Genomic DNA, 144,179 nt, shown 5'->3' on the forward strand with positions numbered 1-144,179 from the left:
TAATATAAGTCAGTGGTTCTTAACGTTATTCCTGGAGGCCCACTGCCCTGCACATTTTGTATGTCTCCCTTATTTAACACACCTGATTCAAATCATCAGCTCATTAGAAGAGATCTCCGTGAACTGAACTGAGTCTGTCAGACAAAAGAGACATACAAAATGTGCAGAGCAGTGGGCCTCCAGGAATAACGTTAAGAACCATTGATATAAGTTATATCTGGATTTCTTTTCTGTTTGATTGACAGATGCTAAAGCACTTGGCCCAAACACAACAGAAAGTAACAATAAATTCTTTATTTTATTATTTGTTACAATTATTTCATTAGGATAATAAAATATACCATAAAATAAGTGCCAAGTTAACAATTTTGGTTCCCGAAACGTTTCCCTAATGTTAGTTTTTGTTCTAAAAACGTTCCCCGAAACATTAGTTTTTGGTTCCCATAGTGTTATTTTCCAAGGTTTGTTTTTAGGAAAGTTTTCTTTACAGAAAAAGAATGTTATTTTTAGGTTAGTTTAACGTTCCCCTAATGTTAGAATAACGTTATCATATGATCATAATAACGTTATTTTATTGTTGCAAAAATAAAACCTCAAAAGAACGTTACCAGAACGTTCTTATTTGGTTCCCAAAGAAAATAACCAAAAACTAACGTTGGGGTAACGTTTAAGTTTGCTGGGTGGACTCTTTGCAAAACCTTTTTTCACATTTAGAAAATGACTTTAAATTATACACAAACCATCTGAAATAAACAAATAAAATAACAACAAATTTTGAAAAAAAAAACTAAAAGTTTATAAGTAAAATGTGATTGTTTTTTATTTCTCATTTTGATTCACCTGGTAGCTTACGTTGCTAATGCGCCTTTGTACCGTAAAATCTCTTGTTGACATTGTTTGAGAATTAAATAATAATAATAATTGAAAGCAAAGAATATTTGTTTTTCAACATTTCTACGTTTGGGATAGAACGCGGAAGAAGAAATAGTTCCCATCTAACACAGCTATTTTCTTCTATAATGCGCATATTCCTCCCTGGAAGCTTGTAAGACAGAATCATTATATGCTAAATAACGAATATAATAAATAGCTTGTTTTAATACTCTCACTGTATCAACATTATTATTATGTAAGGATTAATCCTCAGGATGACTCCTAAGTAGTGCTATTTCTAGATCAATCCGCCCATTCCTGCTGCTGCTACACACAAACACACAAGCTAACTGCACATCCACGAGTCAAAGCGTGTCTTTTAAGTTAGTGAAAATCAATCTGTTTATTTATTTGTGAGGGGTAAACATTTTTTGCTCGTGCAAATCCTTGATACTTAACTTTGCGTTTGCGTGTTTCCACCCAAAATGAAGGATAAAGACGATATCGATTCCACTTCTCGTCCTCAAACTTTTTCAAATAACGTTAGAGATGATGACGATGAAGCAAACAGTCTCTTTGACTCTGATAGTCATTATATCGTTGTCCAGCTTGAAGATGAAGATAAAACGAGTGAATGCGAGATGGATCTGAGTATATTTGCTCCTGTCGAGTCCTCAGAGAGTGAGGAAGATGAAGATAAACTCTCAGACTCATGCGGCATATTTACCTGGAGAAGATCAGACGACACAGAGAAAGGTTTGACGTTAACTGTATGCCTATCCAAACGGCGTTTAATGTCTTTCTGTTTGTCTAACATGCAAAACACCGTGCATCTACAATAAATTAATAATATTGCATGGTTAGTTGAGTTCAACTGGCTTTAATGAGCGTCACGTGTTGGGTAACTTGGCTTTAGTGTAATGTCATTTACATAACAAAACAAACCCAGTGTCATTTGCAAACAAAAGCTAAACAGAGGAATCTAACTTCACATGAATAAGTATTTTTTTTTCCCGCTAACTTTTAACCAAGCATATAGTGTAGTCCCATCATAAGACTTCTAATAACACCAGAAAATGTCCAAATAATTTGTGTCCTCTTAAGTTTTAAATATTTAACTGCCCTTTACAATTAACAACAGAATGCTATGCAACAAGTTATTCATCCCAAATTTTCTGTCATAGATAAGCGGGAAGATGCTGCATCCCAGGAGATACAACCTTCCAGCAAGAGTTTTAAAAGAGAAGATATGACGACGAGACAAGATCACAATCCAGACTGCAATTCAGTAAACAGGGTACAGTATGTGTCTGTCTGTCTGAGTCTCTCAGAGAGCTCCTAATTTAACTTAAAAACCTCTATGTAGGAATCTTCGCTTATCGTTTCAAGGAAAGAAAAAAAATAGGGCAGGTTTTTGAGCCCGTGAATTATGACTTCAAAACCACGACTCACGACTCTATGCGTTCCAGGCAGCCTGTAACCCGTGTTTTTACAACCTTCTACCTGTGAAAGTGCACTGGAACGGCAGTCAAACCCGTCACTTCCCACCCGTGAACTCGTACTAGATCGATGTACTCCCAGTTCAGAGTCGTGAGTCGTGGTTTTGAAGTCGTGATTTACGGGTTACAGGGTGCCTGGAACTCAGCATTAGAGAGGAGATGGGGCTTACCCCGTTTCAATGTCTTTTAATTGGTTGGTTGTCCAAAAGAAAAAGTTTGTTGTGATTGGTCTGAATACCTCTGTTAGCTGGAAATGTGACGCTCCTTAAAGCGTAACTAAACCCCTGTTCAGAGCCTGACTCCACCCACTGGCAATATTTGAAAAATGCAAGAAAAGTGGGCAGATCCCAACGGAGATAGAGGGGACGAACTAAGCTCGTCCCAAGTGTGTGGTGAGATCGTAACAAGGGCGTGGTGAGCTTGAACCTGCTTACGTCACGAGTTCTTTTTTGGACCCAACATCCAATAGGAAAATTCAACTGCAGTAGCCACCGTTCAACCTGAAGAGGGCAGCACTCAGACGTTTTTACACCATATATTATAGTATTGGAACACTTTATATTAGGGATCGACCGATATGGATTTTTTTGTGCCGATGCCGATACCGATTTTTTTCCATCAGCCTTAGCCGATGACCGATACAAGCTGCCGATTTTCTTTAGCCGATATTTGGAGCCGATACTGCTTTTTCTCATTCAGTTTATATCATAAAAATGACACAATGATAAAACCAAATGTTACAACTCTTAATTTAAAGTGACACCATCTAATTTTTCAACCTTCATAATACATTTTCAAGACCCTTGTGGTAGTACATCGACTTTAAATAGGTTGAATGACATGTCTACCATAGCCTGACGGGGTCTGTATCACTTTTACTCGTATTTTAAAACTTAGGGTTTCTGGTAGTAACCAGAGCACAAAAAAAACTACAAAATTCAACTGCTTTACGGCATACGTCACTTCCTCCACACAATTTGTTTTTAACGTGAATTTTGCTGGAGGCTTACTTAAAGAATGTAGAGAGCAGCTTCTATTATGTGACTCTGTGGCACAGTCTTTAGAGCCACAGACCTATGACACGGGCGACCCGGGTTCGATTCCCCTTTAAGGCAATTTTTTTATATAAACTCTTGATTCATACATAAATTTGATGTTCTTTATAAATGACGGCGATTATCTTGCATATAGTGCCCTGTATTCACATGCGGTGTTCGCGTTTTTTCCTTTCTTTTACTGTGTCTATGATATTTACATTACAATCCAGGATGCAATAGCAGTCAAACTTGCTCAAACTCACACAGTGTAAAACCAAACCCTATTCATTCACCAATCAGATCCGAGCGTTTCTCTGTTCTCTCTTCCTCATTTGCTGCGTTCCGCTGATACTCGCGTGACGTATTACAAAGCGGCAGCCTTTAGGTCTGCTTGGACCACATCGGTTTACTTGGATTTGGAGCGACAATTTTCACACAAAAGAGAGGAAAAACGAGCGCCATTGCGGAAAATCCTGATGGCGAGGGGGAGAGAGAGACGATGCAACAATATTTGTTTGGGAAAAGGCAAGGAAATACTTCTGGTCGTTTCTGAATTGGAAGGCTGCAGCCTCCGGAGGTCAAATATGCAGGCTGCATACGTCATCAAGCCTGGTTTATTAAGGTAAACTGAGCAATACATTCGCAAGTCATAAGCATACTGCAACAATTTACGATTAACTAAGTATAATAGTCAACTTTATAATTGTTAATATTGTGAAATAAGACAGTCTTGATGACGTATACAGCTTAGAAATACGACATCCGGAGGCTGCAAACTTCAGATTGAGAAATGGCTTCTGCCACGACGAGTTCCTCATCAGAAAGTTGTAACATGACTGCGTTTCTCACTGTTGTCTCAAAATGTTGATCGTTTAGCGTTTTAAATGTTTAGTTTTTAGTTTAGTTTTAAGGTTGGCCAGTTCCTTTCCTTTGCGACAGTGCTGCGGCGCTTGTGGGCTCTAGGGGCGCTAGAAGTGAAAAATACATGTCTAGCACCCCCTAGTGGCCAAAAAGTTTCATGGTGTCCCTTTAAAAAAGGAACATTTACTGAACTATATTTAACAAATCGTAAGAAAAGGTGAGGTAGAACAAGTAAGAAAATTCAGTGCTGCTTAAAATACATAAATAAAATAATAATTACACCATTGCACACAATAGCAGCAACCAAGCAGCATAACAAGGGGAACACTTTACTTTATCCATGAAAGTAACCAACTATTTACAACCTATTTAATGCTTAGGTCTAAGTTTTAGTGCACTTAACTTAACTCTTTCACCGCCAGCGTTTTTTAAAAAAGTTGCCAGCCAGCGCCAGCGTTTTTCATGATTTTCACCAAAGTTTAATGCCTTCCAGAAAATGTTCTTCTTTAAATATATAAACATACAATATACCAAATGAAAGAACAGACCCTCTGCTTTCAAACAAAAAAAACCTTTCATCCTACCTTTAGTGGTTCTTTTGCAATCAGCTTTTGAATATGGGTAGGTTTTTGCAAAAACACCATATTTTGAGCAAAAAGCAAAAATAATTCCATTTTTGTGACGGACTTTTCATACAGATCACATTCAGAGCGATCTTTAAAACAGACACGGACATGCAGCAGCTTGCCATAGGGCAATACTTAAGGGTTTAAAAAGTTGCGGAAGGGCGCCACCTGGTGGATAATAGCGGTATTGCGGAAAGACGGAAAATCTCGTCATTGGCGGGGAAGCGTTTTCTCTTAATTGACGAGATATCTCGTCAATGGCGGGGAAAGAGTTAATCTCTTGTAGAGCAAATGTCTTTAATAAGAAGACAAGGAAAATGTAAACAGCAATACTGATCAAAAAACAACTTAAGAATTCTGAATAACATGCCAATTGCCCCACTTCTGTACCTCACACACCCTAGTGCCCTATAATAAATGCGAGGGATAGTTAGTTTGCCTCAGCTCGCTTAAAACGCATAAAACTGAACACATACATGAGGATTTGTGTACGGACTTCGGTCAGATAGTAGAGCGCGTGCACGTGGAAGAGGTGCAGTAAGACATGGATGAGAGAGTGCATGTATCTTTGCGCTCCCAGTGAACGGAAATGTTGACAAAACTTACAAAAAAACACTTCTCCGGTCACATAAAAGTCATGTGTGAACTGTTTGGAACTAAGTGCTTTGGGTCGAATTTCTTATTTTCGCTGACGAAAATTCCGCGAAACTCCGCGTTAACAACCATAAACGTATGCAACCATGAACTGCGCTCTCCACAATGACGAGAAACTATCAGCAATGGATATTGATTTTTAGCCTTTTACTACTACATATATTTATGGAGATGAGAATTAAAAACCCACCCTGTCCAGCTATGATCAGCTGTTCGGCTGATCACATGACCTGCGTTCGCTTGCGGCATTATGAGCACGCGTCGCGTCCAAACGTCAGACTGGTGGTCGCTGAATAAAACTCCTATAAATACCACGAAATCACGGAACAACGTCAGCATTATATAATCCTATGACCAGTGTTCGTAACAGCTGCCGTATGCATACGGTTAGCCTAAAAGCTATTTGAAGCTCCCTAAATACAATGGCAAGCAGTCTTATAGGCATTCGCGTTTTCCATTAGGACCACCAAACTTTCTTAGCTATGGTTGCACGCACATATAGAGCAACGTGTTTACACTTTCAAAGTATATGGCAATATTTCAGTCAAACAGTTAAAAGATGCTTTGAAGTTTAAAACTTACCAGCACAGTCTTTGAGCGCTCCGCTCTGCTAGTGGGGGGAGGGGCAATGCACGGGCTGCAGGCAGCCTCCAGCAACACAGAGCTGCCTGTGGGCGCCTGTCTGTAATTAATGCCGGGGAAAAACTATCGGCGAACGCAAGCCGCGAATCGGCCGATGCCGATACACCTAAAACCTGCTAAAATCGGCCCGATGTATCGGCCGGCCGATATATCGGTCGATCACTACTTTATATCCAAATGTCAAAAAACTTACTAAAATCAATGAACAGCACTAATAAAGCATCATTCTTACAGATCATTAACTAAAAAAAGTTGGTTAAGGGTTTAGTTACTCTTTAACATGTTTGAACGATTAATTTGCTAACAGAAGTTAACTTGCTGGCCAGAGCATGTGAGCGGTGCAGAGCGGGAGCGGAGTGGTAATTTTCCATCAGAGCGGAGAGCGCATTTCGGAAAATTCCGCTCCGCTCGCTCGATACGCTCAGCACCGCTCGCTCATCCCAGAATGCCCTTTGGTAATTTGCTAGTTCGAGAATCTGTTAAAACGGCTAGCAATAAGTTATGGAGCTCAAATATTGTTTTAATGAAGTCGCCTGTTTCATCACCAGTATCTGCGTCTTGTATTTCTTTAAGACACAGCTGTTTCTGTATTTACCGATGCACTGTAAATTTGCACAAAAAAAAACTTCTTGTTAAGAAATTGTTCTTCAATTTATTTTAGTTTTTCAAATAATATTTCACGAGTTCACACTTACATATAATTTATAGAGTAATTTAGAATGCGTGTTTGGCGTGCTGTCCGGGGGAGGGCTTCGAGCTCGGACTTGGCCCGAACCCAGAGTACCCCCCCCCTGTGTAAGTGGTTTTTAGAACTAGAAGTGTGGAGAAGGGGTGGTGGTGGGATGCTACAAACTGTCAATGGATCGAGGTAAGACTGCTGAGTCTATATGTACCCTCTCATGGTTAATTGCTGAGTGTTTCCACCTGTGTATAATTGCTGAGTGATTCCACCTGTGTATAATGGCTGAGTGCTTCCACCTGTGATTAATTATCTGAACGTGCTCCTCCCGAACTTTGTTAATAAAACATCATATAATATTATAGTTTGTTAATATATTTCTCATAAGGGGAACAAATTATTATAATATTTTGTAATTACTTATTACATTTATTATTACTTAAAATTGTGAATTAGTAAAACGTGGATTTCGTGGAAACAAATTGTTAATTTGGATTATATCCGTATCAGTTAAACTTTGTCTAATAGCCAACACACAACTGTACATAACTGCAATTTATCAGCTAATACTTTTAATTAAATGCAATTATCCAAGAACGTCAGTACAGAAAACAATTAGGCTTACTAAATTTTTTTATGTCGGAGCGGGATCTGAGCAGGAATTGGTTTATTTGCGAGCGTGAGCGGAAAGTTAACGGAGTGCTTGCTTGGGCGGTGAGCGTCTGAGTGGAGCGCTTGAATATTTAGCGGAGCGTCACACCGCTCTGCTTCGCTCACATGAGCCCTTTTCACACAGATATGCCGTAAGATACACGGGACAGGCATCCTGGAATTTTCTGGGACAGTTTGATATTTTATTCATTCACACTGACATGATTACCCGGTCCCGGAAAGACACATGACCAGGGCAGGACTTAACAGGGTGGAGGCCCCTGTGCTTGAATAAATTTTGGGCCCTACACTATCAGAACAAAAGCTGTCACTGGGACGATACTCTTTAAATGGTTTTTAATATTGACCATTTAGGTACAGATATAGGTAATTTGTACCCATTATATGCACTCTTTAGGTACAAAGGTGTACTATTTGAAAGGGTACCACCCCAGTGACAGCTTGTGTAAATTATCTTCTGAGAGTGCACATACAGTAAACAACCTAAAATAAAAAATAAATCATAGAACTATATTTTAGGGAAGTTTCCCCACAGGGTTTAGATTAATCCAGCACTAGGCCTATTGCTAGGTTATATTAGGGCATTCAAGTAGTTTTTACAAACAAACCTTACAAAAAACATTACTGGTGTGCGTCAAACATGCATTTTAGTCTGGGACTAGGATAAGACCTGTCTAGGAAACTGCCCCTATGTCTCTATAGCAGAACATAAGCCCAGTATAAAATTAAATCATGTATTTTTAGGGATGTCACAAATCCAAATTAATCATGCACATTAAAAAATACCCTATAACAACATTTAAAGTCATTGTGTTAGATTTAGCTTAAGAAAAGAATGATATGTCTTGATAAACATTCACCTTATTACACACCATATAATGTTATAAACATAATCAACAAGTGTATTTTGTGCATATAGCCTAAGTGGTGCAGTGTTTAACAATGAAAAACAAAAGATTTAAGGATGTAATTTAATAATTATGACAAGACCATCATGTAATATTAGACACCAAAAACTAAAGTGGAGATGATGATCATTAATTAATTTTTGCGTCTGATATGAACATAAAACATTAAAACCTTGAACGTAGATATAAAAATGAACACTTTTCAGAAGTTTAAACTGTGATTCTGTTATCAAACATGCTGAAAGAGAAACTACAGGAAAGTTAGGCTAGCTAGTGGATTATATCAAAAACCATCAGGACATCAACATGGCCATAATTTAGTGAATCCTCACCTCCAGATGAAGTAATAAACTGGACTGATGATTTAAATGTTGATATAATCATGTGCGTTGTTAACTCTCCGGATTTTGTTATGTTTCGTAGCTATGCTTCACTCGTTTATTTCTCCACAGGGACTGTTTGGTGTCGTGTGAGCTGCAGACTGCGAGCAGATTGGATTTCATTTGGCGCTACGCAGACCGCTTGGTGATGTCAAAGTACCGCGAGAACGATTAGAAAGCAGACTTCTCTGTGTGATTTCTCGAATCGGTCTCGCGGTACTCTGATATCATTCTTTTGGCTTTTGTTGAACAACATGAATACACCCGTCTGCTTTACAGTCAGATTGCGCCGTGATAATTTGATTTCATATTATGATCGGATCGCGCAGTGCCGCATGAAGTCAAATGCACCAAATACCAAATAGCCGACTGTATATGAGGTTAAACCCGCCAAAGTAGCAAGTGGAGCATGCGAATGGTGAGTGATTCAGATGTCAATTTCTGAATGAAAGCGTCAAAGGTTTGTCACACACTTTTAAGGATTTTCACGCTTTTTTAAATGGGTATACGGAAATCCTTGACCATTAGTGGGTAAATTGCGTATAACGGCATATCACGTTAGATTACAATCAAACAAGAAAAAACAGAGTTACAAGACCATTGCCTACTCTAGTAATCTTTTTCATACTGAGCGCTTCATTTTCGCGTTGCTCTTTCTCATTATCTGTAAAGCTCATTCATGACTCCCATTTCGCGTATTCGCTATTATACTAGCATCTATGGTTTTCAAAAGCGGTAAACTCAGCGCGTCATATTCAGCACCAAGATTACTGACATATATAACTAATTAAATGCAGCACCAAACAATTCCGCACCAACCAATAGCCTCTTAGGCTGTAAAATAAAAAATGAACACGACTGAACAAATCAAACGAACGCAAGCAAGCACGGAGGCCCTTATTGGCCGGGGCCCCTGGGCTCAAGCCCAATGGTAAGTCCGGCCATGCACATGACCTGTTGAAAGTCCCGCCCTCTCTTCTACGCAGCGTCTGATGTTTGCATATTTTTTATTATTTCTTTCTCCAGAAACAACTCGCATGCATTTTTGTTTATGATAAGACTTCAAAGGAGCGTGTGAACGCACAGTTCTATTTTGGTGAATGATCTCAGCTTCAGAGTGGATATTTGACAAGCTCCCTGATTTCTGCTTTGATACAGTTTTCAGACATTTCTCATCGTGATTGTTTATATGCATTTAAAACCCGCATTTTGAGGAGCTGAACAATATATCTCGTTGGGATGACATGCGGGTATTTTCGTTTATTATAGCTCAAATGAGCACGTGACGCGATATTCTTTTATGCTGCTGAATGATCTCCGTTTCAACGCAGTAAGTAATGAGCTAACTTACCTGATATCTGCTTCAGTCTAGTATGCTGACATTTCTCGTAGTGAATGTTGTAAATCCCTCATTTTAAAGAGTTGAACCAACTTCATGTTGCCATGACACGCGCGTCCTCACTACGGCACGTGCGTCATTGTTTATGCGTCTCATTTATCATTTTCTGATAACTGCTTCAATCTAGTTTGCACCATTTCTCGTGGTGAATGTTTATATGCATGTTATCTCTCGTTGTAAGGAGCTGAACCATAACTTGTGTTGTGATGATGACGTGCGCGTCCTCACTTCGACACGCCCATTACAGCATTCTTGCGGCGTTCTGTTCACACAGAGGGTTACCCGCGTATCTTACTAGGTCCTGTTTCCGGCAACGATCCCAGAAGATTAACGGAACAAGTTTTTGTTCACACAGACGCTTGTCTGGCAATTTTACGGGTATTTTCTGGGACCAGAGGTCTGTGTGAATGGGGTTATGCTCTGTTGCTGGCTGAGTCCGAAGTGGGAGGATCAACAATCCCAGGAAGTAAACTGTTGTCTACAATCCATGTGTTTGTTGTAGTCCAAGAACAGAGATTTATGTTGGAGACAATAACTCGCGTCATTGTTTACTTTGGGGTTTGGATTTTTTGCATATTGTTAACACGTACAAATACACACTTAAACACCAAAGGAAATCATGAATCGGACAATAGGTGCTTTTTAATATTCAGTACTATATTTTTGTAACATGTTTCTGCAATACATTTCTAACATTTATTATGTGTTTAGAAACAAAAATGACTTTGAACGGACTTTAAGTAATTATGTTAGAAGAAACCCTTTGATCTGGAGTATTGTATACAATATGAATGACGAGTTTATAAAAGTTCTCATTTTAGTAATGATCATTTTCTGTCTTTTTTAAGGTGCTGAATGAAGGTCTCTCTGGTGCGAAGCACACATCTCAACCAGCTCTACCACAGTCCAATTCGTACACGTGTCCTGCAGAGATGTCCGGGTTACACACGGCTATCAGTCCTTTAACTGCAATGGAGCCTCCTGTATTTCCCAATACACCAGTCCTGGTTAGTTAAGTCTTGGGTTGTCTTATCTTTAATTGTCTGACGTTCAGTGACACAGGAAATTTCTGGATCACTAGGGTCTATTCAATAATATATAGGGACCACTATGAGTAAATAAATTGTGTACTTAAATAAATTAATTGGGGTTCATGTAATTCAATAAAAAAAATATTTATTTAAAAGTGCTAGTTAATAGTAAAAGACATATTGCACAGATTAAAGGTGTACAGGTCAATCTGGTTTCTCATTATCATATTTTTTTCTTGATCAGAGCAAGTCTGTTGTTGGAGAGGATCAGCAAAATATATTGCTTGAAATCCTGAACCATTGTAGGGTAAGAAACAACTCGTTTTTCCAGCTCAATGAAAAGTATTAACTCATCATGTGTAAGTACTAATGCATATGCAGTGAGTTGAGTAGTGTATGTAAGATGTACAGATTAAGTGACAAAATATAATTGTTGTTTTTTTGCCTTTTAGTTCCTGCATGCTGCAGTTGAGAGGCTTGAACAGAAAATTGACAGACAGATGACATATGAGGTATTGATGCCTTTATGATGAAAATTAAAATATTTGTTTATTTAAAACACTCAAATAAAACTTAATTTTGAAGAAACAACGACAGAAAATGAACACATACTGGATTATTAAAGGGATAGTTCGGCCAAAAATGATATTAAACCCATGATTTACTCACCCCCAAGCTGTCCGAGTTGCATATGTCCATCGTTTTTCAGACAAACACATTTTCGAAGTGTAATGAAGTGAAATGTAATGTTACGGGGTCCACGACCTTCAAGTCCAAAAAAAGTGCGTCCATCCTTCACAAAATAAATCCAAACGGCTCCAGGATGATAAACAAAGGTCTTCTGAGGGTAATCCTGGAGCAGTTTGGATTTATTTTGTGAAGGATGGACGCACTTTTTTTGGACTTGAAGGTCGTGGACCCTGTAACATTATATTTAATCAACTGAAAGATCTAAAACATTTTCTAAAATATCCGAAAATGTGTCTGTCTGAAAAACGATGGACATATGCAACTCGGACAGCTTGGGGGTGAGTAAATCATGGGTTTAATATAATTTTTGGCCGAACTATCCCTTTAAGGAATTAAATGTTTTTAACAGATACCTCTAAAGGGAATAGCTGCGTGATGAAGTGAAACAAAAGGGTTAATAAACACAAACTGAAGCAGATGTTGTAGAACGTCTGGCGGAATGATGATAGATAGCGCAAAAACTGTTTTTTCCAACTATTAATTACACCATCTTAAAGGAGTGTAACTACTGTAGTAAATAATGCACATAAATAAAGTGAGCAAGAGAACTCAACAATTATATCTAAACAACAGGCACTTGAAACCTAGCTAGCAGGTTGCTCAAACAACACAATCACCAGCTAACTTAATTTAAATTTGCAAAAACTATAGACTAATACAATAACAGGATTAAATAAACCCAAAAACATAAGTCCACTTACAGTTCTCACGGACACGCGTTTTATCAACTGGCTATCCTCCAGACATGACGGACCAGGTCTTTATGTCATTTCGGCCGTGTGGCGCGCATGCACGCTCGCGGTGTGAAGCGCGTCCATCCGCGCTATTCTCCGAGATGTTTTATTAACTGGCTAGTTATCATCTAAACAGTGACGATCCGGACCACGTCTTTCTCATTTCGTCTGTGTGGCGCGTGCCTGCTCGCAGTGTAAAGAGCGTCCGCAATATTTTCTGAGATGCACCTGACGGCCTTTTTTGCAGCAATTTTTTTTTTAACGACCTAGTTAAGGCCGGTAGGGTTTCCCAGCTTAGGCGGGCCACCCAAACTGAAAAGTGCTGCGGGAAACCCTGCTGTTAACGTGCTGTCTTTTTACGTCCATCAAATACCTTGGCTTCAAATCCACTGATCCTGGTCTCAGATCATTCAAAAATAACGCTTTGTTGGCAGAATCCGTTAGACGGCACGCCAAAGTCTGCAAAGAGCATTGAAGACACGTGAAACAACCATGGATCACATTCAAACTTGTGTCCCTTTAAGCCTTTGGACCTCTCCAAATTTTATTACTGAACAATAACTATTTAAATGCCAAGTGAAATTTCTAAAGCCATACATAGGAGCCTGATAAAAAAAGTTTTGTATCACTCTGAAGTTTGAAGTCTGCCAATGGAAATGTAATTTTAAGGATATTCATTATTGCTGACACTTCTTAATAACATCATTTTAACAACAGTGTACCACTTTTGTCTGAGACAGGCAAAGCAGCCTATTGAAGAAGGGTCACTGTCCTGGTCTTTGGCCCAACGTCTTGGTCCACCATTGAAAAGAAATCAACAATGGATCCCTCCCTGGAAACGAAACACTGCTCAGGAAGGTCTAAACAGGGCTGATTTTCAGGTGGACGACAGCAGTCCTCAGTTGCCCAATCCTTCTGCTGGTGGGCGAGGGAGAGGCCGGGGGAGAGGACGAGGGAAAGGACGTGGTGGCCGTGGCGGCCGTGGCCATGATAATAGATCCAAACGCCAGTCTGGGACTCCTGATCTTACTCAGCACAAGTCGGAGGCTTTGCGACATGGGATCTCTAAAGTAGAAATGGATGATCCACAGCCATCAAAGATGATGAAGAAAGGCTCTCAGTTTAAGACGGGTTCAAAGGCTCAGAAGAAGAGGAGGAAAGGCTTGGCCCAGGTGGACGATGGTCAAGTTTATTCAGAGAAGACGTTCAAGAAAAAAGAGGTCACAGTACAGGTTGATGTGAATAAGAACGGTAAGATATTAGTTTAATGCATTGGAAACATTTAAGTAACTTAATTGTTTGGATGTCCCTTTTGAATAATAACACTTGCCAACTTCCAACTGTAATCTTTGTAATAATGTTGAGTACAATCATAATTCATGTTTTCAAAAAAATGTTATACAAATGAATTATATATATACACCCTAAACTAATATTGCTGTGTTAACTGATGTTTATTATAAATATATCATAAAGCTGGCAAAGAAATAATGCAAAGTTATGCCAAATGTGCGTTAAATGTATATTGAAATGCTGAAATTAATATCATTTTTTTATCCAATAAAACATATTTAAATACATTAAATATATATATAGATAAAGTGTATTCAAGTTATTTTCTATGAAAAATATTTTTTTTTGCAGATAGAAACAGGAGTTTTTTCAACACAATGTGAAACTGTGATTGGTTCTTTTGTTCTCAGTAATGATCGGAAGCCCTTTGCGTAAAGTGTGGATCCCGCTCTCTGTGTACAAGGAAGCGTTTAAAGAAGCTGAACCCCAGAAGGCTCTGGTACCTGTGCTTTATTCTCTCTTCACCAGCAGTACTCTGTCCTGGAGTGCTGTCACAGGAAACCCCGACAAAGGCATCAAACAACTCGACCCAAACAAAATTGAAGCCCTGCGAGGTAAACCTTCTCTCTTTACTGTAAATCTCAGAGTGTGTAATGCAAAACCAAGTACATGTACATATAAATGCTATCAACTAGAGCTAAATGATAAATCAGTAGGCATTTATAAATTAGTAGAAATTTGTCAACCGGTAGAGATTTTGGACTATCGTTTCTATTGAGGTTATGCGCCCATGTCATGTTGCTGTGCACATGGTTACGCAAACTTAACGTTTGTACATGTATTTAAGCACAGCAGTGATTTTAAATCAAGTGATTTTAATCCATTGAAGAGATTGGTTCCAAAACGCAATAAATCCATTTGGACTAATTTCTGTAAGAACGTGTTTTCTATACCAAGAAAGTGAGAAGATAAAAACCACTATTTTCTGTTACAAATGTTCACATAGCATCTTTAGGTTATAAAAACATAAAAAAAATAATATCCATAACTTGATTTTCAAAGATTTTTTATAAAAACAAATAATTTTTCTGGAAAATGCAATAAATCCATGACAAGTTTTTTTCAAAATTTTATAAAACTATTGAATCAATAAATAATTGTGCATTCATCTTTTTAACAATGCCGTTTATGAACCAAACTCTTCATACATATATGTACCATTGGCGCCCAACCCTGCTCCTGGAGAGGACTTCACTTCAAACACACCTGTCTGTAATTATCAAGAAACCCTGAACACCTTGATTAGCTGCTTCAGCTGTGTTTGATTGGTGTTGGAACTAAAATCTGCAGGATGGTAGCCCTCCAGGAACGGGGTTGGGCACCCCTGGCATAAGCCTATTGAATGCTTTATTCTGATTGGTTGAGAAATGTTCCACTAGTGTTGATCATTTGTTTGTAAACCACACATCTGACCTGTCAAATGTCTTAAAATTACAAACAGAGCAATAGAGACAGAGCGCAGCGCGTCATAACCTGAAAACCACGCCCACCGGGGGGGAAACAATCCAATCGTCTCCAGTGTTTCCCACAGGATTTTGAGAGACTGTGGTGGTGATGACGCCACCCACTAATTAGCATATATGTGACGTCATCATGTTGTGTTTCATTTGATCTCGTGTTGGCACCTGAAATATGTTTCACTTCTACTCTTTGATATGTATCTGTTTTTGATCTGTATTATATGTCAAATTATATTTTAAGCCGAATTAAGCTGTTTTAAATAGTGAAATAAAAATGTAAATGGGAATCATGAAAATTCTATTTGTGGGGGCCAGTGTTGATTCTGTGGTGGGCCACCACAAATAAATCAATGTATGGGAAACACTGCGTCTCCATTGACTTTGTATTGCGAGAGGCTGCCTCCTTGTCATTTCTGGCTTATAACAAAAAACAGAATAATGCCTAAAAGCTGCTGTGTGACAGGATGTACAGCCGACAAGCCAAAGAACCCAGAAATACGTTTTAATAAGCTGTCGAGCCGTAAAATCCAGCCTTTAAGGAGAAAAAATTGGATCGCCGACTACGTTTCCCCCTAGTGGACGCAGTTCTACTAATAGGAGTACTTTGAAAAGTTGCCTGTTTCCACTTTTGTGTCTTTAAACGCTCGTTTTTTTAAGGTCGACAGCTTATAAAAATTTATTTACAGATTAAACTTAAAAACAGAATAATACTTAAAAGCTGCTGTGTGACAAGGTGTACAGCTAACAAGCCAAAAAACCCAGAAATAAGTTTTTATAAGCTGTCGACCTGAAAAAACGAGCGTATATTGTCACACAGCAGCTTTTAGGCATTATTCTGTTTTTTGTTATAAGCCAGAAATGACAAGGAGGCGGGTTCTCTCAATACAAAGTCAATGGAGACGGTTGGATTGTTCCCCCCGGTGGGCGTGGTTTTCAAATTTGCATAACTGCGCTCTGTCTCTGTCTGTGGTAAACGTGGTATAAGAGGAATAATTGACTATGGGCCGTTGAATTCTTTAAAAATAATGCACATCCACAGTGCAACTGCACTCCGCTTGTGCCACATCACCACCTTGGGTGTTCTTTATTTTAATTCAACGGCCCAAAGTCAGTTATTCATTACTTATCCTTATGTAATCACTTTAGTGAGTGACTGGATGGCATTTAAAATTCAGATCAGTATTTTTAGACACATTATGTATGACACATGAGTTTAGATTATATCTCATGACAAATTTATTCAGAAAACCATGGAATTCCAAAAGGTTCACATACTTTTTCTTGCCACTGTATAAGAAGTGCCTGTCTTACATGTTTTCTTGTAAATGAGCATCAGGTTCAGTAATTTCACTTTCATGGCAATGAAAAGGGTTCTAAGTGACCATATATGCTATGTTTGTTTGTGTTCAGAGTTTCTTGCTGAGATGTTCCCACAGTATGATGTCAGCCTAAGAGGTGTGACGTGGCCACTGTGTGTTGGAGTTATCAACAACATTACCAAAGACCTGAGGAAAAAGGCAGAAAAACCATTGCATCTGACAGAGAAGGTGTGTTTGCTCAATAAATGTTAACCTGGGAGAACCCACTGGGTCAAATTTGGCTGATGTTAATTGCTGCTACCCAAAATCTTCTTGGGTTCTCCAGGGTAATCCTGTTTCGACTACTGAGTTTATGTATAAAGAGGCAGAAACCAGTTTGATAAAACATTGTAACTGTGATTTATTACAGGCTGCTGACAGTGGAAATTATGCAGTGTTCAATCAGACCTCAAAGGATTTGTGTTGTTAAATTAAACACACCGTCCATGTGCAATACTTACAGTTGACCCTCTCACTCAAGATCCGTTCATTCAGCTCATCACATCTACACGTCTCTGATATGATGCTCAGATAACTGCTGCTCTCTTTATCCACAGCTGTTGCTGTTTCAAATTTTATCTACTATATGTACAGATTTCTGCTATAAAATTGTAATATTTCTGTTACCAAATAAAAAGTGAATTTTTTTGCTTAGGCTTTCTTGGCAAAAATACTTCAATTTTATATATATATAGACTTCTAAAGACTTGGATAACAACCAAAATAAATAACAGTATAAATAATATAATATTCACACATCCTAGGAAAAACACGCTGTGATAGTGTTTCTTGACACAAAGAGATACTACACATTACAAATAACCATCCAAAAGTTCGAGTGTCTCAGCGTTTCTTTCTCCTTATGCCCATCTTGTGCTCATATCGAAACTTGCGGATGGTGCTGTTTATAGCTCCAACACAAACCTTCCAGTCACTTCCATCCTCCTCCAGCTTCATCCAGGGAAAACGCTCTGACAGGTACTCTATAGAAGATTGGGAAACGTTCTTATTGAAAACCTTATGCTTCTCAGGGATTTGTACAAGTTTTTAATATGAAAGATTTATGCATAACAATCTAGCTTTATTTGTTTTATGGGCAATTTCGGTGCAGGAAGTACAGTGAAAGTCCTTATATGGGCACTTTAACCAGAATAGCGTACGCTCATGTCACCAAAGATGATGTGGTGGTGTTTGTGAGGGAGAAAGTCTGGATGGATGAAAACACTGGACTGTAGCATATAAGGTGGAATAGCTTAGCAAACCTAATAATATATCTTTCTTTTTTTAGTCAAAGGTTTTGGAAGGTTCAACCTCATTTTAACCCCTGCATATGTGAAATTCATATGCATGCTTACACTAGGTGTCTCTTACCCCGAAGTGCAGATATTTTGTTGTGGTCGAGGGGTTGAATGCCACGCCGTGCACCATAGACGTTACTGCGTACCAGTACGTCCTCTGGAAAGATGAATTTAATGAGATATCGAGCGATGAGCTCAGGACGCGTACGCAGATGTGCAGCAGACAAGACGAACTCGGGGACCTTTACTTCTCGATGAGGAGGCCCGAGATGCACTGTTCAGAAAATGAAAACACAAAGACAAATCAATGGCACTGGCTCAAACATGTGACTTAGACTAGGACTAGGCTTAAGCCTCATCTGTGAAACCAGAGGTAAATGTCATCATATGGATTCTCACAGAGAAGAATTAACTCCGTTTAAGGCATAAGTCACATATGAAAAAAGTTAAGGGGTGGTTTCCCAGACAGGGCTCAAAGGAGGTTGCACACCGGACGCGCAGCTCAGCGTCGCGTCTAGGACAACTCGAGGTATCGTACACTGGAATTGCACATTAAATAGCGTGAGCTTAGTCAGATAGCGTCTACTTCAAAATGCAAAATATACGTTAGCAGCCAATGTTAGTTGTTAATGATTTGGGACAAATATGATGTTATTTAACTTTTAATTATGTGAGTGGCACTCTGTGTCGCGACAGGGATTTGAGTATCTTCCCGAGTCATAGCTGGGTGCTGTGGAAAGGCGCCACCTGTCAGCGCCGGTGTGCGTATACTCATCGAAAACAATGTGTTCCGATTTTTTTGTGTGTGTTCGACCCCCTTAAAACTAGTCCCAGACTAACTTGAAAGTTTATGTTGTCTTGATCGAAAACAACTTGCTCTGACATATCTTAAAAGATATTAGTGCGAGTGTTGTGTCTGAAGACGACGTACACCTCTAATGTTTATTTATAAACGCTGCTTTTAAAAATAGTTTTAAATCCTAAATTAACTAAGGGCTAGTCCTGTTTTAAGCTAATCCTTGTCTCTGAAACTGCCCCTAAAATACACTTTTAAAAGTTAAACTTTAACTGGTGGTTTTCTGGACAGAGATTATCTTAAGCCAGGACTAGGCCTTAGTTTAATTATGAAATATAACACAATTTAACAAACATTCCTTACTAAAAACATTTCTTGTGGGCACTGATGTATTTTAAGTTATGTCAGTGCAAGTTGTTTGCAGTTTTGACAGATCTTTTTCTCAAATATTTTAGTCTAGGACTAGTCTAATCCCCGTCCAGGAAACCGCCCCTATAACATTCATGTTGGCATGACTGAATTGCTTACTAACCTTGTTTGGGTGAACTTCCATCCAAGATGTAACAGGAAGCATCTGCTGTTGACATGACACAAATGCATAATGAAGTTTATGCATCTCCAGAATTAGTTAGGTTAGGCTTCACAGCTCTATAATACATGGATATTTACTAGATAATCCATGCGTCATTTAGGTGTTACATTATTGATTTAAAGCTGCTGGGACCATCAATTGCATGTTACTATAGCCATTATTTCTGTTTTTAAACAATGAGGATAGGTCAGTACCAGTGTTTGGTAAGTTACTCAAAAAAAGTTATTAATTACTAGTTACTAATTACATCTTCAAATATGTCATTAGATTACTGTACAAATTACTCTCCCCAAAAAGTATTTTACTATTTACTAAATAGGATTTAGAAAGTAAGGATTTGAGAAGGATTTATAAAAAAACATCCATTTTAATCTTAGACTTTAAATTTTGATATTAAATCCACTATATACATATAATTTTCAAGGAAAAGTAATAAATTACAGTAACTAATTATAAGTGACTAGTTACACCCAACACTGGTCAGTACTGTACTCTAAGATAAACAATATACACTATATGTATATTTAATAAAAAGTCAAGCTCCATCAACACTATAGTGATGATGTTGATGGAGCTTGACTTTTTATTAAACCCAAACATTACTTTAAAGAAAACTGTGTGTAATATCTGTGAAGAGAAGGTTGGTAGACTATATTCAGTTAATTAGAAAATGAAAACATATATAAAGTGTGGGTCACACTGACCGCTGTTATAATTTGGCAGCGAGTTAATCCTGTTCATCTGCTCAGTGTCACTGTCTGACAGCTCAACATCAATCTCTGCTGTGTGTCCAGATGAAGCTCTCGTCTCTTGTGGTAATGTTTCATCGGGTTTCATCTTTTGCTGAGGTGTACAAAGATGTTTCATTCATAATAAATGAAAACTTAAACCTTTTGGGGTGGTTTCCCGGACAGGGCTTAATATCCTTCTCTCTTAATTTAAAAACATCTTGCACTGACATATATCAGTGCTTTTGTTTTGTCTTAAGGTTTGTTAGTATAAACTACTTAAACGTCTAAACCCTGTCTGGGAAACGGCCCCTAAATCTTACAAAAAAAGAAAAAACAGTAGATGACATTAAAAATATTCATATATTAACATGCTATTGTTTCATAAATTTATCTGAGGGGTGTAACAGGGCATCAAAATGAAAATTTTACAAGTACAAATACTTCATGCTAAGGGGTCATATTATGAGATACATAAAAAGAAAAGTTTATTGTGTCCACAGAGTACATATGTTAAGTTTTAGCTCAAAATAGCCCACAGATAATTTATTATAACATGTTAAAATTGTTACTTGTGCCATTTTTGGGTGTGTCTTCTAAAATACAAATGAGCTAATGAAATGCAAACACTGATCACCATAATGGTGGTTTGTTATCATTCAAACTCAATTGTGCTGTCAAGAATTTTTTCTTTCTCCCTTCACTAAATGGCAGTGCCGTTGTTGGATAGTGCAGATTAATTATAATATATTATTATAATAAAATTTGCTACCTATGTCACAAAACAGGAAAAACTTGGTTGTTCTTTTTCTTGTTTACTAATTTGAAAGAATCATTGAGGACCCAATTATAGCACTTAAACATGGTAAAAGTCAGATTTTCAAGCTATGACTCCTTTAAAGAGCCCTTCTTATGACGTTGCTAAAAACAACATTATTTCGTGTATTTGGGGTAGTGCAATGTGTTTAAGTGGTTTAAGGTTCAAAAACACATTATTTTTCACATACAGTACATTATTGTTTCTACTCTATGCCGCGCCTTTCTGAAACACAAAGATTTTTACAAAGCTTATAGTTCTAAAAGGTGCAGGGTGGTCTGATTGGCCAGCTATTCAGTGCATTGTGATTGGCCGAATACGTTGTTTTTAATAAATGTTATGCCCCTTACCATATTTGGAATGTCAAAATGTCCCAAAGCACAATGCCAGCTCTCTGAGACATGGCAGCGGTGGCAACAATACTTCAGCGAAAATAAAAGTTACGTCTTCATTCTTTCTATATACATTTGGGTGGTGTTAGTGACGTAAACATGTAGGGGTGTGTTTAAATGAGACATTTTAGGAATGAGCCTTCACTTTTAAAAATAATATCTCTTTGTGTTTGAGAATTTAATCTGCGACTTCAGTATATGCACAAACAGCTTTTAACACTCCAGAGACAAAGGAAAACATGATATCGCATTATATGACCCCTTTAAATAATATAAGATGATTATAATAATTACACAAAAAAGTTAATTTTTAATATATTCCAGTCTCACCTTCCGTGTCTTGGCCATGAAGCGAAAGTAGCGTGTCGTCGAGTTTATTACAGACAGACAAATTTTCCAGTCTTTGCCTTTTTCACTAAGGTCAAATTTTGGGAACCTTTTTACCGCCCATTCTGTGAACAACAGGACACTGTCAAAAACTGCTGACTTGCATGTTGGATCAAAAACTATGACACAAGGAAAAACATTAAGGATAAAGCTGATCCCAGATCTATGGTCCAATGTCACACAGAGATGCTGTATGAACTGTCCGGCTCACCTCTGATGGCGCTGATCTTGTTAGGGTCGAGCCTCTTCAGATGTCTGGTTGGATTTCCGTTATTGCTGCTTTGAGAAAGTTCTTCAGCTGTAAAGAGGTGTCGTAACAGATGTCGTGCAGCTGCGCTGGGTCGTGTCATTTTTCCCGCTCGCTGTACGACACACTTTGGCAGAAAAACGTTCCTCTCATAGTTACCCACATAACCTATAGGTGTCACAAACAGCAGAGTTAATGTCAAATATAGTTTTTTACCTTAATACAGAAAAAAGTGTTTGATTTGACTTCTAAATACAGTTTCATTTAGAAGTGTGTCACATTATAAACGTAATGGAAACTGCATATCATGTTGACTTAAAATTTTTGGAAAAGTAACGGGCCGTCTTTGAACCATCAGTGAAAAGTGAACTTGAAATGAGTGATGCATTAGGTTTTAAGTGATTTTGATGAAAATGTTTGTATAAACTGAAATATTTTAAACTGAAGCCGATCCTTACATGTATTTGCAGGAGAGATGTGTTCAGCTGGGTCACTGCTCTCTGTGCTGGTTTGAAGTTGACCCTGCTGTTGCTTTGTTATGTTGGTGTTAACGGATGGATCTTTTGTTGAACTTTGGGTAATTGTGGCTCTCTCAGTATTTTGGCATTGAATCTGGCTAAGCCGTTCAGGGGTCTTGACCTCAGGACCGCGAGACAGCATCAGAGATTTCCTGCTCTTCACAGATGGAAGTGGAGAGGAAATGTGAAATTGTTGTGGTGTGGAGCCTTCAGTTCTGCTCTGGAAGCTGTCTGACACACGTGTCTTCTAAAACAAGAGGAAAAAGTAAGGAAGTACATTTACAAAAATAAAATACAAGGATGTCATTAAAAACGTTAAAGGGCACGGATTGTGTCTGGTGAGGTTCAGCTTAAAATACCCCACAGATCATTTGTTATAGCATGTCCGAAATGGCCCATTTGGGTGGAAGCAAATTTCATGTGTGTATCTTTAAATGCAAATGAGCTACATCTTCTCACTCACTTACCAACAGACAGTGTGCGCTTTTGATATAGATCTGATTCCTGTGAATACAGTCTGAGACAATAGTATCTTTTGCAACAATTTGCTAACAAACACATTTAGAAAAGCTTTTGGGTAAAATTAACCAGTCAGTCAGTGGCCATGGGTGGGGCTTTATGAGTGTGACATCACATTAACAAGAGAATCAAAACTTATGTCTAATGAGACTGCTTTGGTTTAATGGGGATTAAAAAGTGGGAGTATGTTTTATATTGTAGGGTTGTTGTGTTGACACACTGCCAACACACATTTATGTCCAAAGAAACTGGATTTAGCCTAATATGTTCACTTAAAGCAGGGTTGGGCATACCCTGTCCTGGAGGGCCACTGTCCTGCAAAGTTTAGCTCCATTCCTAATCAAACACACCTGAAAATCCCAATCAATTTGAAAATGACATTCAGGAGTGTTTGATTAGGGTTGGAGCTAAACTTTGCAGGACTGTGGCCCTCCAGGACCAGGAATGCCCGCCCCTGCTTAAAGGGTCATGAGCTGTCTTATTTAATTATTTTGTACTGTTCTCTGTGGTGCACTAATAGTGTTAGAAAGCTTTTTACCCAAACAAGTCATAATTATGAAGTAAAAGGCTTTTTCTACCCAGTTTTTGACCCTTTTTGTTAAAACACACTGGAAGACTTGGAAGTAACCGCTTACTTCTATTATTGGATAATAATGTTGCATATATAAAAAGTTTTAAAGCACATAATTATTTAAAAAGGTGAGTATATTATCCTGCAGAGGCAATCTTTTGCATTACAATGACATCATAGTCACACTTTTTATAACAGGTTGTATTCTGATCTTGGTTTAAATAAAAAACGCTTTTGAGATACAAGGAAGTGATGAGTTTTGAAACTTACAGGATATTTTAATGGTATAACAATCAAAAGATTAAAGAGAATATAAATTCTAAGTACACAACCTCTTTAATAATAAAAAGAGGTTAAAGCATGCTTTATTAGTGATAGAAGAATGTCACTCGGTCCCAGCGTGTATGTTTAAAGATTTTCACCTGTGAGAGAAGTGTTGGATTCTGCTGTAGGCTCTGAATGTTTGCTACTTTAGTCTCGAGCATGTCAAACTTTTCATCAAGTTTCAGAATGGCTCCATATGTAACCTGCACAAAGAGAAAGGTTGATATTGTCAGATGTAAGGGGCTTCTCAAATGTGAGGCTGCATACTCGAGTCCTCCTCAGCATTAGACATTATATTGACAAACATTGAAGGAAGACCTTAAACATAATCTAATTTACTACCACAAAAGAAAACTTATTGCAGGTATTATTGTGGGTTATGTGCGCAAATTGATCATTTAACACAACTGCGGAGTATTTTCTCCATAAAAGAGAGAGTCTTAATTAGAGACAGTCTCATTCCTGCGGTTTAAAATCGCCTTCCATTGCCAATTTCCATTGTAACATGTAACCAATTATATCAACACGGTTGAACGGGTGGATCAGTAATTCGAGTTATAAATATTATGTTTGGACGCCTCATAGACCTAGGGCTTCATTTATAAAGCATGCGTATGCACAGATTTGATCGTAAAGTTTGCGTACGCAAAAATCCACGTCTTTGACGTGGAGAAGTGCTTAGCGCCACGTGTTGTATGCCGGTGAATAAGGACGCTACACAAATGGCGTGTTAAGAATATTGCACAACTGACATGCTTCATAGCACAACACTGAAGACTTCCTGTTACAAGGTAACATACATAAAGTCCCCACAAGGTGGATACCCTTGTAACACCACGTCAGGGTCTGAGCAGACGTACGCACTTTTGCTTGTCTCAACGCTGCAGGTTTTTGGAAAATAAGCCATTCTTGCTGCTTGAAATTGTGTTTAAACATTGACAAGCGCTCTTTTATATGTCTTTGACATTAATTAGGCATCGTATAAAGGCGGAGATCTGAAACTGCTCAGCTGCGCACGAGTTCAAGATCAAAGGGGTACGCGTACGCGTTTATGAATCACACGTACGCATTTTTGATAAATTATCTTAAGATCAAATGTAGGATGTTTTCTATGAAGCATTTTATAAATGAGGCCCCTGGCGCTGAAACGATCACAGCTTTGCTGCCTTCGTGCTGCTCACATGTGCGCGGATCCCGTGGGTGCTACCGATATGGCCAAGCACAATCGCTTCACATTTCACATCTAAAACCACACAGGAAACGTGAAAACTGACAAAATTTCTAACCGGCATGCACTGCATGAAGTCAAACAAACCTAATGTTTGCGAGTTTTGTAGTACCTGACAGTATGCAAGAATCTCTCCCAGAGTCCTCTGTAGATCAGCTCCATACGTCGAAGGTGAAATGGCACTCTCCCCCTTCAAACAATATTAAAGACTTTCAACAAATTACCAAATAACAAGACAAACAACTTACGGATGCACAAATATGTTTGCTTTCATCACCTCCTGTGTATCCTGTGACACTTCATGTATGAAACCATCATCACCTGCCTCAGACATCTAAAAGAAATAAGAAATCACGTGACCATTTCAGTACATTTCTCTCACATATATTACATGTCTCTTTATTACAAATTCTTTGTTTTAAACTCATAAATAAGTGTGTATGTGTGTTAATGTTATGAACTATACACATCCTCAGTATTCACCTCAAAACGTATTGATTAAAGTCATTTAAAAAAGCTCAAAGGTTTGGGTTTTCTATCAAGGACGAGAGAGAGATTTGGGCAAATTTCCAAAGTCTGGACCAAATTTGTGCTGGTTGTTGTCAGCGATGCTCATTGCATCCACCTACAATTAATCAGACTGCAGATTATCTGGTGTCTGTGGATATAACGGCAATCTGTGCAATAGTTCTCCACACAGTAAAGGTGAGGAATGCCATTCAAGTTCTCATGAATTTACACTATAAAATGTTTCTCTGCTGTTAGTCATTGATGCTTTTTGAGTCTTTTAGTTTGTGCATCAATGACCACATTTACATGCACCCTTATAATAAGATTATAATGGGATTTTTGGCAATATTGGGATTATACTTTTCCTCATGTAAACACAATACTTTGATAAAAAGAATAATGTGATTAAGCTCATAATCGCTGTAAGTATAAACAGGTGGCGTAAGCACGAGTATGCAGCCATATAAACACTTTAATCGCATCTTCACACTGAAATGTGTGTGGTTTTGTCACGCACCTTAAGCGTGAATTCTTTAAAACTATACATTAGGAAGTTTCATCACAGCACCGAATAATAAAAAATACGTCTATAATAATTTAACTTCTCTCAGTCTTGTAGTGTGAACTTGCCTTAAAGTCCATTTCCTTTAAAAAAAATCCTGACATCATGTCATCCAAAATGTTGATGTCTTTTTTTGTTCACCCAAGAAGAATTTTTTTTTTTGAGGAAAACATTCCAGGATTTTTCTCATTTTAATGGACCCCAACACGTAACAGTTTTAATGCAGTTTAAAATTGCAGTTTCAAAGGACTCTAAACGATCTCAAACGAGGCATAAGGGTCTTATCTAGCGAAACGATTGTCATTTTTGGCAAGAAAAATAAAAAATATGCACTTTTAAACCACAACTTCTCGTCTAGATCCGGTCCTGTCACGCGCCAGCTCGACCTCATGTAATTGCTTAATGACGTCGAAAGGTCACGTGTTACATATATGAAACGCACATTTGCGGATCATTTTAAACAATAAACTGACACAAAGACATTAATTAGTATCATTTAACATACATTAACGTCAGTACGGTCCTCTTTCTCCACACTTGTAAACACTGGGGCGTAGTTTCGCATTCGTCATCCGTGACCTCTTGACGTGATGACGTATTGCGTGAGGTCGCGTCACAGTGACAGGACCGGAAATAGACGAGAAGTTGTTGTTTAAAAGTGCATATTTTACATTTTTCTTGTCAAAAAGGACAATTGTTTCGCTAGATAAGACCCTTATGCCTCATTTGGGATTGTTTAGAGTCTTTTAAAACTGCAAAATTTTAAACTGCATTAAAACTGTTAAGTGTTAGGGTCCATTAAAGTCCATTAAAATTAGAAAAATCCTGGAATGTTTTCCTTAAAAAAACATAATTTCTTCTCTACTGAACAAAGAAAGACATCAACATTTTGGATGACATGGTGGTGAGAAAATTATCTGGATTTTTTCTAAGAAAATTGACTAATCCTTTAAAGCTTTACAATTAAGTAAGGGATAATATACAGGCAACCGGTTGTTATCACGTGACAGGTTGGAGCCCGAGAGGAAAAACCATCACACTATTTATCCAACGAGTTAACCTGAACTAATTGTTGTATAAAAATGAGTTGTGTGATCCTCTACCATACTGTCACTGAGAGGACTGGGACCTCTGAATCTCATTGCTGGTGTGCTGGCATCTGTTTCAGTCTTCAAACCACACGATCCACCGCCGCTAATAAATCCATCTCTTATGACTGTAGACAGAAATAAATCAAATCAGATACTATTGGATTGTACTGGCAATCATTTCACACAAATTAACAGAATGTAGGCATGTCAGAATTACAGTTATGTCGCTTATATAATGTAGCGTTTTTTAATGCTTGATGACAAAATGGAGACTTAAGGAAAATTATGTAGACTAATAATTTAAGTTTAATGTCCTAATGATCAGTCCACTTATTTGTATGTCCCACAGCTGACATGGAACGTTATTAACCGGTTCAGGAACTACATTTTTTTGTTCTAACTGGTTCAGGAACGTAAATTTTAGGGTTGAACCGAAAACCCGGAAACGTTAAAATACTGTTTCTGTTCGGAACGACCAATTGGGAAAAAATTCTGGTTCAAAGCCCTGGTTATTATGACATTTAAGTTTTTATGATCTCACTTTATCAATTATGAATAAACTGTCTCTCCTGTTTTTTGCCAATTGGTTGATGTCCTCAGAGCAACATTTTGTGGATTTCAATCAATCAAACAGATATCAGAAATAAGTTTACAGTTTATTTCAAGTTTAAGCTTACAACCAGGATTAGCTGCTTCTAAAGCATTGTTTTTCATCATTTCCCTCTGATTTTATGGTTGGTTCATTTTTAGGGTGGGCTTTATTTACAAAAATTTTGTACTTGGGTCAACACATTATATTGCCCTGAGGACTTATCACTTGTCAAAATCAGATCAAGCAAATAAAATTAGAAACAAAATGGTGGATATTTACTCACTGTCTGACTTTTACACAGTTAAAAGCAATATTAACTGATTTTGTTTATATTAACTGATTAAATATTTTTTCTAAAGTACCATATTATTCAATCTATCTGATAGCATCCCAGTACTACAACAGCACCACCACCATACCCTTTACCTGAAGCATGGTCAACATACTGTAGGTACTACTATGTTTTTAATATTACCACTTTTTGAAATAATAATTGACCATATATTTTCAAGTATCTTAGTATTCGTATTCCTTTCTGTATCATTTTTAAAACCCCATAAATAGTAATCAGCCAATACATAAATCAAGGCACCATGGAATTTTCACCCAATGCATTATTATACATCATTATACTATAGTAAAACGTTTCCAACATCTGGAGTCAATAGATCAGAATAAAAAAAAATCTAGGATAAGTTTTTTTGTAAGCAGTCTGATTGTCACCAAAGGCTGTATATCAATACAAAGAGATCATCTATCAACTGAACATACAGTAAGCGTTACTGCGCAGGGTGCACTTCTGAAGGTTCACTTGTCTTTAACTTACAGTAAACGAGGAAATGCGCGATTAACCTAGCGACGAGCTCATCCGTGTTTTGACAGCCAGAGAGACATAATAAAATTACCCCAAAAAACCCACATAGTGTTTGTTATGTATCACAAAGAGAGAAGCATATGTACCGTGTATAGACATGCTTGATCCGCTGCTGTCACTCTCGTGCGCGTTCTCGTTTATTATAAAAATGTAGTTATGTTTTGGTACCAATACTATACTCAAAGTTAGGTTGTTGTTATTGTGCGTGTATTTAGGTTAGGTGTCGACTCAAACCACGCCCGTTCTGCTCTGTCATTGCTCTCCGCGCATGTCTGAAGCGTTGCGTTCAGTTAACAAAGCGTTCCTGACGCTTCTGACAGGAACAAGAGCAAAATGCGCAGAAACAGCGATGAGACAGAGGATGGTGGTGGCGTCCCTGTGTTTCACAGGTTTAAACAATGAACGTGATTTCACTCATGACTGTGTGTTTAAAGTATTAAGTGTGTTAATGTTTAGGCGTCCCACAGGATCGCTCAGCTTGGCATTGTCACGTGCATGCTGTTACTTTTCTCTGTGCACGGCAGAATGGGCCAATTACACTCGTTTGTGGTAACCGTTTACGACATTTTGTAATCGTTTTACCAAGATATTAATTTTGAGCCCAAAAAGTTTTGTTTTAGAGAGCAGCGGTTCCCAAACTTTTAATTTTGCAATCCACTAAAATAGGTAGGCTATCCCAAACCTACCATCATGTTTTTAAATGTAAAATATGAGGAAACATTTTTTATTTTGTTTTTATAATTAAGAAATTTTTATTTTCCCTGTGATTTTTTTTCTTTTGTATTTTCTTGTGTATTCTGGTGTGTATTCCAGAAAGCAGGTTATGTGACTTACCCGGGTAAGTTTAGGAGTAAGTAAGCGGATAACCTCTGCTTTCGGTTCCAAAAACGGAGGTAACTTTCGGGTTATGTATGTAACCATAGCAACTGACTCCCTGAAGATAACCTGCTCCGGAGCAGGTTATGTTGCAGGGTAAGTTCATTTTAGTTAATGAAACGAGGCTCCGGAGGATGACTGCGCATGCGTGTACTTATGATGATCGTGCAGCTGGGGTGGAAGCATGTATTTTGCATAATATTACAATGTTAAAGCATTTATTTTATTACATTTACAGTCGCAAATATTTATTGCTGTCTTAGAAAATATATGATATTTTAAATAACATGGATTGATATTTGTGATTGTACTAAGTACATTTAGTTATGCCCATTATTAATAAACTTTGATTCATATATGTGTTCGGAACTTCGGACTAAATACTAAACATTTAATTATGTCCATTATTAATGAAACACAATTCCGTTCGAGTAATTAATGTTAACAATAAAGTACTTTTCCATATCAATTATGTCAATTCATAAATAACCACATCAATCTTTCCCTTACTAACGTTTGAGATGAATCTAAAATTCTAATAAATGTGTGTGCAAATACATTGTCATTATTGAGCCAGAAATCTTAACATATGTTACTTAAGTGACAATGTGGCAATGTTACAGTAAATGGGTATAACAAATAGAAACACATTATGCCTATCATAATAATAAATTAATTACTAAGGGACAGAAGTTACCCCTGCTGCCTGCAGTGTCTGTGCATCTAACCTGACCCACAGAATGACACCCATGAAGCACAGGCACGATTTAACACTGACCCACAGAGTGACACAGGTGAAGACTTCATTAGATGAAACACCATTGAATCACAGACATGGCATAGTGGTCAGAGATTTTCTATCATCAGTTAGATCATGTACATAATGAAATAAAATTATAAATATATATATTTCATAGTATAAGATTTATTTCTTAAACATGCACTTCAGATCCTTAGCCCCCTCTCTACATTTGATCTTTAGTCTTTCTCTAAATCACCTTTTTTTCTTTAAAATGGGCCTTTTGTAGCTGCTTTCCTGAGCTATCATTTTTTGAGCCAAAGGGAAATTGAGATATTTGGTTATATTAGATGATACAGGACATATTAGAACATGTTACTATTGACACTAATGTAACATTTCTATTCTCCACTTCTGTCAAAGCAGATCATAATCGTCCAATGCAAATGAATGATAATTTTTAGTGTAGTGTACTGAAAAGCATTACACAAAATTATTGAAAATCTGTAAGAACTGTAAGGAAGCTTTACAATTAAAATAGGGTTCATTTATCAGCTACGTAAATGTTTAAAAAGATGGTGATACAGTGTCATACAATGGAAAGTCCAAAAACCAAACAGGGTCACCCAAAGGAGCAGAAGTGAAATAAGTACAATATAGTGAATATAATCATAGTGCATTTTATGCATACACAATACAATCATATAAAAAACTGTAAATAAGCCTTATGACAGATTAATGCACTTTATGTGCCACAACCCTTACAAAAATTAACCATGGTTTTATTGGTGTAAAGTTGTGGTTACTATATTTTTTTGTTGGTGCATTGATTACAATCAGCAAAACCATGGTTTTACTACACTAACCATGGTTTAACTATGGTTTTTGAAAACCATGGTTGTCAAAACCATGGTTATTTTGTGGTTACCATGGTTTTACTGTAACCATGTTTTTTGTTTTAACTGTAGTAAAACCATTGTTATTTTTTGTCAGAGAAAAGATCATCTTAAATATGTCTAATTATATCTAATTAGATATAATTAATATATTTAAAATCATACATAAAATATATGATTCTTTTTACAGGCTTTTAAATAAGATTTAAATAATATGTGTATTTTCGTTGAGACACATATAATATTGGACTTAAATGGGGTAAAATGGGTTCGTATTAATTAATTATTTAAGTAATACATTTTATTTGTTTTGTAATCACGCACTTATGTAACTGTTACGATCCCAGATGGTGTTTTTAGGAGTATGAATGGGAGGCAACAATATGAAATGATGGTGGATTTATTTTTGGTGTGTGTATAGGAGCCAACAAGGACAGACAACAAAAATAGTGGGCAAAACTGTGCAATTTATTAATGTACAACGGTGTTAAGTGGTGTGACAAGGTGAATAAAAGGTGATGGTATTTACAATATTTACAAGTAACAAATAACAAATACACAAAAGGGGAAAGGGGCACGAGCGGTGCCAAAACAAAGAAACAAACAAAACAAAACCGTTCTAGCTAACGTTTAACCCTCTTACCTACGCTATAAAACAAAAAGGTAATTAGATAAATCTTCAGCGTCACACGACGCCCTAACTAACCTACACTACCCACCCAAACACAAAACGTACAGAGGGTGGCACACGCTCCTAAACTAGTGTCTCTAATACAGTAATGGTAACCTACGTGTTGCACACAATGTATGTCACGTGACGTACTTACCTGTCCACTTTCCCCAATATCAACAAGGTCACACACAACAGAGCGAATGAACACTAACGTACAAACGCATAAACAAGTGACCAATAAACTGCACAGTATAACACAACAACAGGGATTTAACAACATCAGTAACCAGCGTACTGGCATGAATGAACAGCGGTGAGATTTAAATAGGCGGTATCGGGTATACATGGATATCAGCTGACGTCACTCACTTGTCTTCCGCCATTTTAAGGACTTGAAGTGGTCGCAAAAGAACTAGAAGCTATGCCTTCAATATGCTGTGAGCATCAAAATCGCTATTTTAACAACACTAAGAAGGCTCAACACAACATGATATTTTGCTCGAAGTATCGCCTATGTCTCTTCACGTGAACTCGAACATTGAGAACATTGTTTGTGAACAGAGAGTTAACTAAAAAGAAGGTTTTGAACAACTGACTTTGGATGATTTGGCGTCCGCTCGCCGCCTTCTTCCCAGTCAAGATGTATCGATCTACAATTGCGACGTAAGGAGGGAGGAGAGTAAAGATTGATATCTCCTAAAGCATAGTTCCATAAAAATGCACGAATAAGTCGTTGTTTTGTCGCAAGTGAAAAACAATATTGACCTTCTAGTTGAAAAAGGAGCCTCATATGAGATTCATTCATTCCCCTTCGGAAATCGATTATTTACGTCTGGCAGAGATGACAAGCGGACACCATAACAGCCAAAGTCAGTTGTACAAAACCTTTCTTTTTAATAAACTCTGTGTACACAAACAATGTTCTCAATGCTCGCGTTCATGTGTAGAGATCCAGGTGATACTTCGAGCAAAGTTTCATGTTGTGTCGCGCCTTCTTATGTTGTAAAATAGTGGTAGTTCGGTAGCAGCGGACAGCGGCTGGAAGAACGCATCAGGGATCGAGAAAGCATCACACCCTAACCAAGATATATTTTTTTAAAGTAGCGTTTATTTTCATGACAGTCGAGATCCGACATGTTGTCTTTCGTAGCCCTTTACTGTATCCGTAAGAATCATAGACAGTAAAAGATAAGAGATCCGTAAATCGTAGCAAGGTAGCCAATGCTTGTCAATAGCCTACTGGTACTCGGTAGGTCCTAAAGATGGCGGCATGATGTAAAAAGTCACGTGACTGAAATCCATCTATTGATTGGTGGATCGACGAGTGACGTCACACAGGATAATTAAGATTGACAGGAAAGGTGTCCAATGGCCGGGATCTGAGAAGACAGACAGCGGAGGAGAGAGAGAGAGGGAGAGAGAGAAAAAAAAGAACACAAAAACCAACAAACAACAGAGCACGTAACAGTAACGTTATAAAACTTTGATATTACCAGAAAGTATTGGTTTATAATGTTATTTCTCATTTTAAAAACGTTTACGTTCTCTGACGTTTCCATGGTGATTCGTGAAATCTGTGATCAATTGACAATGCCTTTATGTTGTTACCCGTGAGCGCGCGTTAACTCTGGGTTACTTTCAGCAGGTTTATTGAACTAACTCTTAAACTGTGTTTTGGAACCGACATACCCAGAGTAAGCAAGTTTGGGGTTGATCAACCTAAAGTTTAGGGTTAATCTGATGGTAAGTTAACCATGCTTTCTGGAATACACCCCAGGGGCCCGTTTCAGAAAGGTGGTTAAGTGAAAACTCTGAGTTTGTTAACCCTGAAATGAGGGAAACTCTGAGTTTTCTGTTTCAAAAAGGGAGGTAGGTTAAACCTGAGACAGCGGGGTAAGTCAAGCCTGTTTCAGAAGGAGAGGTAACTTATACTCAGAGTCTGTTTCCGGGGTAACTTACTCTGTGAACCTAACCTGGTCGGGAGCAGGTTTTATCCTGTAAACTCTGAGTTTCTTGTGGTCTCCTCCCCTTTTTTAAAGGAGTAGCGGTGTTTAATCTTGTTAGTTGCTTTAGTACATTCATTAATTGTGCACATTTTTATCATGTACACTGTAAAATATTTTAGCTGTCTTTAAGTTATAATTAAATTGCCAGTGCAAACCATTTTAACTTACTACTTTATATTTTTATATATTACACTAAACTTTCAACTAAAAAATTAAAACAGTAAATTGAAATGACTTGTAAAGCTAATATGATATACTAGTTAGGTGCATAGACCGTCTTAGTGACTAAAATGTCAAGTACTTTTATAGAGAATAGAGGATGATGTTGCATTCATTTGTAGAAAGTTAGATTTATGTCGCGAGAGGATTTTGAGACCCCGAGTGTTTTTTTGTCATATCCACTTACATTTATGTGAGCGAAATTATTATTTTTTTGCAGTCATTTTAGATATCTAAATATCCTTATATTAATATCAGCCTTTGTGGTGCTCTTACATCTATACAGTTGTCTTGACATTTCTTACGTATCACATGTCATTATTGCTGGTCTAGTGGGAAGCGCTTGCAAGGGGGTGAATTTTATATCCCCATCCATCCGTTTGGCCCAATGGTGAAGTCCAAACCGCATGGGAAGGATTGATAGCGCATTTGGTCTTTTCCGGAGCTTTGCAGATGACGTTTTGGCGTTACGTAATTTAGGTATATTTATCTCTAATCTGACTCCAAAGACAAAGATTTAGTTTATATTATATTACAAATTTGATTGATTATTACTTTTAAAGCTTACAGAATTTAGATGGATGTTTGTTTATTTATTCTGATAAGCTCTGGTATTACACTCGTTCATTCGGTTCTCACAGTCGCACATGATCCTAGTACGGGCCTCATAATTGATATACTGGTCAACGGTCGTAAGCGTATCAGTGTTGGTCGCTGCCAGAGGTTGGACTATACGCTTAAGCGGCCGCTTTCTGCGTGCTCAACTTTAAACATACTTTATTTAGTCCCCTTAGAGGTGACACTTAATTATTACAATTATTATTGCTAATCAAGATTTATGAATAGAATAACATTGAAATAAACAGAGGTTGAGGCTGACCCTATTTAGAGTAATCAGAAATGTTACTCTAAACGGAAACACAGCCTCCACGCTTCTAAGTACACTTAAACTAACGCCAATTGCTATTCGTATCTCACAAATCCTCAGCTGATGTATTATTCACTATCTAACTGGGTTTGGGCCGATCCTAGCCTGATTTCAGTCCTTACGGTAACTACGGATACAACGATATTACTTGCAGTGTCAACATTTACCGAGCAACACAGAATAAAATCAAATATATAACAATTTATTAACCAGGTAGGTAAAACATAATTCAGAAGCCAATTTACATTCCAATTCGAATACGAAAATCAAACGAAAACCCATTGCATACCTGGTAATGAGATGAAGATCTGGTTACAGATTCCTCAAAGTAAAATAACAATACATGATGCTGTGCAAGGACAGCATCATGGGGGTGCATTTCTCGATATTGAAAGTCCCGCCTAAATCTTCTACACATCTCCTTAAATAACCAGAGAACAAAGCATATAGGAATTTGGTAATGATTGGTTGTTGTAAAAACTAAGGGCTGTCCTTAATCTGTATACAGTGGGTGATTGGTTTATGCTTAGAAAGGGAGGTGTCTATCAACATTGAATGAAGTTTCACATATACTTTAACATTGAATTCTGTTGTAAGAGTGAGACCATTGTAACCACTTGCAATGAGACATTCCAATAGAAAACAAATAAGATACAGATTTTAGATTCTTTGTGCATGTAGCATTTCATATACACTTTGCTTTTAGAGAAAAGAATACAAATGTATGACACCCTAAAGGTGTGTCTTTGAAACCCAAATGTGTCTCAGTGGGAAGTCCACTGTGAATCGTGGAGAGAGGCTTTTCCCGCGCACTCACTTTGCCCCCATGCAGTGTCCTTTGGGGAGGTGCTATCTTATTTAGGAAATTATCTTACACGCTGTATGCAGTAGTTAGTGCAGACGTACTGTCGGTGATCGGAGTTCGAATCCCGGCTCGGTGAATTTTTTTTATTCATGACAAACATTTGTAAAGTTCGTAGCCTTATATTACAAAGTATTATGCTTGATTTCATTTTTAGCTGAGCCGCTGTCATCTTTTTGTCCATGGGATTGCATCCGCATGTAAATGAATATAATAACGTACAATCCTCAGTTTATTTACTTCGGATATTTTAACTGTGATGAAAAATTAAATGTATGCATTTACTAGAGTAGCAATTTACAAAAACAACTCTTTTCTTTAAAATATATGCTCGTAGTTGCTGTACACTTGCAGTAACACTTTCAGTTTTAGTAGTAAAAATGATTAAGACCTCTTTGTCACGTGCTGTTGCCATGGTAAATCGTAATATCTGAGCTCCATTGATGATGGCTTTTCATTGTGGCTGTGCACGCGCTTAACTCAGAGTCAACCTACTCAGAGTTGAGTTAACTAACTCAGATCAGCTTTTCTGTAACCGAAAACTCAGAGTTTCCTATCTCAGAGTAAGTCAACTCAGAGTTCAAGTTTAAACTCAGAGTTGGTTGAACCTCCTTATTGAAACGGGCCCCAGGTTATGTGACTTACCCTGGTAAGTTTAGGAGTAAGTAAGTGGATAACCTCTGCTTTAGCTTCCAAAAACGGAGGTAACTTTCGGGTTATGTAAGTAACTATAGCAACTGACAGCAACAGGGGTGTATTCCAGAAAGCAGTTATGCGACTTACCCTGGTAAGTTTAGGAGTAAGTAAGCGGATAACCTCTGCTAAGTAACGGAGGTAACTTTCGGGTTATGTAAGTAACCATAGCAACTGACTCTCTGAGGATAACCTGCGGAGCAAGTTACCGGTATGTTGCAGGGTAAGTTCATTTTAGATAATAAAATGAGGCTCCGGAGGATGTTTGCGCATGCGTGTACTTATGATGAGCGTGCAGCGGGCGTGGAAGCATATATTTTGCATAATATTACAATGTTAAAGCATTTATTTTATTACATTTGGGCAGATGACGTGACATATGTTTTTTCTGTAATTAAGTGTAAATGTTTACTGAACTGCATTTCTCAACTAAAACAACACATTCCAGTGGGGCATAGAAGATCATTTTATTTCAACATTATGATTTTGGGACATAAAATGTATTTGGTGTTGTTCATATTTCAAGATGAATAGCAAAATGTCCTGCGGTGTGACTGTAACATTGATGACTCATCAAATGTAAATATTAGTAAAATAAAGCAGATGTTTGGAGCAGCTAATAAATGCCTTGGCATTATTTTGTATATATTTGCTTAATTATCTTAAGTTTTCAAAATGCTAAAAAGTACTAAAATAACATTTACAGTACATTTACTTTTGTAACACAAATGCTGTCCTGCAGTGTGACATAGGATATTAGATTTTTTTAATGGCAGTTACATGGACAGCCATAGGTGTTTTTAGTCACCTCCCCCCCTACCAGGAAATCCCCCAGATGTTTGGATGTGCTAAAGAGGTTAAAAGGTGAGTGTTAATCTCTTTTGATAAATTTCATCATTTCTGTCAGACCATGAACGTGTCCATTTTTGATAGTCCTGTGGTGTGACTGATCTAGTTCGAGAAAAAAAAAAAATAAAAAAAAATAATAATCATATTCAGGTTTAAAACAATGAACTTATTCAGTTACTGTAATGTCCAAGCTCAGTCTTGTATAGCAATGACTGAAAATGGCTGCCAAGGTGAAAAAGTCCTGTGGTGTGACAGCCTGTCCTGTAGTGTGACATAATTATGTCAGATGTCTAGCTATATTCTTGTCTGTTATGATTGCAATATTTAACATAAATATAAATATTTATCTGTCTCTATATATATATATATTAAACAAATATTGTCGAAATTATATATAATATACTTATATTAAACATAAATTTATATCGGTCTTCATTATACATAATATACCTATATTAAACATATATTAAACATAAATATATATCTGTCTTCATTTGTTTGTTGTATGTGTATGTTAACAGTCACTGATCATTGTTTTTAAAGTGATTTTTGACAGTTTTTAGGCATGAGCAAAGAAAGTACAAGGAGCCCTTATGAAAATAAATTTTTGGTGTATTGATTACTATCAGCAAAACCATGGTTTTACTACACTAACGTCTCGGTTACGTATGTAACCCTCGTTCCCTGAAGGAAGGGAACGGAGACGTCACGTCGTGACCGACGAATTGGGAACTCGCTTAGAGAGACCAATCTGCTTCGTACTCTACTAAAACGCCAATGAACTTGGCATTGAGATATTTGCATAATGCTGGCGCCGCCCCGCCAGGTGCGTATATAAGCCACAGGTGCAAATATGGAAATTAGCTTCATTTCGCTGAGAAAGCCGGAAAGTGTGACCGGCCGATAAACAGCAGGGAGCAGCCCTGTGGCGACGGGACGTGACGTCTCCGTTCCCTTCCTTCAGGGAACGAGGGTTACATACGTAACCGAGACGTTCCCTTTCAGTCGGTCACTACGACGTCACGTCGTGACCGACGAATTGGGAATCCCTACCAAAACGCCACTGAGGGCTGACCTCTTCCAGTGACTGCGTAAAGCCCTCCGGTTCCACTTAAGGATAAGGAGAATTAGGTTTTAAGGCAGAAGGCCGGGCACTAGATGTTCCTTTAACCCCACAGTAGTGCCAGCGACTGGGAAGCGCCCTATCTGAGCGGTATAGGAACGCTGCGGAAGCCACCGCCCCGTTAAGGGCTATTGGTGGGCGAAAGTCAACCGTAGTTGAGGTATAATGACAGCCGTGGCTGTGTAAGCAAAGCAGTGCTCTGCTGAGGGAAACGTGGGCTAGTAGGATTAACCCCACGGAAAATACTCACAAAGGAACCCGGTGGGACGCAATGTGGATTCCCGAGCCAAACACAGGTTCGCGAGGATGCAGCTAGTGAGAGGCTGGCAGCGGATGCTCCGCAACATCAGGCTGCCAAGGCAGCGGAGGAAGGCAAAACAAAATATTACGCGTTTTTGCCTCGATGGCCTTCCATACTGAGCTCAGTTTGGAGCAGCAGTCGGAGGCTGCAAGCCGACCTGCGAGCCTGTTCTCTGTGCTTCCCCTAACGAGGAAAGGGCACGAGAGGAGACAGGCTCGACACGAACACTAAAATCTAATGAACGTATTAGGTGTCGCCCAACCAGCAGCTCTGCAGATGTCTGTTAGCGAGGAACCACGAGCGAATGCCCAAAATGAGGCAACACTTCTAGTAGAGTGAGCTCTCAAATTAAATGGACAAGGAATGCCCTGCAGATTATAAGCAAGGGCGATAGTATCAACTATCCAATGAGACATCCTCTGCTTAGTGACAGCTTTCCATCTCTGCTGACCACCATAACAAACAAAGAGCTGATCTGAGGTCCTAAGGCTTTGTGTGCGATCCACGTAGATGCATAACGCTCGTACGGGGCAAAATAAAGCCATGGTTGGGTCTGCCCTCCTCCGGGGGGCAGCGCTTGCAAGCTCACCACCTGATCTCTGAAGGGAGTGGTGGGAACTTTGGGCACGTAGCCTGGTCTGGGTCTCAGTGAGACAGCAGGACCAAACTGAAGGCACGAATCGTCAACAGAGAATGCATGTAAATTCCTTACTCTCTTCACGGAGACCAATGCTAGCAGGGTCAGAGTTTTCATTGACAAAAACTTCAGACTCGCAGACTGCAAAGGATCGAACGGGGGACCTGTAGGGCTTCAGCACCATGGACAGGTCTCAGGAGGAATAGAGGGAGGGCGCGAGGGGTTTAGCCTGCGAGCGCCTCTTAAAATCTAATAACCAAATCATGCTGGCCGACTGATCTGCCGTTAATAAGCGAGTGATGAGCAGAAATAGCGGCGATATCAACTTTAATGGTGGAGGGTGACAGCCTACCATCTAACCTATGTTGAGGATATATAAAAGCACAATGTTAAGCATTCTCTGGGGTCCTCGCGTTGCGAAGAGCACCAGGTGACGAAAAGGGTTTCATTTAAGCGCGTAAGCCCGTCTTGTGGACGGTGCTCGTACCGCGTCGATGGTGTTAGATACCGCTTGCGATAAATCACCTAAACCTTGCGCGCACTCAACGACCATACATGGAGATCCCACAGGTCGGGGCGCGGGTGCCATAATGTGCCCCTTCCTAAAGAAAGAAAGTCCTTCCTAGGGGAATTCGCCAAGGAGGGGCTGTCGCGAGGAGCATTAACTCTGAAAACCAATTCCTGGTCGTCCAGTACGGGGCGACTAATAAAAGGCTCTCCTCGTCCTGCCTGACTTTGCACAGTGTCTGTGCGATTAAGCTCACTGGAGTGAATGCGTATTTGCGCATCCCCCGCGGCCAGCAGTGTGTCAGCACATCCACGCCGAGGCTGTCCTCGGTTAGTTAATAAAACAGGCGACAGTGGGTATCGTCCGGTGACGCAAATAGATCTATCTGCGCACGACCGAACTTATTCCAAATTAACTGGACCGTCTGGGGGTGAAGTCGCCATTCTCCGGGGCGCGCAGCTCGGGAAAGCGCGTCTGCCGCTGTATTTGAGCGTACCCGGAAAGTGAATGGGACGAAGGGACCTCAGATGCTTCTGACTCCAAAGGAGGAGATGACGAGCGAGATGTGACAGGTGACGAGAGCGCAAAAACCGCCTTAACGGTAAACAACGCAACAGTCGCAATGTTGTCGGTGTCGGCTAATACATCCTTCCCTCGCATCTCCATAGCGGAGCGTACAAGTCCCAGATATACAGCGCACCGCTCGCGGCAGTTGGGGTGCTATGCACACCCCTGAGACTGCAAGCCCGTCATACGTGGCTGCTCATCCCGTGTTGGGGGCATCGCATGCTACAGAATGCCAGGAGACCCGACTCAGAGGCGTATCTTGCTATCAGAAATGCTGGGTCTGACCACGGGGTAAAATAGAAATGACACGCAGGTGTAATGGTTACACGGTGTATGCCATTGCGCCACGCTCTCCTCGAGACTCGATCGTAGAACCAATGCTGAAGCGGTCTCATATGAAGCAGCTCGAGCAGATGTCACGCCGCAGCTGCTGCCATATGTCCAGGAGCTTCTGAAATTGTTTCAGAGGGACCGCGTACTTCCCTCGAATTAAACCGAGGCAAGTCAGAACTGACTGGTTGCGCGCTCTTGTAAAACACGCCAATAAATCGATCGAGTCTATTTCCATACTGAGAAAAGGATCCTCTGCACGGGGCAAAGTTGCTCTTTTCCCAGCTGACCTGATGACTTAAACGAGCGAGATGCTGAAGCATTAAATCTCTGTGTTCGCGCACGTTTGCCAAGAACGAGCCATTATAGTTGACGTAAATATAAGCAGAATGCGAACAACGCTCTCTCTCTCTGAGATTTTAATGCCGTGACTAGCACTTCCATGGAGACACGGGGAGAGAGAGACAGCTCGAATGGTGTACTTAGTATTAGTATGTCCACTCCATGAACGCAGAGCGAAAAACGGTCTAAGGCGAGGGGAGATGGACACATGAAGTACACGTCTACAGGTCTATGCTGCAAACCGATCTGAATATTGAAATACGAGCCTCGGCGTATCATCCTAAAGGATCACATTTGTAGAGCCAGTGCGTAAATAAATCGGTCGTAACCCACCGCGTATTTTGGGTACTATGAGATAAAGGCTGGAAAAACCCTATCATCATTCTCGGTAAGAGGGACCGGCTCGAAACGTCCTTCGCCAGCAGGACATCGACTTTTGCACGCAGTACATGTGCATCGGACGCTTTCACTATAGTGAAACGAATGTCCGTGAATTTGGGGGAGTGCCGGTAATTGTATTTCGTAACCGAGGCGGATAGTGCGTAAAACCCAACGAGACGGGCTGGGAACTGAAGCGAAGCATCCAGGGACCGTACGAGGAGAATTAACGACACTACCGAAGTACCCGCGGTGGGGCAGCGAAGCGAGACAGGTAGGACTGCCGGTGCGTCTGCTGTGACAGCATAAACATCTACAGTATGTGTGTGTGTGTGTGTGACACTGACCTGAGCCCGCTGAGGGTGACGGTCGTCTGGTCTCCTCTGCGGAGAGCGCAGACTCCGATGAGGGTGCTGGTGGTCCGGTCTCCTCAGTGGAGAGCTCGGACTCCTCAGGACACCCGCTGGCGATAGAGGAGAGGTAGAGTGAGCAGGTGTACGCCCACGGCTCTCTCGATCCTCCGGAGACCTGGAGAGGAAAGAGGAATGCACTCTTATGTGTGGTTAAGTGGGTACCGGCTGGACAGCCGGTGGAACATATGCAAACCAAGGATTTTCCACCCGACCCTCTACCGGGGGAAGGAGCGAATCACTGTCTCCTGAAGAGTGATCCTCTGCCACTCCGGGTCGCCCGTCTCTGGCCACTTAAACTCCCGATTTTCACGGGAAGCGGCTAAGCGGGCGGGGCGAGCTGCTGACGACCGGTTCCCCTGCGCTGCCGAGATGGGGTCCGAGGAGGAGGTGGCCGCCGCAGGACGCCGACGGCGAGAGGCAGACTGAGGAGCCGGCGTTGGTGGACCAAGGGCAGCTCTCATCCGCCGGGGCATGACCTAGGAGATCGCCTCAGTCTGCGCAGCGGAGCTGTACGACTCCCCGGGCTCGCCGAAGAGGCCGGTCTGTGAGACAGGAGCATTCATGAAGTTGTTCCGTCATATAAGCCAGACATAGCCAAAGGTGGCGATCTTGAACACTGTGGTGGACATCGCACGACTGAAGGTCGAGGCTTCCCTCGTATATCTCTAAAGCCTTCGCTTGGTGAACCTGCAGTACGTTAATGCGTGCAGGGCTGAAGCCGCGTCTCCGCATGCCTGATGGGCAGCGCCCGTAACCGGACGACTGTCTATACAAACACGGGAGGGAAGGGTTGGGTGGTCCCTCCAGGAACGCAGCTGCATCGCAACCCCCCGCTCCACTGAAGGGATCCCCCCTTAGCGGCTCCGTTAGTGAGGGAGATGAGGGGTGAAAGCTGAACGGCCGAGACGGCCGCAAATCACGTCAGCTCTTCGTGCCGTCGGGAAAGGCAGGCACAGGAGGTGAGGACCGTAGAGGCCCGGGCAGCTCCGAAGTACCAATCATGTGGGCGGGACGGTTCGGGCGGAGAGGGATTAACCTCTCCAACTCTACCGTTTCCGCCGCTCGAGCGGGCACGGCCGCCATCTCCGGGACGACTCCGCCTCGGAGGGAAAAAATGGGCACCCCTCTGATGCTGCAGAAGTGACGGGACCAGAAGGAGGTCCAATGGATTCGGCAGAAATCGAAGAACACGACTCTGCAGTCTCCACCGGAGCCTCAACCGGCTGAGGATGAGAAGGCCGGTAGGTGAAGGACGCATCCTCCGTCCTACTCAGCGTAGTGATGCGAAGAGCGTCCTGCGAGCGCTTGACAGCCGCACCATGACGGCGTTCAGCACTGCAAAGGCGCGGACGTCGTTCCCGTAGAAACGACAGTCGTCCCCGCAATCCAAGAGGGTTATGCTCTCACAGAGAGAACAAAAGCTCTCCACGAACGCAGCCTCGGAGTGCTCGATGCCCAAGCACGAAGACAGCGCTCGTGACCGTCACTGGAATCCCTGTACTTCTCGCATCCAAGATCGCACGGAGGAAAAGCTATCCTGAAAAGGACGCTGATCTCCGAATATACGAGAGAGTGGCTGTCTTTAAAAAGACACAGAGCTCTCACGTATCACTCTTTAGGGAAATCACTCTTTAGGTGCTCAGCTGATGATGCGCACAGGGAGAGGCAACGCACACACTAAACTCAAAACAAAAAATATGCAGAGCAGTGGAATACTGCGAGCGTCCGCTGTGTCAGTACTGCTTGTCAATCAACTTCAGCAACCGTTCCCAGAAGAGCAGAGAGTAGCTTCTCAGTAGCAGATAATGCCGGCTTTCGAAGCGAAAAAGCTAATTTCCATATTTGCACCTGTGGCTTATATACGCACCTGGCGGGGCGGCGCCAGCATTATGCAAATATCTCAATGCCAAGTTCATTGGCGTTTTAGTAGAGTACGAAGCAGATTGGTCTCTCTAAGCGAGTTCCCAATTCGTCGGTCACGACGTGACGTCGTAGTGACCGACTGAAAGGGAACCATGGTTTCACTGTCAAAACCATGGTTATTTTGTGGTTAACATGGTTTTACTACAGTACCATGTTTTTTTTTTACTATAGTAAAACCATGGTTAAATTTCGTAAGGGAGGTACCGGGAAAGGTTAGCACAGTATGAAGCCAGGCATAAGGAGATGCTTAGGGAGAGAAGGAGAAAGTAAATAAGTTTATAATAGGGAAATTGAGTTGGTAAAACATTCTCTAAGCCGTACACTTGTATAGAAAACATGTAATGGCTGTCTCTATTCCATCAACAGATATCAAGAAAAGAAAGCTAAAGGAATGTCAAATGTCTCTTCACTGGAATCTTTGTTTAAAGAGCTGAATTGATGATTTTAACATGCCTTCAATTATTTCAGCATGATTGTAATGACTTTCTCCCGAGAAACAAGTTATTTGTTTAGTCTTTTAAGTTAAAAATAGAAATGAATGGTCTTTATGACTATGTCTTGTTCACTATGTTTTTAGTTCAAATTCTTACACTAAGTGATAAGATTGTACTGATATGTTGCATTTTCATTAATGTTCAAATGGAGATGCAAATGATATTTGTTTGATAAAAAAGTATTCAATAAATTTCACCATAAATGTTCATATAGTGTCTCATTTCGTCCTGTGGTGTGACGGGATGTCCCGTGGTGTGACATCACTTCAAACACAATTAAACGACTTTTACTATGTTAACTAGCTTAAATAATTATATGCATTTGAAAACATTGCATAATATAACTATATAAAAAAATAATAAACATTTTCAAATATTTTTTCACATTTTACACATTATTTCCACTGGAGTGAGTGGTAAAAGATTGCACAAGCAAAGAATATAATCGAAAAACAGCTGTGGAAAAAATGTATTCAGAATTTTAATGAACATTCTTTAAGAATATTTGTTAAACTTAAAACATACCTGAGTTGTATTTGAAATCAATAATATTTAAATATTTAAATTTTACAGTAATGTCATGTCACACCGCAGGACATAGTTTGGCTGGCGCTGTGAAAAAAGCTTAATAAATTACATAATGAGAAAAAAAATCTGCTAACCTCTAACAGTTTCAAAAATAACAGTATTTGAACTTAACAAATGCATATAATTTTCAAGGAATTTAAAACTTTTTTTGAAAAAAAAAAATGCTGTTTCACCCTTATTTGTCATCTGCCCATTTACAGTCACGAATATTTATTGCTGTCTTAAAAAATGTATGATATTTTCTTTAAAGAAACAGTTTTTTTATAACATGGATTGATATTTGTGATTGGACTTATTACTATACATTTAATAATGTCCATTATAAATAAAAAATTATTCATATTTGTTTTCGGACTAAATACTATACATTTAATAATGTTCATTATAAATATATCTCCAAATATCAGTGGATATATTAAACACATTTCCATCAGTTAATTAATGTGGTAACCATAAAGTACATTTCCATATCAATTTTGTCAATTCATAAATAACCTCACCTTTCTATATGTTTATTAAAAATCTTTCTAATAATGTCTTCATAAAAATTATGTGTTTTACCAAATAAGGTCTAAAAAAATATTAGGGTTTTGAATTTTTTTTACTTACCAGCCAATTTGACTACACAGCAAATTTAGCAGAGTTAAAGTCACGGTGTTAATGGAAATATAAAGAGTTCATAGTTAATTTTTTAACTCTGTGAAAATAAAGAGTTGGTGTCAAAACAGAGCGTTACCATTTTTTTTAAATCAACTCCTACAGTGTTTTGCTAGTGGAGTTTGTTAACTCCTAGGGTGTTAAATAGAGAAGACCTCCCCCTTTTTACAGCACACACTGAACCGTGTTTTGGGATGATGCAGTTCAAGCAGAAGATCATCTCTTTCACTGTAAATTGTAAGTAAAAGTTCAATAAATAAAATTTTGATCAATTACATTTGAGAGTTGTGAGGTGTTATGTTTTATATTGCTGTTAGTATCAAGTTTAACATCAAGAGTCATGTGTTATTGTCATTATATGAATGCGGCAGTTAAGTTTAGATCTTAGCCTCAGATGGAGCAATTCATGCTTATAATGTTTTAGTTTTTTTTTTTCGCTTTATATGCTTTATATATATATATATATATATATATATATATATATATATATATAATCCGTTAATGTGTGCAGGAGATTTGCTTTTGGGACTTTGGATGAGCACAGAAATAGGCCTACATGAAAATTTCTTCAGACGAAGAGCAATTTTATAACAAAGTGAGTATTTTGTGCAAAGCATAAATGTATAACTGATTTCAAAGTATTTTGTAATGGGTTCTGTATGTAAATTCTGTAATGTATTCTGTAAAAATTTCTACAGTGTTATACTTAGTTATTAGTTGTTTTTTAATAATGCATTTTTCCATTTTATTTTTGTTTTATTAACAGAAAAGTTTGATATCCAGTCTGAAGGTCTGACTGAGGATCATATCACCTCCTTACAGCTACTGGTTCATCATATTCTGCTGTTATTATATGAAAACCAACATGGCTTTTGGATTAAAAATGAAGTCAAACTTGTTTGTAAGAACTGAAGCATCCCATAACCTCCGTTTATACATATCTGTACTTTTCTTATACATTGGGAATGTGTTTTTTAGTTGTCTCGGATGTTAATATATGTCTATCTAATTAACACTTAAATTAATGATACATTGAGAGGACAATATTTCTGTCATAAATGTTGATCAGATCACATTTAAAACAGTTTTACAGTATAATGAGAATAATAGATTACACTGCTGTATTGTTACATTTTGAAAACTGTTTAAAAATAAAGTTTGTTGTCCCAAAAGTACCATAATATGTTGCTGTATTTACATTTACCATATTAACACCATGGTATTAAAGGAACAGTATGTAGGATTGTGGCCAAAACTGGTATTGCAATCACAAACCTTGTGGCTAAAACTGGTACTGCAATCACACAACTAGTGGCGAATATGCAAGGGCTGCAACTCCACTTTTTAAATATCCTTGCCTGGCCACTGATGTCAGTGATATAAATATTTGAAATGAAAATTAATTCTTAATGTCTAGTGACATATCAGGGCCATTTTATGATTAATTGATATAAATTTCTTACATACTGTTCCTTTAAACAATATAACACTACAGTGGACTAAACAAATTACACCAAGGGAGTTAACAAATTAAACCGAGGGAGTTAATTTTTAACAAATAAAAAACATTTAACACCAATTAGTGTAAATTTATAGTTAGATTTTTAACTCTTCAAAGAGTCAAGGCCAACACTTTTAAAGAGTCAATGTGCTAACACTTTCAAAAGTGTTAAAATAACTCTATTGGGAGTGGACCCCATGAGACACTTTTAAAGTGTTAAAATTAACTCTAATAGAGTTATTCTGAGGTTCCAGATTTTGCTGTGTACTTTTTAAAGTTACCAGTCAGACTTTTACTAGCAAAAAAAAGATGGAATAAAAGAAGAACCAGATTAACTTTGCACATCTTTATTTAGAAACATTTGCTGCAATTTTGAGTCCCTATATTTTATTGAGAGGAGTACCTAACTTAACTCAAGCTGATTGAGCCATCTCTACTAGTTGGTTGAGCTATGTTATGCCAAAAAAAAAATCCACTTGATGTCAATGTGTCAACCAAAAGCACTTGTCACAACATATATTGATGTCAGAAAGAAAGAAATCACTCCTGCTATGTGAACTGTACCATGAAAAAACTTTCCTAATAATTTTTCAAAAACATGCTCAACAAACGGTTGATTTGTCACTTTATGGTAAATGTAGAAAAGCTAAAGCAATGTTTTCAGATCATCCATTTCTGCAGTCAGAATTTACTATTGGCTGAGAAATATACATTTCTGATCATTCACAGCTATGAATTTGACACAGCTATTGTCATTTTTTATTGAATATATTGAGATAATTTGACACTGATTAATTAATCATAAATTACTTCTTAGATGTTTTATATTATTTGAAGGATTGTTTCTAATGTTGGCTTACTCTACACAGCATTGCTGGTTTACAAGAAATGTTTATTTATCAAAAAAAAAATTGACAATGTGTTTCATGAATCATAAATTAACCTAAAATGCAATTGTATTACTATCTTTTGCCTTCTTTTATTTTAGGTTTTAAATGCAGAACGAATGTAATACCTTTATTTTGTAAGAAGTATACAGATACAGCGGGATCCATTTGCGGATGTTTATTAAAACAAACCAATCTAACAAACAAATCCAAATCGTGAGACATGAGGGTAAACAGAGACAGGCAGGCAGGCAGGTCAATAACAATAGGCAGTCCAATCCAAGCAAACAGATACAGAGGGTAATCCAAAGACAGTAAACAGGTAAACAGGCAAAAGGTCATAAACAGGCAGTCAGAAAAACACTCAGAATAAACGCTCGGTATGCAGGGTAAACTGGCAATACTTCGCGTCAGGGCTAGGCCAGCTTAAAGCTTAAGTAGGGCAAAACAGGAAATGAACAGAAAAGCAGAGGGCGGCGCAATGTCAGTACTCCGGAGAGGGCTCCGGAGGGGGCATTTGAAATTGTTGAAGGGGCTTAACTTTATAGCATCAATGAATAATACACATTGAGATCTCACTTTGGAACGACAGATTTTAAATGCAGCACTCCATTAAACACTCCATATGCAACTGCACAGGTAACCAGAAACTGACTAGCAAAATTTAAACAGTGTAATGATGATAGATCATGAGATATTATTTGATAGACTAGTAAATGTGGATTAGGGATGTTTTCCATAGACATATTCAACGGCAATGGTAATACATATCCTCTCAACATTATTATTTATCAAAACTTTGACAAAAATTATTTTCAAAGGAACTGCATTTTTACAGTTATTCAAAGATGCACAAATTATTCCGCATATGATTTAAATAATAGACGAGAGTATTCATATAACGGCAATGAACGTCTTATATGGCAATAAATATACACATATAACTTAACATAACAGCATAATGAAATTAATAAACGGACAAGGAAGCAGGTTTGACATGTAAATATTATTATTCTTATCGGAAAAACAGCAATATTACTGAAATATACTCTGAGGTAAATGCGCAAAACACGCTGTTAAACGCATTAACAAGTCTAAGCAATAAAAGTGAAAAAAACATTATTATCTCTTAAAACTTTACATGACAAAAATTATATTTAAAGGAAATGTATTCTTACAGTTATTCAAAGATGCACAAATTATTCCATAAATTATTTCCTGTTTAAGAGCACGTTGACAGGTGCGCATCTCCGTCTCTCAAACAGGTGTCATTATAACCTTTATAACAATAGAGTAAACTTTATACTTCCACTGTGTTTGTCTGATATGAATAACACACGTCGGCAAATTATTATTATTTGAAAATAATATTTATTATTTGCAAATTATCTTATTTAAATAGATTTGTATTGCTGCTTCCACAGATATCAGGGTGTATTTTACAAACTAAATGTAGGCTATTGTTTTACCAGTGCTTATGTGTATTTAAATGTCTGAAATCTAAAATAAACATTATGAGGTTCAAAACACTGCATAGCCTAGTGTTGCTATATGACAGCGCTGAGCTCGTCCGTCTGGCTCAGCGCCAACCAACGCGAAAGACGTTTGAATCTGGCAGTAATGGCACGTCACTGAACATTCTAAATCCCATATGGGGATAAGGTTGTCAGGATCCGTCAAAATCATGTGTTTATTTATATCTAGTCTTTGTGTTGGGGGTCCTGGCAGTACCATGTTCTATGTGGGAAATGTGTGGTTTTAGTATTGAATTATTCTGACAACGCATTTCCCGGGTCTCGTCACTTTTTCCCCGATCCCTTACTTGTAATGATTTCCAGGTGTATGTAATTTACTTTGTCCCTATTTATTGTCCTTGTGTTTGCTGTTCTGTGCTCGTGCGTCTTGTAGCGAATCTGCGGGAGGAGGGGAATAACGTTATTTGAAACACTATAAACCTCCGACCGAAATACTACGGGGATTCCCAAGGGAATCTTAGATTTTAGCTCAAAAGGGAATATTATGTATAATTAACTGTAATTAACTATACAAGTTTATCAGGTTTTACCTGGCGTAGCAGAATTAATAATAACAATTAATTAATATGTTCGTCCACCGGAGACATATATCCATAATCGTATATTAACGTCTAAGAAATGTTAATTTCATGGCCTTTAAAATTAACCTTACTGATATGCAGTGCTACTCGCAGCTTGTAGCTGGATCAAAAGAACTTTAATTTCATGAGCATTGAACACAGAAACAATTCAATTGTGGAAATGCAAAACCGGTTTATTAACTACAAAACGAAGTACACACAACGACTAACTAAACATACACATATACAATAACATAAAACATAGATGAGAAAGAAAAGACTGAAAAGCTAGAGAGAGAGTAAAAGATTGGCAATAGCACTATTGCTTAACATCTGCACAAACCATCGGAAAATCTCTAAGGATCGCCTTAATTCTCATAAGGGGTAAAGCTTGAACATCAGGGAGTAAAACAAGTTTATACTTGCGATTGGCTCTTTGTGATGCGGTGCGAAGTTTCTGATGCGCGCGGTGCGAGCAAGGAGAGAAAGAGAGAATCCAGGTGTGTTCGTTTAAGATGAAGTCCGTTAAGTTGTTTCGTAGGGCAGATTGGTCCGCGTGGTTTTCCGAACTCTAGCGCAAAGCCAGGAAAGACTGTCCCGAAGAGTAGGACAGGGCTCAGAGAAGAGATGATAAATCCAAGGGACTCTGGGCGAGTCTCAGCGAGTTTCCAAACTGCGCTGATGGGTTACCTGAGTAACCGAGCGACTGAGCGCTCCTGAGCGATTGAGCGAATTGAGCGATTGAGCAATGATGGCTTGGGCGATAGGCCGTTTTGACCTTTCCCGCGCCCAGCCCATTTTAGGTGAATGACCAATGTGCGAAGTGTTCGATCGCGCAGGGAAACAAGCCTTTGTTCTTTCAGGCATCACATTTGCGTAATTGCATAATGATAAAAGTTTGTTTCTATAACTCTTCAAATCGACATTAAATGACATTGATGCTGCTTATGGTAATATGATACATAGAAATGATTGGGAAATAAAGAGTAGATTAATTTGATACTAGACAAGACCTGGGTTTAAGATCACGTTGAATAATAATTTCCTCTATTTGACTCCGAGCCATCTGTTACAGTCTTGTTTCATTCCTTGTTGCATCCTGTCGGTTTCTGTGTCTGTTCCGTGAGTATTTGAAAGTTATTTAGTGTAGTTTGTTATATGTTATGTTAAGTTTAGTGTCAGTCTAGTGTTGCGTTTGCCTTGTCTTGTTTTGCCCCCTCGTGGGTTTGTTTTTCCCTGTTTGTTTAATAAATTCCTGTTTTGTGTCATCGTCTGCATCTGGGTTCATTTCTTGTTGATTCCTCACATTACGCACGAGCCAACAAGAACCCAGCGGACATGAACACCCGTCTTGCACGGAGGGGTCGGAGTTATCGCCTGGAGTGTGAACCGGGTCCTATATGGTACGATCCACTCATGTATGGACCCGGGATTAACTCCAGGCGGAACCCGACCAGAACCGCCGAGATCCAGAGAGATCCCTCCCACCTGTGTCCCTTTGAGGGAAGTGAGAGAGGAGGATCTCCTGGGAGTCTTTGTCCGGGGGGTCCTCTTCAGTTGTGGTTCCACCTCATCCTCTCTCTGCCCCACGGCCTCGGAGGAAGAAGAAGAGGAAGGGACCGCTTGACCAGCCAGAGCCGTAGACGCAGCCGCCGCAGCGCCCAGAGCTGTCGACGCAGCCGCCGCAGCGCCCAGAGCCGTCGACGCAGCCGCCGCAGCGCCCAGAGCCGTTGCTGTTACTCTTGCTGAATCTCTTGCATAATGTCCCATGAGATAGGGGCTATGATGAGCGAAGGTGGTATGATGGATGCAGGGGTACGATCAGAGGTGTAGGGTCGTGGTAGCGGGATAGGGCGTCTGCTTTGCTATTCTTATCTCACAGCCTGTAAGTAAAAAGGCCTGTGAGAAGTTAAATCAGGTGTAAAACCAAGACCATTTTGCCTGTCGTGCGTTGAGTTGTCTGGCCCCTTTGACATATTCAAGATTTTTGTGATCAGATTTTGTGTTTTGCACCTTCCAGCCAGTGTCTCCATTCTTCCAGAGCAGCTTTAATTGAGAGAAGTTCCTTATTTCCTACGTTGTAGTTTTGTTCTGCAGAAGTGAGTTTACGGGAGAAATATGCGCAAGGATACATTTTATTAGAGGGTCTTTACATTGGGACAGGACAGCTCCTATACCTGTGTCAGATGCGTCTACTTCCAGAATAAATAGTTTTTCAGGATCAGGGTGTTTCAGAATAGGAGCTGATGTGAAGCATACCTTGAGCTGCTGAAATGCTTTTTCTACCTGGGGGTTCCAAGACAACTTCTTCGGCTTGCCTTTGAGTAGTGACGTGAGTGGAGCTGCAACCATGCTGTTGTTACGGATAAATCTTCGGTAGAAGTTGGCAAATCCAAGAAATCTCTGGAGCTCTTTGATGGTACGTGGAGTGGGCCATTCTGTGAGTGCCTTGACCTTAGAATCATCCATTTCGACTCCCTGTGAATTTATATTGTACCCAAGGAAATTAGTTCTAGAGACATGAAACTCACACTTCTCGGCTTTCACATATAATTGGTTCTTGAGCAGACGAGACAGAACCTCCTTGACATGGCTGATGTGGTCCTCCATACTGTTGGAATAAATGGGTATATCATCAATGTATACGGAGATAGAGGGGACGAACTGAGGTCGTAACAAGGGCGTTTTGGTGAGCTTCAACCTGCTTACATAGGGTCGTAGACACGTCTAAAGGGTTTATGATAAAAGAGACGCTCGTGTTTTCCAGATACTCGCATAATCTCATGCATAATCAGAGTTTAGTGTTAAGGGGAGTGTCTTTCGTGTATTTTGTTAACGTGAGCGTCTCTTTTATCATAAACGGTTTGCATGCGTGTGCAGCATTCACTTATTTTGACAAAACATGTGATGCACATGGTTCACATGATGCAACAAACACATATTTTGAAAACGCAAGCAACACACATGACACTACGAACACTTATTTTGAATTAGCGCCCCTCGGATGAGCAGTCACGAGCCGCCACTGTACCCAAATGTCAAAAAAGTTACTCAAATCAACGAACAGCACTAATAAATTCTTACAGATCAATAACTAAAAAAAGTTGGTTTAGGGTTATAATACGAATGAATATAATACGTAATGGAATTGATTAAATGTTTATTTTACTGTGTTGATTTGAAGTTTTGGTGAAAAGGACAAGAGAAAAGGAGATAGCAGGATGAAATTATGTTGTTTGAATAATATGCAGATTTTAGAATAGGCCAGTGTTATATCCCTGACAGTGTCAGTGTAAAACAAAGGTGTTATCAGATTTCACCCTGAGCGGTGGAAATCAAGCCTCCACTTAACCAGTGGCGGCGTTTCACAAAAACCTAGGGTATGGCAAAAATTATTTGTACAAGAAGGCCATTCTCAAATAACGAATCTATAAACCACATATGTGTACATACTCCACCAACCTGTACGAAATCATACTACGATTGCACAGATCTACACTACAGACGAAGCAATACAAATGAAAAACAAAAATAGAAGTCATGGTTGTTTAAAATCCTTTTCAAATGTTGTAATTCTTAACTAAGTGTAACTCCAGCAACAGATGATAAACTAAAACAAGATAATATCAAAAACATACTGTAACATCCTTTCACAAATCTTGTCATGACAACCGCCAATAAACACTTATAAACACACAATAAAGACTTTTAAATGATGTGATAGAGCACACGTAAATAAGTTAACCAACTAAGACTAAAACACTAAATAAAACTCTTAGTAAAGCAGGGCTAAATGCAAAAACAAGTCTTACCTATTTTGTCGTTGTGCAGTTTTTATTCCACAAGTGGCCATATTATAAAATGCGCGCAAATAATTAATACAATTCACTTCGACTGAGCTACATTTCCCAGTGGAAGAACATGTTTATTTATTCACAGAGAACCAATCATATCACTTATGGAATAATGTATGCAATGTTCATAGCGCGATTGTGGGGGAGAACCGAGTCTGTTTGAATGTTAAAACAAAAAAAGGATTTTACTTGCAAAAATAAAGATTATAACAGCAGCGGTCATTATGAGCCCTTAGCTTCTACCGGGGACTTCAAGCTGCGCTGCAAGTACGACAGGCTGATGACATCATAGTACCGCGAGGGTGAGTCGAGAAATCATCGGAAGAGTTTGCTTTCAAACCGCTCTCGCGGCACGTTGATGTCATCCGTATGTCCGTTTCTGTGTTATAGTATGAAGTCGAACACACGTGTAAATTATCCCTTTTAGTGATGTACCAATGTTCAGATATGTTTTACTATATTTACAATTATCTTTAATGAGCATTGTTATAGCCTGTTGATTTCTGGTGTTTTGTCTGAATGCCATACGCAAACGCCGCCCCTGCACTTAACATATCCTGTCAGGGATTTTACTGCCATTTTCTTTCACATGAGGACTGAAGAGAGCAGGTAAATCAGTCTCATAATATTCACATGGTTTTGCTAAATTAAATTGTTCTCTGTCTGACTACGCAGCCCTATTCCAAAAAACTAAATAAGGTATTTTCCCCATTTTATTTCCCCTTTATTTGTTATTTGGTTCAGTTAAATCAGAGCTACCTTGTGTTACGTTGTTCCCTTGTTAATTTTGTATAAAGTTAAACTGCTAGTACAAAACAGTTTTAACCAAGAAGGATAATATTAACCAGGGCCGGCCTGTCCAACAGGCAATACAAGCGAATGCCTGGGGCCCTGTGACAAGACGAGGGCCCTCCATGCATAAAAATTATTTTGTCATTGCACAAATCTCATAGACGTGATTAGCAGTCATGCGCAGGGATTACAAAGATGGTAGGTGAAAGAAACACAGAACAATCTACAGGAAAATGATAATCAATACAAAACCTTAGTATAAGTTAAGACATAAAACATTACAAAATAAAAAAACTAAGTGGGCTAATTTGCATAATGTTAATGACGCGATGGCGCTTGCGGAGATGTGTCGCATTGCACATGATTGCAAATGAAACGTTTTGGATTACACCCCATTCAGACAGCCAACGACAAGCAGTAGCAGAGCGACGCGATCTCATTCATTTCAAGAGAAACTGGGCGACTTCCGGCGACACGAGCGAACGTGACCGTTAGCGACAGAATGTAGGCGCGATTAGCGACGGAGTCGCGCGACAAAAGTTGAGAAAAGTTTAACTTTATGCAAATTAGCAGCGAGTTTCACGAGCGACTACCAATGGGAGTGAAGTAAGTGGAGCACTGATTTGTTGTTTACAACATGGGGTAACGTCACACTACTACGCAACCAGAAGTGGGAACGCCCACAAGCGACATCAACCACCAGCGGCAGGCGATGAGCAGCGATAACATCGCTGGCTGTCTGAATGCGGCGTTATAGGTAATGTAGTACAGTATAACAACGCAATGTTTATGTTACATCTTTCAATAAAGATAAAAACAAGACTTATTTTAGTGAGGTTGCGGTGGTAGGCTTTGGCAAACTATGGCATTAAAACAATACCTTTTAGGAGCTGAAGAGAAAAAGAGAAAAGCAGAGAAAGGAAAGCAATCATAAGGTAAATGTATTTTCTGCTTTACATTGTTTAATGCCTACGCTAATTTAAAAACATTAGAAAAAAATGTCCATCACCCTCACAAAAATCACAAAAAGTCACATTTACTGCAGTAAATTGTATAGTAATATTCTTAGATACTAAAAATATAATATAGTGTTCAAAAACAGTATATCAGTATCACCCTATAGTAACGAAATGTATATTTTATTTTTAAAATGCTTTCTCATGTTTCTGGGGCATTCGCAAAATAATGACTCATTTGAGTCGTTTCCTTACAAAGTATTCCAAATAAATTAGTCTTTTAAATTGATTATTTACAAAACAAATGTTTTGAATTGGTTCGCTAATTAGTTTGAATGAATTCAGATCTCTGCAAAAACCGAATCGTCTGATGCTGCTTTACCCCTAGGATATGTAGAAACACGCAGAATATAAACAATGTTGGGTGACGTGGATATGAGTTTACCAATCTTTTAACTAAAAGCAAAACTTCACACATGTACCCGTCATTGTATACGCATGACCTGTTCGTCGTCAGACACAGTTAACGCGTGCAACCTCCAGAAACACTGTAGCACAGATTAAAGAAAATCCATTGATGATTGACGTCTGATTCGCTGTATACTGTACTGTATGATGTAAGTGCTTCTCACAAAACACACGTGACATGAAATGACAACATAGGAAAACATGAGTTTTGTCTAAAATCAGTTTGTATCATGTAAGTGTAAACTGTCGATGTCCTCAGACCATCTTAAGAGATTCTCTAACTTAGTGAATGCAAAACTCTTGTCAGTTTACTTGTCTGAAATTTCAGCTATAAGCTACATCAACATTGAGACTAGAGTTAATTTTATAGAAATGCTTCTCTATTCTATATTTGTATTTGTACTGTTTGTTGCAGTTTTACACATACATAGCCTACTGTATAAGTGCCCTTCATAAGTGTTGGAAAAATACAGGCAAAATTCCTCTGTTTGCTGTGGAGTCAAGAAATGTCTAAACATTAAAAGATGAACATGAGACAAAAGTACAGAATCTGTCACATTTAATTGTTTATAACATAGACAATATTCCAACTCAATGAAACAACACATTTGCACTTTTTTTTGCGCAACTGCCTCTCAAAATTCCTGTGCACGTCCCTGCCCATAACCCCAAGGGCCAGGCCTGGTCACATGTTTTTCCACTTTTTCTGGTATTCTTTGATACTTTTGCTCGTAAGTGAAAAATTGTTTTTTACTGTTCAAAGGCAGCACCTGTGCAAAAGATGATCCACTTTAAAAGGATCTTAGGTTTGATGGTTCTGATTATTTTTTTTGAATGTCTGTTTCTGGGGTATCTCACAATGAACACATTACGGTAAGGCAGAAATTTAATCCTAGTTTTATGATTTAAACATGAAGTTAGTTCCAGATTTTAATTGAATTGTGAACTGGTTGTACATGATTGAATTAAGTTTTAAGTTTTTGTAAATTGTTGGATCTATTTAATTCTATTATTTCTACCAGTTAAACATGATTGAATCAAGTTTTCTTGAAATAAAATTAATTAAGGTATATTTAAATTTATAAAAACTTAATTATGTGCAACCGTTTACAAGTTATGTTTTATTAGTGTGGCAGGCAGATTTGTCATTTGAATTTGAATTAAAAAAATCTAATTGATTTAAATTCATTCAAAAGTTTAAGTGTAGTGGCTTTACTTGTTCTTTTTCCACACTGAAAAAAATCTCCAGTTGCACAAGATTAAATTATCTTAAAAAACTTGTTTGATCTATGTAATTTAATTATGTACACCAGTTCAACATGATTGAATCAAGTGTTCTTAGAATTAAATAAAATCTATATAATGATTGATAATCTTTAGTGCAGAAATCTTCAATATAAACAGCTTTTTGATGTCTAATGCTGTGTTTACACCAGCCGCGTTTGAGGCGTCAAAATTGCGCCTAGTTTGCCGCTTGAACAGTTTGAATGCATACGGAAAAAGCAAGCATTTGACTGGTCAGAGGCGAAATCCGCTTCTTGTGAGAGGGGCAAGTGCTATGTGGTTGTCTGTTTGCAAGATGGCTGATGTTGATTGTGCATTTATTGAGAGAGTTGCCTTACCTTACTATAGGGGGGATATAGTTAAAAAAAATGGCAGGAATGCCGCAGGTCGATAAACGTCACGTGACTCAAAAGTGAAATGTGGATTTACAACTTACCAGGTTGCCCAATGTCCTCACTGACACTCCTCCAAGCAGTGGCGGTCCTGGCTAGATTTACGCCCTGGGCGAACCATCCCTTGGCTGCCCCCAGAAAAAAAAAGAATTACCCCCAAACCCCACCACCAACATGTATTATTTTGTTATATATAATCTTAAATACAAAAAGGTAGCAAGAACAGAGAAAAACATGTAATACAGTATAAACACCCACTCATGCACACGCACGCGCGCACACACACACACACACACACACACACACACACACACAGTTGCTGCTGTGGAAGTATCTGACTCCTCATTTTGGCCAGTGGGTGCTCTAGCTCTAAAATATTTCAGAAGTACCCCTGAATTTACAATTAAGATACAATTATGCAAGTTAGATACACTTATTTCACACATGCATCAGTTACCCAATTAAAATGACCATAACACACATTTTATTAGTATTTGTTAACATCCTATAAACTAAGCATACACTACAAATTATTTAAAAAGCTATATCACTGTGTAGCTTACAAAATGCCATGTCAATGTATATTAGAAGTTATTTAAGTTAACATATACCGTAAAGCAATAAAAAATTACACAGTCAGGAGGTCTGTGTGAATTTGCACTTTTTGTGTTGCACACACAAACTGTTGCCTATGGGTGAAGTTGCTTGACATGATGCCTCAATTCTAATAGTTGCTAGTTCAGCAAAACTAAAACCAAATACAGTCGTATTCTGTGGCTAATAGCAACATATTAGCAAGAGACCGAGGCTAATATAAATAGCCTATTTCCTACTGTCACTCACATCGTCACTCATAGGAATCGGCATACCTTTATCTTTTGCCCGTTTCTCCTCATCTTCTTTTCCTGAACCGGGCAACTGAGATGGCTACTTTGGTCTTTTAATTTGATCCATGATGATGAAGACTCGACATCATTAACGTTGCATTACATTTTGCCAACAACAACGTCCGTTTTACCCGTCAATCAACCGGAGTCACGTGACGTGAGTCACGAAAATGACTCTTCAGAATTTTTTTCACATAACCCAATTAATTACATGTTCGTAGGTATATGGGTCTATGTTAATTTTAGGAATGAAAAATACAATTTACTTGGAAGCAGACGCAGCAGTTTGTGTTGTGTGGCCTCTGGCCTTGGATCAGTCAATCCCTCGCTCGCCCCCCTTAAGGCGAGCGAGGGACTTGCAGTCGCAAGTTGATTCCCCGCCCCCCTCACCCGTGCTTCTTCTGACACGCACACAACTGTGTTTCTCAGCACTAACTTGACATGGATATGAGCGGTTTTTATATATATATTTTTTTTTTAGGGCGCTCGTGCGCCCTCAAATAGATTGTGCCCTGGGCGTTCGCCCACATTGCCCATAGCAAAAACCGCGGCCCTGCTTCCAAGCGAGGTCCTTTTTATTATTGTCTCCTCCTATAGAATAGAAATAAAAACTTGTATATTGACTCCGGGCGGGGCTGCCACCACAGCAGCAAGCAGGCTCCTGATTGGTTAACGCTGAGCGAATCCACCAAAGTTCACATTTTTCAACTCGGGCATCAGACGCAAATTTGCGTAAAATGGAAAATGCACAAAAATTTCGCGGCATTGCTAAAAGCCTCATTCGCTGCGCGAGACCTCCAGATGGGCGTCAACACGTCTTCAAATTGAGGCTGGTGTAAACGCAGCATAATGCTGAGATTAGTTTTTTAAGCAGGAGTTCACATCTATTTTGAGCTCTTATTGACTGCTTTTCTTCATTATTTTGTTTATGACCAATTAAAAAATTTATTTTCCAAAATTATTTTGTAATTAAATACATTTTAAATGAACAATAATTACAATACAATAAATACTGCTTTAAAATGCATTTAAACACAAAACATATGGAGTATTTAAACATTATAAAATCTAATAATCGAACCATCATTTTATGTAAATTGTAATTTTGTATCATAATGTGTAATAAGTGGTTTGTTGTTGTTGTTTTTTGTCAGAAATAAACAAAGCAAGAATTTTTCAAATTTTTTGCAATGTTCAATTATCCGTAAGAGATTTTCTGACATCTCTTCAGCAAGGTGAGTTAAAAGAATGAAAAGAGAAATGTTACTTAACAAGAACAACTTCTAGAGAACTCTCTTATTGTGTTAAATCCTAATGTTGTCTTGTGTTGCTTTTTTTGGTAAAATATAGACATTAATATGGATTTGATCATATTTTAACCAAGGGTTAATCCATTTATTTTGCAAACTATATTACCGTAGTATGGATAAGGGGATTTCAAGCATATACCTTGTATCACTCTGTCTTGTTTCTTTTTCAGTGTTTCTTGCTTTATCTTTGCTGTCTGTTGTTTCAAACTTGTTTGTTTGGTTGCATGTAATCTGGTTAAACATTTACCTGACTTTTGACTAATCTGCCTTTTAAAATTGTTTAATTTTTTCAAAGCTTTAAAATAAAATCAGTGGACAGCAAATGTTGCAAAGTACAGTGGCTAAGATTAAACCTTACTAGCGAGCGTAGTAATATTGTAAAGTATACAGGAGATTTCTAAATTAAGCCAATGTCAGCTGACTCCCTATTGAAAAAACTCCTAGGAGAAAAAAAACTCTAATCTTATTAAAAGTCCCTTGGAGAAAAAAACCCTTGAGAGAGAGAGAGAGCCAGACATAGCAGCCTGGTCTCCCTGTTAATGCGTAGTATTAATACGAAACATTCAAAAACACAAAACTTTTTTTTTGTACGTTTACATAAAGGGCTGAAGTGTACAATGTAGACATATTTGCAACATTTAATCGTAGCATTATTATGTTTTACAGCTACAAAACTTTCTAAAAATGTTTACAAATCTTTTATACCACAAAGATTGCTGTAGAATTTCCCTTTAACCATTTTAGACATAAAGTTACCACTCTTACCCTACCCCAAACCTTACCATAAACCCAAACCCTAAAAAAGTACATAATGCATTATTTTTATATTCTGCAAGGTAATGGAGAGAAATATGTAGGAAAATTTTTGTAACAATAATAACAATATAGCATTTATGATATTTTAAGACGTCCTACCCAAAACAGTTTATTAAAAATTATTAAAATCATGTACTATTAGGATTAAAAGCAGACGAAGTGAAATCACAAATACATTTATCTTTTGAAATTTTTAAAAAGCAGTACCAAAAGTATTTAAAATAAAAATGTGCTGCAGCCGGGGTCTGGAGTGAAGTTCAGAGAAGTATTAAAGTTATTAATCCACGACGAGGACGTTAATCCAGCTTCTCTCTGTTAAAGAGCGCATTTCAAAATTCAAAAGTACACTGAAAGACGGCACTCATTGTCGCAAATTTCTTGACCTACACTGTTAAAAATAAACAGATATTTTTGTGTAAAATATACAGATATTATTTGTATACATCAAATAAAATAAGTATTTAACTAACAGGGCCCGGTTCCCCGATAACGTTCACTCTTAGCGTGCTAAGAAGACTCAAAAAGATATATCTTACCAAAGTTGTTGATGTTCCTAAGTGTGTTCCCCGAAGTGTCTCTAATGAAGCTTCTTAACACGCTGCCTCTAAGTTCGACGTACAATGGCGCTGTCCCAAGTGAAGGTGCTGAATTATTTGCGATCGATCGCTCAGGGATCGATTTTCCACTTCACCCGAAGGTGCATTACGACGTTAAGAAAGACAACACATTATATACAAATGGAACATTACTCAAATTATTCCAGTCACATTTATTTTAACATAGTTTAAGTTATCCGTAAAATATAGACTATTAATTAAATGATCAAATTGTCAGTAATACGGGCCGGTAGACGAACCGGGTATCCCTCGCTATGTATCCACCCTCCTTATCCCGTTGTGCCACTTGTGCGGCTTCTTGACATGGGTTTTGACTTATATATAAAAAAATATGTAATACACTTTTATACGAATGTTAAGGTACTTAACAATCAGAATTGAAACAATGCTAAGAGAGAGCTTACGAATGGTCCAGACCAACCTTACGAAAGTGTGACTTACAGAAGATATACTTAGCGTACGAACGTTTTGGGAATCGTGCCATAGAGTTAAGAGAGAGGTTAAGAAATAGGTTAAGAACTACTTAGCGATAAGAACGTTGTGGGGAACCGGGCCCAGATTATTTCTAATAGATATCCTTAATATTTGTTGTACATTTGAATCAATATATTCAGTGGCGCCCCAGGATTGTTTTCATGGGGGGGCACAAAGGGGCCAGTACAAATCTTAGGGTGGCACAATTAAAAAATGTATTATGCCTGAATCTAATGGTCAACAGTTTTCCCTTTGCTTTTAATGCTACTCGGAGTATAGTTATTCTTATTTATTACTAGTATACGGCGCGTCTGTCTGATTGCGTCTTTGCATTGACTTTGTATGTAATCTACTTGCGCAAATCGTTGAACTTGCGTTTGGTGAGTGTATGCCCCATAATGAATGGAAACACATTATTCCCTTCGCGGCACCGCAGCGAGTGCACACACACAAGCGCAGCGGGTACACTGGCAAGAGTAGAGCGAGACTTTCAGCCTATGTGTTTTTTAAGGGGGCACAGGGTGCACAGCTCATAGAAATGTGTGCATACACAGACATCAAACGAAATATTATAGATTCTTCAGTCTTTTCCATGGCACTTACATTTCTAACAAGCTGAGTGCCCCATGCCTTCATGCAAAAACCTCCAAAACAAAAGTGTTGACTAATTTTATATCAAATACTATTTAATCGGAATAATGAAATATTGGCATCATATTTACATCTGAAACGGCATGTTTTGTTTATTTACATTTGTTTAATGACTTCTAATTGTGTCATTAATGCATTTTGCAAAACAACTGCATTATCCTATGAAATTAATGTAGTTTTAAATCCATAAAGTATATAAACAACGAAAATGACATAAGCTATAGCCACGTGATGTAACAGTAGGAACAATTGTTATAGTTTGTTGTAGTGGGGACCGGAATAGTGTGACACATCCGGGCAACCTCATGTAAAGATATACAGAGCACGTAAGACTATTAAAAGAAGAGTCACAGTAGTCTCCGATATCTGTCTTTATTTTGGATAAACAAGACACATAAAACATGGTGGCAGCGTGGGCAATTTTAGACTGTTAGTTTACTAGTTAAGAATTAACAGTTAGAGCGGAGAGCTGCACGTGAATAGAGCTGCAAGACCGTTGTGCATTGACTCTGAAATTCTTTCCAAGTCCTGGAAATCCTGGAGGGACCAGTTTAAGCTCTATTTAGAGCTGACTATGTCGGACGCGGAGGAAAAGACGAAGGTAAAATTGTTTTACTACCTCATCGGTGAGAGCGGTCGGGAACTGCTGGAAACGCTGATGAGTGATATAGCTGCGGATGCACGAACGGTAACGAACATTATTGCAAAGTTTGATGAACACTGTAATCCAAGTATAAACGAGACAGTTGAACGCTATCGATTCTTCTCAAAAAGTCAGGGAGCGGAACAGACGATCGATAATTACGTCACGGAGTTACGAATGCTCGCTAAGACATGCAATTTTGGAGAAATCAAAGACTCACTCATACGTGACAGAATAGTGTGCGGAATTAACAGTGAAGGACTGAGAGAGAGACTACTTCGTGAGAAAGACTTAACACTACAGACGTGCATACGTATATGCAGAGCAGCAGAGCTGTCGCGACAGAACAGCAAAGCCATAGCAGGTGCAGCGGTAGAAGAGGTGCATGCCATCAGACATGGAGCACGTCAAGATAGACAACAACCCGGCATTGTGATCTCGTGCAGATTTTGTGGTAAGGAGCATGAAAAGAACAAACAGAAATGCCCAGCTTTTGGTAAAAAATGTAAAAAGTGTGGAAAGGCAAATCACTTTGCAGTTAAATGTAGAGCACAGCTGAGACATGGAAACCACAAATCAGTAAATAATGTGACTCAACAAGACAGTGATGAATATGAGGACATTCTTACTGTTGGTGTATCAAACCCAGAGACAGTAAGCAAAAATGACAAAGACAAGGAAAAGAAAGCACAGCTATACGCAGGGATGTTTATGGGAAATGAACTTTTGAATTTTTAAATCGACTGTGGAGCAAGTTGGAATGTGATTCCTATTAATCTGCTGAGCCCTGATATAAAACTGGAGGATACAAAGTCTGTACTAGTAATGTACAATCAAAGTAAAGTGAAACCACTAGGAAAGTGCAAAGTGAAAATAAGAAACCCAAGAAACCACAAACTGTACAGGCTGGAATTCCAGGTGGTTGATGACAACTGTACTGTTCCCCTAATAGGAAAGAGAGCAAGTGAAGCAATGAAGCTCATTAAAGTGCATTACGAAAACATTCTTGCAATTGACAGCATAGTCAGCACAGAAAAACCTACGTCGAGTCAGTGGTCACTACAGCAGATAAAGAAAGAGTATTGTGATGTATTCACAGGCGATGGCAGTCTGGAGGGAGAATACAAGTTTGAGATGGATAACACTGTAAAACCTGTACAGCTACCAAAACGGCGAGTTCCAGTGTCTATGATGAAATCGTTGAGGGAAGAGCTTCAAGATCTTCAGGAGAGAGGAATCATTGCACCAGTAGAGAGGAGTACGGATTGGATCAGTAATATGGTGGTCGTACAGAAGCCCAACGGCAGACTCAGAGTATGTATAGATCCGCGATCCTTAAACAGGGCTTTGAAGCGCAGTCATTTCCCACTACCCACTATAGACAACATACTCCCTGAACTGTCTAAAGCAAAAGTGTTTACAGTGTGCGACGTTAAAAGTGGATTCTGGCACGTAAAGCTGGAGGAAGAATCAAGTTATCTAACCACATTTGTGTCCCCATTTGGAAGATATCGATGGCTATGTATGCCGATGGGCATAAGTCCGGCCCCTGAAATCTTTCAAAGGAAGCTCAAATTTGCATTAGAAGGCCTGCCAGGAATATACATCATTGCTGATGATGTGCTCATTACAGGACAAGGAGAGACACAAGAATTAGCTGAGAGAGACCATGATGAAAAGCTGAACACATTTTTAGCAAGGTGCAGAGAAAAAGGGATCAAGCTAAATGCCGACAAGTTCAAACACAAACAAAGAGAAGTCTCATACATTGGACACCTCCTGACATCCAATGGATTGAAAATAGACCCAGACAAAGTTCGAGCAATAACACACATGCCGAAACCAACAGATGTGAAAGGAGTACAGAGACTACTAGGGATGGTAAATTACCTCTCAAAGTTTTGTGCACACCTCTCTGACCAATGTGAGGCCCTGAGAGATTTAACCCGCAAAGACTGTGAATGGAGATGGGGCGTGCAGCATGAAGAGGCGTTCTGTAAGATAAAAGAAACAATTGCAAATGCTCCAGTGTTAAAGTATTACAACCCTGATGAAGAACTTACCATCCAGTGTGATGCCTCAGATGGAGGCCTTGGTGCTGCACTCATGCAAAGAGGTAAGCCAGTAGCATTCACCAGCAGAGCATTAACACGCACAGAGCGGGGCTACGCACAAATTGAAAAGGAGTTATTAGCTCTACTTTTTGGAATGGAAAAGTTTCACCATTATACATATGGACGGAAGGTAGCAGCACAAAGTGATCACAAACCCTTAGAAAACATCCTGCGTAAGCCACTGCTGAGTGCACCTAAAAGACTCCAAAGAATGATGTTGAGACTTCAAAAATATGATGTGGATGTTGTGTATGTGCCAGGGCCAGAGATGTGGTTAGCAGACACACTACCGTAAGTAGAGCATATTTGCCTGAAAGCATGCCCACAGGATCTGTTGAGGCAGAGTTGAAGACTATAAACATGATACAACACCTACCAATCTCTGTTGACAGGCTTGAGTTAATTAGATCCGCAACAAAAGAGGACGACACTTTGCAGACACTGATTAAAGCCATATTACAAGGTTGGCCGAGGAACAAAGCTGACACACAACAGGAAATATGTCATTATTACCTGTTTCAGGAGGAGCTGAGCTACCAGGATGGAATTGTTTTCAGGGGCGAACAAGCTGTTATCCCGAAGCAACTGTGGAAGGAAATAACAAGACGTATACACTCCTCACATTTAGGCGTGGAAGGATGCCTTAGGAGGGCTCGAGAGTGTGTGTACTGGCAAGGAATGAACGAGCAGATAAAATCGTTTGTACAGCACCTGCCGCGCAGTTGACTGCAACCAGCAAAAGGAGACATTGCATCCACATGAAATACCAGACAGACCTTGGGCCAAGGTAGGCACGGACCTGTTTACTTTCGACAACAAGGACTATCTAATTACAGTAGACTACTATTCCAATTTTTGGGAAATTGATAATCTGACAGACACAAAATAGACTACAGTCATAAGAAAGCTGAAAGGTCACTTCGCCCGTCCAGATATTCCAGACATTGTCATCTCTGACAATGGTCCACAGTTTTCGTCACAGGAGTTCGAGAAGTTTAGTCATCAATGGGAATTCCTGCACAAGACCTCGTCGCCTGGCTATCCTCAGAGTAATGGCAAGGCAGAATCAGCTGTCAAAACTGCCAAGAGATTGATGTTGAAAGCACAAATGTCAAGACAGGATCCATATTTAGCAATCCTGGATCATAGAAACACTCCAACACATGGATTATCAACCAGCCCAGCACAGAGGTTGTTTAGCCGTCGCACCAAGACACTTCTACCCACAAAAACCAAAGATCCAGAATTCCATTAAAGAATTGAGAACAAACCAACAACGACAACAAACATACTATAACAGGTCAGCCAAAGACATGGACACATTAAAACCAGCTGACTCTGTGAGAATACAACCATTTGGACCTTATAGGATCTGGAGAAAGGGGACTGTGATTGAACCCATCGACTCGAGATCATACAATGTCCAGTTGGATGATGGAGGGGTCATAAGAAGGAACAGGAGACATCTCAGAAAGGATCATGGAATGAACACCGGGGTCTACACCAAAACACAGACTGTTGCTCCAGACAATACAAAACAGTCAGAAACTGCAGATACACAATCACATCTTACAAGTACTGTGGATAATTTAAAGCAGAACACTCAACAATCGGACGTCCCAGCATCTGTTGTCACAAGAGCAGGACGTGTAATAAGGAAACCACAATATTTAAATGAATATATGACAAGTTAAAAAAACAGAAAGAAAGAAAAAAAGAGTTCTTTGTTCTAAAGGAAATGTGTAATTACCTCATAGAAGTAATATGTAAAAATATTACTTGAATGTTTGTTTGTTATAACAGAATTTACCTCATAGAAGTAATAAGTAAAACATGTAATGTTCTTAGGTTACAAATATAATGTTCTTTGGTTACTACAGAAATTGGAAAAAAAAAGAGAAAGGATGTAACAGTAGGAACAATTGTTATAGTTTGTTGTAGTGGGGACCGGAATAGTGTGACACATCCGGGCAACCTCATTTAAAGATATACAGAGCACGTTAGACTATTAAAAGAAGAGTAACAGTAGCTTGGATATCTGTCTTTATTTTGGATAAACAAGACACATAAAACACGTGATTGATTTTAATGTTCAATAACGATTTAAAAAAATATTTTTAGATAAAATTATTAGAGGAACGGACTTTTGCATTAAATGTTACCTCGTATGATAAGCATGTGTGATTCTGCGCCCCTGTGAACTCTGGCGAACTTTGCCGTTGGACCAAGAAGATGAATCTAGAAATCTCTACTAATATAACATCGAGACGGTCACATTTTAAACAATACATTTTCTACACAGACGAGCTTAACTGCACATTACCGTCCTGGGGTTTGGAAATCTTGTGAGCGTTTCTTAGACGTTTTAATTCCTCAGATAGCCAAATGCAACAGCAAAGCTTGTGAGCGCGCTCAGACGCTGATGATGCCAGAATAAAGAAATTTAACACTGATATCCCAGCAGATGTTAGACGGCGATAGATTCGTCACTTCGATTATCCAAGGAGCCCTTATGAAAACCTTCATTAGACCACTTATAAATGTTGCTATCATTATTTGACTCTGTCTTTTTCTCGTGTCTGTTTTCATGTATTTAATGCAGTTTATTAGCGGTTTTTAAAAAGTTTTAATGTTAAGCCCCGCCCATATTATTTTGAGACTAATCAATAGAAATTCGTTAGACGGTGAGCGCATAAAGTCTGCAGTCTATCACGTCAATTACATGCTAGTTCAGCGTCGTGGAACCAATAGCCTCATGGACAGTGCTCAGTGATGCTTTAGTCCCGACCATCTGAGTTCGAACCCCAGCTCTGGGCATGTTGACTTGCTAGTCCTTCTTCCATTTGCTTATTTTTATTTTCTCAGCTCTAGTGAAAACCCAGTGTTTATGTCTTTTTAAGTGATCATAATTGATTTAACAAACTAGTAATTAAAAGTTCTAATATGAAACAACATCTATGAAACAAAACATATTCTTATAAAATTTGTAAAAGCACAAACCATATGTTCTTGTGTTAACTTGTAAGTCAATGAAAACAAACAATATAATAATTTATATTATATATATTTTATTAGCCTATAAATATTGTTTTGATTAATATACCAGTTCCCATGCACTTGGTTACTTTTGGTTAATTGTTCTGAGAATTTATGTAACTTTGTTTACCTCTCTTGGATTTTCCACAACCTGTAACATTTTAATTAAGTCAAATACAATATTGCTACATTATGATGTTTAAAAGAGAGCTTTCTATTATATGAATTGTAGAGCCTACCAATCAACCTCAGAGCACCAGCCTTAGGCCCAAAAAACAACAACAACAATTTAGCAACAATTTAAAAACACTGTTAAAGACAACTTTGTTTTACAGCAAAGTCCCCATATACTATTTGATGCTTTAGATTGAGGTGCCAAATGATTATAAGAATAATGACGTGTTCAATATTTAATGTCTTAAAGCACATTATGTAAGAAACTGAATATTTCAGGATCTATTATGAATTAAGGATATGTTCTGCGTATGTGGTTACATTAAGCACTTGTCACAAGGCTTGCATAAACAGAAGAGCAGTATTGAAGCTGGGAAATTTAAGAAACTTAGGATGGTAACAAAGAAATAAAATCATAGAAGACAATGTTGTAGTTGGATATAAAGCTCTAGTGGGAAAAAGGGAAGGAAAATAGATCTATGTTGGGTTCTTTAACAGAAAGCCTTTGCATTTCTCAGTTGTAGCCAGCTGTTCTATCAATTATTGTGGGTACAGGGTCATCATCACTTAGATCATCTTTAGTAGCATTTATGGAGAAAACTGCAAGTCCCATTGTCACCTCATCATCCTACAGCATGGTGAGTTTTTAACTGTAAAAACTTATATTAGCATGTCACATAAAAATAATAGTCATTTATTGAGAAAGTTTACAGCAAACAATGTATTCTCCACATCTTCAATCACAGACACACCACACGATACAATTCAAAGAGTTACAAAAAACAACTTTCAGTTTTACACTGAGTTACAAAAAACTATCATTTTTTAAGCATATGTAAAGTTTGTTGATGTAATTGTAAAGATTAGTAATTTACAGCATGATATAATTCCAAATAAATCACAAATTCTGATCTGCTTGAAAAATAAAAACAGATTGACGTTTGACTGTCATTTGCCTCTCTTAACTTCAGCCAAGTCCTACAATTAAAACATTAGTCCATTTAAGTCAGGCTAATATACTTTTCAAGCAAGTAATTTCAAATAATAAAACACTAAAACAAAACAAATGCATCTCTATGCTGCCTTCAACTCAAATTTATATTAAATGAACTTTATACAATTAGACGTGTTGAATGCATTTAATTACTTGTTTATCAAAAGAAGAATGAACCATAGAAAATGCTTAGAAAAGCAATTACATTGCACTAAAAAAGTAAATGATGTTTCAATACATGTTTGCTTTAACTACTGGTTTATTTAATAAATATCCAAAATGTTTTCATTAGGACGGTACACTACAGAGTCGTTATTCCTCTAAATTACACCCGTCGTCTTAGTCTGTATAAATTAACACGTTGCTGTCTCGCAAAATGTTATAATCTTGTTTATATTCATGAAATGTTCACGAAACCATATAAACTTACCTTGAAACAACTGCTTCCAGTGGCTCTGTCCTTTCACGACGACCGTTGCTGAGCACATTCAAACATCAAGGGCACGAAGCACGTGAGCCTCTTCAAACAACCCAGCATAATAACCCAGCAGTTTTAACCCAACAACCAGAAAACTGAAACTACCCAAAAAGTGTTTAAAATGTTAAAAAATAGCCCAGCAAAACATCCCAACAGACTCAACCCAGCATTTTGGGTTAAAAATAACCCAGCCATTTTTAGAATCTTGCTTTTTTAATTCAGTAACGAATGTGATTTAAAATGTAGGGAAGTATGATACTTTAAAGGACAAGTTCGGTATTTTAGACTTAAAGCCCTGTTTTCAGATTGTTTATGGTCAAATAGAATGGTTTTGACTGAAATTTCGACATTTTCGGCTGCCCTGAGAATTTTCGCGTGTTTGTGTTTCAGCTCAGACCTCTACAATGGGTTTATAGGTGCACTGGAACAATCCTTCCTAAAATGCATTAAACTTTCGTTTACAAAGACGTGAAACTCACCGAGTGGTCAAGGGTGTTCACTGATATGCTCACACAAAAATCGCTGCAAAAGATGCTTTCCAACAGCTGTTTTAGCATTCGTTGTTAACTTGTGGACCTATTTCCCCAAACGCCTCACACCCGTACATTCTTCCGCTTAGAGCTTGAATAATAAACACTCCAGCCCAGGTGGTGGCGCTAATCCGCCTTTGCCAATTGCAAGAATAGAAACAAAGTTCCCGGCGCGGAGTAATACCGTACCTCACAGGACGTCTAATACAGTCAATGGAGTTGGTAAAAACTACGATAAAACCTGTTGGAATGCGTCTTTTGGAGCGATTTTTGTGTGAGCATACCAGTGAACACCCCTCACCACTCGGTGAGTTTCACGTCTTTGTAAACGAAAGTTTAATGCATTTTAAGAAGGATTGTTCCAGTGCACCTATAAACCCATTGTAGAGGTCTGAGCTGAAACACAAACACGCGAAAATTCTCAGGGCAGCCGAAAATGTCGAAATTTCAGTCAAAACCATTCTATTTGACCATAAACAATCTGAAAACAGGGCTTTAAGTCTAAAATACCGAACTTGTCCTTTAAACAAAATATACTTAAGTAAAAGATTTTAAAAACTACTCAAAAAAAGTACAAGTACACAAAAAACTGCTCAATTACAGTAACTTGAGTAAATGTAATTCGTTACTTTCCACCTCTGCCAATCAGAAGCCTTAATCAGAAGCAAAAACCCTGTTTTTTGTCTACATGGCAACACTTCAACCGGCATTTCTGAAAATCCTTACCCTGGCAGGGGTTTTCAAAAATGTTCGGTTTCAGTGACCTTATGCTGCGTTTCCGTGTGGACAAATGGAAGAACCGCTTAAAAAAGTCACGCTTATAAAAATAATTACTAAGGACTAATTAATTAATAATGCTTCCAATCAGGGTGGGATTTGTGAAAAAATCAGAGGGAAGATGTCTCTGAAAAGAATAGGGTTGTGCTTAAGAGTTTAGCAGGCTGTATGGATGCAATTTTCACAATTAAAATGTTAATGGTTTAAAAGAATGAAACATTTAGTATTACAGTATTAGAAAAAGTTTTTATCATCCGTTTACTTGATTAATTGATGGATTAATTGATGGAATAATCAGTAGAATACTCTATTACTAAAATTATCGATAGCTCCAGCCCTACTGCTTAAGCCTTGCGCCTGCTAACGTCTACACAAGTACATGAAAAAAAACTAATTCGCCAAAAGAGACAAAAACATGTTCTTTCTTTCTTTCTTTCTTTCTTTCTGTCTCAGTATTGAAATCAAGAACATCACTGAGGATATTTTAACATTGATGAGGTGTCCACCAATGTCCAATATCACCCAGAAAGAACTTAACAGGTATGTCTCACTCCCCATACTCTATCAATATACTGCAAAAATCACGTTTACTTTATTTAATACTCAAAATATGAAGTTTTATTGCTACTTAGCTGTATTACACATGAACTGTTTAGGTATATTGTTCCCTTTCTGTCACTCAATTGGCATTGTGTTGATGTAGTAACACTAAGGCTTCGCTTTTGGGAGGCCCAATCACCTCTGATTTTTTTATATATGGCCAGAGAGAATTTGACGAGTGGAATTTGCATTCCAGTCTCCGCCCCCGTTTTCTGGGAATAAAAGATGGCATTCAGCCACTTATTCAGACTTGTTTTATTTGTTGTTGGGTGTGGCTGTTGTCTCTCAATGTCTTATTGAACGATAATGATCAATGTCTCAAGTGTTTGGCTTGCCCGCATGACAAGGCAACCAAAAAGGTTATGGATTGCAGCTGTAATGTGTCAGAGGAGAACTGGCTCTCTCCTGGCTCAGCCTGGTTTCTCAAAAGTTTTTTTATACACCACTGGATTATTATATATTTTTTTGCCACTGTTGCCTTATTTACTAGATCTCTTTTTACTGACAGCCTACAGAAAATATATGGAAAATGTGTCAGGGATTTGTCTGGAGGTCATTGGATTTTGGTTCATTCACACAGCAAATGTTTTTTCCATAATCTGTAGGCTACATGTGTTCACAGACATCCCGTAAAGATCCTGTAAAGATGTGTATTATATTTACAACCACTTGTTTTTTTGCAGCATTTAAAGTTTGCTTTTTGTTCCTGATTTCTCTCTGGAGAAACCATGCGTGTGCATTTTTTTTTATTTGATCTTAAAAGAATGCATGAGGTGTAGTTATTTTATGCTGGCCATCGATTTCAGTTTCATAATCACTGCTCTATTCCACTTTGCAGACATTTTCCTTGAATGTTGATCTGCATTTAAAACCCCATGTCAAAGAGCTAAACCATAACTTCTTGTGGCAAATATACAAACGTCCTCACATCCTCACACCTTACGCCATGATTTTTGTCTTTTGGTCACACTGGACAGATTCTGTAAACTTCACTAGATCTCTTTTATGGATACAATCATAGAATCAATAACGGGACATGTTTTTTGCATTCACACAGAAGGCATGCTGGCAATTTTATGCACTATAAAAATGCTAATTAAGTGAAACTATTTCAATGTGTTTTTATAAGTTATGCTAAACTTTGAATAATAGCAGCTTGAATTGACTTGCAAAACCAAGTTGTTTTACCTTTGTGCTGCAACTTTTTTTACAGTGTGGGAATTTTCTGGGATCAACATGCTGTGTAAATGGAGTTTAGGAGATTGCTGACATTAGCTTAGCTTTGTTTTTTGTAATTTTGGTTATTATTAGTTTAGTCTCAATGATACAACTTAATGTGAAACGGGAAATGGGAAAACAATTATCCCTCTGGCGAGAATAAAGAATCTAATCTAATCTAATCAACTTCTTAAAGACCTTATGATATTACTGCAAATTCTTAAATACACAATATGTATGAGTTTTTAAGAAAAAACTTCTAGCTCCACCTAGAGCATGTTATTTGTTTTGCAAAAATCCACCGCTCCCGGTTCACTTGGTCCAATCAGTGCAGGGCTGTGTAAAATCTGCCTGTCAATCACAATTCCTGCACGTGCCCCAGATCCCCCCCTTCCCCCTAGCGCGCGTTACAATATCTCATGCATCCGCCTGAAGTTCACAAGTGTGTTGGATAGAACGCAGCGTGATGGCAAAGAGAACATTCACTAACAAACTTCCGATTGCTCGGTTAACAACCAGGGCCCGGTTCCCCAAAACGTTCTTATCGCTAAGTAGTTCTTAACCCATTCCTTAACCTCTCTCTTAACTCTATGGCACAATTCCCAAAACGTTCGTACGCTAAGTATATCTTCTGTAAGTCACACTTTCGTAAGGTTGGTCTGGACCATTCGTAAGCTCTCTCTTAGCGTTGTTTGAGCGCAAAACGCTATCGCCGCAGTCTTTAAAAATGTGCGCAGCGCAGTACAAGTCAAACTATGGTATGCTGACAATGATTTTATGGTATGGACGTTTTTAAGACTTATAATAAAATATGTTTGCAGTGGATACAGGACTATTTATGCAGTTGACTTTATTTGGTATCAGAACTAATGAATCAAAGACGGCGCCGGTGTTTGTTCCTCATTGAAGTCTGTTCCCTCTATGTTTATAGCGTTGTCATCACATTACATTTATAATTTATTTAGAAAGATTAAAGATTTCAATTGGTTATACTAAAAAGCAATAATATAATGTATTCTATAATACCATTTATTAAATATTTCATATTTGACAGTTTTATGTCTTTTAACATATAGGGCCCTATCTTGCACCCAGCGCAATTGACATGTATCATTCGTATTTTGCACCGGCACACAGTTTTTCCCTCCACAGACGCACGTCGGCAAACTAGGGAATTAACTTGTGCTCCCTGGGCGGTTCAGCGCAAAAAAAGAGGCGTGTTCCGGCGCAAACCATCCCTGATGCTATTTTGCGGTTTCAAAAAACAATTGCGCCACTGACCAGAAAAAAAAAGTTTAAAGTCAGTGGCGCGTTGCACGTTGTTCATTATGCTATTTTAATTTACAAAACAGCTTCTCTGTCTTTGACTGCTCTTACAAGAACGTCGGTCTCCTCGGTTGTGAACCGCTCCTGGCGTGCGCCTGGTAAATCCATCATAATAATAGCAACCCGCCATCAGGGGCGCCGCTAGCAATTTTGGGCCCTATGAAAGAATAGGGGGTCAGGCCCCCACCATACCCATTTCGCACTAAACATACAATCCAACCTACTGTAGCTATTCAAAATCTTTGTCTGTAATTTAATAATACAGAACTATTTATTTTGCTTTTGTTATGACCACAATTATCAGTATTTATAGACACCTACAATGTCTGCAGCTAAGATAATTTATTGTGCAATGTAAATTTAATTGAAAAATACAGTACATTAATCGAATATTCAGAGAAAATATAGCGTTCTTAAAGATTAAAGATAAATGTGACCATGCCTGTGAAAACCCAGCTGAAGTATTTCTTTGTGATTTACTGTTTTCCACATAAGTTCATCCTACAAAATGTAAAGAACATTTTGTGAAAATATAAACTTGATATCTTTAATATTGACTGAGTAAAATCAAAGTGAAATTAATGCTTGAAATTAAACTGTGATGTTTTTTATTTCACAATAAGATTTGAGACTTTAGTCTGATTTTCACAGGCAGTCTCAGTGACATACTGTATACTTGAGCTGTTACACACACCAATAACATTGTAGCATTTAAAAATGGCGAACAACAACAATGCATCTTTTCTATACAGTTACCTTATGCCTCAAATAAGACTGGGTAAAAAATGCTTGACCAAAGCCTGTATTATAATTATTAGCATTATTTATAAGGTAAAGAACAAGCTTCACACACCAGCAGCTTCAGTAAAGCAAAAATAACGACAGATCATTGAAACTGTGAACTTGAGAAAACAGCTATACTCGTAAATGACTCTTCAGACTGTTTTTTATCAACAGGACTCTAAAATGAAATGAATGACAACTATAGCAGATTACAACATAGATTTCCATTGATTTCTTAAACCTGTTGCAAGGTGAGAAGCTTTAATATACATAACTGGACTAGTTTAGCCTTCAGTTTTATCACAATCAACTCGATTCACGACTGCATAAAAATACTTCCTTGGCATATTGCGTTACAAAACATTGAAGTGTGTAACGGATCGCATTTCTAGTTTATGTTAATTAGATTATATTAATCATAACATAAAACAGGGAACGTAAATCGCCTTGTGCTTTTTTAAACTGAGGTGAACAGAGCGAACTTTACAGTGGAATGAAAACTGCATTGTATTGATCCAGCGTCACATTGTGTAAACTGCATTTATAGTAAGGAAGCGCACATATGCAGATATCATAGCAAATAGCAGTAAATACTCACACCTTGTTCTCTTCTGAAGTTCACGCGCACTGGAGACCGTGGATTAAAGACGGCGCTAAAACGCAGAGTAAAGACGGGGCGGAGCTAAGAGGGCTCAGCTTAAGGGGGTTGCGTTTGCGGCACAGTCCTTGGCTGGGGCCCTCAAAAGTTCATGGGCCCTTAGAATCATCCTAACTTTCCCCCCCTTACGGCGCCCCTGCCCGCCATGGAACTTGCGCCCTTGCGTTTAAAGGGAATGTTGGATAGCGTTCTGATTGGTTTATTTGACGTAACGCCCAAACCACACCTATGGATAATGAACCTACTTCAGACCAACCCCTTATTGATTTGCGCCCGGCGCAAGAGTTATTTCTCACGCCAGGAAAATAGCAACAGCGCCCAAGATCCGCCCACAAAAACACTTGCGCGTTGCGCTTCGCACTTGCGTTTCAGATCGTTAAAATAGGGCCCATAGCGTGTCTTTTTCTTTTCTTTTTTTCTCTACTGTTTGTTTTAAAACTGTTATGTTTCCAAACATAATAAATAAATATTATACATATAATATGATTCATACTGTAAAAATAATTGACTTACAATCAAGAACAGTCAAGATACATTGCATAAATGCACACATATACATCTCAGTAGCCATTAAAACTTTCAATGTATATAAAGAATAAACGTATAATGTGATAAAAATGCTATAAAACACTACACTAAAGGGAAACATAGGGGGAACAGACTTCCACACAACACCGGCTGCGTAACTGTTTAGTCCATGCCAATTTTTTTATTCGTCAACCCTTAAACCTTTTGACATTTTGCCTGACGTGGCTAAATAAAAAAATCACCTTCCATGACAACTCATTATGGAGCTGCTAAATCTTCTCAGACCATATTCTCTATCTAACTAGGTTGCTTTTTATTGAAAACATTAATGGTAAGCAATACCGCATTAAACAAAAATACTGCAGCTGCTTGCCAATCAATTCTAATTGTTAAGTACCTTAACATTCGTATAAAAGTGTATTACATATTTTTTTAAAGTCAAAACCCATGTCAAGAAGCGGCACAAGTGGCACAACGGGATAAGGAGGGTGGATAAATAGCGAGGGATACCCGGTTCGTCTACCCGTATTACTGACAATTTGATCATTTAATTAATAGTCTATATTTTACGGATAACTTAAACTATGTTAAAATAAATGTGACTGTAATAATTTGAGTAATGTTCCATTTGTATATAATGTGTTGTCTTTCTTAACATCGTAATGCACCTTCGCGTGAAGTGGAAAATCGATCCCTGAGTGATCGATCGCAAATAATTCAGCACCTTCACTTGGGACAGCGCCATTGTACGTCGAACTTAGAGGCAGCGTGTTAAGAAGCTTCCTAAGAGACACTTCGGGGAACACACTTAGGAACATCAACAACTTTGGTAAGATATATCTTTTTGAGTCTTCTTAGCACGCTAAGAGTGAACGTTATTGGGGAACCGGGCCCAGAACTGTAAAAAAATTCCGTAGAAATTACAATGTTATTGCAGCTGGGTTGCCGGTAATTTACCGTAAATTTACATTTATGTTATTTACTGGCAAGAGTTTGTTCAAAGTTAAATAAATTTTAAATATTAACAAGTCTTTATCTTTACAGAATAAAACTATACAATTACAGCCTCATGCAAAGCTTTCTGGGAACCAGAAATCATCATCGACTTTTTTCTGTTTTTTTGCTTCAGATTTTGTTTCCCAGAATGTTTAGCTTGATGCTGTTTTTTTAGTTTTACTCTGTAAAGACAACGACTTGTAAATGTTTAATGTTCATTTAACTTTGAACAAAATGTTGCCATCAAAAAACATAAATTTAAATCTACGGTAAGTTACTGGCAACCCAGCTGCAATTTTTTACAGTGTAGGAAAACAACCAATGAAAAGAAAAACATAGCCCAGGGAGTAAAATGGAAATTACTCTTTTATTGACCACTTGAGCGTTGGGCCCCCGAGGGGTCCCTCGCAGTCATCTAACAACCTGTCTTCCTGCGGGTAGAACGTTGAGTGAATGACAGAAAAGGAACACCCATTAAACATTCACAGTGCTGGAGGAAACTGTAAGTGAACCCATAGACTAATTATTTTAACCTGTGGAAAGACCTCTAGAGAGCGGTTCACAACAGACATCCTACAAATATGTTTGACTTGGGGCCTCATTTATAAAGCGTTTTTACGCACAGATTTGATCTTAGACTGTGCGTACGCTCAAATCCACTCAAACGCTCAGATTTATAAAACTCGTCTTTGACGTGGAAAAGTGCTTACCTCCACGTCAGGTTCTGACTTGACGTACGCACGTTTCCTTGTGGCAATATTGCAGTACTGCAGGTAGGCATATTCGAAACTTTTTGTTTTGTACCTTTTGTGGTCAACATTTTTTCATTTGTTTTGGAGTTGTCCTTATTCAAAAAAATAATAATAATTGGTTAGATTTGTGCTCTTTTGTTAGAATTCATATATTTTGCTTAAGACTTTGTTTGGAAAATATTTAATTAGTTTTTTTCTCTTATGATATCTTATTACATAAGAAATCTTATTTGTTTAATGTGTTACTTTTGTTTGCAACGTTTATTATAAATAAATGTAAATATGGTGATTATAAACCATTATTCCGTATTTTTCTATTAGAAGTTAAGAAATAGGCTACTTAAAATCTATTAATAATCTGATAAACAAAAAAGCTGCTAAATGTATTAATGTATGTCAGCATTTCCATGTTTTTATTTAATTATTTTTCTCTTTCATCCCCTGGCTAATGTAAAAAAGTGTTGAATATGTTTGATAAAAAATAAATACATATTCGAAACTTTTACAGCGTCAACATCATCCGTATTAGAGCTTAGATCGGGCACAAAAACCATAACCGAAGCTCCTGCACGTTGTGTCTGAGCCCGGCCCGACCGACACATTACTGACAATGTTTTAATAGTGCGCCGTGACATTCTCAACTACAATTAAGAGTTTTTTGAATTACAGAAATCTGTTCAGAATGATCTAAATGAACTAATGCAACATGGACGAAGCATGTAAACTGTGCTGTTTGTTTATTCAGAATAGAAACGTAAAACATGTAACAATGATGCACAGAGGCGGACAGAGTACACAGCTTCAGTACTTGAGTAAAAGTACAGTTACCCCTTGCTAAATTTTACTCAAGTAAAAGTAAAAGTACTACAGTCAGATGTCTACTTAAGTAAAAGTACAAAAGTACTTGTTTTTAAAAGTACTTGAGTATCAAGAGTACAAGAGTAAATTTTCTAAATGTTGCATTACTACTGCCACAGTGCACGTTGAACCACGTGAGATGATTGACAGCTGTACAGCAAATGATAGAGCTCTGAGGTCAAATCTGATGCAAATCAGGAAGAGGAGACACACATCTCACTCCGTTCGCTCTTTGAGCTCTTCAGATCGCATAATTCAGTGGAAAATTTATAGAAATGTTATTCTGTATGACTAAATATTTTACTAACATGTGATAATTAATCATTATTTCCCCAAATATGCTCACCATTGTACTAATAGCCCTGGCGGATTCTGTATATTTTATCTATTTGAACACAAATAAACCGGAGAAGAAGAGAATAAATGTTTTACGGATGATGATTTCTATTCAAAATAACGAGCGTTACAGATTCATTATTTTGGACTCCTGGTATATATTAAGAAATAAATGTTACTGCAAACCAGTTTAATCATAAACAGTGGTCAAATGTCGAAGCTGGAGTCTTAAACCGGTCTTGTGATGCTGAGTTTGTGCAGATCAAGTAAGAGAGTGATGTTTTGACGAGTAATTCATTTTGAACAACAATAATCCGGGCTCACCAGTGATTCCTGCCGCTGAAGTTTTGTTTTGGTAAACACAGCAAACACTTGAAAAGAAAACTATCATTAACTTGTTCAGAACATTTAAATAGTCTGGCGAGGTGGGGCCACGGGTTGACACATTCCCAGAATGGACCTGGTGCGTCTTCATCCATTGTTTCGTGAGTGGTTTTGTCTCTTATCTAAATCTGACCATGGTGACTTTGGCCGAAAGCTGAAGGTGATTGCTGATAGGCTGTCCCAATCAGTTGCGCCTGCACAATCCAATCACGTTTAAGAGAGGGAAACAACAAATTGAGGGTTTCTGAGATTTTTATTTTTTCCTTTTTTTTTAAGAAAAAGTAACGGGTACTTACGGTTATGGATAGAAATGTAGTGGAGTAAAGAGTAAAATATTTGCCTCTCAAATGTACTTGAGTAAAGTCATGAGTACTCCAAAAAAATGATACTCGAGTAAAGTACAGATCCCTCAAAATTGTACTTAAGTACTGTACTCAAGTAAATGTACTCCGTTACTGTCCGGCTCTGATGATGCACACAGAAAATGAACAAGAATGAACTGTGGAGAAGGCCTACTAGGCTACTCCAAAATAATTTAACCAGGTTTTAGAATATATTTTAAAACAAAATATGTTGGCCTATTTTGATATTTTAAAATGTAAGCCTATTCTGATGCAAAAAGATGGCGCCCAAGCTATATGTTCAGGAAACGATTTTCTAGTTCGTCATCTTTTAATTTTTTGTTTAAAAATATAAAAAAATTGTTTCGCGTGTTTAATGCACATGTAAATGTTACAGAACATGTGCTTTATTGAATGAAAGTAAAACCGATCGAATTTAATGATTAAAACGACGTGAAAGAAACTAAATTGTGAAGCCTCGATGTATCCTACAATAAGGAACATGCGACATTTAAGAGTGATGGGTATTTCAAAAATTTATATAAATTATTCCCATGCATCGATTTTAATGTTAAACATCTGTAAATCCAGATGAATACATATTGAATATATTCCGACAGTTTAAACAAAACTTTAAAGACACAAATATTACGTTTAGCCTACGTGTAAAACTATATTTAAATGAAACCCCTGAATTGAAAGATCTACTAATAATCGCCTTAACTTGAGTGATGTCAATAAAGTTTCCATGTTAGAATTTAGAAATATTAAAAACTTAAGCAAACAAATATGTTTTCTTACCACTCGCCATTGTAGCAGTCAGAGAATTTGGCCTTTGAAAATTTTACATTTATATGCTAATTAATTAAATTAGGGGCGTTTACAAGGCGGAGTTCTAAAAGCATTCAGTTGCGCACAATTTTAAGATAATTTGTGATTTATAAACCGCACATCTGGAAAAGAGGCGTACTCACGTTTTTTTGTGCGTAAGCTCCTTTTCTCTGAATCACACTTACGATCATTTCAGAAATGGTCTTAGATGAAATGTAGGACAATTCCTACGTTGCACTTTTATAAATGAGGCCCTTGAAGTGGTTTAAGGGTAAAAATTCCTTCTGAACGATGTGCAGGGGCCTCATGTATAAAACTTTGCGTAGATTCCATCCTTAAAGTGTGCGTACGCACATAAGGCAGAATTTGCGTACGCACAAAAGTTTTCAGATTTATAAAACCATGCGTACTCCAGAAACTGCGCAAAATTCCATTCAAAAATCCCAGTGAGTGGAAGATTGTGCGTACGTGCGTCCCGCCCCCATCTCCTCCCCGAAACAACCATATATGGAGCGTACAACCCTTAGTTTAAATGGGCATAATGTGGTCTGCATATCATTTTAATATGGATTAACGTTACATAACGCAAGGACAATATCGTAAAAATATATTTTTACATTCAAAATAATTAAAAAATGCCAAAATATATATTTGCTGAAATATATTTTGAAATATGTTTACAAAAATATATTTTTCACAAGTAAATACATTTTAAAGCATAAAACAATATATTTAGCCCTTCATATATTTTAATTCAATGTAATATATACATACACGTCGCATTGGAAGAAAAACTTTGTTACGAACCTGTAAACAAAACAGTTTTAAAAAGATTAAAATGAAATAGTTTCAACTTAAAAATATACTTTATAAAATTAACTTATTTAGCATAATATTTAAAATATACTTTTGGCCAGAGAAATTATTTTTTTAGGCTTATGGGTTTTTATGAAATTATAAAAACACTGTTTAAACACTGGCATTGTCAAAGTTGATACTGGTTTCACATATGGCCAGACAGGTGTCATTATATTCATAACATTTTTAGTGTTAAACAAACTCAGAGGGAGATTAAATGTTTTTGACCAGCGGATGGTGGAGATCGTTTCGGGTCATGTTCGTCTTTATCTCAGGCGGCAAGTGCATCAATTATACCATTGAACGCGACTTAATTCATTAAGACTGCAATTACATACCTTATAGAGAATAGGCCAGGCTCGGACTGGTAATCTGTACAACCGGGCAAATGCCCGGTGGGCCGGTCGACATGTGGGCCGGTGGCCTCCGAGATAAGTTATTTATTTTCGGCCCGTCATGTATAAATGCAGTTGCATTTGGCTTGGGGGGCGGGTGATAGGTAAATATTTTCGGCTTCTTCATGACAGGTTCAGTGTGTGTTACGATCGCGCCCCCATGCCCCACCCCTCAAATAAATTTGTCCAAGCCACCGCTGGGTTTATGGGGAAATATACAGTGATGATAGTGCATCATTTAGCCTTGCACTTAAGAAAAATCATTGTGGACAACAGAGGCTGCAAAAAGAAGAAATGGGGAGCAGAGAAGATCCGCGAGAAAAAGTCGCAGAGGTACATTAACAACCGCCCAAATATATCTGGCATAAATTTTTTTTGTTCTTCCGTGATAATGACACTATTTGATAATGACATTTGAGTGCGAGCACGTGTCTCTTCCAACGAGTTCGGTATGTGTTTGCGTGCTCTCTGTTTCTCGAGCCGAGGCAAGCAGTGTCACATTGTGTCCATGTTTCTGAACTTGAGCAGAGTTGTTTGCATTAGAGGTCTTCACAGAGGACCCGTACAGTTCCGGGTCTATGTTTTAAAGGGGCAGTTGGGTCTGGGTCGGTCCCAGTTTAATTATGCTACTTCGGGTCCTGGGTCTGATCGACCAGCCGTGATCAGAGTCAGTCGGCGCTAATGCGTAAAGCGCATGTGCAGTCTCAAGCGTGGCTCTGGTTTCTATGGCTACTGTATAACAACTGCCTCTTGTTTGTCACAATGCACTTTCTTTCTTGTATTTTTCTAAATATTATTAATTAACCATCTTTGCTTTCTAAGCAAACATTTTAGATATAAGAGATGGTAATCTTTTAATCTGCAAGAGAGAAATAGAAAGAGAGGCACTTTTACTGCTTCTGCTCTATCTAATATAAAGTGAAGAAAGCTACATAAACCATTATAACACCGGTCACATTTATAATCTATAGACCTATTTATAATCTATTGACCTGCACTGTCTATCATTAATATACTTGACATATTATTGTATTCAATAGAGTTTGATAAAAGGGGTCATCTACACAAGTATTGCTTCATATAACAGTGCAAAAATAGTAAAGTGTTTTTGTGGTGCTTTGACAAACAGTGTCAGCTTTGTTCATGGCAAAGAGAGTTTGAGGTGGTTGAATTTTAACTACACTGTGAATTAATATAAATGTTCAATAAATCAAAGAATTGGGTTAGGGGGGCGATTTTGGTATCGATGGGCTTGTGTGTGGAGTGGGGGGGGGGGTGTCGTCGGTCCAGTGGTGGGCCGTTCCACAAGAAAAATTGCCAGGGCCGAATTTTGTTCCCAGTCCGACCCTGGAATAGGCTGCTATAGGCAAGTAGATGAGCCCAGCATATAAAAGTTTTGCGTTAAGTGTTTCCCATAATAAAACATAAAGACAATGATGTATTACGCGGCGCAGCCATAAGGCATTAAGATAAAAAAGTTAAGTAAGTACAAACGAAAAGTTCAGTACAAACCTTAAAAAAGCATATTTACACGTAAGCAGATGAAACCAGAATATAAAAACCAATGAGTTTTAATACTTGTTAGTGTTTTTCTTATATAAACCCGCATTGTAAGAACGTCTCTTTACATTAGGCTAAACTTTAATTATTAAATGTCCGAGACGAGTGCATCACATTTTTTTCATCATCTTACAGGTTATAAAGTCTATTGTAATGTAGTCACTCGGGTTTGTTTTTGTCATTTGGCCTAACTAAATTAAAACTATTAATTTTTTTACAGTTTTGTCTATGATTAGATGATAAATACTAATACACTCATCATTCCTCAAATACACGAAACATTAGCCTTTAGGGTCTGTTGAGTGAAGAAAAGACTTATTAATGTAGTTCTTTATAGCCATGCGTTTCAAACACGCAGACGCACTCATGACAGATGTGTGTGGATCTCCATTCACTGTAGAGGCTTTGTCTTTTCAATACTTTTCATCTGTTAAATATTTGCTACTTATAGGCAACTCCTAGATGCAATTTGAGTGCTGATCTTCATGAATGAAACGGGTATATTTAAACTAAATTTGTATAAAAACAAGAACAGAGTTTGTGTTCTTTCACTCCGCTCAAAAAGAGTGCGTACGCACAGTGGAGAGCATCCGTACAGTGCGCACTAATTTACGCCAAGTTTATTTTTTATAAATCCCGATATGTGCGTGGAAAATTGCGTACGCATATTTCTTTGCCCATTTTGTGTGTACGCAACGTTTATACATCAGGCCCCAGGTCTGATTCAAACTGATTCAAGAAATTGCTACCAAAGAAGGTATAACAAGCTATTAAACCAGACTTACACTTACATTTTCCTCCAGCACTGTGAATGTTTAATGGGTGTTTTCAAATAGACACAAGAAACTAGAATTATTTGTGTGTTGTCAGCTTATGCAGATTGGTCCTCATTTATCATTCTTGCGTAGAAACGGCTGTATATGTTGTCGTAAGATTATGCTTACACTCCTCTCACCGCCTGATTTATGAAGTTGTGCCTGCCCTTCATAAATGCCGCGGCTGAAAAAGATCGTCATTAGAATAACACGCCCATATCAATTCAAGTCTCTGTCTCTCCCACGCCTTCATTTTACGATATGAACCCACGGAAGACGGCAAAGAAGAGAAACCAGGGAAGTGGAAAGAAATTTTTATTTTTTATTTGGGAGTTTAAAGAGTGGGATTAAAGACACATTCATAATTGCATGACAATTTGTAATATTCTTATTATGATGATTTTTATTATTAATGACGCTAATTGATATTTAGAAGAAAAATTATTTATTATTATTATTACTATTATTATTATTTACTGTTGCCTACATCTAAATTCTATGTCTGCTTAATGGTTTGGTTAAGTTTTTTTTTAATTACATTTTAAAATGTTGTAGTAACTTCTGTAGTGTGTTGTTCTGTATTTACATACAGTTGTTTGTTAGCTATATCTTAGATCTAGTTTGATACGGAGCTCCGGATATAATTCAAATTAACAATTTGTTTCCGACATCCACATGTTTTACTAGGCTAAATCATAATTTGAAGTAATAATAATTGTAATAGTAATTACAAAATATTATAATAATTAATTCCAAGGAACAAACTTGAATATTGGGAACGAATTCAAAATTTATGGCCATACTTTAGACTAAATAGTTTGTCAGTGCGTTTTGTTGTGTTAGGAATTTTTTTCTGTGCATTTTCGCACTAACTAAAACGTGCGTACACCACCTACTGAGTTGGCGTAGGATTTGAGCGTGCCATACGCCAACGTCCATATTGATAAATCTCAAAGTCACCGTGGTTTTGGGTGTACGCCAGGTGTACGCTAGAGTTGTGCCGATCGACGATAGTATCGTGTATCAACGATCTTCAGACATATCGCCAATGGCAGGCTTTCATGGCGATAGTCATGACGATAGTTGGGGCTTATTTCGCGATAACTACAGGCTGCCTCTACATTATCCCGCTTACTCCACATAAGAAAAAAACTGGACATGAATATGAATTTGAAACATTTTATTGGCATATTTGTTTTAAATTAACATTTTTATCCTTCCGCGAAACTTTGCACAGATGCATAAAATGATCTTAATACCTTATTAAGATCCTCTGCTTCATACTTGTCTATCTTCATTTTTTTCTCTTTTAGCCAGTCTTTGAGAAGTTTTAATGCCCATTCTGGGTTTTTTTTGTGTGTTGGCTTCGTAGCTGTCATGCTATGTTTTGTCAAGTTCAGTCTCAGTAAGCTCTCTGTGTCTTGTCATTGTTCGTTCTTCTATCCACTGTTTAAATGTTTAGTTTTTTCCGTACATGTTAAAATTAATGTCAACATTTTCCAATTGTGGTTGTCCAGTGTTTGTCACAAGATGGCGCCAAACAGTAATCTTTGTTGGCGCGGAGGGATTTCAAACATACAAGTAGTACCGGCTATGCGTTATTACTTGGGAGCGGTTATTAATTTAAAAGAACGAACCTGCAAATGTCTCAACTGACCAATCAGAATCAAGCATTCCAGAGAGCCGTGTAATAATCCTGTTTATGATATGCATTTAAATGAGTTGTAGCAACACGTCCCCCGTGTTTAAAATATGATTATTTTTAAAATATTATCGAGTTCCGCTGGAACAATGTGTTTAAAAAGGCACCTCTGAGAGCACCACTGTTTGACACGGGTAGCCTTCTGCAAAAGCACAAAGCAAATGCATTGAATTGTTTGTATGTGTGCGCGCGTGTGTGTGTGCGCAGGTGCATGTTTTTACAGTTATTAAGTAATCATGGTTTAGGGTTTTAATGATGCGCTCACATTAATGGCATCAGTTTTAAGAAGGTTGCTGTCATGACGGTGTTGCTCTTGTTCTTTTTTGTCCACCAATCAAGTGACTTGTTATAATGAGTAAAAATTAACAAATAAAAAAATGAGTAAACTACTGCCCCGCCCCCCAATACTATTGTGTATCGCCGATCTCACAGGCTGACGATAGGACGATCTCAAAATGGGGCATATCACCCAACACTAGTGTACGCTGGAAATTTGGTGTACGCACTTTTGATAAATGAGGGCCATTGTGTTAGTCTGTTCTTGTGATCTAGATGAGGATCAGATCACATTATATGGCAAATTACAGTATTCTCATACCTGAAATTTAAAGTGGCCCTTCCACATAAAATGTTTTTACTTGTATTTTTGTATATGTGTAAGTGATCGAGCTCATTACTATTCATGAGCTCTCAAGCGTTGAAACCGTGCCCACATAATACCTGTAGTTCAGTGAGTTTTCCAGCAAGTTACAGCAAGGATGACTAAACATCGGCCGTACCATATTCGGGTCGAGAGACATCATTCCTATTAAACGAGGAAATCATAACAGTTGCTACATGTTTGGATGTTCAGAAGAACGCTGGATTTGAAGAGAGACTGCGATTAAAAAGCAATGCTCCTCCATCAATATTGGATCCGGACAGAATGGCGTAAAACACTTTAGTACTATGTGTCACTATCAGTGCCGGCCGGTTACCTCTTTTCAGAGGGACGGAAATTCACGCGAATTCATGCTGCACATGCGTCAAAAGGGTTTATATAAAAGACACAAGTGTGTGTGTGTTGTGTGCTGCTGCTGCACAAGAGTCGAAAGTGTTTACGATAAAAGACACGTGTGTGTGTGTGTGTCGTGTGTTGAAAGGGTTTATGATAGTGTGTGTAAGAAAGACACTTAACAGTAAACTGATTACACATGAGATTAAATAAGTATTGAAAGTTAGTTTGACTATAAAAGACAATTATCCAATCATAGCAGTGGGCGTTTACTGCCAAGTCGTCAATATGGCCCGCCCATCAAAACAGATCATTTCTCAAACCAGCCTCAAAACCAGGGTACAAAATGGCCTATTACTTATTGCTTTTGATGTTTTGGATGTAAAAAGAATTGGGAACGCGCCTCGCGGGACCAATCTACTTAGAGAAACTTCAAACACGCCAATGAACTTGGCATGCAGATATTTGCATGCCAAGCCGCTCGGGTATTTAACGAGAGGCAGGTGCAGAAATCAAATCAGCTTTTTACGCTTCGAAAGCTGGCAGCAATCTGCTTTCGAGAAGCGTTCTCTCTCTTATACGGATAGATCTCTGTGCTGGTTGGTTGGGGAAGGCACCATTCAGTAAGCCTACGAGTGTTCCACTTCTTTTTTTCTTTTTTCTGAAGAGTGTGTGCATGTAGCAGCTCCCTGTGTGCTGCATCAACATCTAAGCACATAAAAGAGTGATTTCCTCTAAAAGAGTGTGCAGTGTTTTGCGTCTTTTTAAAGACAGCATTCACTTGCCTGAGTTGGGAGCGTCTTTTTAAACATGTCTTTCCGTCCATGTTCGACTTCTGGATGCGGCAAATACATGGGTCCTCGCGATGGACACGATCGTTGTGTCTCGTGCCTTGGCATACAGCACGCAGAGGCGGTGTTCGTGGGAGGTACATGCCCCACTTGTGAGGGCATGACTCTCGCTGATCTGCGGGGTCGGGTGGAGTTCCTCTCGGATGCTCGCCCTCTGGTGCCTAGCGCCCCCAAGAAAGCGGCTGTGAAGCTCCGGAAAGATGAACTTCGCATCACGGTGCTGGGTAAGTCAGCTGGTTGCTGATGGAGACGGAAAGTATGTGTTCTATGTTACCTCCGTCCTCTGTCAGTCCTCCCAGGCTATTCGGTGTCTGTCGTAGCATCGGAGGGGGGGCTGTCATCCTCGGATGCCGACATGGACCCACTCCCGCCTTCGGGTAGGGTAGGGGCTCCCGTGTTCGACCCCAAGGTGGCGTCCATGCTCGCTTAGGCCGCGGAGACGGAGCTCCTCACCCACCCGCGCCCTCCCGCCTCGATGACTAGTACTTCGGGCTGTTGCATCCGCGCAGCCCTCACCACCTGTACCATTATTTCCCGAGGTGCATGAGGAACTGACTCGGTCGTGGGGAACCCCGTTCTCCTCCCAGAACCGGCCGTTTCAGCTCTCACCAATGCACCTCCCTTGATGGTGGGGCTGCAAAGGGGTATGTCGGTATCCCGACGGTGGAGCGCTCGGTGGCGATGCAACTGTGTCCCACCGGTGCGCCTCACGGGAAGGACTGGCCCACTCTTCCTTCACAGGCTTGTAGGCATTCCTCGTCTTTGACGGAGTCTGCTTGCAGGGCTTGTGGGGAGGCAGCTTCTGCCGTGCATGCCATGGCTTTGCTGCAGGTTCATCAGGCTAAGGCTTTGAAGGACCTGCACGAGGGAGGTGTTTGAAGAACTGGTCTGGCGGTGTTTGAAGAACTGGTCTGATCTGGCGCTTCGTGCAGAAATCAAATCAGCTTTTTACACTTCGAAAGCTGGCAGCAATCTGCTTTCGAGAAGCGTTCTCTCTCTTATATGGATAGATCTCTGTGCTGGTTGGTTGGGGAAGGCACCATTCAGTAAGCCTATTTCCCGAGGTGCATGAGGAACTGACTCGGTCGTGGGGAACCCCGTTCTCCTCCCAGAACCGGCCGTTTCAGCTCTCACCAATGCACCTCCCTTGATGGTGGGGCTGCAAAGGGGTATGTCGGTATCCCGACGGTGGAGCGCTCGGTGGCGATGCAACTGTGTCCCACCGGTGCGCCTCACGGGAAGGACTGGCCCACCCTTCCTTCACAGGCTTGTAGGCATTCCTCGTCTTTGACGGAGTCTGCTTACAGGGCTTGTGGGGAGGCAGCTTCTGCCGTGCATGCCATGGCTTTGCTGCAGGTTCATCAGGCTAAGGCTTTGAAGGACCTGCACGAGGGAGGTGTTTGAAGAACTGGTCTGGCTGGTGTTTGAAGAACTGGTCTGATCTGGCGCTTCGTGCCACCAAGACCACCGCAGGAGCGCCACACCTGGCTGTGTCTGGTGGACATGAGGGATGCCGATAAAACCCGGCTCCTGAATGCTCTGGTTTCCCAGGCCGGCCTGTTCAGCGAGGCAGTCAAGTATTTTGCACAGCAGTTCTCGGCAACCCACAAGTAGACTGAGGCTCTCGCTAAGATCACGCCACATCGGAAGAAACCAACGGCTGCCCCGTCAACGTCGGCACCTCAGCCTGCTCCTCGCCGAGGGTGTCCTGCAGCGGCGGCCGCCTCCGACGTCACGTCCCATCGCCACAGTTTGCTGTTCCACTGCTGATACCGGCCGGACCCTTTCCTTCTGTCCAGCTTTCTCAGCAAAAAAATAGCTGATTTGATAACTGCACCTGCCGCTCATTAAATACCTGCGGGGCGGCGCCGGCAGATGCAATTATCTGCATGCCAAGTTCATTGGCGTTTTAAAGGTTTCTCGAAGCAGATAGGTCACCCGCGAAGCGGTTCCCAATTCGTCGGTTACGACGTGACGTCTCCGTTCCCTTCCTTCAGTGAACGAGGGTTACATATGTAACCGAGACGTTCTGTTCCTTTGAGATTGTTACAGATGTTTCCCTGGGCCTTGTTGAGGCAAAAGTCCATCGCCGGGAAGTTTAATTGACTGTGGCCATGCAAATCTTCTGTAGTAATCAGCTTCGTTCTTTTCAATTCAATTTCTGTTGACAATTTCTCTTTTTCACTTCTTCTCTCGGTGCTCAAAACTTTGCTCTCCATCCGTCGGTATACTTGAATTGCTTTTGATTTGATTTGGTTTTGATTTTTCTTTTTTCATATCATGTGCGTAATTTTCCTCATCTCCAATTGGCGTCCTACGAGCTCTGATGCATTGGTTGCTGCTCCCACTTGGACATTTCTGGCTGCTCTCATCCTTCTGTCTCCCCCCTGTTTTGGCCCCTGTGGCTGTGTTTAGGCCCCTCCAACCTTTCGACCCTCATATAAGCTAGATCATCTCTCACAATGAGGCATGTTGTCTCATCTCCTCCTCCTCATGCTCCTTTAATTTTCTGTACACAAATAGCTCAATACATAGACAATTAGTTTCTTCATATAACACTTAATTCCATATTTCCTCAATATGCATAGGTCGATCGACGACTATTTCATGCAGTGTTAAAGGTGTACTTTTGTTAGTTTACATGCTCATTAATACAAAGTAAAACATCAATTCTGTTAAGATTAGTATTTTCACACATTTTGTTAAGTATGGCTTTGATGATAATTCCTTTTATATACCTTTTTATCTACCATCCCTTGTGATTATAGATGATAGTCAAATTTTTCTTTACTCTTATCCGTCAAATCAGTTTTTTCGTTCTTATCACAACTCAAAATCTTCATTCTTATCACGAAACAAATACAAAATTTTCATTCCACTTATTCACCCCATGTACATCTATGATAATAATATTTATGAATGAGATTTTTCACTTCTATACTATCTAAAAAGATCTCCTGACACTTTGAGGTCCTTTTTAGCTTCCACATCTGTTTGCCCGTGCTGGCAAAATCAACTGTTCTCTTGTGAGCCTATTATTCAATGACAACCAATCACTTGATCAACATTTTAGCAGCAATCAACCAGATTAACCTTTCAGCATGTCGGAATGGTGGTTCATCAATTCTAAACCTGTATAATGTTTTCCCTCATAAGTAAATACGTAAATGCGAGTATCTATTTCTTATCCAAATCAGAATTCACAGTAAAAATGTTTATCAAATGGAGAAACACTTGTCAGCAAAGTATGTGGTTTTTGGAACATCAATTTAGATTTATTTGCTTGAAATGCTAAGTTTGTTACAATAATTTGTTATTTCTTTTCTCTATTCTCACAGCTTTTTCTTGTTTACCTTTTATAATATCCTTTGGTGTTATTTCAATTTATTTCTTTTATCCATTTTATTTTCCTTTCTGTCATAGCTTTTCTATGCCTTTTATCTTTGCTTTTTAGCTTAGTACCATCATTTGAGTTCTAACTTCCTCTGTAGAATACCAAATTTAAAACCCCTAATTTTCATTGTGCATCTCTTCTTATCAGATTATCAGGAGTCTGATTTGATTTCAGAACAGGTAGTCACACCTAACAACATAAATTCTTTATCAGCCTTTAAATTTGTCTAGCTGATTTTCTCATAAAGATTGTCTGTGTCCCTATAGTTACAAGGTTCTTACTAAACATTGAACGGCTGTTTCACTTTTCTCCTCTTTCACTCAATGGCTTATATGAAAAGTGGAAAAGTGTTGTCCAGTCTTTCTCTTGTCTCAAAGAAAATTATTGTCTTTGTGGGTCTCCTTCTGGATTCCACTCAGTCTTTTTGTTTTTCATCTTGTAATTGTCTCTGAACATTGTGCAGTGCCCCCTTCACTGCTTGAGATCAATCATAGTCCCATTCAAATAGGATGTGTCCTCAGCAGTGTTGGGGAAAGTTACTTTTAAAAGTAATGCATTACAATATTAAGTTACTCCCAAAAAAAGTAACTAATTGCATTACTTAGTTACTTTTCATGGAAAGTAATGCTTACGTTACTTTTAGTTACTTTTGCGTTACTTTTTCTTGGCTAAAGCTTGATCTCTTTCAGGCTTTGCCGGTGTTTTTATGACTGAAAAGTTCTGCATTCAGAAATTGTATATTTAATCACAAAAATGTTTAGCTCTGGCCTGCCATCTTAGTTTCTGACTCAAACTGTTTCCACACAGGCACAGAGAGTGCATACGTTTAGTTTAATTCAGTACATATTTTTTTTATCAAATTAATTAAACTAAAAAAGTAACTTGAGTTACTTTTTTGAAAAAGTAACTCAAATATTAATGTGTACATTTAAAAAGTAATGCGTTACTTTACTCGTTACTTCAGAAAAGTAATATTATTACGTAACTCAAGTTACTTGTAATGCGTTACCCCCAACACTGGTCCTCAGTCCAGTTTATGAGTTGCTCCTCTCTTTGCAACTCCAACACTTTGATGTCACACACAGTTTTTTGCCATTGTCTGTTTCTTGCCAGTTTTTCTTGATGATCAGCAGGGGCGGATCTACTGGGGTGGCATGGGGTGGCAGTTGCCACCCTAAATAAAAGCATTGCCACCCCATATGCCACCCCAGCGCTTGTATCCTAATATATATAATATATACCCGAGAAGGCTCTTTTAACCAGAAAGGCAATGGAGTTTTTCTCTGCGTGTGTTTAGGGGTGGGAGACACATATCTGACGATGATTGGTGTGTGTGTCTTAGAGGGGGTGGGACAATGATGATGATTGGCTTAATGTCCATCGTTAGCCAACCAGAGGCAGCAGAGTTCATACACAAGCAGCACGAACAGTCAGTCCGAGCAGAAAGTCTTTTACATTGTAAAAAAAGTCTGCGCAGTCTTGCAAACTTGCCAAACGTTTTAGACCCCTTTAGCGACTTTATTAAAAAAGCGACAAATCTAGCTATCTTTTCTGGCGTTGTTGGAGACTTTTGGAAACTACCGTGAAAGGATGCATCGCCCCATCCAAGGCACTCACACCGGTTCTCGCGCTGCAGTCCATCCCTTCCGAGTCGCACAAACCCGCAACAACAGATCGATGGGAAGTACAACGATCTCAAAACAAAGGTAGCGGACGCAAACACAAAGTATAAAAAGCACAAACGTTACTTTTCCATCGTTGCGGTGAAAGGCAAGAATGATTATGGATGTGCAACTTATGCTCATGAAGAAAGAGTCTCTTCACGTGACGTCTTTAGAAAGTAATTCTGATCTAATAGCACCTCACATCATCACATGCTGCCAAAACATTAGTGGTTTCTCTTTAGTGTCTTAAAGTGATTAAGTTGAGCATCACATCAGCAAATCAGAGTACTGAATACGGTCATATTTTACAGATAAATGTTGCATCAGGATAAAAATACAAAAATTAAACTGTTGATTGCCTGAGGTAGTTGCTTGGTAGTTTAAACAACTGAACTGCAGGTTTGTGTAAGCAGTAAATATCTTTTAAGCAGTTCTTTCTAGAGTTAGCCCGTCATGTCTTGTTAGCTACTGCAGCCATCAAAATATTCCATACATGCATATGAAATCACTCGTTATGATATAGTCTAATGTTTTTATTTGTCTTCATTAAGGAGACAAAACTATTCAGTGTTGTGTATGTTTAGAAAGCTTGAAAGACAAAACTCAATGCTGCATTTTCCAGGATACTATGAAAAGAAAGGATACTATGGGAGTGGAAGGGACAAATAAAACAGAAAAATATGTTGTGGAAGGGAAAGGAATAGATGAAGTCATGAAAGAAAGAAACATATGGATGGCAAAGAGCTAAAAAAGAAGTGAAAAGACATCATCAAGTGAGTGAAAGGATTAAAGAGGAGGGTTATGAGATGTGTGCCTTTCAAATATGTTTAACATTAATATAAACTAGGCAAACCTATTTTATTTATATAACAGTCTTTATACCATTTCGTTCAACTTTGCCCATCATGGTTACAGTCAGTGTTTTTAGATGGTAAGCGGTATGTATTATCTTAGTATTAAGACAAATGGTGCTACAGTAGAGATGCTAAAGGTAGCTGCTTGGGTACTTATAGGAACATCTGTTGTTGCGTTTTTTATGTTATAAAAATTTGAGGTCCAGTGTATACACCGAATATAGTATATACAGTATATAATTTCTTGTATCCACGACAACCATGCAAGGACGCTTATTTCATTGCCACCCCTCGTAGTTCTCATGCCACCCCCTTGCCACCCCATAAAAAAATTTCTAGATCCGCCCCTGATGATCAGCCCATCAAGGTTCAGAATTGACCCATGCAAAATATTGCCTTTCAATGTAAAATAAAATTTACTTTGTGACCACCTTCCATCATCAGATGAAGACTCCTCCTTATTTTGTAATAGTCTGCTTTATCTTTATATAATTTATCTGTGTCATTCACCTTTAAAAAATGTTTCTGTCCTTTTAAATTTTTCCCTTTTTTCCACCTTTAATAACTTGGTCTCTACTCTTTTCCTTTTACTTTTTGTTTCTCTTTCAAAGCGTCACCTCTGTTTTTCTGTTAGGTTTTGCCTTAAACCTACAATTCCCTCGAGCAATGAGAATTGACCTTTACAGGTCAAATCTGGTGACATCAGTACCCCCTTCATTTTCCTCTTCTCCTTCTCTCTCTCTCCCCTCAAGCATTTCTCCGTTCTTAAACTCTTAATTTTCTTTCTTTTGGTTTATATATATATATTTTTTTTATTTAGTTATATTTTTTCTCACACAATGCCACATCAAATATTTCCTCATTTGAACATTTAAGCTTCTTATCTTCTAATTCTCCACACAATAGTTGTTCAATCCTACTTTTTCCATTAATGTGACTGCCATGATCTTTTCTTGCAATATAACAAACCTTATATTTTATAATTATTTCTCATTTTAACCACTTCACAATCTTATTGTTTTAATTGTCCAATTTATATATTCTCCCAAATAGTTACTCAGATTCCCAATATGTCTTTAAAATAATATTTTTTCAAACAAAGTCAAATACCATCACCAACATCTGTCCTTTTTTGGACAAGCAAACTTTTCCTATTGAGCACAATTTTTATTTTAATCAATCATTTAAATGAATTATTTAATTTCTAGAAGTAGCTGTATACTTCACTGTAATAATTAATATTGTAAGCTACAATACCTCATAACCACATTATCTTCAAATCTCATCATTAATACCCAGCATTTCTTATGAAGGTATATTTGTTGCAAAACAACTGCACACCTGTGACAGTGGAATTTGTATTTGTAGAGATTATCCACACATGTGTATCAGTAAATTTGAAGTCACAGATGAAGAGTTGCAAACTTGTAGATTTTGTTTCTTTCCCTCAAATACAACACACCAGTTACACATTCACAAATCCTTCAATGCAGCTGCACAAATCCCATTTTACAAATCACAGATTAAGAAACTCACAAGCTCACGTTTTTTGCTACAATTGCTGCAGTAAATGTGGTGCAAAACCTACTTGAAGACCTGCATCAAAATATGTGAAGTCACACACAAATTTTGTACATTCGCAAATCAGTTTGTGCATCTGTGCGATGAGAGTTGCATGTGTGTACAATTTTTTTTTCAGAAATATTTTTTAATTTTTTTAATATTTTCTAGCACAAACACAAGTACATAAACACAACTGCTTGAATTTGCTGCTACGAGTTTCAAACACTCTTTTTCGTGTTCTCTCTCTTTTGCACCAAATATCTCGAGATAAATGGTGCGAAAGTGATTTGTATACCTGTAGGCTATGGCGAGCACTGTTCAGCACTGCCCACCGGGTGGCGCCCGACACTCACTGAAGCAGAGTTTATTAATTACCACCAATGTTTCAGCAAGGTAAATCAAGGTATTATTTTCACCAAGTGGATAACAATACAAATGGGAGTGCTAATTATACACACATGAAGGTAATTACATACAATACTCCAATGATTCATTAGTAAACAAAATATAAGTTCCTTAAATCTCAAACCATCAATATAAGTAGATTAAAAAATACAAGCAGCAAATACACACATAGGCCTACATATAAATAAGATACCAAATGATGTAAGTCCCATTCATTTTTAATATCATAATACCTATAAAAACAACCCAAATCAAAATCTACTTTTAAACCATTTGTGGCCAATGTTCGCATTTAATATACCTAAAAGGCCTCCTCCTGTCTAAGTAAAATTGGTCCAACTCACCTCACCTTCTAAATGGAAATACCTTGTCAGTTCCTATCTGGACACCCATCTGGCTCAGCTGCAGTAATGTTTCTTGTCCTATCACCTTGACCGTCACTGCGGTTTCATATTTCTCATCATTAAACTGCTGTATGATAGCCAGCTTTTGACTAACCCTAAACCGAAGTGACAATGGTAAGAAAATAGGACAAAACAGTTGAGTAACCAATCTGTGAGAATGCCACAGAAAAGAAAGTCTGTGGCAGGGCCCAGAAATATGCGGGGATCCGTGAGAATGCCAGGGAAAAATTAGCAAAAAATTCTGTGACTATGCCACAGAAATTCATGAGATCAGGTTGAACAAAATTGAATGCCCCCCCCCCCTTAATTCTTGAAGAGTTCTTTTACTGTATATTGATTAGATTCACTGTATTGTACTTGTCTGCTGCCTTGAACTTGAAAACGCGACACATCATGTGTGCGGCACAACGCTTCATCCACAGGTAGAGTCTAAATGAGCCCATGTTCGGCTTGGCTTAAACTGACAAATTCACATTATTTGTGAATTTAGCTGTTTTAGTGAGTATCATAGTAAACTACTGATTATGTCTTAATATGTTTTCCGAATGTAAACATTTTATTATAATTCTGTCTTAAAGCCTAATAAACATTACCTGTTGAAGTCATTAAAGTTACTTAAATAACAAAAGAAGAGAAAATCACTCACTGGTCCTCACTGTAACTTTGTAAAAAAATAATAATCCATATTTACTTTAAAATAAATACCTTTTTTTTGCCAACAATCCTTAATGTTGAGCTCTGCTCTTTGAAGTAAGTTGGTTTATTATTGGTTTATTATGCAAGTTCAGCCTTGCATTATGTTTGTATCTTACAGTTAGTATAATGCATGTAATGAATTCAGGGCAAGAAGAATATTGATCTAATATGGGGTAATGTGAAGTATTATAATAATTACATATTGTTTTCTTTCATGGGATATGGACCCCCTAAAAAAGCCTTGGACACCCCATTTATAAAATTCTAGTTCTGCCACTGCAATATTGATGTTGTATTTCAGCATATTAAGTGTATAATGAGTGTGTGCATATTGTGAATGAATTTAATAAACAAATTATTGATAGCCTTCTGTTAATTCACTAAAATTATCCTATATTCAGTTAGCCTATGTATGTCCACTCTCAATAGTGTATTACGAGCTGAAGGTTTTTAATCGGATCCCTATATAAAAAATGACTAGCTACCCACAAGTCTAAAAAGCTGATTTGTTTTGGGTTAGCATCCAAAGTAAATGTTAAGAAATCAGAACTGTTTAGATAATAATAAAAATAATTTAGTTGTTCAGTAACCCGATTCAAAAAGACAGAAATAATCATCCAAATGAATATATTAGAAGAAAAAGCATGTATCTTATTTATATGTAGGCCTATGTGTGTATTTGCTGCTTGTATTTTTTTATCTACTTATATTGATGGTTTGAAATTTATGGAATTTATATTTTGTTTACTAATGAATCATTGGAATATTGTATGTAATTACCTTCATCTGTGTATAATTAGCACTCCCATTTGTATTATTATCCACTTGGTGAAAATAATACCTTGATAAAGGCGATTTACTTTGCTGAAACATTGGTGGTAATTAATAAACCCTGCTTCAGTGAGTGTCGGGCGCCACCTGGTGGGCAGTGCTGAACAGTGCTCACCATAGCCTACAGGTATACAAATCACTTTCGCACCATTTATCTCGAGATATTTGGTGCAAAACAGAGAGCACACGAAAAAGAGTGTTTGAAACTCGTAGCAGCAGATTCAAGCAGTTGTATTTATGTACTTGTGTTGGGGCTAGAAAATATTTAAAAAATTAAAAAATATTTGTGAAAAATAAATTGTACACACATGCAAGTCTCATCGCACAGATGCACAAACTGATTTGCGAATGTACACAATTTGTGTGTGACTTCACATATTTTGATGCAGGTGTTCAAGTAGGTTATGCACCATATTTACTGCAGCAATTGTAGCAAAAAACATGAGCTTGTGAGTTTCTTAATCTGTGATTTGTAAAATGGGATTTGTGCAGCTGCACTGAAGGATTTGTGAATGTGTAACTGTTGTGTTGTATTTGAGGGAAAAAAAATCTACAAGTTTGCAACTCTTCATCTGTAACTTCAAATTTACTGATACACATGTGTGGATAATCTCTACAAATACAAATTTTACTGTCACAGGTGTGGAGTTGTTTTGCACCAAATATACCTTCATAATTTCTAACTGTCTCTTATCCATACTCATATTCTTACTCATATTCACATAGTTTCAAACTTTATCCCCTTTTTTATAGTTTTAAACAATCATTCACTCCTCTAGTGTAACACAACACCTCTCTGTGCCCTCTACAGAGCCACAGGAGAAAGACACACCCACTGCTCCCTCAGCCAGGGATAGGCAGTATTTCAAATACATGTATTTAAAATACGTATTTGAAATACAAAATAGTATTTTGTATTTTAAAGCCTTTGAAAAAAATGAAATGTAATTTGTATTTAAATACATTTAAGATGAATATTTTTGTATTTTTAAAATACTCAAAATACTTTGAGCCAGTCAACCAGTCAGGGTGCTGTTTTCATGCATCAACTAGTTCAGACCAGACACCAGAGTTCAGGTAAGCAAATATATCTGTGCAGCTTTTAGTGGGCAATAATTCAAATGTTGGAGTGGGAAAAAAGCAAGGGAGATTGAGTTATTGGTTGTGATGTGATTTGTGTTATTATAACTGTCGCGAAAGGAAGTTCAGATTCACACTTGCACGTTGGCATGCAGTTTAATGCACGACTGAGAGAGTGTGAAACGCTGACAAATAGGCCTACACGTTTGACTTTAAGGAAAACCACTATTTTTCAATATTTTACTATGTTCTTACCTCAACTTAGACAAATGAATACATAACTATCTATTTTCAATGCATGGAGGAAGAGCACTTAGTTTGCAGCATTTCGACCTCAGCGCGCAGTAACATCTTCACAGGAGTGATGATGTTACTGCGGCAGAGGTTAAAGTGCTGCAAACTAAGTGCTCTTCCGCCATACAATATAGTTCTCATTTATTATCCACTTAAAAATCAATACGTTTTATTTTCTGTCACCATACTTACGCGTGTAACTACTCGCGTAACAGTCTTTAAATAGGGAAAACATTGAAGTGTTTGGTGGCTTCTAAATTCTTCCCTGTTTGGATCCTAAGGAATAAATGGGACTAGGCAAAATGCCAACACATTCATGACACGCTGTGCAAAGATGAAGTGCACGTATTGAAAAAAGATATTCATTCATCTAAGTTGAGGTAAGAACATAGTAAAATATTGAAAAACGGTGGTGCTTTCCTTTAAAGGCCCTTTCACACGTGACGCGGCAAGTGGTGGAATCAGCACACAGTTGCTGATTTCTTTTTAGCTTTGTGCAGTTGAAGCCTTGTTTACACTTTTGCAATTCGCATGGCTCTACTCTACAACGTGAACCTGCTGAACCTGCGGGCTCCTCAGTAAACCTACAAGGCTTTTATGCTTGACGTGCTCTCCGTTGTATAATTCTGTAAATGACAGAGGGCGACTCGTGAGTAATTGTTCTCAAAACCATCAAAAAGCAGCGATGAGAGGAAGTAGTTTGCCGAATAATGTATCAAACACTCGTCTCGTGAGAAGTTTGTAAATACGTGGATTTCTTCACATAAAAACTGATTAGGTTGTGGGTCATTTTGAAGATACATGAAAAAGTTTTTATGATGTTTTTATAAAACATCACTTTACTTGAATGGGTGTTCATAAGGCTGACATGACACCTTCATAACCATGACATGACACATGTCATGAATATGAAGGAGATTTTATTGACGTTTATGACTACTGTCATTAAGTGTCATTTGTTCAATTATGTCATTTTTATTGCAAAGATGACATTGTTTGAGATGTCTTTGTTATGACAACTTGACATTAACCAAGACAACATAACTGACCACTTTTTACCAGTGATACAAACTGAATTTGTCATTAAAATGTCATTAAGTGTTAACACTCTGTTAAATAGTTTTATTACAGCATCATGAATATTCTTCAGTTCATAATGTTTATTTGACCGAGTATTAATAATATTTGACAAAGTATTAACACTTAATGACATTAAAATCACAGTTTAATGTAATGTTAACCCACAAAGCTAGATAGTTTCTTAAGTTTGATAATTATTGTTTATGATTTATAACAAGTTGTGTTGTATTGGTTTATGTCAAGTTGTCATAACAAAGATATCTCAAACAATGAGGTATGTAAAATCAAACGAAAGTTTCTAAGCAGTTGCACACATCTAAATGCTTTTTGGCATTCAGAAATAGACCCAGATAGATTTCAGCCTAATAGGGATACTTGCACTGAATCACCAATTTCACATGTATTTTGTGTATTTTCAAAATACAAAATACTGTATTTGTATTTAATTACATTTTTCAACACAGTATTTTGTATTTGAAATACATTTCCATGTATTTATGCCCATCTCAGGCTGTAGGTCATAATTTTTTCTCATGTGGGGGTTCTACAGCCTCCTGCACAAGAATGTATTCATGCTCCACTACTGGAGCCAGTTGTATGCAGTTCCACTGTATACAGGTGTAGGTTTATTGCGGCTGCCTGTCATACTACGCACAGCAGTGAGTGTGCCCTGCGAGGAAACTGAAGGGAAGCAGGCACCATAAATGAGGTGTGAACTGCTTCGCTTCAATAAGAAATAGTAAGTGCCATGAACAAAGAAGTTCCCCACCTCATCAGATGAGGGTCTCCAATTAACACACAAGATCATTATCTGACTTATGGCGCACCAACGGCCGATCAGGAGAATAAATGCTGTGCACAGCTATACAAGCAACACAGGATAGACACAAAATCACTGTTTGACTCATCAAACAATGACACACAGCTTATGCAGGCTGTGACAGGCAGATATACATACATAGCTTACACATCCATACATACACTCACCGGGCATTTAAGTGACTTTGAAAGTGGCATGGTTGTTGGTGCTAAAGGGCTGGTTTGAGTATTTCAGAAACTGCTGATCTACTGGGATTTTCACACAGAACCATTTCAAGGGTTTACAGAGAATGGTCCGAAAAAGAGAAAATATCCCGTGAGTGGAAGTTCTGTGGGCGCAAATGCCTTGTTGATGCCAAAGGTCAGAGTAGAATGGCCAACCTGGTTCAAGCTGATAGAAAGGCAACAGTAACTCAAATAACCACTTGTTGCAACCGAGGTATGCAGAAGAGCATCTCTGAACACACAACACGTCTAACCTTGAGGCGGATGGCCTACAGCAGCAGAAGACCACACTGGGTGCCACTCCTGACAGCTAAGAACAGGAAACTGAGCCTACAATTCGCACAGGCTCACCAAAATTGGACAATAGAAGATTGGAAAAATGTTGCCTGGTCTAATGAGTCTCGATTTCTGCTGCGACATTAAGATGGTAGAGTCAGAATTTGGCGTCAACAACATAAAAGCATAGATCCATCCTGCCTTGTATCAACGGTTCAGGCTGGTGGTGGTGGTGTAATGGTGTTAGGGATATTTTCTTGGCACACTTTGGGCCCATTAGTACCAATTGAGCATCATGTATTGTTTCTGATCATGTTCATCCCTTTATAACCACAGTGTACCCATCCTCTGATGGCTACTTCCAGCAGGGTAACGCGCCATGTCATAAAGCTCAAATCATCTCAGACCGGTTTCTTGAACATGACAATGAGTTCACTGTACTCAAATGGCCTCCACACTCATCAGATCTCAATCCAATGGAGTATCTTTGGGATGTGGTGGAACGGGAGCTTCGTGCCCTGGATGTGCAGCCGAAAAATCTGCAGCAACTGTGTGATGTTATCATGTCAATATGGACCAAAATCACTGAGGAATGTTTCCAGTACCTTGTTAAATCTGTGCCACGAAGGGTCCAACCCGGTATTTGTAAGGTGTACCTAATAAGTGGCCGATGAGTGTATATAATATTATTATTATCATTATCATTATCATTATTATTATTGTTATGTATGTACATATAATTCCTTCATACTGTAAAAAGGGGAGGTTTCACATGGAAAATGCACGTTAAGCCTTAAACAGTAGGCTACCATAGGCGAATAATGAAGATGATCCATCTCTCAGGAGATAGACAGCTGAATTGTATGGCTCTCACGCAGGACGCCTTCCCGATCTGGCGAGAGAGAGAGATTGGACGTCACAGGTGAAGCCAGGGATACCGCCACCTGCACGACATCATATTGCGACTGCCATGAGTGCAGTCACCATTCTGCCTCGACAGAAGCAGGACCGGATCCGTTAGGGCGCGATCGTGAGCAGCCTTCTCAAAGCACGAAGCTGGAGCGCAACACGTGCACACAACCAGGTTTCTCAAAAGCCAACTGTGCGTGCTGGACTCCAAGACACATTAAACATGTGTATCCTTGCTCTTGATATCGTGCCGACAGGGAGATACACATACTTGAACTTCTTAAACATACTCCATATTTATGTAAAGTTACACACAGTCACTTGCTGAGGCACTAAAAGCGAGTGTGTTGGTGTGTGGGATGCTGCCTTATAACCCTGGTCCGCACGGCATCCAGCCTATATCAAAATACTGATTATGTGTTACACGTGCTTCAGATCAGTCATCCCGAGACGTTCCCCAAAGCATTGCTATGGCGATGCAGCTCGAGTTTCTCAAAAGGGAACATATTTAAAGATTTTTTTCTTACCCCATTGGCAGATTTTTGTTGTTGTTTTTAAGCACAAATTCACTACAATTAATTTTATAATTTTGATGTAAATACTAGACTTATTTTCTTAAGTCATTTTGCTCATCAAGAAAATGCATCCTGATTTGAGAATTTTTTTATATTTGTACTGAAAACAAGAGATTTTTTTGCAATGTTTCTAATTTAATTAATTGAACAATTTCTGCATTTATAATTTTTTTTTCTTTTATACAATGAACAGATATGACACCTCATCAAATTTACTTCAAAAGTACTACTGTAGCTGATTTCATAGCATTGTAAACGTGAAAATCAAAAGAAATAATAAATGCTCAGTACCATGCAGTTCACTTTATTGATTTATTACTTTAATTTAATATGAGTAGTTAGTACCTTAACCCCCGATAACGTTGACTCTTTTCATATTTTATATGAATGATGCTTTCTCATGTCTTATAGTGAATTCTTCATTGCTGAAGCAGTGGTGCAACCAAGTGTAGCTCGCAGCCCCATCTGCTGGGAAAATAATCATTACATGATTGCTCTGGTCTTGTAAATCTTGATTGGTCTTTTTCTGTGTATTTGATGGTTGTTTTGGACGTGCTGTAAAACAGGGACATTTCCTGGGACAGCTCGGGGACAGAAAACCAAAAATTACCCCGTGCCAAAATTACCTAATGTTGGGTTGTTGTTATGCAACCATGGGGTATAATACCCCAGCAGTTGGGTTAAAATAACCCATCATTGGGTCAATGTTCACTTTAAAGCCGACTGTCATGTTATTTGTTTTCATAAGTAAAATTGCCATCCCAATGTAGCTTATGAGCTTAATCGCATTATTTTTATCGAAGTATTGTGTTTTACATGAGGTAAAGTAGAATCGCAATGTTACCAAAATCCCATTATAATCACAATATGAGGGTGCATGTAAACGTGCTCATTGATCAAGTCTGTCTTGTTATTTTAAAGGGAAGCAAAGAAAATAAATATTAAGCTGTCCAGAAATACCAGTCAATATTTTTCTAGTTGTTTCTTAAGATTTAACTTCGCTTTAAACTATTGAAATTCAGCAGCAGATATATTTTATAACAATAGGTGTGAAACATTTGCTGCCCCTCTTTCCTAAAAATGGACAAAAAGGGGCTGTTTTTATCAGAATTAACTATTATTTTGATCTTGCCACTTTCACTAAACAAGTTAATAACTCAGAACAAGTATTGTGTATTTCATTACCAATGGCCCTATTGTTTTTCTATTACACTACTACATCTGTAAGTAAATCATTTCCAGTGCAGAAATATTACTACTACGAATAACAGTGGTTTGGTTACTGATGTTGCAATGCTATAATTTTGAACATAACTCTACATTAATACTATATACCTCGTCCAAATGAATGCATTTACATTTTCTACATCATCTTACTCTTTTTTTTTTCTTACAGAGTAAGACTGCGTTCCTATTGTAATGCAACAGGTGTTTTATACTATACAAAGCAGAACACAGCTGTCAATCAAAGTGTTCCATATGAGACGAGCTCAAAACTGACATATAAAATAAATGAGGAACTTCACGACATGCTTCCTGAGGTACAAGTGACATTTTTATATTTTTACAAGGGAAGATTATTTCAGTTCATTGAACAATTCAATATTTTAATTTGGAGGTATTTAACCCTGCTCCTAAACTTTGCAGGTCAGTGGGTTGAAAATATTTTCATTGTTCAATGAACAAATTCATTTCTATCTCTTGATTCATTTCTGTCAGCACTAGTATATACTAGAATTTGCTAAACCGTTTACTTTTAAAGCTACGTCAGATCAATTACTTTTCTATGCATGCATAGATATAAGCCTAAAATGTACAGGTGCATAAAATGGCTTGTTTAATACTGAAAGCTAGTAAACTTTTGTCTTTGAAGGATTTTCCCTGGAGTAAACAGCCTATTAGTCACTGTGCTGTGGTTGGGAGTGGAGGGATTCTGAAGAATAGTAGCTGTGGAAGAGAGATCGACACTGCAGACTATGTTATCAGGTATTAAAGGACACATCTCATGATGTGATAAGTCTTCTGTAGAGCAGATGCTGTGTGGGTTTTGCGATAGTTGTTCACAAGTCTCTTGTTTGATCTGAGTCATTAAAGAATCTATAACATAAGAACTTTCATAAATTATAAAAACATTCATTGATCATTCAGATTACATCAAAGTATTAAAAATGAAGTGTAGGTAAACTTTTGAACTGGGTTATTTTTTAATTAATCTGTTACTCTAAGCATGTTTTTAATATCTTATTCACGGCTATACTAAATACAGAACAAGCCACAATTTGTATAATAAGATAAAGAGCACCTATTTCGTTGCTAAAAAACAATGTTATTTTGTGTATTTGGTATAATACAATGTGCTTGTGTGGTTTATGGTTATCATATTATTTTCCACACACCGTACATCAGGGTTCTCCAAATCTTACCCTGGAGGGCCGAAGCACTGCAGAGTTTAGATCCAACCCTAATCAAACTTACCCACCTGTGATTTTCTAGTGATCATGAAGACCTTGATTAGCTTGCTCAGGTGTGTTTGATCAGGGTTGGAGCTAAACTCTGCAGTGCTCCGGCCCTCCAGGGTAAGATTTGGAGAACCCTGCCGTACATTATTGTTCCTCATTTGTGCCATGACTTCCTCAAACGCTCTGATTTGTTACAAAGTTCATCGATCTCAAAAGCTCTGTGTCCCCGATTGGCCGGCTTACCAGTAGGTTGTGATTGGCCTGAATACCTCTGATGTCAGCCAGAAATGTGACGCTTTTTACAATGTTTTGAAGATTAGCTCCCAATGCAACACTTACAGAAGTTAATATCGTCTTTACTACCTTATCAATACGAAACGAATGTGATCCAGAAAATGCAGATGACCAAGCTGATCAATTAACTTTACCAGCGCAGCTTGACCAAAACATAAAAGATTGGTAAGGTAAGTATACTAAAACGTTTAAACCATGTCTGCATTTGTGATTGAAGAAACAACAAACAACAAGCGCTACTTTGCACTGCACAAAACTTAAGTAAACTGATGCCTACAATCTGTGCTTTTGTTGTAGTCCAAGAAAAGAGATTTACGTTGGAAACGATAACTTGTGTCATCATTTACTTTGTGATTTGTACCTTTTGCAAATCGTGAATCAGATAATACATGTTTTTTAACTCTTTCCCCGCCATTGACGAGATATCTCGTCAATTAAGAGAAAACGCTTCCCCGCCAATGACGAGATTTTCCATCTTTCCGCAATACCGCTATTATCCACCAGGTGGCGCCCTTCCGCAACTTTTTAAACCCGGAAGTATTGCTCTATGGCAAGAGGCTGCATGTCCGTGTCTGTTTTAAAGATCGCTCTGAATGGGATCTCTATGAAAAGTCCGTCACAAAAATGGAATTATCTCTGCTTTTTGCTCAAAATGTGGTGTTTTTGCAGAAACCTACCCATATTCAAAAGCTGATTACAAAAGAACCACTGAAGGTAGGATGAAACGGGGTTTTTTTGTTTGAAAGCAGAGGGTCTGTTCTTTCATTTGGTATATTTTGTGTTTATGTGTTTATATATTTAGAGAAGAACATTTTCTGGAAGGCATTAAACTTTGGTGAAAATCATGAAAAACGCTGGCGCTGGCTGGCAACTTTTTTTAAAAACGCTGGCGGTGAAAGAGTTAAAAGATTACTCCATTTCCTGATCATTTACTCAAACCAGTGTCATCCAAGATGTTTATTTTTTTATTTTTTTTAATGATGTGGTTATTAAAACTGGCCCACCTTTACAGGTATTCTGCCCTGTGCCATCTGTGAGCCAGTGACATTGCTTTCTCTTCTCCTTCTCTCCTCCATTTAAGCACAAATGCTTGGCTGTATCTCACAGCTGTAGTTTGGTAGCTCCAGCAGGTCATCAGTTGGGAACTCACCTTCCTTGGTGTCTCGTCAGTTTAAGCCAATGACACCCCAGGATGGCTCGACCGCAAATCCAGCGTAGACCACTACCCCACTCTATACAGTTTTTCTTCAACAGGCTGCCACCGCACCTCCCACTGTATTCAAATCCAACGAGATGCTTTAACTTCCTGTTCAGTGATATCCACATGTCGCAAGCATTCCTCAAGCTCTGTCTCTGTTAGCTGACCATCTACGACCAGTTTTGACCGTTATCCCTGCCTGACTTACTCTTTCACTCTACTGTCTTACTCTTTCGACTCTACATGTGCCACTGGAAAAAATTAATTTTGTTTCTAGGTCTGTCTGGGCTTGACCCTTCACAATATTAACACATTGCACAAGAGATATTGGAAACAGTCAGTAAATTCTCAGCAGTTTGTGCTGTTATGAGCTAGACATGTTCTCTGGTGTATTTCTTGTCTAGCAATTTCATTACAGATGACCAACAGCACAGAAAAGATCTTTGTGTCATAAATGTTGAAGAGGCTTTTTTACTCTTTAATAGGGGGAACAGAGCACTTTATTTATTTAAAAAAATTAAAGAGCACCAATTATGCTAATAAATTAGCACGTTAGCACGTTATTGTAATATCCCATAGTACATACATGTTATTAAAACTTTAATTAATGCATTGTGAGTCTTATAAATTGCTTACATACCTCACCGATTTCTGCCTGTCTGGAAAACGCTCGGTTTAGTTCCTGTCTCCGCCTCCCAAAATGTCTAGTGTATTCGGATTGGTCAGATGACTACTCAACTGTTATTGGTCAACTGGGTTCGGCGTGTGTTTGGAGGGTTACGCCCCTGACTAGGCGTGGGAGAGTCACAGCCTCAGAGGCAACGTAAACAAGCGTTATATTTCTCTATAAACGATGGTGTCTGTACTGCCTTATACTTCGAGCTCGATCCAGAGAGTTCAGACGGCCGTTACGATATAAACGATCTCCGTCAATGAACGCGAATGGATTTAACTTTTTTAGGTGTCCTTAGTTCTGCCAGAATGCTAAACGAAGACGAAAATGTGTTGCAAAGACATCCAAAAGGTAATTATAATGTACTACATTACTTTGCAAACTATATGGAAACACCAAATGTAGCACATAGAAAGTATTTGTTGAAATGATTATAAAACTATTTCATTTGTTAACATTATTTTACTATAGTGAACTGTATTATAAAAGACTCCTTACATACTATATCACTGTGCAAACTATATGGAAACACCAAATGTAGCACAAAGAAAGTATTAATTGAAATGAATGTTCTACATTATTTCACTATGGTAAAGTTTATTATGAAAAACTGCTTACTTATAAGTGCTATGTTTTTACTTATTAGGTTTAAGGAGAATGCAACAGGTTCCAGGGCCTCTTACCTGCGTGATTCATCATCCAGGTTTTGCACAAATTGTCTAAATCCCTACACACAGAACATTTATTGTACCGACTATAAGCCTAGGTGCAGGACTAGAGTAAGTTTTATTACATTTTTAAACCAATAACACTTAAGTATCATTATAGTAACAAAGTACCCAAAAGAACAAAAGATGTAACTTTAAAGAAAATATAGTAGTCAGTCAAAAGTTTTTTATTTATTACAAATATATATTTAAATGTTAAACAATATACAAATAAACATACTTTAGTAACCATATTGTGCTCTTCTTTCAAAAATTGTTCAATTCATTTCTTACAGCTATCTATTCAGATAAATGGCATATCAAAGCTTTGTCAGCTGATGCTATCTAAGACGACACTATAAGGTTATCATCCTGTCGTGTGTTGTTCTCCAGATACGCTTGGAGCTTCCTGATCAGATCGGTCACAATTTTGGCTTTCGACGACCCCTGCACTGAAGATGGCATGCAATCACGTCCTCCTTTGAAGGTCTCTCAAACTGTGATGCCAGGTCCATTGGAATCGGGGTTTCCTTCAGCTTATCTTCAAATACCTCATCAAACACAAGCCTGATCACATCATCCACATAACTGTAGAAATATTGCAGTCAATAAATCTTTTGTTTTGATCATTTATTTCCCTGCTTCATACATTAAGTTTTTAATTATGAATGTATTTGAAATAAAACATTACTGCTTACGGTATGTCACTTGTGTGTTTTGGGAACATAGCCTTGTACTTTCCCTCTCCTGCTTTTGTTACGGCTTGGTGACATTGTAATGGATGGCTGCAAGGTACAACCTGTAAAAATATAAGCAAGCATAAATTTATTGTAAAAGTAAATACTACTTTATTTAACACAGTTACTAAAATACTTAAATACCTGCATAGCATTCCAATAAATGAGAAAATCAAATTTTTTTGCTGCAAATCTGAAATCTCAGGCTACGGACGGCAAAGGCATCCACTGATGATAGTGATGGAAACATTGTGAAACGATGCTACTGCGTGGGTTCCTATGATTATGCAGAGAAAAAAAAACTTTGTCATCATCAGTTATACATTTAAGACTGTTAGTGGTTTCACTAGCTAAATACATCATGTGTGTTACACACCTTTGCTCCTCATATGCCAGTCTGACTCCTTGTACTGTGTGTAATGATGTTTCATGTTTGCATACAGTGTAGAAGGATGTGTCCAGCTGCGAATCTAAGATATAGACAAATAAAACAAACATGTATTCAGTCAAAAAGACATATTATAACAATAGAGTACCATGACTATAAATCGTTAGACTATTCATTAAAACGTTAATGTATTACATATTACATGGCCCAACATTAGCAACACACATTATGTGTTTACTTCGTTTCAAAATCTAAGAAAGCTTCAAGTAAATACAACAGTAAAATACATATAACTTTAAACAAATCATCTGTACTTAGAGTTTCTTGAGTTTGATCATGAGAACAAATTTTACCGGTAACAGTTTAGCTGGTAACTTAGCAAGTTTGTAAACATGTCTAAACCAACATCGATAAAAAAAACGATAGTCTGCATAATTCAACATACACGTGTGTAAATATGGTACGTTGTTTATGAAATACAGTATTACAACACAAAACAGTTTGCTTGCAAGCTTAGCTCTACACGCACATTATGTTAATCTCTGGTTACCGGTTACGTAATGTACAGTAAAAGGCAAATAATAAACGTGAATACTTACAGCCTGTGATCCAGAAGTGCACAGTAATCCAACTTTCAGGAGGAGACATCCAGCTTCGGTTCATGAGAAGCAGTTATTGTGAAAACTCCGTGAACAACTTCTGACTGGATTTTTCCGGAACCGTATTAAACATGATGTCCTCTGTGGAAGTCCATAAAGTGCTATTTTTCCCTCGCATCTAAAGAGACAGCGTCTACTCGAGAGATTTAATCGCTTAAACAATGAAACAAGAGTTTGCAAACAGAGTCAAAGCAGGGACTCCCAACCTCCGCCATTTTAGCTCTCTTCTGACTCAGCGCTCCCCACCCTCGTCTTTGAGGGCGTACCCAAGCAAAGCAGAGAGGGCTGAACTAAGATAATGTTGGTCTTATCTACGTCACTAATCCCAGGAAGTAAACTGTTGCCTACAATCCGAGTGTTTTTTGTAGTCCTCGAACGTTAGAGACGATAACTCGCGTCTTTGAGGTATGTACTTTTTGAATATCGTTAGCATGTACTAATACAGTGGTTCCCAAACTTTTTCAGCGTGTGCCCCCCCTTGTGTAGGGTGCATTCCTTCGCGGCCCCCCAAAGAAAATTTGTGACAAAAAACTGTTCTAAAACTCAACATTTTAATAAAAAAACATTAAATTATATGATAAAGTACTGCTTTTGGTTAGAAGCCTTATTTTTTTAGGTTTAATTACACAGAATTCATGATAAATTAATGTATTTCATAAAATGTCATAAAACTGGGGCCCCCCTGGCACAATCTCGCGGCCCCCCTGGGGGCCCCGGCCCCCAGTTTGAAAACCACTGTACTAATACACACTTACACACAAAATGATGTTTAAAAACGTGTATCCCATAATAGGTGCTCTTTAAAGAAAATGCAATATACCTGTATGAAAAATAATGCCAAAGTCCCCTAAAGGAAATGTACAGTAGTCACATCACGTGCAATTTAAATCAGTTTGGAGGCTAGTAAATATACACCGAAATTATATTTTGTGGAAAATATAACCTCCTGTCTTTTTCTGTTCCTGCAGGTTTAACATGGCTCCCATTAATGACAGTGATGTTGGGCTAAAGACTGATTTACTCACCATTAATCCTAGTCAGCTCACACGGTGAGAATCCAATAACAGCAGTTACTAATGATAATTCACAGAGTGCAGCGTTTATTTGTGTTTTCCGTAAAGACTTACAGTATAACAAAACCTGTCTACAGTTGGAGGTTGCTTGAAACTTTTTGAAGGCGACAGCTTCCGAATTCTCCAGCCTGATGTGCGTGCCAATTTTTAAGAGTTTTTACTCGTGTTAAAGGCCCAAATGGCCCCAATAGTTCAATTCAAAGGATGCTTTCGCACCTATCTGGACCTTGGGGGTTGGGCTCTAATTGAAATGCCAAGGAAAACAATCAGGCCCTTAGAACTTTCAGATCTGAAATGTGAAGTTAAAATCCCCTGCCATCTTCATTTTAAAATGCATCACATTTACAGAAACATTTGTCTACAGTTACTTATGATTTTGGTAGTTAAACATGAAGATATTATGTACCACGGCTGTTGAAAATAATTCATAGGACCAGAGACAATTATGGCAATGAAAAGGTTATTAGTCAGTCAGTGAAATGCCCTATTTGTACAAATTTCACTTTCATTGTAGCAATTTCATTATATTTTAACAAAGTCTTTAGCGTTATTTCTCATGAGGATGTCTGTGAACATAAATTTGCACGCTGCCTCTACAATAAAACTCATGCGTTTGGATGAAGATAAATTTGTGGTGCATGTGTGTGTTTATAATTCTATACACCTGGAAATGCTCTGTTCATCTGGTTAATTACACTCACATGACCTGGATAATTGGTTTAAATGTATATGTATATGGAATGCTGTTGTACAATTAATTAACTCATATGTGGATTAAAACGGCAATTAAATTACCACATGACCTTAAGGTAGGTAATCGTGGGAATTTTTACACGGGTGTTCAAAAAAGACAAAAAAAATTAAGATCAGGATTTTCCCCTGCATCCTTGATAAATCTTGCTTTTGTATTGCATATCAGGGGTTTCCAACCTTTTTAACCCAACAGGTACCCACATTTTAAAAAGAAAAAATTGAAATATAGGTGAAAACACAAACACATTTTTCCCTTTCAGTAGTTTTTGAATAAGTTTAATTGAATAATATTAAAATACATTATGGTAAGGCTCCACAATTATGATTAAAAATCATAATTGTTTATGCTACTGTATTTAAGCTGATTTGGAAATAATATTTTTGAAAATACAATGCATTGCAAGGCTGCAGAGAACAGTGCACTATTGCAGACTTATATAGGCTACTGGGGGATTTAATTATAATTATTAAAACTAAAGTGGGCCGGTCTAAATGAGTCGCACTCCGCCCTGCAACCTCCCCATGTATGGTTGCACCATTGACCTGTCACAGCAATGAGCCAAAGCGCTTAATGTAGCAGGTATGTATCTTTATGATCACCTGACTTCTGGAAGAGCCCTGTGTGAAAGAATTCAGATGTTCACTTTTATTTGAAAAGCCCCTACAAGTAACGCCCCCTTCCTGAATCAGCCTTCAGGGGCACAAAAACATTTGCACAGGTTGTTCTTGGAAAAAGTCATTGAATCTGGTGTTCATGAAAGATTGAGAACCTTGTAATGTGCCAGTTCTTTAAAAAAATCAAAGGTTTAACATGCAGGTGGTGTTAATAATAATTTGTCCATGTTACCAACAGATGCAGAACAGGATTCTGTTTTGACCCATTTTAAAAATGTTGTCATTAATTACTCACCCCCAAGTCATTCCACACCTGTAAGAACACTAATTAATTTATTTTTGATGAAATCCTTTCTTAGCCCCCATAGATAGCAATTCTTTCAAATCAACTGTGTGGACCTAGAAAGGCAGTAAAGACATTGTTAAAATACCGTAAAACTTCAAATAATAGCCGAGTCCCAAATAGACGCCTGTCTCTTTTAGACGCCTGGTGCGACGACGGGTTTGGGTAAATAAACGCCTGTCTCAAATAAAAGCCTGGTCTATTTTTAGTTTTGGGTTGTATTTAATCTTATAAAACCCGTCAGATCGTCTGTTTAAGCCAGTTCTATGGTGCAGATTGCACGCGCAAATTTTTGATTACCAGCAGATGTCACGTGAGAGACGCAATCGTTCCGTTACTCATCACTATAACAACACAACAAGGTTCATCGTCAGGTCATTAGGTTCTTGAACTTTCTTCAGTCTAAAGTTTTTCTAAATTCTCTCAATACCACCATGGCGACAAAAAGAAAAAAGTATGATTTGAATTTTAAGCTGAAGGTTGTCAAATTTGCCGAACAAAATTCGGGAGAATGCGCGGCGCGACATTTTTCGGTTGATCCAAAGAGAGTGCGAGAATGGCGTAAAAATAAAGCTGAACTGCAACGTCTGTCTGAGGAAGACGACAAAAGGGCCAGACTGCGAGGTGGGGGGAGGAAGAAGGTCAGTGAAGAGCTAGAGGTGAGCGTGTGCGAGTGGATTCACAGCATGCGGGCAAAGCATCTCAGAGTCTCGCGTAAGATGATCAGGGCCAAGGCAAAAGAAGTGTATGCAACAGTGAGTGATGGCAGGGATGAGGAGAGTTTTACTGCGAGTGCTGGCTGGCTGGATAAATTCCTGAAGCGCAATGAATTTTCGGTCAGAAGACGCACAACTGTTGCCCAGAAAGACGCAAGGCACTTCACTGAAAAACTGGTGAATTTTGTCACATATACAACGCGGATTATTAAAGAAAAGAAAATTCAGCAGAAAAACATTATAGCCATGGATGAAACAGCGGTGTGGTTTGATATGGTGGGCTCTACAACGGTGGATGCAAGAGGTGCCCGCAGTGTTCCACTGAAAACCACAGGCCATGAGAAAAGCCACTTAACTGTGGTGTTGGCTGCGAAAGCAGACGGGACCAAATTGAAACCTTACGTTGTCTTCAAAGGGGGGATCAGAGAGGTGAAATCGATGCAAAATATCAATGGTGTCGTGATCGCCACGTCCAAAAATGGATGGATGAATGAGGAGCTGACTGCAGACTGGCTTCAGAGAGTGGTGGGAAAGCTCAACTTCGCCCCTCGTCTCCTCGCCTGGGATTCATATCGCTGTCATATCAGCGCAGCAACCAAAGCTGAGCTTAAAAGGGGCTACAACATAACCACGGCAGTGATACCCGGTGGCTGTACAAAGTACATACAGGCCCCTGATGTCGTATGGAACCAACCATTCAAAGCCAGCCTGCATGAGTCCTATGACAACTGGATGGCCGGGGATGTGGACAAAGAGTACACCGCTGGAGGAAATATGAGGGCTCCAGCTCGCCGCTTGTTGGTTGCCTGGGTACTCCAAGCATGGGAAAAGCTGGATACGGAGCTGCTGAAAAAATCCTTCAAGGTATGCTTTTGCGCTGTGCGCGTGCATGTTTGTGTGTGAGCGTGGGAAAGGCTGGATACGGAGCGGCTGCTTGTGCACATTGCGCGCGTGAGAGAGAGAGAGAGAGAGAGAGAGAGAGAGAGAGAGAGAGAGAGAGAGAGAAACCGATAATATATTTAATTAACTTCGGGATCCTTGTCCTAGGTATGTGGCCTGACAGTAGCTTCTGATGGAAGCGAGGATCACCTTATCCATTGTTTCAAAGAGGGAGAGCCCTGTGCATCTGGGCGGGAGCTGTTAGTACAAGCAAGGCAGTCAGAGTTAGCGGAGGCCGGAGAGGTAGAAGTTGATGAGAGCGACGAGGAGGAGGAATTCGCCAATGAACTTGTTGTTGAGGCTTGCAGTGATGATGATGATAATAGTGATGAATAGAGTCATAGCCTAAGTTTAATTCTTTCTTGTTGATGTGTTTCGGGCAACAAGTTCATATGTTCGGAGGATATTACCGTTATCTTACCAGGAACGTTATATTGTTTTGCCCATTGCTGTCACATGTTTCGTTATTTAATGCTTTATTCATGCTGCCAATAATTTAATTTAATGTTATTCTTACAAAAACTAATTTGTTAAACACACTTTAATTATAAATAAAACGTAATATGTGATAACCTCCTGCTGTCATGCTTGAACAATTAAATTAAAAGCCTGTCTCTTATAGACGCCTGTCTCTTTTAGACGCCTGGTGTGACGACAGGTTTGGGTAAATAAAAGCCCGGGCTATTATTTGAAGTTTTACGGTAGTGTAGACTACAGCTGTTTATTCTTCATTTCATGAAGCAACAAAATTTGTTTTTGCGCTCATACAGTCAGTCTCTGATGTGTTATCATGAAAACAGCAAATTAATTTGTTAAACACCTACATTGTGTGTTAGCCATAGATATATATGTAAACATAGATGCCTCATTCAACCGCTCCATAGATGCATCTGCCGAACAAGCATTAATAAGTCATAATATTTGTTAAACAATGGTGTCCTGTTTAAGCCATATATATAGGATATACCTGTAGGATGTCTTGTTTTAACACCAACATAAGATGTTGACTCAGAAGTGTTACTTTGCTAAATTACAGCGCTAAACACAACCGTGTTGACTGTCTGCATGTGTATACAGACCAACATTGAAAAAACAGTGCAAATAGAACAGTGGCGGCGTTTCAATAAAACCTAGGGTATGGCAAAAATTCTTCGTACAAGAAGGCCATTTAAATAACGAATCTATGAAACCATTATATCCATATGTGTACATACTCCACCAACCTGTATAAAATCATATTATAATTGCACGGATGTACACTACTGACAACAATACGGAAGTATTTGCAATACAAATGAAAAACAAAAATAGAAATCATGGTTGTTTAAAATGCTTTTCAAATGTTGTCATTAACTAAGTGCAACTCCAGCAACAGATAAACTTAAAGTCGCCATGAAACGGAAGTAGCGATTGCCTTATTTTCCCCGTGGTGACGTATATCCGAATGAAACGGCTTTTGAGATGAAATAAGGCAGGGCTGGATTTGAATTTGTCCATCGAGATCTGATTGGATCGTTTGAAGTTGGGTCGTGTTGCTAATTGCTAATCACTGCGATCTTCTCCCGGACCCCGCCTACCTGCCATACTTTTGACCGGAAGTGAAGAGAGATCGTTTTGAGGAGGGGAGGAGATTTGCATTTTTGATTAAAGATTATGAGCACACACGAATTTTTAAAAAATAATGAAGCTCACAGATAAGTCATTTGTTAATAATACCACACTATTAAAAATACATATATAGTTTTTCATTTCAATTTCATTGCGACTTTAAACAAGATAATATCAAAACATACTGTAACATCCCTTCACAAATCTTGTCATGACAGCCGCCAATGAACACTTATAAAAACACAATAAAGACTTTTAATGATGTGATAGAGCACACGTAGTTAACCCAGCCAGCTAACCAAAGACTAAAACACTAAATAAAACTCTTAGTAAAACAGGGCTAAATGCAAAAACAAGTCTTAACTTTTGTCGTCGTGCAGTTTTTATTCCACAAGTCACCATATTCAAAAACGCGCGCAAATAATTAATACACTTCGACTGGGCTACAATTTCCCAGTGTAAGAACATGTTTATTTATCCACAGAGAACAAATCATATTACGTCTGGAATAATGTATGCAATATGCATTGCGCGAGTGTGGGGGAGAACCGTGAGTCTGTTTGAATGTTAAAACAAAAAACGAAAATAAATTTACTTGCGAAAATAAAGATTATAACAACAGCGGTCATCATGAAACCTCCTGCACAATTCAAGCTGCGCTGCAATAATGACAGGCTGATGACATCAAAGTACCGCGAGGGTGAGGTGAGAAATCATGGGAAGAGTTTGCTTTCAAACCGCTCTCGCGGCACGTTGATGTCATCCACATGTCGGTTCCTGTATTATAGCATGAAGTCGAGCATACGCGTAAATTATCCATATTAGTGATGTACCAATGTTCAGATATGTTCTACTGAAAATATTTAATATTATTTTTAATGAGCTTCATTATAGCCTGTTGATTTCTGGTGTTTTGTCTGACTGCTAGGGTATGGCAACTGCTGAAATAGAATCCAAGAGCTTGTGCCCTTTGTGAACAACTTTACCTTCATAAGATTGACAGACTTGATTACAAAATGGATAACTTATGTTTGATGAGATGTAAATGAAACAAATCAATGACACCCAAACTAATTTTTATCTTCCACATAAATGTATTAAATTGACTTCTTATGAAGGCTTTCCTAGCATGTGATTCATTTAAGTATCTATTATATCATATAATTTAAATGTCAATGTAATATTTGTTTTATATCAATGTTTTATATCAACTATTGATTAAGATTATTTGTGAATGTGTCTCTTGTTTTTTTTCTCTACAGCTACAAAAATTTGAAGTCTAATCCAGGTCCATTAGTGGAGCGTGTGAGCGAGTATGGTAACTCGTCAATCATCGTTCCAGCCTTTGCATATTCATACCACACTCGGGTATGCGTAAATACGCTCGAAGTGCTTCAGTCAATCCGACCTCAACAACAGATGGTCTTCTTTTCCACCAGTTACCTGAAGAACCTGAGTGGTTTCTGGAAGAGGCAGGGCCTGAAAGCCATTCGTCTCTCCACCGGGTTCATGTTAATTAATGTGGCACTAGAGGTGTGTGATCATGTGGACGTTTATGGATTCTGGCCATTTGACACCAATCTGGAGCAGCAGGAAATTCCACATCACTATTTTGACAATGTAGGACCCAAACATGGCGTTCACGCAATGCCAAAAGAGTTTCTCAACTTGCTGAAGCTTCACAGCCAGGGAGCGCTAACACTGCACCTACAGCCCTGCTTATAACAGAGGTTCTCCTGTTGAATCTGAATGTACTGTATTATTTAATGGTTGGTTGGTGAGGAGGGAGGCTGTGAATGTTTGTTACTTTTGATCTACTCTTTGGTCTATAAAATTATTTAAATATTTTCTATTTTGAATTGTGAACTTGGACAATTAACTCCTATATATTTAAATAAATACATTTGGGGTTATCCTTTGTTGCGGAGTTTATACTTCACCCTGGGTTAATAATGATTCCTGAATGTGTTTAGAGTTTATTGTTACATATTGTATTTAAAAACATACTTTTTTACTTATTTATGAGATTGCAAACAGATTTCTGTTTGCAGAACTATTACGTTTTCTATTTAAGCGGTTACTTTGATTTGGGCGAAAGTTTCTGCAAGTTTTTCGCTAATTTTCCTCAAACGGTAAATACAAATCCTATTCTGTTTCTCATTAGTGACATTAAAACGGCTCACACTGTGAATGTGTACTTATTTTTATTCAAAAGTTAAAGGCGCTCTAAGCGAATAATGTGCGACGTCACTTCCTGTTGATGTTTGAACTGTTTTCAAAGACAGAGCGTAGCTAACTCCTCCCCCTCCCCCTCCGTGCTTTCATGAACGCGCCCAACCCCCACCCCCAAATCCTTCTTGTCGTTTATTGGCTGGAATACTTTGTTTTGTTTTGTGCTGCTAGGTTTGGCCATTTGTTGATATTGCCGTTTGTGAAGCCTGGGCTGTCTACAGAGATCGCGTTTTTTTACAGTTTGATCAGCGGACAGGCAGCAAGCAGATAGTGAGGAGATGTTATGTAACAAAAAGTGTTTTATGGTCTAAAACGCTTCAATTCGCTTAGAGCACCTTTAACTGTTAAAAAACTGCAATCAGGTTTGTTGAAGTTTGCTAGCACCATAGATATGTATTTTAAAGGCTAGATGTCTTACGTCTCTAACCTTATCACCTGGCAGCCATCTTACCACAGGGAGCTCGTTCACTCATAGCATTGTGTTTTAATGGTGCATGTACTTTTAAATGAACTAAACTTGCTAAACTCAACTTTCTACCGATTTTCAAAAGGATTGGTTTCATACAAATTGTATTAATGTGGCTATAATTCTGGATGCTTTAACATGTTTCATGAACATTATTCATAAGTATGTGTCACAAATGACTTCTAGGGCGGAACTGAAAATACGAGGGAAAGTTCCGCCCGGACCGAATTGTGCAAGCACCCGTCACTTCCGGGTAACCCCGGGCAACCAAATCAGCGGTAATGCATAACAGGTGTGTGCGATGATGTGGCGATCGTTCACTGGGCAGTTTACACGCTGGAAGAAGTATAAAGGAAGCGTGCAAGATACAGGAAGTAGTGCGATGGTTGGAAAGAAACACTGCGGGTGAGGCTGTGTATATGTTGTTACGGAGACGAGGCAAACAGGCAGAGGCATTCAAGAGGATTCGCTGATCGAAGGAAGCGTTTGGAGATGAACCAACAGAACAGGTTTGAAGAAAACAAAGCTTGAGGAGTTAAGTGCTCACCAGTGTGTATGTTGTATTGAAGGCGGTGTGAAGAGCCGATCTCAGGGCGGAAATAGGACAGCAGTCCGAGGAGAAAGAGTGTTAAGGAGGAGAAAAGACAAACGCTATGGAAACTGTGAGTACAGCGGGTTGTTTACTTTCATTGAGACACCAAGAAACGGAGACTCTTTGTGTGGAGTTTGTTCATTGTCTAGTGGCCCCACCGTGGAGAATGAAGCGGGTGGGCGAGCCAGAGGATTAAAGGGCAACGCATAACACCGTGTGGGTACTCGAAACATCAATACCACTGACCGTGTCAGCGATCCCAACGTTTCCCTCAGGGTGTGTCTTGACGTAGTGCAGAGTACTGGCCTTACCAGTCACTAAAGTGTGTATTGCAGTGGGTGAGTGTGCTTTTTGACGTGTGTGCACCTGAACTCTTGCAGTGCTGTGCCGTGTCTCCTGTTGTCTGTACTTGCCTCTAGGTCAAGCAAATCCCTGTGGGTGCTACGTGAGCTGCGGTGGCGGCGACCACCATCCTGTATTTACCCACCTACATCTCCAGCCTTTGTGTCCAAATTAGAAGGAAGTCGAGCGAGTACATCGAGTGAGGTATTGTGGGAAAGACCATACTGTAATAAGGGGAGCGGTGAAACTGTTACAGACAAGTCTAATCGTCTGTGTGCATGTCTTGTACTGTGGAGAGAGTCCAGCTGCCTGCCCCTCTGATCTAGGTGCCTGTCCGGCCCGTGGAAGGAACGAAAAGCAGTCTGACTGCATGGATCTCTCCCGGGACGACATCGGCCGTGCTCGGCCCAACGAGTTGCAGTTGGAAGTTGGTACAGACTGCCCTCTCTAGCCCTTGAACGAAGCCAAGGTGATGTATGGTTTTTCTTGTCCACGTTTGCAATACCTGGCTGTGAAACTTTAGAGTCAGATACCGTGATTGAGATAACCCGTTGTTCCGCAATAAAGCTAAAGGCTATACTTCCCTCGAAAGTCCTGTAAGCCCAGAACAGCACGCTCTAGCGAGAAACAGAGTGTTACCTGAAATGAGCTAAAAGCTATACTTACCTTGAAAGTCCTGTAAGCTTAGAACAACACGCCCAGTGAGAGACCGAGTGTTACCCGAATTTAGCTAAAAGCTATACTTACCTTGAAAGTCCTGTGAGCCCAGAACAGCACGCCCAGTGAGATACAGAGTGTCACCTGAACCAAGCTAAAAGTTATACTTACCTCATAGGCCCTGTAAGGCCAGCACAGCATGATCCAGCGACGACCAAGAGCATTCCGAAACGAAACCGAAGTCGTATTTATCCCGTAGGCCCTGCAAACCCAGGACAGAACGTTCTAGTACTGGTAACGAGTATTATCGGCCCAAGTAAAAGACTACACTTACCTTGTCCTCTACCTGTGACTTTAGGAGCCTTGTGCGTCGAGCTGTGAGGACCTCGTGGTCCACGGACAGAAAGGGGTTGTCCAAGCATCCTGCGAAGAGAGAAGAAAAAAAAGAACAAGTTACTTCCAAGTCAGAACCAGTAGCAATACTTACCTTGCCCCTTACTTGTGTTCTCAAGAGTTCTGCTGCAGCGTGTGGTGTCCATCTCCAGCCTCCAGGGAAGTAGACATCGACCTAGCGCCCTGTAGAGAGGAGTGGAGAGACAAGTCATTCCTAACTCCGACCCAAGGAATATAACATTCACTAGGTTGCAGGTAGCTGCTCTCAGCTTTCCACCCACTTATTGTGTGTTTTCATTTCTGCCTCCAGGAGAAAAGGAGGGCATCACGCGTCAAACCACAAGGAGGAGGACTAAGGGCCCCCAGGACGATATACTTACCGGCCGTAGGAACAAAGGAGCTCCGTTTCCCCTCTCCCCCTGTGGGGGCACTTGCCCTTGGTGCCTGGCCCCTTTCTCCCCTGCCAGAGGAGAGAAGAGACAGAAGACGTTATTTTAGATTCCCCTTTCCCTTCCCAAGATTATTTTAACAAATTTAAATAAAGTTTGTTTTAATTTAACTTATCTTCTTTCGTGTGCTTGGTCATTGGGGTATCTTTGTGGACCTCCTAGAAGTGGAACTTGGGGAGGGACGTAAGTGGTCCGCTCCGACAGGTGACATATGCAGTGTCATAGGTACATCTTTGACGTTTATAACAAACCAAACTGTTTGAAAATCGGTAGAAAATTTAGCAAGTTATGGTCATTTAAAAGTACATGCTCCATTAAACACAATGCTACGAGTGAGGGAGCTGTCTGAGGTAAGATGGCTGCAAAATGCGGACGTTCCACTGAATTGGCCAGCAGTGCGAGCGGGACATCTAGCCTTTATTATACATATCTACGGCTAGCACAATCAATCCCCGTACTTCCCTATATGCAAAGAATGCCAGGTGCGTAGGATCCTCAAACCAACAGCTTGCTTTTAAAGATGGTTTATTGTCTGTGTGAACTGGAAGAGGGTGTTACCGACTTCAGTATTGTAATGAGTAATAATAATAATAAATACAGTTTAATGAGAAAAATGTAGGGTTTGGCTTGTTTTTATTTCACTGCTCTGATCTAATGCGTCGTCGATTCATTCTAAAACATAGCTGACAGTTGGAGTTAGCAGTTGCCTATGACACCATGCACGTGCCTGAATAATGTTTTGAAATATCTTGCCTTTTGTAACCCAGGGAGTTGACGTCAAACAGAGCAATTGACAGAGGTCAAATAGACCTGTGCCTTCTCCCACCCAGACCGGGATTGCAATACTCTAGCTCCTATAGAAGCTAAATGTTGTGAGTTTAGATGGCAGGGATTTGGGAGAAACACCATCTCTCTTATTGAGGTTGTGAATGGAATAAACCATTTTCTTAACATATAAACACAAGCATTACCTCTAGTTTTTCCTACATAATGGGTTATAGAGAAAATAGTTACGGGGCGATGCCACAAGTCAAACATAACCTGGTTATTTATTTGTCCTCTTTGTGTTGGCATCGTCCATGAAGCCCACGGCATTGGCCCCTAAACCGTGTTGCACTACATCTAGTTTAGTGGGTAAAGCATACATGGCAGCGGCAGTCAATTAGAAAGAATGAACCTGTGGATACAGAATAAGTGGAAGAAATCAGAAAGGCAGCAGATTTATTTCTCCAGGCTACCAAGGAGACAGCCCAAGCTATTGGTCAATCTATGGCAGCTATGGTAGCCACTAAGAGGCGTTTTTGGTGAAATGTATTTATTTCAAAGACTGTAAAAAAAGATGGACGACACCCGTTTGCTCTCTTCCATTGGTGAAAAGTGAAGCCGCGAATGTACAGCGCTGACATCTTGGGTCTTGAGTCTGTACAGTAGCGGTTTCAGGACCAGTCCTGCGCAGTAGTGAGCAGGAAGTAAAGCCGGGAAATCAAGGCCTCACTCTCGCAGATTGCACTTAAATTTAATCAGCATGATAAAACTACAGAAAACGACAGAAACCAGCTTTGGAAACTAATAAACATTATAAATTCATGTTTTAAAACAGGAAAAAACACTTTAATATGCTTAAATATGTTATATTGTGTCGTGTAATAAAATAAAAAGGAAAATTCCTATTGGTATTTTAATAATATAGACTTGTTTCCCGTTATTTTCGGGTATACAGTATAAGCAGCAATTAAAATATTCGATATAAAATGTTTCTGGTTGCAACTTTTTATTAAAAGGTTTGTTTTTATCAAATTCAGCATCTAATTCACTTCATTTGCGATTAAAAACAAGGAAACACGGCGCACACGTCACTACGGCAAGCAGCAGGTGTCCGGCTTGACGGCTCCGTCTTCAGTTCCTCCCTCGACTGCAAGCGGCAAACCTCGCCTATCGGTCAGCGCAGCGCCGGATGATCTCGAACAAACCTATTTACTTACCGGCATGCACTGCTTCAAGTCAGCCGCCGATCGGTCTGCGCAGCACCGCATGAAGACGAACACTCATCCGGCGCTGCACAGAACGATCGGCGAGGTTTGCCGCTTGCAGTCGAGGGAGGAACTGAAGACGGAGCCGTGAAGCCGGACACCTGCTGCTTGCCGTAGTGACGTGTGCGCCATGTTTCCTTGTTTTTAATCGCAAATGAAGTGAATTAGATGCTGAATTTGATAAAAACAAACCTTTTAATAAAAAGTTGCAACCAGAAACATTTTATATCGAATATTTTAATTGCTGCTTATACTGTATACCCGAAAATAACGGGAAACAAGTCTATATTATTAAAATACCAATAGGAATTTTCCTTTTTATTTTATTACACGACACAATATAACATATTTAAGCATATTAAAGTGTTTTTTCCTGTTTTAAAACATGAATTTTTAATGTTTATTAGTGGAACTAAAGGTTGGATTAAACTGGAAACGCACGTGATCGTTGTCATCAGTGAGGCGACCAATCACGTCAAGCTGTTACGTCATCACAACTCCATGCAGCCGCTCTGGAGAAGCTGCACCGGCTGAGCTAGCTGGCTACTTTTGAAACGCTCTCGCGGTACTTAAAAACCATATGACACAGTCACGTGCCTGCAGCGCCAGCTAAAGTCGGACAAACTTACTAACCGGAATGCACTGCTTCAAGTCAGCCGCCGATCGGTCTGCGCAGCGCCGCATGAAGTCGAACACACCTAATGACACACTATGGGTGTTCATGTGATCGTGATTGTCAACAGGTGTAAGCTATTGGCAGTGAGTTTGAACTTGAGTATTAACTGAGTTGTTGCCTTCGTATAGGGTTGCCACCCATGTCTGATAAAAAACCTGGACATATCGATGACCCGGCCAATTGGTTTGCTCACAAGCCCCCCCATAGCATAATATTTCTATAGGCCTATGCAATTATTGGCAACACTTTACAATTCTCTTTTTTTTCAATGCTTATTTGTTTACATTAGTTAATGTATTAACTAACATGAACTAACCGTGAGCAGTAAATTTGTTACTGTATTTGTTAATCTTTGATAACGTTAGTAAATAAAAATACAGCTGTTCATGGTTTATTCATGTTAGTTCACAGTGCATTAACTAATGTTATCAAGATTTAAATAAATGTATTAATAACATTAACAAAGATAAAAAATTGCTTTATGCTATAAGTGCAGTTTATTATTAGTTCATGTGTTAACTAATGAACCTTATTGTAAAGTGTTACCCAATTATTTGTTCATTATGTTAAAATATGTAAATCAGTTTTACAATTTATTAAAGCTGCTTATACTATTTATGTAAACTGTTTTTATTTATATTCAATTGCACCTTTAAACAGGTCTAAATAGCAAATATGCACATGAAATTAAACTTGTTGAACTCACCTCAACATGTATTTTACAATCATTTAACCCGCCATGGGTTAAGCTGATGTCACTTTTACAAACTCTACACCATGCAAGATTTTAACTCTTTTAAGACAGGGATACACTTTCGTGTAGTCTGGTGTCAAATGTGTCTTATATTTTCGCTTTTGGGGCACTCTCCCTCTGCCATGACGCTCCTGTTTCTAGATACACTGATAGTTTGGTTCGGGAGAAGAGATAAAAGCCCGCCCACACTGACAATTGATTGGTTGATGTTCTGAAACAGGCCAATCAGGATGCTCTCTGTCTTACATGCGCTAAATGAGGCAAACACACACACAGACGCAAGGTCCTCTCTGCCGTGTGCGCGCTAAATTTCATATTCACATAGCTTTTCGAAAACCGGGACATTTAGTGTCCCGGGAGAGTTGATACATTTCCCGGGACAGGTTATTAAAAAGAAGGACAATCCCGGTAAAACCGGGACAGGTGGCAACCCTACCTTCGTATGTGTGACTGATGAAAATCTCTTGATTTATAACGTTGACACTTTTAATTTTTATGAATAAAAGGAGAAGAACAGTGTGTGGATTTTCTCTTTAATACGTTTAATATTTAAGGTCAGTCTACTCAATTGGTAACTGAGCTTTAAAGCTGGAGGAGTCTTTTACAACAATTTTCTGAGAGCAAGAAAAGAATGTCTTTGTTAAGCTAGTCCACCATTTTGTCTGGGAAAGTTCAAAAAATATGCATTCTTCCCAGAGTCCGGGCATCAGTGACAAATAAGAAATCCAACTTATGAGAGAGGAAAAAGTTGTTCTTATTTGCCAGAGAACGAGCATTTATCAGAGCCAGCTTTGGAGAAATAAGGGTACTGAAAATAGTAGCTTTTCCAGGAGATTTTCCAGGTTTGCCCCAGTTTGCCATAAGCAGAAGCCGATAGAGGGGAGCGTCTGACAGTAGTCGGGCAGATTGTCAGGGAACAGAGGCGTTCTTAACATAGAGGCATAGGTAGGCGGTTCTTGGGGCCCCCTACCAGCGGTCACATGGTCACAAAAACACTGGTATTCCTATTTTTGTGGAGACAATTGCTCCCCACAGCGTGAAAATTACCAGGTACACACATGCCCGCACACACATAGGCTTAACATAATTCTTGTAACTATCAAAGTATTCATGACAGTTTGAACATGCCAGTACCTTGACAAGATTCTAAAACTTTATATAAAATAATCAACACTAATTGAATTCAAACTGCATTTAAACCAAAGTAAAACTGGTTTAAAACCTTTATCAACTAACTCATTACAGTTGAATACTCCTGTCAAATTTTGGTTATGGTGTAAATAAAACAATATTACATACACCAAATAACGGATAAGATATTAAAAAAATAAATTGAGGCCATTAAGACAAAAATTTCATAGGTTTTGAATGTAGCTGCATGTTTTTACTTGTCCTGTGCAACATGTGTATTTTATGTGTATCATATTTACTCTTACCTTGAGCAATATGTGTATTATATGTGTACATATGTGTATTATATACCAGTGTAATATCTCCGCTTTTTATTCCAGTGCAATGTTGCGTCTTTTTTTAAATATGTACATTTCCTTCTGTCTCTTTTTGTATATTATGTACCACGCACCTTACCCAGAAGCTATGCAATTTCATAATATCTTGTGTATAATGACAATAAAGCATTCTAGTTTTAATATTAAGATGATATAGAAAAAGCGGTCATGTACAAACCAAACTATGAAAACAAAAGTCTGTCTAAGCAAATACAGTTAAAGAACATCTAAAGCATAGGTTTGGTGAAAGTGTTCAAACGAATGATGATCATGGTTTGTTTGCATACCAAGAGACATTTAAATCAGTGTGATAAGTAAGAGCACATCAAGAAAAAAACTGACGTGTAACAATCACCGAATTTGTTTCAGGTCATGCATGCAGATTTAACTTTTCATACTCATGCAAGTCACTTTTATTTTTATACCACAAAAAGACATTTTTTTTGTTCATTTTTATGAATGTTCGTCTGTGCTCTGTAAGGAAAAGATCAAAAACATAACCAGTGTCACACTTTGTCTGAAAAAGATGTCTACATGTCCAAATGATTGAATCTAGTAACATTTCACCAAAGCAGGATCTGAGAAGGGCTGAGACCAGAACTTATTAAAGGTCTCGTTTTTTCTGATCCCATTTTTTAAACCCTAGTTAGTGTGTAATGTTGCTATAATAGCATAAATAATACTTGTAAAATGATAAAGCTCAAAGTTCACTGACAGGTGATATATTTTCTTTAACAGAATTCACCTTTCAAAGGCTACACCGAACGGCCGGTTTGGACTACAGCCCTCTACTTCCTGCTTTAATGATGTCATTAAAACAGTTTCTTGACTAAACTCCGCCCACAGGAATACGTCAGTCAGCATCTAAGCTAATGGCAAGTTAAGCTGCTATCGAATCACAACACACTTAACAAACTACACAATCAGAGCTCTGTACGTATTTCTGAAGGAGGGACTTCATAGAACAATGAACACATCAAACCCGTTTTTAGGACAGTGAAAACAGCAGTATACATTTAAGTAAATTGTGTGAAAAATACTTTCAAATATATAACTGTAAACTGTAAACACAATCAAAGCTTCAAAAAACACAGAAAGAACTGGACCTTTAAAACTTCTTAACCCGCACCGGCCCGGCGGCGGTCCCTAGGGGGCGTTTTTACGTGTTTTTGTACTTTGTTTAACATCAAATATTCAATCAACAATCATAAACTTTGCATTATTTGAAAGTTTAAACACTCAAAATTCATGTTCTGAGCTTATTTTTGCAATCAATACACTGGTGTGGATAAGATTAAATAAAATGCAGACGGAATGCATATAAAAAAATTTGTGGGTACTCACATGTCTTGCCATATGGTTCTGATCATCTCTGACAATTCCCAAAAACTTCAACGTACATTGCAACGTAAGGGTCCACTCTTCAAAAAGCATCCCCCGTTTTAATCCAAAACAACGAAAAATAGTGATAAATCCAGCAATACCCTCCTTTATTTACATCCGCGCTTCCGCTAAGTATGATCGATCATGTTTATTTTCTATCAAATATCGAGTTTTATCAGTGAAAATCCATCTCTTCCTGCTTCGTTAGACTCTTCCGATAAATATCCCGCCCTATTTTTCTGTTTTGTTCAATCAGATAAGGTTTGACAACTCAAAATGAATCGGGAACACCGATTTGCCCAGACAGATGTCCTTCAGCTAACCATAGGCTTTTGACTGGATTACGCCAAAACAAAGCCAGCCAATGCTTAGCCAGCAAAGTTTTGATGGGCAGGGGTAGTAACCAATCATGAAACGATTACAAGGATTCAACTTACGTCAGTAAAGTGTACTTCTGCGCAAATCTACAGAAGCGCATGGAGAGGAATGCCCACGCCCCCTCCCTGCGCGTTTGTTTGTTTGGGTAGCATAGCAGCCGGCTAGGCTCTCCGGAGCCGCTGAGAAACCTCTCAAAGGTTAGATATAACATCTCCATTGTGGATTGTCGACTGCAGAGGACTTGTTTGTGTTGAGAGTGTTTTGGAGAAGTTGATAAAGAGCATGATCGCGGAGCAAAGATACAAGATTGGATATAAACGAAACCGCGTCGTCGACGAGAGATGGACCGGACTATGAGCTCAGCTGCGCTCGCTTGGATAAAGTAAGTGGATTCTTTTGTTCATTAGTTATTTTACGTTACATTTCTAGTTTCTTGTTAGCTGTTTTGATTATAAAGTAACAGTGGAGATGACTAAAATACGAGTTTTACATGGTTTCATTTTCTATGACATGTTATATAAATGAATCATTTTTATAGCTATATGAATCAAATGCACAGAATATACAAACTAAAAACAAGATATGTGGTGGAAAATATGAGTATTACCAGCTGAGAAATATAGGTTATTTGGCAAACATAAGACATTTGTAATTATAAATATATTCATGTAATGTGTGTATGTGTGTATGTATTATGTTCATGTATATTACATCATAGTTTCTCATACAAATAGTTGTATGTCTCTAACTTTTGACTCAAACTAAAATCCTCTCTTGCTTTGTGTGTGTCTGTGTTGTGTTGTGATGTGATGTGATGTGATGTGTTGTAACAGGACTTCAGCTGACTGACAGAGGAGGACTGGAATCTGGAGTGCATTCATGAGCGACCACATTCAAAATAGCAAGTATTTTGTTATAATGTGCAAATGTTTTTTTCTGAAATAGTTTTTTCTATGTGCTTTGGTGGGCAGAGAAGTTCTGAATTGATATACATCATGTAATATGTAGTCCTGACTCATTTTCTTTTGATAATCATGTCATTTTGTTATCATGTGTATATTTGGAGTTTCCAAGTGCACTTTTTCTGAAAGGACGCCTGGACTTTTTTGAAATAAAAGCTCACAGAAACAACATTTTTTGGAGTATCATTCTCAAATTTGAATCACAGCATGGTCAGACATTCAGTTTACCTATATGGTGTCCCCAGGTGTCTCAGATGACCATTTCATACCTTTTTTGCTAAGTGAATGTTATTTAAAGAAAAACGGAAGTCATTTAATGTATATTTTACCTTGTTTTACTCTGTTTCTTTACTACTCTGAGTTGTTATGACTATTAGGCAACAATATGTCAAGTGTCTAGTTTCAAACAAGACCAGAATTATGAATATAGACCATAGGGTTTAAGAGCTGCAGACGTTTTAGTTTGGAGTTGTCGTTTTTCAGAAAATGCTCAAAAATAGAAGTGCTGGCTAACAGGTTAACCCTGTAGAACCCTCGTCTAATAAAACATACCTGTTCATGTTTGTTTGTTTTTTCTCTTTAAAACCACATTTCCACAACTAAAAAGTCCTATTGTTTAACCCTGCAATGATTTTGAATGGTAGACTTTGTAAATAGGTTTGTTTTCCTGGCCCTACACTTATAAAACCTGCAAACCTGCCTTGAAGAACATAACCATTTTAACTGGACTAAATAAATTAACAATATGTAAAATGCCTAAAATATTTTTTCTCTGATAAGTTATGTTTCTAGATCATGCAAATTTTAAGATACAGCTGAATGTTTTGATTATATAAGATTTTGAGCTTGTTTTATCAATGTTGTAGTGATACTACATTGAGTTTAAAGGGGTCAAATTGTCAGATTGCATGTTTTCCTTTGTTTTTAGAGTGTTAAATGATGTCTGTGCACATAAAAGATCTGTAAAGTTGCAAAAATTAAAGTTTCAAATCCAAAGAGATCTTCTTTTTAAACGTGAAGTCTCATCCACGCCCACCTAAAACGGCTCGTTTAACACGCCCATGCCGTTTGACGTCATACTGGTTTGAACATTTTCATAACACCGCCCTCATATACGCAAAGATAGAGGGTCTAACTTTCAATCACGCTGTAGTATTGTTGTTTCCGCCATGTCGAGCAGACGCTGTGTTTCGTTGCAAAACTACTTTGGTTGGCATTCCAACAGAGTAAACATTAAGAAACCAGTGGTTAGGTTTTATTTACAACACAGTTTCAGAACAGTACAGCCGAAATGTTCGATTGTGTGCTGCACATTTTAAGGAGGATTACTTTCTAAACATTGCGGAATACAACCGCTGGATGTACACAAAAGCTTCGTCTAAAAAGTGGAGCAATTGTAACTTTGCAAATACACTGACATCCTGTAAGTAGCCGATGTTTTCATATTTAATAAATTTCCTCACTGACAATTTAAAGACAAGAGCAGAGACGCGCCTGTGTTTTAATGCATTTCCTAATGATGATCCAAACGCGAGATTTGAGAAGTGCAGGTTAGTGCTTGTTTGTTGTTTCTACGTTCACAAATGCAAACATGGTTTATGTTTTAGTATCCTTACCTTACCATCTGTTACGTTCTGCTCACATCGTGCTGGTAAAGTTGATCAATTAGCTTAGCCATCCGTGTTTTCTGGGTCCGATTCAGGCTCGTGTTGATAAGGTAGTAGTAAATACGATAGTATCTCGTGGCTTTCACTATTGTTTTGGGAGCTCATCTTCCAAAACTTGGTAAAGAGCGTCATCTTTGCGATTACGTTAGTGAGGTATTCGGCCAATCACAACGCACTGGATACAATCAGTTCACACCCGTTGACACCGCGCTTTACGATGAGCTTTGTACCAAACGACCTGTTTCAGATGGGCGGGACTTAGAGGTGCTAAAAAAATGTATGGTATGTGGAAAATAATGATTTTTTTAACCATAAACCACATGAACACATTGTATTACACCAAATACACAAAGTAATGTGCTTTTTAGCCCTATAATATGACCCCTTTAAACAACGCTTTAAGGTCTTAAATCAGGGGCGTAGGCAGAAATTGTGTTTTGGGTGGGCCGGGGCAAAAGTGAGTGGGCCAATAGTTTATCCTAGAATAAAATGACTTAAATAATAATTAAACCTTAGAGTAGAAAAAAAGAATAGACAATCTGAAAAAACACTGACATCTTTACTTTGCAATTTTCGGCGAAGGCAATAATAAAACACTGTCTAAAAATGTTCAACCAACACAGAGCTCAATAAAGGCTAGACAAACCAGGCCAGGCAGTCTTATTCAGGCTAGTCAGTAGTGCAAAAACAGTTCACCTGAAATAAAGTAGGCTAAAACTAACAGGAAATTTAAATAATGAAAACTCTCAGCAGAGCACGTCTGAAATAAATAACAACACACTGCCTAATTTATATTAAATAATTAACAATTCGATTTTACATTTTATTCTCTCCCGTCGCTTGGGCCCTGACTGCGCGTGGGCCCCTGGGCACGTGCCCATAATGCCCATTGGATAATCCGGCCCTGCCTGTGTTAGACCTTGATTGTAGTACATCCTGATGCGTTGATCAATAATGTGATCTGCCATTTCCCTGGGACACACTTAGACCAGATAGTGACAGCAGCTCTGAAGGCTGAAATCAGGACGATCACATTAACCAGCATCAAACCATAACAATAAACACGGCACATATCAACGCACTATTAAACTAAAAGTTAAGGTTAGCCTACATCTACGTTACCTTAAGCAGTCGAATAGAGTTTGTCACTTACCGGTAGCCTCTAAACAAACCCAGACACATATCAAAGCACTGTTAAATGAATTAATAAACGTCTAATCACGTTTCACATCACATTGCTAAGTAACCGTACGCCTACATTTACGTTACCTTAAGCTAAATTCACACTACATGATTTTAAGCCAGATTTAAGCCCGATTTGAAATGTGTTGAACTTGCCAATAAACACTACCCGCTGGTGAGACAAAGTAGTCCCGCATCAGATTGCGTTGCACTTTTGCTGTTGCCATACAATTGCGATGTGAGGTGGTGTTCATCGGTTGAAAAGCACCCATCCCACGATTCTTCCATTGCCCATCAACCATGTTGTGGTCAGCAGTCTGCTACAGCTGGAGTGGTAGCAAGTACCCCAAAGCAATGTGGAAACAGCCACTTCATTTCGAAGTCCATGGCTATTGCCAGTCTTCTCCCGTTGATGGTGTCTAAAACAATAGGACACACCAAATGTCACTGATTAAATTATTATATATTCAAGACTACAGTTTACAATGGATTTATTTGCATAGTTATCTGTAGAACAAAATTGGATAGCCATGCTTTTGTGAGTCAAACACCGTGGGTCTCATTTATAAAACTGTGTTTAGGATCCTTACTAAAAGTCTAAGTATGCACAAAAGCCAAAAATGGCATACGCCAAAAAATATAGACAATGCAATGTTCCCTTTCTGCAAGTGTGCGTACATTAATTATCTTCTGATCCCACCATGCAAGCCTATTCTCCCATTAAGTTTTTTTTTTTTTAAAGATCACAACCTTTGTGTGGTAACTGGCGTACGCATGTTTCCAGAACTGTTTTGTGCATACGCATGCTTTATAAATGAGACCCCTTCTTACTTAATCCATATAAATAAGTATAAAGATAAACTAGGGACTAAACAACATGTAGAATAACAAATATTACAATATAAGGTTTGGAAGTAATTTTATGTTTATTGCTGTGTTAACATAATTCATGTTTATACACAAAATACTTTAATATACACATAGTGTAAGCTCAGATAAAATTATGAAATTAATGTATACAGGTATGTATAGACATAAAAATAAATATTACTTGTGCTTTTCGGAACTATATCCCTGTTTCTAATAATAGTTTTTACTAAAACTGCTGATGTCCACAATGTTATGGGTGTTCTTTTTTTTTAAATGAAGTAGTAGATATATATATATATATATATATATATATATATATATATATATATATATAGATAGATAGATAGATAGATAGATAGATAGATAGATAGATAGATAGATAGATAGATAGATAGATAGATAGATAGATAGATAGATAGATATCTTTATATTTTGTAATAACCCTACCTTCAAGAAATCGGTCCTTTATAACCTGGTACAGCACAGGTATCCAAAACTATTTGTGGGATGGTGCTGGTCCCCCATCCTGGACTTGAACCTGAGGGACTTGTCACCTGCATGACACCAAAAAGTTCAAAAACATACCCAGACAGAAAAAACGTAATGACAACATTCAGTTCATATTCGTTTGAAATGAAATCACACAAACCTGTTGCATAGAATCGCAGGGTCAAAGACAAACGCTCTCCAAGTCATGCTTTGCGAAGCCTGTCCTATTCTATTTGAACGATAATTAAATCAAGAAACACAGCTTTTAAACACAGTAGACAACACTTTGATATTTTAAATGTGATCATAGCCAAACATAAGCATGCAGCTATATTTCCTATATAAACAAGCTGTTCTCACCTCCAACTCTTAAATCCCTGCTGTCCTCGTGTGGTGTTGATCCACCTCTCCACATACACATCTCTTCATCTTTTTCTTTTGCGTCTTTGCATCGCACAAACGGTTTGCAGCACTAATTTCTGTCTGAAGTCTATATATACAAACAAAAGTTTTGCGCGTCTTCTTGTTTCTTCTTCTGTGGGTTTACTGGTGCGCGTGTTGTTTCGCGTCATTTCCGGTTTGTTTTATCGCGTGATTAAAACGTGGTTTGTGGACAAGATAGAATCGTCGGGTGATAGAGTTGTTCTCAACTCGTGTAGTGCGTTACCTCCTGTTGTGGGGCATTCATGTTATGTCGTGTGGTGTGAACTGCTCAACAACGTGAACACTCCTGATTTCACAGAGAGCAAGTCATGTAGTGTGAACCGCACAGTTCGGACCAACATTTTAAAGTCATGTAGTCTGTACGAGCCTTTAAACACTGTGAACTGGCTAACAATTACCTGGTTAGGTAAATTAATTCAATATACATGAAGATAGATTTGTCTAGGAGCAAATTGTGGAGTAAGATGTAACAGGAAAAAAGTTACCCTTTATTCCAGGGTTCCCCAAATCTTACCCTGGAGGGCCGGAGCACTACAGAGTTTAGGTCCAACCCTAATAAATTTTACCCACCTGTGATTTTCTAGTGATCATGAAGACCTTGATCAGGTCTGTTTGATTAGGGTTGGAGCTAAACTCTGCAGTGTTCCGGCCCTCCAGGGTAAGATTTGGGGAACCCTGCTTTATGGTATAGTTTGAAGCCATGGTATAGTTTGAAGAGGTACAGTAGATGTCTTTGTATTCCTCTTTCTCTGTGGCAAAGACGTGTCAGTGAGCATGTCAGAAGAGGTGGTGAAGAAAGTGGAGGAAAATAGTTGTAAAAGTAATAGGAGCAAGAGAGGTTGGAGAGAGGACAGAGGAACAAGATTTAATGCAAATACAGCCTCAGACTCCTTGTTGAGATTCTCCGGCCGTTCCATGACGATGCTCTCCGGCAGCTCCACGGCGAGGCTCTCCGGCAGGTCCTTTTTATCCCATTTCCTGGTAAATACAATTGACTTGTATCCGACAGCCTCAAGTTTCCGCACCTGAAATGAAAAAGTAAATGAGCTGTAACCATAAAAGATTATTTTATAAAACATATGACTTTTGAACTGTAACCTTATTTTCGAAGTTGTTTTTTAACAATTATTGTATTTATTGTTCACTAGCACTATGAAAGGTTTTACTGGATGGATGTGTGGATAAAGATCATGAGTGCACGTGTGCCACATACACTGTAAAAAAATCCAACTTTAAAATGTTCATTCAACAAAGAACATTAAGTAACTTGAACAAAGATTTCTTTGTTGAAGGGCGTCAATTGATTATTTTATGTTCACTGAATGAAAAGAGCATAATCATTCAGCTAACAAATATTATTTTGTTGACTGGACTTAGATGTATGAGTTTTTGTCCAATTAGTTCACCCAACTTGCCAAACTGAGTAATCTGAACAAGCAATTTAAAAAAAACAATGGTTGGAATGGTTCCCAGCATGCATTGCGAAATGTTCACTTCTTTGGTTAATATTTACTAAAAAAGATGACTGTTTTAATGTTTGCTGGCTTTATTTATGTTGTTATGTTGTTAATGTTAGTTATATGTTGTATTTAGAGTAATTTTTAAAGAATTATGTTTGTTCATTGTTACCATGATTGAGAAGTGTGTGTTCTCTGTAGAGGGCAGCACAATGAGTTAGCGCGCATCATTGTTGCCTCACAGCAAAAAGGTCTCTGGTTTAAGTCAGACAAAGACTTTGTTTATGAGACCTTTCTGTGTACACTCCCACAGTCCAAAACATGTAGATTAGTTACATTTTGATATATTAAATTACTCTTTACAAAACTTAGCCACTAGTTGAGTAAACATAGAAATTTGCTTATTACCTAATCAGTTTAAGTTGGTTCATCTTTTTGGTGTAAGTTAAAATTACTCAGTAAATTGAGTTAGGTGAACTACATCATCCAAGAGTTGAGTAAACTCAAAAAAGCTGTGCAGCAAGTTGCCTTGAAAATGTAAGTTAAGTCAACTTTTTATTTTTTACAGTGTACAACATATTACGTTTTGTAGAGATTTACTGTGTTTGTATCAGCTATTATGGCAACCCCTAACTGTAAAAATTATACCGGTCTAGCTGAATTTCATAATAAACATTAAAAAGACAGTCAAAACAGCACACTCGTGTTCCTTGCAATATGATACCATAAAGATGGCGGCACAAACATTTACATCAAAAATAAGGTGGATACAATCAATGGTTAATTCCAGACTGATTCTACCATTGACATCATAACTTTCTTAATACTTGACAGCGAACACAACTTATTGATACTCTTCAACACAATTTAGGTAAATATGGATTCTTCCATGTATGCAATAAGCCTATGTTTGTAAAAGCCAGACCATATTGGTTAGGGATGCCTCGATACCACATTTTCTAAAGTACTCGTTAAAAGTCCCCTGATACCATGGATCGATACCACGGTCTGAGAAATGTCTATGTTTGAGCAGCGTGTAAGGGGTTAATGCCTCTTGTGTTGTCCAAAGAGGCAGAGTTTACAACAAACTGTAAAACTAGTCCCTTGTTTTTTTGTTAAAGTATATGACTAAAGCTGTTACCTGTAAATTTAAATCATGTTTTTTTTTATTATTAAAGCAACTGTAGTGACTATTTTGTCTTGAGTTTGTTCTTTGTCACATTGATGTTGACTGGGGAAATCTTTGACGCTTGCTTGTTCCAATAAACCAAGAAAAATCCAAAAGAGTAAATGTGAAAGAGTAGGTGGGTTTTATTATAACAAAAACAAATAGTACAGATCCTTTATCTGTTAAATAAATTATAAAGAGAATGGCTTTAAGGCTTAAAGGGGCAGCAGTTCATTCAAAACATTCCTGTGGCAAGGTCAAAAAGCTATGTGCTCCCAGTCAGCCACACCTCCACCTTGTCACCTTCCTATTTAATGTCCTTTTGACCTGTAGAGGGCACAAGTTCTCAAAAATAGAACAATAAGGAAAACATTATTAGAATAAATCGTAATGTGAAATGAAATGATTAAAAAATGCACTGTAAAAAATTTCCTGTAGAATTTACAGTAACTTACTGGCAGCTGGTTGCCAGCAACTTACTGTAAATTAACTTACAGTAAAAATACTGTATACAATTTTACAGTATTATTTAAAATACTGTATACAGTTTTACAGTACTATTTAAAATACTGTATACAGTTTTACAGTACTATTTAAAATACTGTATAGTTTTACAGTACTATTTAAAATACTGTATACAAATTTACAGTACTATTTAAAATACTGTATACATTTTACAGTATTGTTTAACATGCTGTAACTGTATTTACAGTATATTATATTTTCTACTGTAAAATATACAATAATTTTATACTACAATGTATATATTACAATGTGTATTTTACCGTAAAATTTCCTGTGATTCATTTTCCCATTTCTATTTACTACAAAACTGCACAAAATTTAAATGGAGGTGTTAAAACAGCTTTAAGTAAAAACAAAAATAAGCAATGACAACATGTTTTTAAAATTTCTTTTAGTTTTTCAAATACATGAAATCAGATTTTCATATTTTTGCACATTGAACTTTCAGCTTGCATCACAAACTGTTTTTCTAAAACCGGCAATAACATTTACTCATAGATATCATATTACAGAATTTATAATCAAGTCATGCACTAACTCAGTCATAATAACAATGTTCAAATACAAAATACTTTTAGCAAATCTTTTATCCTGTAACACACAAAACATTTACACACACATATCACAGCATCAATTCATGAACAATACATTCAAATCCAGTCATAAGCAATGTCAAAAACTCATACATTCAAAATATTATTCTGAGTAAATTGTAATTTCTTGCAGCAACATCTTTTTCAAAGCCAATGTAACATTTACTCACCGTTTCATTTCACAGTATTATCAAATAATCTTAGTACAAATTCAGTTATAACTATAGACGGTTTCAGCAGTAACAACATAAACAAACGGCTGTCGCGGTCCGCATAAACTTCCGATAAACTCCGCTAAGAATAAAAAACAACAAAGTTCTTTAAACGCATTTTATTTATATAACAAGCAAAAAAAAACAACACATAGATTAGCTCGGAAACCAAAACATTTGTTATTTTCGACGAGGCATTTGTTCAAGAGATCAGTTTAGCAACTAGTCAGACCATTAAAAAAGCAAGACCGGAAGTAAGGTTCGGATCCAGACGTGTATCACGTGCATCCGATGAAACAGTCTATAAGAATACCGTAATAAAAAAAACGTAACAAAACCTCTCCTGCGTAGACTTATTTTGCTTTTAGAAGCAACAGTAGTAACATGTATACACTGGAGTTTCATATTACAATATTATAAATCAGTGCATGGACAAATTAACTAAAAGAAACCTTTAAGATAAAAAAGAACTTCACAAACCTCTGGTGAGTTGAGTAGAATGTATTTGCTTTAGTTGCTTAATAGTTTTGCTTAATTCATAAAGTCCTTAATAAAGGTGGATATATACATGATGGTTCAGGCCAGAGTTCTTCCTTTGCACCATCTTCCCACTTCTTTTGCTCACCTGGAACTTAGAGGAGCACTTGCTGTTGTCGGGGCTGATCCTCACAATAAATCTTTACATAAAAAAATAATTCATTAGATCATTTGATGTGTAAGAGAGGGACACTCCACTTTTTTAAAAAATAGTGCCATTCCTAATCGTTGCTATACAATAATATCCTCATATTGCTCAGGCCCACTGTAATTACCACAAAGGACCAGCAGTTGCTAATAGATGACAAGACTTTGCCACTTCCTGAAATCTAAAATCATATATAAAAGCCCTTATGTCCTTCCTAACCTGTATGCACTTTCTTTAGGGGAAAACAAAAGAAGATATTTTGAAGAATGATTGTTACCAAACCACTTTTGTTGATGGGAGTCAACAAACCAACTAAACATGTTTGGTAAACAACATTTTTCAAAATATCTTCTTTTGTGTTCCTCTGAAGAGAGAGCATACAGGTTAGGAAGGACATAAAAGTAAGTAAATGATGAGTCTTTCTTCAATATTTACCAAATGTTATAGCATACTGAAAGATGTACTTACCTCTGAATAAACTCCAAAGTAGTGGCTGCTTCCACTTGGTACTCGATGTTGAGCACGTAGTAGCAACCAAAGTGAACAGCAAAAGCTGAAGAAATGGTAGGTCAATCGCAGGAAAGCGGACTTAGCCTTCAATCGGCAGCATCCATTTTTTGTTTTGTAGATCTGGATCCTCTGAAAATAATTAATTAATAATAGCGTTTGTTATTATGTTGGCTTGAGAAAGCCAACATACTGTTGTTGCACTTAAACTTATTATTATTATGTTGGCTTGAGAAAGCCAACATACTGTTGTTGCACTTAAACTTATTATTATTATTATTATTATTATTATTATTATTATTATTATTCTTTTTCTTCTGAGACTAAAATTTCTAACTCTAACTCGTCCTAGAGCTTTCAAGCTACAGCCATCAAACTTTGGACAGACTTTCGGTCTGATCTGACGAGGTGTGCTATATCTTTTCTAACTGATGGGACCTTCCGAATTCCTAAACGGGGCGCTGAAACACCCCAAAATTTCCATTGACTTAACATTGAGACAAACTTTGACGGGTCATAGCTGCGAGTGAGAAACTTGTAGAAACTTGTGGCTTACCACATTTAAGGAGGCTGACAGGCTGTGTAAGAACATACTTCACAATGGGGTGTAAGCTGTACCCCTGGGGTGTAAGAGGCCCCCAAAATTTCCCATTGACTTATAATGGGGCAGGAAACATGCCCATAAAAGGGAATAAAAGTGTCCCAGATGGAATATCTTTACTTTAGAGTGTCTTAGAGACATGGGGGTGGGCTCATTTTACTCAAGCATCCAATCAGTCTCTTAGGATCACCCCAGAGCTATTAAGCCACGCCCCTAGCAACAATTTTGGGTACCCTAGCAACATCTCCCATAGACTACCATTATAAAAAGCCCAGATGGATATCTTTGCACCAGAGTGTCATAGAGACATAGGGGTGGGCTCATTTTACTCAGGCATCCAATCAGTCTCTTAGGATTCTTATTGAGGTATTAAGCCACGCCCCTAGCAACAAAATATGAAGACCCTAGCAACATAATAAACAAAGCCTTATATCTCTGGATCTGAACATCGTAGAGACACAGGGGTTGGACCGTTTTACTTGTGGCTTGAAGTGTAATCATTATGGGATGTCAATGTTCTCCCTAGAAACCAAACTTAGTACCCTAGCAACGGAATAAACAAAGCCTTATATAATCATGCTAACTTCATGCTAGCTTCATGCTAATCATGCTAACTTCATGCTAGCTTCATGCTAATCATGCTAACTTCATGCTAGCTTCATGCTAATCATGCTAACTTCATGCTAATCATGCTAGCTTCATGCTAGCTTCATGCTAATCATGCTAGCATCATGCTAGCTTCATGCTAATCATGCTAGCATCATGCTAGCTTCATGCTAATCATGCTAGCATCATGCTAGCTTCATGCTAATCATGCTAGCATCATGCTAGCTTCATGCTAATCATGCAAGCATCATGCTAGCTTTATGCTAATCATGCTAAAATCATGCTAGCTTCATGCTAATCATGCTAGCATCATGCTAGCTTCATGTTAATCATGCTAGCATCATGCTAGCTTCATGCTAATCATGCTAGCTTAATGCTAATCATGCTACCATCATGCTAGCTTCATGCTAATCATGCTAGCATGATGCTAGCTTCATGCTAATCATGTTAACATCATGCTAGCTTCATGCTAATCATGCGAACATCATGCTAGCTTCATGCTAATCATGCTAGCATCATGCTAGCTTCATGCTAATCATGCTAGCATCATGCTAGCTTCATGTTAATCATGCTAGCATCATGCTAGCTTCATGCTAATCATGCTAGCATCATGCTAGCTTCATGCTAATCATGCTAGCATCATGCTAGCTTCATGCTAATCATGCTAGCATCATGCTAGCTTCATGCAAATCATGCTAGCATCATGCTAGCTTCATGCTAATCATGCTAGCATCATGCTAATCATGCTAGCATCATGCTAGCTTCATGCTAACTTCACGCTAATCATGCTAGCTTCATGCTAGCTTCATGCTAATCATGCTAGCATCATGCTAGCTTAATGCTAATCATGCTAGCATCATGCTAGCTTCATGCTAATCATGCTAACATCATGCTAGCTTCATGCTAATCATGCTAACATCATGCTAGCTTCATGCTAATCATGCTAACATCATGCTAGCTTCATGCTAATCATGCTAGCATCATGCTAGCTTCATGCTAATCATGTTAGCATCATGCTAGCTTCATGCTAATCATGCTAGCATCTTGCTAGCTTCATGCTAATCATGTTAGCATCATGCTAGCTTCATGTTAATCATGCTAACATCATGTTAGCTTCATGCTAATCATGTTAGCATCATGCTAGCTTCATGCAAATCATGCTAGCATCATGCTAGCTTCATGCAAATCATACTAGCTTCATGTTAATCATGCTAGCATCATGCTAGCTTCATGCTAATCATGCTAACTTCATGCTAATCATGCTAGCATCATGCTAGCTTCATGCTAATCATGCTAACATCATACTAGCTTCATGCTAATCATGCTAGCTTCATGCGAATCATGCTAGCATCAAGCTAGCTTCATGCTAATCATGCTAGCATCATGCTAATCATGCTAACATCATGCTAGCTTCATGGTAAATCATGCTACCTTCATACTTAAACATACTAACAGCCAGATAGCCTACTAAACTAAACTTATGTCAAACCGTTTTAAACGTTCAGGCTACGCTTTCTCAAGCCAACATAAAGTTTGTCTTCAAACTTTACTATCTAGTTATTATTATTATTATTATTATTCTTTTTCTTCTGAGACTAAAATTTCTAACTCTAACTCGTCCTAGAGCTTTCAAGCTACAGCCATCAAACTTTGGACAGACTTTCGGTCTGATCTGACGAGGTGTGCTATATCTTTTCTAACTGATGGGACCTTCCGAATTCCTAAACGGGGCGCTGAAACACCCCAAAATTTCCATTGACTTAACATTGAGACAAACTTTGACGGGTCAAAGCTGCGAGTGAGAAACTTGTAGAAACTTGTGGCTTACCACATTTAAGGAGGCTGACAGGCTGTGTAAGAACATACCTCACAATGGGGTGTAAGCTGTACCCCTGGGGTGTAAGAGGCCCCCAAATTTTCCCATTGACTTATAATGGGGCAGGAAATATGCCCATAAAAGGGAAAAAAAGCGTCCCAGATGGAATATCTTCACTTTAGAGTGTCTTAGAGACATGGGGGTGGGCTCATTTTACTCAAGCATCCAATCAGTCTCTTAGGATCACCCCAGAGATATTAAGCCACGCCCCTAGCAACAATTTTGGGTACCCTAGCAACATCTCCCATAGACTACCATTATAAAAAGCCCAGATGGATATCTTTGCACCAGAGTGTCATAGAGACATAGGGGTGGGCTCATTTTACTCAGGCATCCAATCAGTCTCTTAGGATTCTTATTGAGGTATTAAGCCACGCCCCTAGCAACAAAATATGAAGACCCTAGCAACATAATAAACAAAGCCTTATATCTCTGGATCTGAACATTGTAGAGACACAGGGGTTGGACCGTTTTTCTTGTGGCTTGAAGTGTAATCATTATGGGATGCCAATTTTTTCCCTAGCAACCAAACTTAGTACCCTAGCAACGGAATAAACAAAGCCTTATATCTCCGCTTCAGAACATCATAGAGACACGGGGGTTGGACCGTTTTACTTGTGGCTTGAAGTGTGATCATTATGGGATGCCAATTTTCTCCCTAGCAACCAAACTAAGTACCCTAGCAACGGAATAAACAAAGCCTTATATCTCCGCATCAGAACATTGTAGAGACACGGGGGTTGGACCGTTTAACTTGTGGCTTGAAGGGTGATCATTATGGGATGCCAATTTTCTCCCTAGCAACCAAACTTAGTACCCTAGCAACGCAATAAATGTTAGCTTCATGCTAGCTTCTTGCTAATCATGCTAGCTTCATGCTAGCTTCATGCTAATCATGCTAACATCATGCTAGCTTCATGCTAATCATGCTAACTTCATGCTAGCTTCATGCTAATCATGCTAACATCATGCTAGCTTCATGCTAAGCATGCTTGCATCATGCTAGCTTCATGCTAAGCATACTAGCATCATGCTAGCTTCATGCTAACTTCATGCTAATCATGCTAGCATCATGCTAGCTTCATGCTAATCATGCTAGCATCATGCTAGCTTCATGCTAATCATGCTAGCATCATGCTAACTTCATGCTAATCATGCTAGCATCAAGCTAGCTTCATGCTAATCATGCTAGCATCATGCTAGCTTCATGCTAATCATGCTAGCATCATGCTAGCTTCATGCAAATCATGCTAGCATCATGCTAGCTTCATGCTAATCATGCTAGCATCATGCTAGCTTCATGCTAATCATGCTAGCATCATGCTAGCTTCATGCTAATCATGCTAACATCATGCTAGCATCATACTAGCGTCATGCTAATCATGCTAGCTTCATGCTAATCATGCTAGCATCATGCTAGCTTCATGCTAATCATGCTAGCATCATGCTAGCTTCATGCTTATCATGCTAGCTTCATGCTAATCATGCTAGCATCAAGCTAGCTTCATTCTAATCATGCTAGCATCATGCTAGCTTCATGCTAATCATGCTAACATCATGTTAGCTTCATGGTAAATCATGCTACCTTCATACTTAAACATACTAACAGCCAGATAGCCTACTAAACTAAACTTATGTCAAACCGTTTTAAACGTTCAGGCTACGCTTTCTCAAGCCAACATAAAGTTTGTCTTCAAACTTTACTATCTAGTTTGATTTTGGTGTAAGTAACAATATTTAGATGTTAGAGCTTTTCTCAATAAT

General features: G+C 38.4%; 3 protein-coding genes and 3 long non-coding RNA genes across 10 annotated transcripts in view; 2 read left to right on the plus strand and 4 right to left on the minus strand.

Moving 5' to 3' along the window:
- Window positions 1-963: 963 nt before the first annotated feature.
- On the plus strand, window positions 964-17,572 carry LOC135775911 (uncharacterized). The gene is made up of 9 exons (XM_065286492.2): window positions 964-1,629; window positions 2,058-2,170; window positions 11,079-11,237; window positions 11,506-11,568; window positions 11,714-11,773; window positions 13,486-13,996; window positions 14,449-14,652; window positions 16,969-17,105; window positions 17,287-17,572. Exons 1-9 carry the CDS (start codon window positions 1,359-1,361, stop codon window positions 17,344-17,346), a joined length of 1,578 nt encoding a protein of 525 aa, XP_065142564.1. The 5' UTR covers window positions 964-1,358; the 3' UTR covers window positions 17,347-17,572.
- Window positions 17,573-17,716: 144 nt separating this feature from the next.
- Window positions 17,717-29,230, minus strand: LOC135775910 (BEN domain-containing protein 2). 5 transcript variants are annotated; one of them, XM_065286491.2, is made up of 12 exons: window positions 29,049-29,230; window positions 27,514-27,621; window positions 25,611-25,667; window positions 25,446-25,523; window positions 24,204-24,308; window positions 22,632-22,938; window positions 22,138-22,341; window positions 21,870-22,045; window positions 20,307-20,445; window positions 19,543-19,587; window positions 18,288-18,488; window positions 17,717-17,899 (listed from the first exon to the last, which is right to left on the minus strand). In XM_065286491.2, the coding sequence occupies exons 3-12, from the start codon at window positions 25,665-25,667 to the stop codon at window positions 17,760-17,762; spliced, it is 1,452 nt and encodes a 483-aa protein (XP_065142563.1). In that variant the 5' UTR covers window positions 27,514-27,621; window positions 29,049-29,230; the 3' UTR covers window positions 17,717-17,759. The 5 variants fall into 5 exon arrangements, with proteins under 5 accessions (XP_065142563.1, XP_065142561.1, XP_065142558.1 ...); XM_065286489.2 differs by having other exon boundaries at window positions 22,632-22,935; window positions 27,509-27,621; XM_065286486.2 differs by having other exon boundaries at window positions 27,509-27,621; window positions 29,049-29,229.
- Window positions 29,231-72,150: 42,920 nt separating this feature from the next.
- LOC135775912 (alpha-2,8-sialyltransferase 8F-like) lies at window positions 72,151-118,924 on the plus strand. Its single transcript, XM_065286493.2, has 5 exons — window positions 72,151-72,234; window positions 104,946-105,090; window positions 105,423-105,535; window positions 111,633-111,713; window positions 117,974-118,924. The coding sequence occupies exons 1-5, from the start codon at window positions 72,188-72,190 to the stop codon at window positions 118,434-118,436; spliced, it is 849 nt and encodes a 282-aa protein (XP_065142565.1). The 5' UTR covers window positions 72,151-72,187; the 3' UTR covers window positions 118,437-118,924.
- Window positions 109,036-111,016, minus strand: LOC135775913 (uncharacterized). The gene is made up of 5 exons (XR_010543960.2): window positions 110,605-111,016; window positions 109,994-110,087; window positions 109,762-109,894; window positions 109,579-109,679; window positions 109,036-109,468 (listed from the first exon to the last, which is right to left on the minus strand). It is a non-coding gene; the product is annotated as an uncharacterized lncRNA (long non-coding RNA).
- A 14,975-nt stretch (window positions 118,925-133,899) lies between the features above and the next one.
- LOC135775916 (uncharacterized) overlaps window positions 133,900-144,179 on the minus strand; it is a 17,749-nt gene continuing 7,469 nt past the window's right edge. Inside the window, exons 3-4 of the long non-coding RNA XR_010543963.2 lie at window positions 134,102-135,210; window positions 133,900-133,970 (exon numbers count right to left, since the gene is read on the minus strand). This is a non-coding gene — a long non-coding RNA (uncharacterized lncRNA). The remainder of the gene's footprint in view (window positions 133,971-134,101; window positions 135,211-144,179) is intronic.
- Window positions 137,710-144,179, minus strand: part of LOC135775914 (uncharacterized) — a 9,094-nt gene continuing 2,624 nt past the window's right edge. Inside the window, exons 5-6 of the long non-coding RNA XR_010543962.2 lie at window positions 139,294-139,464; window positions 137,710-138,817 (exon numbers count right to left, since the gene is read on the minus strand). This is a non-coding gene — a long non-coding RNA (uncharacterized lncRNA). The remainder of the gene's footprint in view (window positions 138,818-139,293; window positions 139,465-144,179) is intronic.

The sequence above is a fragment of the Paramisgurnus dabryanus genome, chromosome 21 (assembly GCF_030506205.2).
Source record: "Paramisgurnus dabryanus chromosome 21, PD_genome_1.1, whole genome shotgun sequence".
NCBI classification, from domain to species: Eukaryota; Metazoa; Chordata; class Actinopteri; order Cypriniformes; family Cobitidae; genus Paramisgurnus; species Paramisgurnus dabryanus.

Bases quoted from the DNA above. Each gene is read 5' to 3' on its own strand.
- LOC135775911 (XM_065286492.2), top strand. From the start codon at position 1,359: ATGAAGGATAAAGACGATATCGATTCCACTTCTCGTCCTCAAACTTTT. The intron at 1,630-2,057 runs GTTTGACGTTAA...TTTCTGTCATAG, and splicing joins ATCAGACGACACAGAGAAAG to ATAAGCGGGAAGATGCTGCA. The intron at 11,238-11,505 runs GTTAGTTAAGTC...TTTCTTGATCAG, and splicing joins TTCCCAATACACCAGTCCTG to AGCAAGTCTGTTGTTGGAGA.
- LOC135775910 (XM_065286486.2), bottom strand. The intron at 22,939-24,203 runs GTGAAAATCTTT...CTCTTGTTTTAG, and splicing joins ATCCAACACTTCTCTCACAG to AAGACACGTGTGTCAGACAG. The intron at 18,489-19,542 runs GTTAGTAAGCAA...TTTTCTGAACAG, and splicing joins TGGAAGTTCACCCAAACAAG to TGCATCTCGGGCCTCCTCAT.
- LOC135775912 (XM_065286493.2), top strand. From the start codon at position 72,188: ATGAGGTGTCCACCAATGTCCAATATCACCCAGAAAGAACTTAACAG. The intron at 72,235-104,945 runs GTATGTCTCACT...TTTTTCTTACAG, and splicing joins ACCCAGAAAGAACTTAACAG to AGTAAGACTGCGTTCCTATT. The intron at 111,714-117,973 runs GTGAGAATCCAA...TTTTCTCTACAG, and splicing joins AATCCTAGTCAGCTCACACG to CTACAAAAATTTGAAGTCTA.